Here is a 144,179-nt window from a genome sequence, read left to right as displayed (position 1 = left end):
GTATTGCCTATAACTATTCGTTCATAATGTATGACTATAGATTTATTATACTTTTGTAAAGAATAAATATATACTGTATTGACCAAATTGATAGAAGTTAATATTTTATAAACATATAATATGTTATAAAATGTAATTTTTCTTTAAAATAAGTATGAAGCTATAAACAAAAATTGTATATCATCATTCATGATACGTTAACAGGTAATTAGAGAATAAGACGAAAAAATCTATATTATGGTTGCTATGGGATACCGTTTTGTACTATGGGGTATACATGACAAAATTCCTTACAATTGTACTGAAACATTTTTTACACGCATTTTACCATCATTATCTTATCAAAGATTAATATTTTTTTATCCATTAGTCAAATATATCTTATGCCATACTACAATACTCGTATGTACATAAAATGATCAATACAATTCTAAGAAACCAGATTTAACTTTCCTCGAATTATGTCAACGATGGATTGTTTTCATGAAGTATTTATTGTAGATTATTTTAACTACCAACTATCGAGATTTAATATTTTTATATTTAAATAAAACTTATAAAAGTATTAGATTATAATGTAACTTATATAGTTCCGTGCATGTTATTTTTTACCTACCGTCTGTATTCTGCAATTCTGCACTCATGAACTATAATATTGGAATTGATCAATATAGTTAGTATACCTACCTTAAATATAGGTATGAATTACTGAAATAAATTACTTTATGTTGTAGATATTATGAACCAAATATGTTCATTATAGTTATTTTGACAAAAATATTTAAGTATAAATAATGTAAAAGCGGTAAAAAAGATTAAACTATAAATTACAACTATTTATTTTTTCTATATAAAAAATATACATCATTTCATAATTTATTATTTTAGTAATTTTATACAAGTTTTTATTTTTATAATTTTATAAGAGTGTTTTTACTGTAGCAACAAATTATATTAATAGTCTAATAATTTTTTTAACATTAACGATATAATTTTTATTTAGAATTCTAATTTTTCCATTTAATAATATATGAAAATAAAATATTATATAGTTCATGTAAGTTTAAAGTATTGTATATTTTTATAAATTGGTAAATTTGAATACATTTACACGTACAAAATTTAACTATTGTTTGAATTTATTAACTTTGTGATAACCAGAACCAACTTTAAATTTTTAACAATGTAGTTGTTATTTTTTACAAATTCTTACCATTTAAACTGTATAGAAAACGTTAAAGAATATTATCGTTATTCATTTGTCTATAGTTACATGTTTATTACTTTCAATTTTATTATAGTAGGTATAATATAGTGATAGTATAGAAGTCTGTTAACTAATACAGCTAAAAAAACATGTTTGTTGACTGTTGTGGTTACATAATTTAAATTTACTCTGAACTCTGAAATCTACAGAAAACTAATGGTCCATATGATTAAATTTATTTATAAAGCAAGATGTATAATTACATGATTGTAATTATCTGATACAAGTTATAGTATAATAGTGACGTAGGTACTTAGATTGTTTTCCTGAGGGAATTTTATGAAACAATTTCCTTATAAATTTAAAACGCCTCTATTTATGTAAAAATATATACCTTATACCAGTGTTTCCCAACCTTTTTGTAATGTCGACCCACAAATTTACTGCTTGTTGATAACATGACTCAACGCTCCCAAACACTAAAAAAAAAAAATGTAAGTATGCAACAATATAGTATTATAAATAATCATAGAATTGCCTGATGCAAATGGTCAACAGTCGCGACCAATAAAAAATATATCGCGACCCAATTTTGGGTCATGACCCATAGGTTGAGAAACACTGCCTTATACTATAACATTTGTAATATTTTCAACTCAATTCAAATACATTTTAAGGATAATTAATTAAAAAAAAAATTATAAATAAATCATTAAATACATTTATATAAAGTCTGATGATTTATAATTATATAGTTCTATAAATTTTCATTAATATTATACTTTTTATATGGAAATAGATTTAGATAGATCACTGTTCAATTTATTATTAAATATTACCTTACATTAAATATATGTAGTATAATTAATTTATGATTATAATAAATTATATTACATTTTGATTTACATATTATATATAGTATACATCGTATTATAAATTGATCATAAATAAATTATAAATCATAAATGTATGTGTTTCACTATTCAGCACATTGACGTACGTAAAGCGAAAGTTATTGTTTTACATATGGGTTAGTTTATAAGATATAAACTTTTTGAAATATACCTAACATTAACTAAACTCGTATTACTGATTAGGTGCATAAAGATATTTTATTTTATAAAATGTTATCAATAAAGTATTTTCTTTAGGTTAGGTACCTATATTGTTTTTATATGAAATGTCTGTTATATTTGTATTGTCCAACAGTTTTTAAACTAATGAATAAGAAATTAATTTTTTAATCTTAAGTACATTATTGATAATATTTATAACTGCTTGAAATAATATGTTTTCAAAATTATCGTCCTTATGTTGATAAAAATTTTAATTACTGGCAAATAACCCCAATATAATATACATCTCTCAATGGAACTATAATTTATAGAACATAATAAGTATTGCTTTATTACTGATACTCGTAGTTTTCATGTGAGCTGTAAACAATGAAATTATTATTGAATTATTTTCATATTATAATGATGTTGAATATATATGAACTTAAACTCAAATTATTTCTAATCTGATTTATCTTTTATAATAACTATATTCTATAATATGTAACATCATAGGTATTCAATATTTATAATTTAAAAATGTAGTAATTTAATTAAATAATTTTTTTCCAAAACTTTTATATCATAAAATTAAATTTTAGAGTTAATTGAAACTTAAATGATTTATTACTACAAATACTTATAAAAATGAAAATATAAACAAAACTCTATTGTTTTACTATTAATAATATTTTTTATTTATTTAACATTTTGATGGAATGGAATTATGATATTTATATTTTTGATTCTAAAATATTATTTATGTGAAATGTATAGTCAAAAATCTAAATTGATTTTATGTTACATATGTGTATAAAATAAAAAGAGTTTCTAAAGCAAATTTCAATTTTTGAATTTTTTTAATTATTATTGAAAACAGTTCAAAGACGGACGTTAGTATGATCATGATAAGATATTGTACGTACCTATATATATATGTAGAGATTTTTAAATTGTTAGAACTATACTAGAATACTATGTAAATCACATAAATTATTAAATTATTACAATACAATGAATAAGATAATTATGTTTTTATTTTTATTTACTAATATTAGACTGTTAAAAATATAATTACATAAATTATAAATATATAATCACTACAAATCTTATTGATGTTCCGTTAAAACATAAGCTAGCACAGAATACCTACTTATTATAAATATTTTATATCAACTTTAAATAACCTTTTTATTAAAAATATATAACTATATACTATAACAACGTACTCTTATAACTAAATCAAACTTCTTAATTTTGTTAATCAGGCATATTTCTAGAAAAACATATTTATAACCAAATCGTTATATTCATTAATTATTCTCATTAAAAACCAATACATACCAAATATAGGTAGGTATTGATACTGTCGTTAAGTGCTGATATCATATTGTACTTTAGAATATTTGTAAATCGATTTACTTTAGTTATAAGGGAGAAATATTTTTAGTATTAATTTTAAATGTAGTGTTAAGATACAGACTAGTATAAAAAATGTATTGATATAATTGTACCTATGCGATTAAAAAAAAGTAGATTTCGTTTATATTCCAATAATGTTTTGTGTACATCTGTATTTTGTATATTACTATTAAATTACATATTCTAAATTTCGAATACAATAAATAATACAATTCCATAAAAATTATTATTTTACACTACATACATTTTAGTTTTTCTGTTAACGACAGAACAATTTACCGTAAAGTTTTTTAATAAGTATTTTGAATATAATTAATTTAAATATATGTATTAAGAATACTTAAAAGTATTTAATACAAATTTAATTATTGGTAGAAGTACAATATTAATAAGTATATATGAATTATATTCTAAGGTTTATTTTTAATTTTTGTTATCCAATTGAATTCTTTATTTTATCCCCGCAGGTTACAGGATTTTCTTTCACTCATTTACTACTTTTTAGACTAGTTTAACTTGTATTTCTATATAATATTCTTTTATTTTTTTGCCACTAAAAATTAAACCGGTTTTAGAAGTGTGATTATATATTTTTACCCGTTATAGTTACTATGTATTCATTTTACTTTTATACAATATAATAAACTCATATATAATACACATCCAGTAGTCTTAAAAGTAAAGATTACTACGAAATAAAAATAAAAACTGTTTGATATTTACATATTTTAAGTATTTATATTTTGATTTATTTAAACTAAAAATAACGTTTGCAAAAACAAACAAATAAAAATTAACAACATATTTAATAAATGATTATCATAGGAAAATTATTGGATAATCCTTTTTTTTTAAAAAGTTTTTTTGATATTTATCATCTGAACATCGGTATGTAGAATTTGAATTTTTTACGTTTATGTATCGGATAACGATGGTATAGAAATAAAGTTACTAGGTTAATACTTAATATATTAAATAACATATAACAATAACAAATTTTTAAAATAATCAAAATTTACGATTGGATATTTAAATATTTTGTTATTTAACGATTTATAAGCAAATTTCATGTAAAACATTTACCGACAATAAAAAAAATAATCAAGCGTACATCCTATATAGCGAGTATAATATAAGTAATTCAACTCCTCCAGTCATTTTTGGTAGGCTTTGGACTTCGTATAGAAATGCCCCAATCAATAACTGGCGCCACTATAGTATCTCTCACACTTCAGTTATACGGTTCCCAAAAAACCATCCCGTAGTCCAATGTTTCGCAAACGTAAAATATTATTTTTCACATATTGTTTTTAACAAAAACAACTATAACAGTGCACATTATAAACTATTACTAATTTTACTGTACAACGTGTATTGTAGTATAATTTATACGAACATTTATAATACATTTTAAATACCCGCGTATTAAGGTGAGTTAAAAATTAATTATGTATGATTTATTGCACAGAAGTTTTTATTGGTCATATAATCATTTTATATAATGTAGGATTATATTTGAACTGTTTTATACCAATAATAAACGCAAATCTAGGTCGTTTCTGGTAGCTATAAGGTATTTTAATTGTGTAATATCGACAAAGAACTAAGCATATGTCATGTAATCATTTATTATAAGTACTGTATATGGCAAAAAAATAAATAAAAATTAAGATTTATTCTTTATCTGCGAAGTGATATATATTATACACAACTATGAAGTAAAGTTACAGCAAGTTGTCGCAATTAAAAAAATAAAAATATACAACAGTAAGGCATAATAATATAGTTGCTATTATTTGCTTTTACATAAACTTAAATTGTAAAAGTGTTTTTAAAACTAATCATTGTCAACACGTTAATTTTTTTTAAATTAATGTCCTATGAATAGTATTTCGTGAAACTAATCTTATTATTTTAGTCAAAAGTATTGATGATCATTAATGATAAATACATTTTACAGTACAATCATGCCGGGAAACGGATTATTGGAGACTTCTCCAAACTATGTTATCAACAAAGCTGTTGCAGCTAGGTTTCAGCAGCTACCTCAGCCCAAGGATAAGGTACAAGTTATGTACGTATGGATCGACGGAACTGGACAAAATCTCAGAGCTAAGTCCAGAACATTAGATTTTGTACCCACAAAACCTGAAGGTATATTCTTTACTTGGATTTAATTAACCATACATTATAGATACACAAGACTTGACTAAGCAGTAAAGAAATAATACATTATAAAGAAACAATGCTGATAAATAATTCCAAAATTATTTGAAAACGATAAAATATAAATTATTATAACTTATCATTTTAATAAATCTTTTATTTAAAAACATATTATATATGAATAGTATTTTAATAGTGTATCAAAATAAGGATATCCTGTTAAAACATACACAATTTGTTTTTTCCCAATGCTTGTGTGTGAATATTAATATAATTGTTAAAAGTAAATTGGTATCGTTTATAATCTATTATGACTAATTTATAGTCAAGGACTAAATTGTTTGGTCTAACCTTGATTATAAATTGTAAACAAAAAGAAAGACAAATGATAAATGACTGCCAGTATTATGAAAGTATAAATATAATATTAAATAATGATATATCGTATATATTTTTGTTTAATAATTATATATTATAGTTTATTTTGATATTTGAAAATAAATATTAATCATATTTTAAAGACACAATTGATAAAAAAAAAAAAAATACAATTTTTGTCTTTTGAATACGGAATATTTCTTTTATAAATTGACATTAATATATTCTAATTATAATTAAAATCTATTTTTTGCAGTAAGAAATAAGTAGGTAGGTAGATAAAATAAAAAGCGAATTCAATTTACATAATACATCAATGATTGATTATCTTTTGATTGATTAAAAACTAAAAGTTAAAATATAATCAAATAGAGTTTTGAACATATTTTCTGAACACAATAGTAAAATTATAAACAACATTAAATTATTCAATGAATTATTAATGGTTTTTAATTTATTACTTTTTATAAAATAAAATAATTTTAATTGTTCAACTATTATATGCAGGGTGTAACCAATGTCGTCATGTTTACTCATAATTATACAGCTAAAACAATAAAACAGAAAGACATGGTGATCCACTCTGTATAATAAAGAATGAATGTCAATTAAAATAAACAATTAATATATAGTAAAATAACTAACATAAACAATAATTATACATGATTACGTTAAATCTACAACTTTTGTTTTGCAAATTACAGAACTCCCAATTTGGAATTACGATGGAAGCTCTACATACCAATCACAAGGATCAAATTCTGATACATTTTTATATCCAGTGGCGATTTTCAATGACCCGTTCAGGTTGGCACCCAACAAACTTGTTATGTGCGAAACGTACAAACATGATCATACTCCCACTGGTAAAACATTATTAATAATATTTATTATAAATTTACTAAAAATATTAAACATATCAAATTAGATTTGATTATTTATTTAAAAAAATCAAACTAATTAAAAATAATTGTATAGAAACAAACCACCGTAAAGCTGCTTTAGAAGTTATGACAAAAGCCGCCGACCAAAAACCATGGTTTGGGATTGAACAAGAATACTCTTTACTAGACACAGATGGTAAGCCTTTTGGATGGCCAAAGACAGGATTTCCAGGTCCTCAAGTACGTTGTATTTGTAAACATATGTATCTTTGTAACGTGTAATATGTAATTTGCACTTGCATATTACGTAAAAATGTACATATTATTATTTTTCAACTATAAGTTAGAAGTAAAACTCATTACACAATTTATTGTTACATAGGGTCCGTACTATTGCGGTGTTGGTGCTGATAAAGTGTATGGACGTGACATTGTGGAGGCTCATTATCGTGCATGCTTGTACGCCGGAATCAACATATCTGGAGAGAATGCTGAAGTTATGCCAGCGCAGGTATTTATTAGCGTTGACATCATAAAGCTATAAAATTTTATTTTATATGCGATCTTACTGCAGTATGTATAGCCACAGTAAATGTATTCAGTCGGTTCATGATTATATTTGACCTTAATGGATAAAAAAATGTATTTTGAAAAAATGCAATTTATTTTATGAATATGAGAAAAAACTACAATACTTTGATTTTATCGTAAAAAACCGGTTTATCATTTAAATAACACTATAGAATTGGCATTTATTTTTGTATTGTATTTTATTTTACATAAGTATTTTATTAGAAATATCTCTGAAGTAACAAACAACTGATTATTTTATAATATACTTAATTGGTTTTCAAACTACTTACCTAGAATGGAAAATTACACAAATCGTTTATTTTAGTGGGAATTCCAAGTTGGACCATGCGAAGGAATCAGCATTGGTGATCATTTATGGATGGCTCGTTTTATTTTACATCGTGTTGCCGAAGAATTCGGTATTGTGGTAACACTTGATCCAAAACCTGTACCAGGAGATTGGAATGGTGCTGGTGCCCACTGTAACTTTTCAACTCAAACTATGAGGGAAAACAATGGAATAATGTAATTCGTACATATTTAAATAAAAATGCTTTCAAATGTTATGGTTAAAATTATCAATGTTAATCTTATTGTTATAGTGAAATTGAAAAGGCTATTGACAAATTGTCGAAACAACATGTGAGACATATTAAGGCATATGATCCAAATCAAGGCAAAGATAACGAACGTCGTTTGACTGGTAAACACGAAACTTCTTCGATTCACGATTTTTCGGCTGGTTAGTATCTTACCTAACATCATAAAGTACCTACTACTAAAAATTATTACTGTTACACTTCGAAAAATATAACTTATTGTTTTAGGCGTTGCTAACCGTGGAGCCAGTATTCGTATTCCTCGTGGTTGTGCTGAAGAAAAGAAAGGTTACTTGGAAGACCGCAGACCATCGTCGAACTGCGATCCATATAGTGTCTCTGAAGTCATTGTACGCACTGTGTGCCTAAACGAATAGAATACCTACTAAGATAATAACATATACCTAATCTGCAAGATAAATTTATTTCCCCACCACAGAAAAAAGCGAACATTATCTCATATATATATATATACATATACATTTGTTACTACATATGATTGTTTTTAATTTTAAACACATGACCAAAAAACAATATTGCATTTTGATAAGTGTCACTTTAAGACATGTCGATTTTTTAATGTTTTATTATTTATACATTTAATCATAATCGTATTATATATAATTCTGTTAAAATAGCCATGTATCTACTGTTATTTTATGCTAATGAATTTTAAAAATTTAGTTTTATTTTTGGGGAAAAGCATTTTGTGAAAATTATATTTTTGTTAATTTAAAACCATGAAATATTTAAACAACAAATTATTTGACTTTTTCTTTTAATACTAATTCATTCAAAAAACACGTGAATATCTATATTAGTATATAACTGATATTATTAAGAAACAACAGCCACAATGCAAAAAACATAAATGAATAATGTTATACCTGTTATACCTGTTGTCTTATTAAACAATATATCTAAGCTAATAGTAAACTAGAATCTATTTTACTTGATTAATTTATTATATAACTGTTGAATTTTGACAATAACCTAATTTTAACTGAGATTATGTTTTTAAAAAGGTTGGTTTTTTTGCAAATATACGTAAACACTTTTAATATAATTCAAAAGTATTCTGAATAATATAAAATATATATTATTATATACATATAATTTTATACATTATCCGTAAAACTTGTATAGATAAAATTTTCATATTTCATTTCTTAAAATATAACTAAATCTGAACATTTTTTATCGATTCCTATTTTCCCAATCAAATACGTATTCGAATAAAGATGATGTGTATACCTACTTGTTTTATATTTAAATGCACTAAACATTATAATACGTATACTATATACTCTTAGATTTAATCTAAAAGTTAAATGTAAATTTTTTCCGTGTGTAAAATAGAACAATTTATATAAGTTAATAAGCTGATGATGAAAACTATTTCGAACATTAATATTGAATGATAATTAAAATAGTTAAAAAAAAACAAATTACCAACATTCACTATCTTTATTTCTTTATCTGAATAGCACTTTTTTTTCAACAGCTTATTTAAATAATTTCTTAATATATTTAGTATTTAATAGTTTATATTTAAGTTTCAGTAGGAATAAAAAAATCACAAAATCACGGTAATATATTCAACATTTATCTTTCAGTCGAATTATACATATAGATAACATAATCTGGTGATGAAACTGTTGAACTCCTGATGAGTAAGTTAAACCTACTACAACAGAAATGTAGAAAGTCTTTATTTTTTTAAGTAGGTAAATTGCCTGATTCCTGATGAAGATATTTTAGTAAAGCGTCCCCCTTCCTCTTAAATATTTACGTGCATAGTTGCAACATCGTCTACATTTGTTATATAAATAATAAATTATTGTATTATTTAATTTTAATTTAAGTAGACATCAAGTCAAAATTAGTTTATTATTCGACTCAAAAAGCGAATTACAGTTCGTACAGAGGATGTAAATTGAATTTAATTCATAAATAAACCTTTCTAACAGATTAATAAAATATTGCAATGCATACAACAATGTCAACAAGTGTTAGCAATTCTAGATTGAGTAATTGTGCTATTATTATATTATGTATGTGAAATGTCATTAAATATTTAATACGCTCATAAAAGAACATAGGAAAAATACTTCACTGAAAAAAGTTTCAAAAACAATGATCAATGTAATAAAATAGAATTGAATGAAAAATATCAAAATTAATATTTTTGAAAAGTTTCTCTTTTTACAAATATTATATGCTAAATCGATCAATTAATTAATACTGTCAATCGTTATGTAATCAATCAGTTTATTCTTCTTCTTAATTTGGCCCTTAATAATCTCTGAGTTTTCACCGCCATCACTAAATCCCACTATTTTTCTCGATCTCGGACTAATTTTTTCCTTTCTTTAACTCCCATTCTATCAAGACCTTATTCCACTACGTCTATTAAATATTTTTTTGGTCCCTCTCTGAGTCTTTTACCCGTTGGCTTCTACCCCAGGACTGTTCTACTTAATTCGTGCTCATTTCTCCGCTACATTTGTCCTAGCCATTAAATTCTTTGTCCTCTTATAAATTATACTACCAATGCCATTTCCATTTCTTCCTATAGTACTTTGTTATATATTCTTCTCCACATTCCTTTTTTATTATCACATAATAGTTCACATATCGACGCCTCAGTTCAAGACTGCAATAACTCAAATTATGAAACTACTAGTATTAGAATGAAATAAATGACTTCTAGAGGTGAATAATGCAACTAAAAGTTATTATGTTATAGAACCGAAATCGTCGTAACTTTGCAAATAATATCACGTAGATAACTCAATTCTGAATATTTTTGAGTAATTGCTGTCTTGAATTGAAGCGTCGATATCTCAATAATAGTTTTTTTGAGTTATTGCAGTCTTGAACTGAGGCGACGATATTACCTTCTATGTTTTGTTCTCAAAAGTTCTCAATTTTCTTTCAGTAGTGTTAGTGAAAGTCCATGCCTCGTACCCATTTTTTATCGTGGTCCAGCTTATTCAGTGATTTAAAATATATTTAATATGACTATACAAACCAAAAATCATGACTCTAACTTAAAACCTCTAAGAATTCAATAAGAATATCTACCACACGTGGATTGTGATGGGTGACTTATTGTACATTTCACCTAGGCGCGCACACAAACAATTTTTTTTTTTGTAGTGGCAGTTTAGGCTGTACATTTTCATACTTCTATGATCCATACAACACTCTATAAATTAATATATACACTATACATAAATATAGGAGTGTTAGAATCCTCTAAAACATTTCCAAGTCATACTAGCTTGCGTATGCCGAACGGGAGTACATCGACATACTGTACACAGAACAATATATAGAAGCGAAGGCGAACCGATTTGCATGTGTATAACTACGTTGGTGTTTTAAATTAACGCGTCCTTGTGCACGAGTCTGACGCCACGGCCGCAACTACCGTGCACCCCATAATTTCGTGTCGCAAACGGAACAGCACCGATGACGCGCGACCGCCGCTTAGAAACACCAACACAACACAACGGTCCGCGCATCTGTACACGCACGTCCGTGTCCGTAACCGATGCGTTCCGTGCACGGATGAATATTGTCAACAGTATCGTCGTCGTCGTTTTACTAGGCCTGTAAGGCAGGATCGTCGTGGGTGCCATTCGCACGGTTAAAATGCCGACTACCCGTTACACGCACGCGGTCGTGTGCAGGCTACCGCAGTCATTGATGAATCGCCAACCGACGTTGGACTACGACCGCGCGAAACGGCAGCATGGCAACTACGTGCGGGCCTTGCGAGACATCGGCCTGGACGTCATAGAAATGCCGGCCGACGAGGAAACGCCTTGGTGTGCGTTCGTGGACGACACTGCGTTCGTGTGCAACGGCACCGCAATAATCACGAAGCCCGCAGAGGTGGACCGAGCGAAAGAAGTGAGTCAATGATTCTCCTGTTGTGTTTCGATAAAAAATGATATATACATATGTATAAAACTGGTCATTTTTTTTTCTACTAGTAGATATTCTGTTATTTATCTGGTACTAATAGGCTAATGATCTCAATTTTTTTTAATGAATAATTTCCATTCTCAGATGGAATGTAAATATTATATATTCGTGTTACTTAGGAAAAGAAAAAAACAATAGCCTCGTTTTTAAAGTTAATCTTCACAATTGAATTCATCATAGTATTCATATTTTATTACACTACAATGAAGTATCTACATAAAATAAATCCCACATTTATCCTTAATAAGTGTTTGAAATACTTCAGGTTGAAACAATAAGAGCTGTGTTGAAGAAAGAAATTGGACTGCCTATTGTTGAAGTTTCTGATAAATCTGCAAAATTGCATGGAAGTGATATATTATTTACAGGTACAGCATATGTAACAATAAATTATATTAAATATATTTTCTATACGAAAAGTATTGAAATAATGGTTTCATTACTTTAGATATTGAATACCAAGTATTTTTAGTAATGTAGAATTATTAAATGATATCAGTTGTTATTTCATTTTATAACGTTAAACAATTAAAAATTATTATGATATAACAATTCTTTATATTATTCTAAGTATTTTTATACATTCATTATAACAGTAGTTTATCATGACTTGCTCTTTTAACACTATTAATTTACGCCTTATTGACAAAATATGTTATTAGATGACATCATTCAATAAGGCTTTTTATCTAACATAGTAGAGTTGATTGTTGATTTTATCACCCACGTTTAATAATATATTTATATATACTATTTAGGTCGAGAATTCTTTATTGGAATAACAAAATGGACCAATGAATCTGGAGCTTGTGCAGTTGCATCAGCTTTTCCAGAATATCCATGTACACCAATTAAGGTCAACAATTATTTTATATAACATTGCATGTCATGTGTTAAATAAAAATTAAATTGTAATTGAAAAATATTTCTAATAGGTCACTGAAAATAAACACCTAAAATCAATTGTATCAATGGCAGGACCGGATCTTATGTGTATTGGGTCAAGTGATTCATCAAGAAGTGTTCTGAAAGTAAGAAGTTTAAAAAAAATATCAAGTAATATTTTATTAATATTAAATATTATTTATAGAGGTTAGAAAGAGAAGCAACATATAGCTACCAAATTCTTACGTTGCCTGAAGATGAAGCTGCTAATGTGATGTACATAAATGGTACATTATTGCATCGATCAGCTAGAGAAATTCCACTATCATTCAATGTAATATATTTATTATATCTAGTAATCCAATTTTAAATTAAAAAAATAAATAAATAAACGTGTTTAAATTGTATGAAATATTAATTTTAGGTTCTATCAGAGAAAATTACAGATTTAACTCTACAATCTGTTGATATTTCTGAACTTTTGAAATGTGAAGGAGCCAATTTGAATTCATGTTGTCTTTTAGTTAGACGTATTAAACATATTAGAAGCTTATAATATTATGAAATTATCACTTATATCAGTATTATAATATGTAACAAACACTCCATGACTAAATTGTATGTATGTAAATATATACAGACACATAACATTCCATATTTATTATAAATGTTTAAATGTTATAGATTTTTTTTAATATTTAAATCACTTTTAAGTTTTAATTTATTTATTACTGAGATTGAATCTTATTATGATTATAAATTTGTTAACTAATTAATTAAATACCTATTATAATTTGTTCCTTATAAATATATTTTAATTATTGAGTATAATTATGCCTATACTCCTACAACTTATAGATCATTATTTGTGTAAATGTTCAAACAATATATAAACAATAAAAATTAATTTAATAATTAAATTGTTATTTCTTTTATACCTTTTTTTTTTTTACAAATATCTACCAACAAATGATCAGTATCAAAAGAATATAGTATAGTATATATATATTTCTTCTGTCCCTGTACATGTCACTGAACTCTTAAACAGTTGGACTGATTTTATGAAATATGTATGGTATTAAGAATGGTTTAGAGTCAACATTTGATTTAATCCAAAATTACTTTTATTTCACATGAAATAGGATAATAGGGTTCATTTTTTTAATAGGGCAATGTCTGTCAGGTCCACTATTATATATATATTATGATAAAATATCTAATCATAGCTAATTAAAGCAAATATCTATTAAAAAATAGCCATGGATAATGCATAATATAATATAAATATTAACACCTAGGGCTTCAAAATAACTTTAATTTAGTTATATGTAAAAATATGTAAGAGTAACATATTCAATTTATAAAATGTAATATTTATAATAACGCAGGAAGTATTTTGTATTAAGCAACATAAAAGCTAAACAATAATTTCATAGTACTAAATATATCATACAATGGTTTATTTAATTAATATACTTTATAACTTGATTAAGTATTGAAAAATAATCTAAGTCTACGGTCAGACTAGATCCGGCATCGGCCGAAAAAAAACAAAATATTTTGTTTTCATCCGACATCACCCGTAAACGATCGAATATCTCGGATGTAATGTGACCAGGTACAATTGAATTTTATACTTTTATTTTTTTCGTTCATATTCGGCCGATGTCGGGTCTAGTCTGACCGTAGACCGCGTGTCCTACGTGGCGTCCGTTAAATACGTCCGATGTGTCCGACGCGATAATCCGTCAAGAAATAAAAACAAATATATATATAAATTAATACAACTGTCCAAAGTGTGCGGCAAATGCGATAATGCGTTTGATATTAAATCAACGTCGATCAAGTGCTAAAATATGATATGATATGATATTATATTATTATAAATTGAGTATCTACTACTGATGAGCACAACTGACTGACGAGTGACGACTACGTACTACAAATAATCGACTATTTATAACTATTATTAACACTATTTATAATAAAATAATATTTTATTATTGGATGATTCGGTGTACAGACGTTTTTTCCGACCCACACAATAACTGTCGTTAACATACGACAATCGGAAGATAACAATCTACATTATAATTCCTAAAATATATTATTATATCCAGATGGCTTGGTTATAATTTACTACGAAAAAAACTTACTACAGTTATGTATTCTTAAATCGCCTTAAAAATTGTTATTAAATCGTATACATATCGCATTGACGGACGCCACGTAGGACACGTTGTATTATCGGATTATCGCATTAACGGATCGGATGCTCCTTAGGACACGACGTAAAACATTACATATATTGTTATAAATATTTTTAGAATGGTATCTGAATATAATATCTATACTATGAATTGTTATATGCTAGGGTCATAAGATATGATCCAGATCAATTACACTAAGTAAATAAAATATTTTATTTGACCTTGAGTTACTATAGTTGATAGATTCTATTATTATTCATTATTTCTTATTACTATTAAATAAACTCCATATATTTTAAATATATTAAAATATTAAAAATAAAAATATCACAAAAGATTTATACATGATCACTTTCAACTAAAATTCTGATTTATTGTTGATAGAGATTAAAATAATTTCAGATGGTTAAACTTTTTTATATTTCATAGGCACAAAGCATAGAAAAATTAAGAGTTTAAAAAGCAAAAATATTTATATTACTTTTAATGGTATTAAAATCATATATTTCATTAATTTAAATAATAATTAGACAATAATAAACAAACAAATTACAATTACCTTGATAAGAGAATTTATTTTTTTTCTTTGTCCAATGGTATCTCCTCAGTGGGAGGCGGGACATTTCTGAAATTTGGAAATTGTTCCCACGGAGCAGACAGCTCAAAGCGCCTGAATTCTTGTGCCATTTCCAATGGCTCCACTACAACTCTCTTTTTGTCATCATCATACCTTACCTAGTGTTAAAAATAAACAATATACAACATTTTTTTAATTTAAACTTCTATAAATTAATAAATTACTTCAACATATCCAGACAAAGGAAAATCTTTACGGAATGGATGACCTTCAAATCCATAATCAGTAAGAATTCTTCTTAAATCTGGATGATTACTGAAGAACACCCCAAACATATCCCAGATTTCTCTTTCATACCAGTTTGCTGCTTGAAAAATAGGTGTAGCTGAATCAATTGGAGTTAATTCATCCGTGTAAGTTTTAACGCGAATACGAGAATTGAACCGGACAGACAACAAATTATAAACAATCTAATATAAATCAAAAATAAAAATTATAAAATGGTTAATATAATATAAAATTTTTTAATAAAAATTATCATGCAATAATTATTTAAATTATTTGTTCACAAGCTATAATAAACATTAGCATTATAAATTGTTATCTAATTTTAATAAAATTTAAAAAATATTTGATTTTATTTACTAACTGATTTACTAACTGAAACAATAAACCTAATGACTTCATAGAAAAAATAGTTATGATTTTTTTTCTTTTAAATCTTCATCAATTCTCTCTAGTAGATATTATATCTTTTTATAATAATCGTAATTACATTTATATAATTATTTATTATAATTTTATAACAACCTATACACATCAATATTGAATATGCATACTGTCTTTTGGTAACCCATATGGTGGGCAATCTGTTAAATAAAGTTGTTATGTATATAATCATATTCTATTATATACAATTCATTACCTCAAATCTATTTGAACGTTGAGGAATATCTACAGCACACAAATCAGACAAATTGGAAAACTGGGCATTATGATGATCTTTTAAAAATTGTAACACTGGTAAAACACCTTCTGGTGCAATGAGTATTTCCAATTCATCTCCAATAACAATTTGTACTTTTTGGACATATTTTGGTAAACATTCAGCTACATATTTTCCAAACTCTGCTAAGTTTTGTTTTACAAGTTCATCTGTTTTTCTAACAGTGGCTAAAAAAAAAAAAATGAGTTTAGAATAAAAATATAATTGTCAAAAAATTCTTTCTAACAACTAAATATTTATTTTTATCAATAAATTTAATTGCTTTATAAAAATTATTTCCAGATTGTAAAGCGCTCACCACAAACTTATCAATATTTAATTTTTTTAAAAACTTAGTAGTAAAACTGAATGTATTGAGAAGCATACAATTTTTATAATATATTTATAACTATTTAATGTTATAATTTTTTTGTTAATTTTGAATTAACAATCATTTTTAAATTTTCAACAAATTATAAAAAGCCCCTATCATGTTAAGGACAATATAATAAAAAACTTAGTTTACTTATCTTTTATTTTATTATTATAAAAACACAAGTAAAGTAATAACAAATTTAAGGTAACATTTCTAGCTACACATTTAAAAAAATCAATAATTATTTAAATTGTTAATAATTTTAAACTTTGTTTAATATAATTACATTATGCGATATTTTCATTCTTTAGCTAGGCAGAAATCAGTACACAAGGATAAAATAATTTTTTTTAATAAATCACCACTTTTTTAATGATATTATATTATATTTAGTCAAAAAAAGTAAAATATTAGCAATGTATTGTAAGTATTCTAGTATCAAAACTAATATTTTTATTCAGAAAATATGTTATAGATTTTTGTTTTCCTGAGTTCTGCTATTAAACTATTAATAATGACTACCAATACTTATATTTATTTGATTAAAATATTATACAAATTTTATAGTTTTTAATATTATTTATTAATATTAAAGAACGAGTATTAATAAAAAATATTACGTCTTGTTTCCTTGGGCACTTCAGTACTTTGAAAACGAGCTCGGCCTAAAATGGAATTAGGAAAGCTAATTGCTTGAGTTGTACCTAAAATCATAATAAAGCAATTTACTAAGAAAATTTGAACCTCGTAGGTGAATCAAGGGCATGATGATATCATTATCCAGACAAATTGAAAAAACTATTTATGTTCGATTCGATTAATTTTTACCTTTGTGCAGTCCCAAAAGTTTTGATTGCTGAAATACTTTATTGATAATTCGTACTGCCATTATAGAACAATTAATCTTCTGCTAACAAACAAAAAATTGAATTTATTGAATGAATTTTCGTGTCGTATGTTTTCAGAGACCTGATAACACAATTTGGATTATCCACAAATAATATATAATCACAGAATATATAATGCTATCACAGATTCCATTAAATGTAATTTATGATAAGACACGCCCGCCATACACGTCAATAATACACAATTTAAATTTGTACTACAGAATAGATTTAATATAATATGTTTTTGTACTGCCATTCAATTATTACGTGATTCATTTACTTTATCCCAATTTTATTAGAAATATTTAATAATTACTGTAGTAGGTACTGACCTTCGCCCAGAAATTAATTTTTCGATAAATGTATTAACATAATTTAAATAAACATCTTATAAAAGTAAGCTAGGTAGTTTTGTTGAATTAAACATCTTCATTGACTAAGTACTTGAAAGTCATATTGAACTTGTGGTACGTTACATTTGACGCTATGATGTGTGAACACATAAAAAATCATAGGTTACTCCATAGATAATTTAGCACAGTAATACTTTGAAAAATGATTGATCTATTTTTGGACTTAACTATTGATACCTGAATTTTTATGTTTTACATACCTAGGTGTTTATATGTTAAACTAGGTATTGAGTACCTATTCGACAAACTGATGATACGTGGACTTAAAATTCTAGCAATAAGTATTATGGTTGAAAAGTACGATAAGTATGAGAATAATCATAATTGTGCCACAAATCTTAGCGAGAATGCCGTCAACTTGCGTGAAATACATAATTATTCATTTGATATTGAAAAACAGTCTATTATTTCAGGCGTCAAGCACTTTTGTAGAACTTCAATCACATCAACAATAGCAATAAGAAAATTAATTTTAAACACAATGGAATATTCGCAGTACATTTTTAATAATGATTATGATTTTAATTTAAAGTTTATTGGTAATCGAGAAAGTTACATATTAATGCTTAGAAAAACGAGCCGTAGTAAACAATCAAAATATAGTTAAAAAAAAAAAATGTTATACCATTAATTGGTACCATAATAATATACACTAAAAATTGCAGTGGTAATGCTAAGAGGAACAATAAATTTACTATATAAGTTAGAAATATTAATTCTTTGGTAGCAAATAAAAGGGGTTGGAAGGAATATAGTCTCCTAAATTAATTATAGCTCATACACTATATACCAGAATTTTGTACATGGTAAAATATATAATGAAACATTTTCCAACCCTTCAAATCTCAATCACTATTTGCGCTGATAACGATATGCTAACTTCCGTTGTCTTGCCATTTTTAATGCTGAATACAAATGTAAATTGAGGGAGAAATGTTAAGTTACTTTTACTGCTATTATATGGGGACCAGTAAAGTGTTGAAAGCAGTAAACTGATGCTTAATAATATGAGAGATAAATTTGAAATCTATTTTATATTATACTGTGAACAAATAAAAATGACACAAAATAATGTGTTCTCACCAAAAACATTTTTGTAATTTAAAGTCCACAATATAAAAATTAAAATAACTATTTAAATATTGTAGTAGGTATATGATTAGAAATAAAAGCCTCATTAATAATATTCAATATTAAGCTTATATTTTTATACATATAAAGTTTTGTTGGTAAAACTTTTTTATTCTGGAACATAACATATAGCTACAATTTGTAATAAATTTATAAAAAATTAATTAAATAATGGTTTTATTTTATTTTCACGTGAGATTTTATAACTATATTACTATCACACAAAATATTAACTTTTTCTTTACAGTAGCATCTTTATGGATTTTAAATTGTCTTCTATGAATCGTTAAGTATAGTTATAACCAATTCAGTTAAATACACTTTTTTTACTTTCCAAAACTACCTAAAAATTGTCTGTGCATTTATGAGAAAGGAATCCAATTTTACATAAAATCAGACGAATTCAAGTAATGCAAGAACAAAAAGAAATTTCATACACTTATTGTAATAATTTTAGTTCATAGAATTATTTAAATAAACATTTTACAAAAGTTAACTGAGATCTTTTACTATAAAATACATCTTGATAGACTACTTGAAAGTGATATCAGGGGTTGTGACACACAATACTTAAAAAAACTCAAAAACATTTATTATTTATTATTATTTCACAAATTTTAATTTCTATAAAAAAAGATTTTTCATCCGTTTAGATTAATATATAAATTATAAAAATGTCTATTATCATGAACTATAAGTTATTTTTTTACAGTTTGTAGATCAGTTTAACTAATAATTAAATAAGTATAAGTACATTATTAATAGGTTGATTATTGTTATCATTAACCCAGTTGTTTCCAACCGGAGTGCCACGGACTTAAATTGAGGGTACCATGAAATTATTTGTAATATATTTTTTAAGAAAAAACTTTTTCGTGAAAAATAAAATGCTTTGAGCAATAACATAGGCTATAATATAAAACCTATTTCATATAATGTGTAGTAATACCACGATCAATCTATTTTAATTTTCATACCAGTTTGATTGTTAACGCTTCGATAGTATCGAAGCTACAAAATATAAGTATAAATACTTAATGTATTACTATTAAGTAAAGAATGTATATATATATAGATATTTAGATATGTAGCATGCTTCCGGATTTTATAAAATAACTACAGAGTCAAAAAAAATTTGAAACCTCTGCATTAATCATTGAATAAATCTAATTCTTTGTGAAAAATATAAAATATATTATTGTTAAATGAATACCACTAGCTAATTTATTATTTATATTTACATATATAACAGATTACTAAGTTTATTTTCATAGCTTTTAACAACTTTAAATAAAAAACTTAAAACTATTAATTTATTGTTGTTATTTTTAAAATAAAAATAACATTGTCGCTGTTTTAAATGGAAAATCATTGAATTATTTCAAATGTATGTATACAAAAATATATTTAAAAAATATAAATTATTAATGCCAATGCACTTCGCTAGGATGAGTAATTTGACCAAGTTTGAAGAACCTTGTTAAATTATTTTGAGCAGTTGATTGGGCTGTTTTTGATTGTGGTTGTGGCAACTTTCCATCACGTTTTAATACTCCAACACACTTCCACGTATCTACAGTAGCTAAAATAATTTTTAAAAAATGGTAATCATTAAAAATTATATTATTGCTTTTAATAAAAACTTACATTTCCATAATCTTACACATCCATCATCACCTGATGATGCTAAGACAGTACCAGTAACATTCCACGCAACACGCCATACTGTACAATAATGATCATCAAATTGTGCTGCAGTTTCAATAGTATATGGAAAACCACTTGTAGCATCACTGTTCAGAAAAATACCAAATAATGAAAGTATGTATATTTTTATATACAAAAATTATAACTATTATGTATACGTTAATGGTTTAAGCTTCAATATGCGAACATTGTTTGTAGCAACTGCTAACAAATAAAAGGACCTTCCCATATTTGGTGCAAATATCATATCATGTACTGGATGAGCAACACTAGCAACAGATTCAGTCTTGGCCCATCTTCTAGACACTTCATTGTATTCACATATAAATACTTTACTATTTGTAGTATTAGAATTATCATCACTGCCGACTGCAATCATTGCATTTGGCATTCTAAAACTATTAAACATTAAAACAATTATAATATAATATAATATTTTTCAATAAAAATACTATAAAATTGTATTAAATAACTTTAAATTATTACTTAGATAGTAAGGGATTCCATGTTAGACAACTGCTAGGATTTTTTAATGATACTTCATGTTGCAACGGCCACTGAGCTAAGTTCATTGCATCTGGAGCTTCATAAATACGCATCACACCATCAGCAGAGCAAGTAGCTAAAATTAATCCAAATGATTTTGGACCAAACTTTACATCAGTTACAGATGTTCGAGAATCAACTAAGTTTGCTCTTCGTACCCAATGTCGTAATAATGTACCACCTTCATTACTTTCACCAACTAAAAATTTGCAGCAAGTATGATATTTAATAAATATTTCAGAAAATGTACATATATAACATCAAAGTGTTATGGTATTTACTTATTTCTTCCCAAATAGCAGCAGTACGGTCAAAAGAACATGTTGCCAAAACTTGACCAAATTCTGGATGAGCCCAAGTCACTTTCCAAACAGATCCACTATGAGCCTTCCAACTAGCAGTTAAATTCCAATTACCCTGTTCATCCTGATCCCAAACCTATATAATTTATTCAAAATTAAATACTTAATTTTTAATTGAGCATTGTAGTCAATTATGAGATTAAAGACACTAAAACTCTTTTATGTTACCCACAATATTTCATCGTATTAAAGATCAAAATGTTCGCTAGACACTTTGTTAATACATAATTATAATCGCTAGTTCAACGCAATCAAATTTGTTAAAATAGATAAATCTTGAACTTACTTTGACAAATTGATCCGTGGAACAAGTCGCCATTCTTTCTCCATAATAATCAAATGCAACATCGTGTATTAGATCTTTATGTTCGGCATTTATACTATGTGCTTCGACCATTCTTCACATTCGTAAAGCACATAAAAATAAAAATATATTGCTGTTATTTTCGATGTACTCAGGGTATTTATCTTCAATCTCGTAAATTGATAATGTTTAAAAATTCAAACGCTTAAGAATTCATTATTTCCTGCAGAAAGAATGATAAAAACTTTTAGGTTAAATATATTACATGGTAACTTTTGTATTCTCTTTGACACTCGATCGATAGTTTCTCGGCTGGCGCCAGGATGTCGTTGAAGATACAAAAGGGTAAGTTTATTATGGCTTTTTGAACATGTATTGATTTTTGGAACTGTGTGGGCTTAACGAAATGGTCCAGGAAGCTTACAGAATTATAGTCTTTTGTTTTCATATAACTACCAGAAAAAATTAATTTGTATTTAGGGATATATGTGTAATAAAAATTATTTTACTTAAAAAAAATAAAAATGTCTCCTTGGTTAACCATTAAATTCATTTGATGTGATTAACATAATTGATTTTATATATTTAACGATATACAAATAAAATCGTTATAATTTTAACTAACTTATAATACAAATTTTTGAATATGATAAGTCAATCATTATTAAAAATATTTGAAATTAATAAAGTCCAAAATGTATGTATACTTTTTATGAAAATAAATAATGAACGATTTGATAAATTCGTAACAATTTTAATTAATTCATGACAATTGTCTCATTATAAATTACTAAATACTGATAATTACGTTCGCGTTCCTACAAAAAATGTATTTACGGAATTTTTTTGTGTGATAGAATACTCCAAAAATCGAATGTAAATCGGTTATAAATTGAGAAAAATATGTTGAAACTAAAACATTAGATAAGCATCATTTTTAGATCCGCCTCAAAATTTAATAAAATTAAAATGTAACCTTTTTTATTTAAATAAATTTAATACTTTAGGTACAACAATTTATAATATATAAAAACAATAAAAAAAAATTTATAATTTCACTTATTTTTATCGACTATAATAATTGTTTCTTATAGATAGATAGAGGCAAGTGGTTGTAGCGGCAATAGACCTAAAGAGCCCGTAAAAGCCAAAGAAAGAAGAAAAAGAAGAATAATAATTATTATTTCGTTATAATAATTTTGAGTTTTATTAAAAATTTACTCAAAAATAAATAAATTAATTAAAATATAAACGAATTGCTTCACTATAGAACTGAGTTCAAAAGCTATTGGATGTGGGAAAAGGATTTGATCGAATCAAACCACATTGGCCTACTTCCATTAACTTTTGGATTTAGACGTAGAATAGATTAATTTTTTAATTTTAAAATGATTATTTTTTTATCTCTTTAAATTATAATAAAAAAAAACTAATCTGAATTTCTACAAATTTTGCTGATAGATATTAAATCCATTACAATAAATAATTTATCGATATTCTATTTATCGATAGCCTATTTTAATAGTTTTAACTAAGCCAATAACTTAATAGTTTCATGAATATATATTTAAAAATATAGCGTAAATTGAAAATTGATTACAAAAATAATTTAAAATAGCTATTTTCAGATTTACCAGTAGTAAACTAATTATGGTATATATATATATCTACATAGGTTACTATAATTTATAGCTCTTACCTATATAAAAAAAAAAAATATTAAATAAAAAATTATAAACTTAAAAAAATGAGAATTTGATTAAAATAAAAATAAAATAGTTTCTTTTATGATGGAAAATAATTTTTATTTATCTCGATCATAAATTTAATTTCTAATCAAACTTACCATTTTAACAGAAAAAAAATTGTAAATACGTAACTTTGAAAATGTGATTTTATGCTGTCTTTTTATGTAGATATTATTTAAAGTTTTATTTTCAATAATGTATACCACTCAATTACACATTAAATAATATGTTGTGTAATTTTCTTAAAAAAGTTCTTAAAATCATTATTATAAAATGTTTTAAAAAATTTAATAAATTATAATATATAAACCTAATTATTTAACTAATATATTTATTACGGTAAATATCTTAAAATAAAATAATAATATATATATATATATATATGTATATTATATCTTATAATATTTTATATCTTATCTTCTTTCTTAATATTTTTCATCATAACGAGTACAATTACTTACCTTAGCATTGTTTTAATTTGTATTATAGTTATACTTATTATACCTATTTATTTGTAAATAGATTATCCCGTTTTAAAATTCTAAACAGAAATATAGAACACCTAATGTACATAACTGGTTCATATTTTCCTTTAGGCAGGATAGGCAATTGTCTATGGCCTTTGTTATTAGAGGCTTCATATTTTTATAAATTTTTTTTTATTTTTTTTTTAATAAAAATTTCATCATATAAAATAACATAATATAATATATAATATAATGTAATACAAGTATTTCAGAGAAATACAGAAATCTATAAGGATAAAAAATATACTTATAACCAGGGCTCGGGACTTATAGCACTTAAAATCATTAAAATAGGCGCTTAAAAACATCATTATAAGCACTAAAATAAGCATTTAAAAAATTTAAAATTGAGCAAAAATATTTATTCAAATAAAAAAAAACTATAAAATTCTAACTAAAAAATCAAACAAAATAAAAATAAATTTTCACTTTTAAGATTTTAAGGATTTTTTTGGATTTTCTAAGGTATTTTTCTGATAAATAAAATATAAACTGTTCTTTCTGTTTTTGATTATTTTGACGTTTGACACTCAGTTCTATTTTTAGCGTTGGAATATCTTTGTTAACCCTACATTGATACCTCAGGCGGAGACAAACTACGTAACAACGTAGACAAGATAAGAATTATTTTTATTTTTAATTCTATCAAAAACGACTTTGCAGAAGAAAACTAAATAATGTAACAATAATTAGTCAAATAAGCAAAAATAATTAGAAAAACTGGAAATAAGCATTTTTTTTAAATTGCTGAAAGAAGCAAAAAAAGGCACTTTCAAATTTCTTAATTGTACGTATTATAACTTGACATACACTTCTATAGCACTCTGCTACATTTTAAGTCATTCTATAAAAATAAGCAAATGCTTTAACTCCCGTGCCCTGCTTATAACATTTTGAATTAAAGTGTAATTATTAATTTTTTTTGTAGAACTAATGTGCATAGGAAGTGCATAGATGCATTACCGTTAACAAAGGACCACATTTTTTCATTTTGCCTAAGGTTTCAAAATGTCTAAATGGGGCCGTGGTACATAGGGGGACTGACCCATAGTCACTACTTACATAGCCACTCTATTTACGACTATCCCTATCTAGTTATATCTCTCATGTGTTGGTCCACTCGTTAGTAACCTTCAGTGCATACTATAGATGGGACTTATCGTTCACTTGGTTAAACTATTTCATAGTAGTACGTATAGGGGGGGGAGGCGATAAGGCGATGGCCTCCCCCCTTGTACTTTTTTTATCTTAGATTTATTTAATATTTTTGATATATGTATAAAATCATAATAATAATAATAGTAATAATATCCATTCGATCCGCCATTACACAAACTTCAGATCCGCCCCTAATATATATATTTAATTCAAAATAACTCATTTTAAAAAATAAATACCAAAATATAAATACTTTGCTTACAATTTAATTAATTATGTTTAAACACATAGCCATAATATACATAATATCAAATATAGGTTCTAAATTATTTTAAATTGTATATAGCATTGTAGTTTAGCGTTTAAAATACGTTTAGAAACCAGGAAATTGGCGTGCTCACAGGGTGGGCTTTCTTAACTTGTTTAATCATCGAATAAAACAATATACACGGAATACATTTATGATGATTAAAAAATATTAGGTATTGCGCATGTATATATATACTAACTAGTATCAGTTCCGTATTTAGACATTTTGCACCCCGGCGCAAGAAAAAAAAAATTGGTGCCCCTCTAAGGGGTCTGCCCACGGAAAATGTAGGAGATAAAACCTAATGAACTTTTAAGATATTCTAAAATCAATGCTATTTTTGTGTAGTAGGCACGCCACCGCACGCCGCACGCGATAACATAATATGCCGTATTATTATAAATAACTTATGTTTATTGACATTATCACAACAAATTTGGGAACTTGTATGAGATATATTAATAATATTCTGGATCGCTGATAGCTATATTGCTATAAATACATTAATAATACATATTAATAAATTAAATACATTAACATTCATTTGTGATACTGTTATTAAAAATAGAAAAAATAATTATTTCAAAATAATTTTAAAAGTTCAATAATTCACAAGTGAGCAAATTTCCGACTACATAATTTTGGCGCCCCGGGGCAGACTAGTATATGTATTTGTGTGTGTATTATACCATTATTACATATATACCAAACTAATTTTTATTTGTAAGCAGATCTTAGGACTATAATACGGAATCATTTCTAAAAATATTCCAAATAAAAAACATTGGCCTTCCTGTAAGTAAAAAGATGGATATAATTTTAATAAGTAATAGAATAGATTCTTGAATTTATTTACATACTTGGTCCAGTGAGAGAAAGATATCGAGCATTGATTAAAATGTAATAGGCATAATATTGATTTGCTTTAAATAGTAAATAGTTAAAAAATATTTAGTTTTTTAATTTAAAATGTAATAATACATAATTCTAATGCATTTATAGATAATAGATGTACTCGTATATTTATATTTTCATAAAAAATCTTACAATTTATTTTAATAACTACTTTTGTTATTTTTCTTGTCTTTTTTTAAAAAACATAGTTCAGCGCTAGCATACACGTAATAAATAGAGCCATATAGAGGAGTAGTATTACATTTAAGCAGTTATTATAAATCACAAACAGGATGTATTCGAATACGATTGTCTATTTAGCAACAATATAAAGTATACTAGTATATGTATGGGCGCTATAAAGTGTAAAAGAAAAAAAAATACAGCTTATTCATTGAAAACATAAAATAGTTAGGTACAATAACAATGAAATTATTTATAGGTATAATCTTGTTACAACTTAACATAATTTTCTTAAGTGTAATTACATTTTTTATTCTAATATTTTATACCGATCCTGTTATTTTAGTTACATATTATAAGATATATTGGACGTTTAAATATGATATATTTTACTTAGACTAAGTATTTATTTTTAATACTTACCTATGTTTACATCAATATAGATACATTATAATAGTATGGATTATTGAAAGTATATATATATGTATAAATAATGTTAGTTATAAAGTCCTATGAAATAAAAAAATAAATTCTCTTAAATCAATTAAAATTCTTTCTTATAATGGTCCACTTTTATCTTAGAAATTAAAAAACCAAATTCACTGAAACCCGATTTTAACTATTTAAATAATAATCAATTGCTAATCTACCAAATCTTAAATTTCATGATTAATCAAAAAAAAAAAGTGATCAAAAATACATTATTATTCAATTATTTAAAACATTATTCTTATAAGTGTATATATATAAGAATAGGCTTTTTTTATACAGCAATTTTCTGACATTAATATTGAATTTTTTAATAGTAATTTTTTACTGTTACAAAATAAGTACCTAAATAAAAAAATAAAAATAAATACTGAAAATACCAGTATACCTTCACAATTTTTCAATTCAAAAAGATTGAGTTTCAAGTACAATTTATTTTACAATGACAATAAATAAATCGTGAGATCAGACATGATAATATAAGACAATAGTCTGTTGTGCATTAAATGTGGAAAATTGTTTCTCACACAGACAATACATATACTACCATATATGGTAGTGTTTTCTGAAGCTGGAGGACCTGATCATTTATGCGTTTATGCGCCATAAAATAAATCCCTGAATGTCATATATCAGCTCATACTAACTGGGGAAATATGGAGTTCACTCACACGTTTTTATATATTATATTATTATACAACTTTAATTTTTACAAAATATAATTTTGTATTTTATAAACATTACCTAAACAAGATTAACTTAATCAAACTTAATCCTAAATTAATCTAACCTGTAAGCAGTGACAGCGCTAGAGTTTGCGAGGCCTTGGACAAAATAAATGTTGGGTTTTATAATTAATATTAATAAAATATTTTAAGTTCAGTTAAATCAGAACCGCGGGTTATAATTTAAGGCGCGGGGCCCTGGGCAACTGCTCCTATTGCTCACCTCCTCGTGCCGTCACTGCCTGTAAGTGGATATCTTCTATTTTCATTTTTGAAAATACATCTACTGAATCATCTAAACTGATTTTTGTAGCAATATCACTTTTAACTGCTATAACCAACAAATCACTCAGTCGATCATTTCCCATTGTTAAGCGTAGATAGGTTTTAATTAATTTAAGGGAAAATAAAAAAAAAGGTTCATTGGAAGCAGTTGTTACAAGCAAAGTTAAAAGAATATTTATAATTTTAAGAGTTTCAGTAAAACCTTTAGGAAGTTTATTTAAAATTTTAGAAATAGAAAAAAGATCATGAATTCCATCATCTCGTTTTTTATTTGAATAATTGAAGTTAATTAAGTTAATTAATTTAAGTTTTTTGCAGATAAGAACTCAGTTTGAAGCATTAAATTATCAATTTTAAAATGACTATAATGATGAAAGAAAGACAATAAATAGGGACTTTTGAAATTAAAATAATCAGGACCCAAAGATAAGTCACAAGTAAAAATGATTTCATTGCTAGAAATGCTGAAACGATGGTTAAGTTCATTCAAAAAATATAATGTTCTTGTAAAATACTCATATGTCTATTTATAGTTTATACTAATTGGCAATTACCAAATATTATGGCAATAAATAATTATCTAGTACGTAGTATTTTCAAAATTATAAAAATACACTTAATTTTTCACAAATAACGGCTTATGGCTAAACGACAACGACTGGCTTTTTGGGATGCTTTTTAATCAGACTGGGGCAAATGCTCACATTGCTCCTCCTCCCAAATGACACCACTGTAATAATACATCTAATTGGTTTTAAAAATTATGTCTAATATTTTTAAATATAATTGATTATAAAAACTAGAGATTTATATAAATGTGAAAATTACCAGAAAAAAAGCAGTTCAGCATAAAGTGATAATGTTTTATAATCTTAACAAAATGATAAATAATAAAAAATTACATTACAAGTTGGCTATAAACTTAGATAAATACATTAAAAATGTTTTTATATATACTATATTAAAAGTTGAAACACGTTTATAAAGAATATTGAAAACCATATTAAAAGAATTCGGTATATTTTTCACGGCTTTGTAATCTTTTAATATTTTTATTCTGTAATTAGATCATTAACTATACATTATATTATAACATTCTCGCTCCTCATTGTCCTATAAGTTTAAAAATATTGAAAAATAGAAATGTCAATGAATTTTCGACTTTCTGCCATAATTTTTGAATATAATATTTATAATAAAATTAAAAATAAACTTAAATTTTTAAATGTTATTTATAGATTGTTACAGATAAACATTTAATACTTCAATATGTAATTTGTTTGTACTATAAAATAAATTATGAAATTAAATAATAAAGGAAAAATCGTTTTTGATTTTTAAAATTTTCCATCATCAGAATTTTAAACTTAGACTTAATCATATTTTAATAATAATTAAAATTACGAGTAATTATATAATATTTATATTTTTTATTTATTGCGTAAAAATATGCTTTTAAGTTAATAGTGATGGACGTTATTCAAAAAGTTGATGAAACTTATTATTATAATTAATAGACTAATTACTTTCAAATTTTATTTACTTCATTTCAGTTCAAAATATTAAATTGTAATTTATAAAAAACAAATTACATATTTAATAATACATTCTTACTGCTCCTTAAATTCATAATATGAAATTAGCTTAAATACTTTTAATAAAGCGTATTATGTAAAATTTAATGTTGAGAAGTGTAAACACTCTAGGGAATTATACAGATTATAATACAGTACAATAATACGGTATACCGCAAAAATAGGTGTGTTGAAAATATTTACGCATTCTGTTTTACAAATAAATCGAATCAATATTTTATTAAATGAATTAATTATTATGGTTTATAAAATTGCAAATTTGGAAATATCATTTCATTTTTTTTTTTATTAAATAATTATTTTATTTTTATCATTATTATATACATAAGATTCGATAACATATGATCATAGAATAAAATGAAAACAAAAAATGTAATTTAGAGTTTTTCAGAATTTTTAATCGTAAATAAAAAAAATCTTAAATATTTAAAACAATTTTTTTAGACCATCTAAGAAGAGGTCAATTTTTTTATCACTGTAATATTTATATGTGATAAATATAAAAAATAAACTTTATTCGCTGTATCTACGAGGATAATGTGCATTTTAGATATACTCAATATATACTGAAAAACTGAGTAGTTTTAATTTCAAATTAAATTATTCTTCTCAAAAGCAATAAATATATTAAAAAAAAATTAATTTTGATTTATCTGACAAAGTTAAGACTTATAAAATGGATTTTCAAAACGCAGATAAGACCGAGTATTTGCCCTTCGTTGTTTTACTATGAGGAGAGGAGACTGGTGCTTGATCACTGATGTATATCGGGGTAGTGGTGTGGAAGATACTTTAAACTCTGTGCGTTGGTATCACTAAAACATTGGTGTTAGGTATTTTATTCGTATCATGCACTTAAATGTTTATAGTAATGATATTCATCATTTTTAAAAACTGTTTTAAGTAAACATAATACATTTTTATGGTATATCTGATTTTATATAATAATATTCAGATTATAATACCACAATTTAGTGTCTATAAAAAGTTTTAAAACAAATTTGTTTATTGATTTATCTGTACACATTTTTAACAGCAAAAATCAAAAATGTTTGTGCAAATAATCGACTATATCTTTTAGTAATCAAATTTAAAACTTAAATGTTAACAAAAAAGTATCAGAGCAAATCTTTAATATTTTATACAAGGTAAAACACTTGCCTAAAATGCTGGTCTTGATCATAAAAAATCAATTTACCGTGTACATTTTTTAATTTTTAAATGAAATTTTACATTATTTCTAATATCTTTCATGTTCTATAATATTGGAATATCTGAAAATAAAACTGAAACCGAAATATTTTAAATAGTTATTTAGATTTTTAAAGTAGGCCATCCAGTTTAAATTATCCTATTTTATATCCTTACCTTAATTATATGAGACATCGATAGTTGAATTATTAATCAAAAAGTGTTAATAAAAAAAGTCATCCTTGTCAAATTAATTTGTATTTTTAACTTTGCTTGAAAATAAGTACTTTATTTAGTGTAGAAAACTCAAAAAATAAAAACATTAATAATAAAATGATTTGAGGTTTCTATAATATTAGAAGGAAAAGATATTTATTTCAAACATTTTGGATTTCATTAAACTACCTGCATTACTTTTAAAATTAAGTATTGTCGTATGTAAATCCAATCGTATTAATTATCTTAAAATATGACGCGTAATAATTTTTAAAAATATTTGATTGATTTACTAAAATTCAGTGGCGTAACTATCATAGGACGAAGCGGGGCAGTGCCCTGTGGCCCAGGAGTATAGGGGCACTTTGAAAATTTTTGAAGCTATACTTCCCTAAAATAATTAACAATGTTGATGGTATTTAACTTTCCTAATTGTACGTAGTGGTTCCAATAACACTCAGTATTGAAGCAGAAAAAATAATAATACACACAATATTTATTTGTTTTTTACAATAGGTACCTTCTTATAAACGGCATTTTCTTTTTATTCTGCACATCTATTAATTATCTGGCAATTAATTTTATTTATCGTTTCCTAATAAATAATTTCACATTAAAAAAAAAAAAAAACTATATAATGTGTATACCTTGAATTTTCATGTAAGGACAATATCAGTTTGAGAGCCATACGGCACCGGGGCCCTTCCCTGTATAGCTACGCCACTGCTAAAATTATTCAATATTTTTGGTAATTTGAATTTGTCTTTCAATATTTGCAGTGGAGGGGGAATGATCCGTCTTATCCTTGCGTTACCGTACATGAAGGAATATCTTTATCAATATCGGATAATATCAAGGCCGCATCAAAGGGGAGGAGGCATTGGCTACAACTGCACCGGGCGCCAGTTTTTTGAGGGCGCCAAAATTTTGTGGTCGGAAATTCGCTCACTTATAAATTATTGAACTTTTAAAATTATTTTTCCTGTTTTTAATAACAGAATCATAAATGAATGTTAATGTATTTAATTTATTAATATATATTATTAATGTATTTATAGCAATATAGCTATTAGCGATCCAGAATATTATTAATATATCTCATACAAGTTCCTAAATTTGTTGTGATAATGTCAATAAACATAAGTTATTTATAATAATACGGCGTATTATGTTATCGCGTGCGGTGGCATGCCTACTACACAAAAATAGCATTGATTTTTGAATATCTTAAAGGTTCATAAGGATCTATTTCCTATATTTTCCGTGGGCAGATCCCTTAGAGGGATGTCAATTTTTTTTTTTTTTTGCACTGGGGCGCAAAATGTCTAAATACGGCACTGGATAAGATGTATGTCCTCCCAATATGAACTTGGAATTGGTTTTTCCATTTTTGATTTTAAATTATTTGCGAATGAGGACCCCGCAGTAATCAATAAATAATACATGCAATAATGTACCAATCATTACATACATTAGGTGATTATTTAACATGAGAAAATCATATTTTAAATTGTTTTAAAATTAATGGTAGTTTTTTTTTGGGACACGTATTGAATACAAAAACCTAAGTATTTTTGAGTTTAACGGAAGCACCGTCGTACAAATGAAAATTATAAACCATCGATTGAACTACTATAATTTTCATATATTGCGGTGGCGGACGGCACTTTGTCATCGTGACATCAAAAAACTTATAATGGTACTCGAAACGCGTGAGCCGGGATGAGGATTGAGGGTAGGTAAAATATCGTTTTGCGACATGTGTCATTGGCGAACAGAATCTCTGCAACCATACTAGTGCGTTATCCACAACCGTGTGACACGCAACGGGTAAAAAGAGCACAGGCAATCGATGAGTAAAACAAGCGAAATTTGAAAATTTGTCATGCGCCCGATTGTTTCGTTCGTCTTCTGATTTCCATCGTAACCATGTAAAAAACACGAACAAGAACAATATTAACATTAGGCGACGGTGTTGGTGGTGGCAACACTGCGCTGCCGGCGATTGATCCACACTGGACCCGGCCAGTCTGGCGCCAACGTGACGACTGAAAGTCTGAAATCTCGTCGACACGCAGCATCCGTTGCCGCCGCCGGTCCTTATCTTCTCGGCGCCCCAAAAGTGTCTCCCCCCACTGACGCCGGGGCGGCCGACGCCAACCGGCCGCCGAACCCCTTCCCTCAACGTCCCGGCTGCAGTCATCGTGTGGCCGCCGACACCCTTCCCCTCCTGCAACCCGTCACCGTGGCCCCGTACCGTCGCCGCCGACGACCGGCCGTGGCGGGCGCCACCGCTCCACGTTCGACTAACACGAACCGTATTGATCGTCGGGGCGCTCTGCGCGGCTGTACTCATTCTCTCCTTACTCATAATGTACGAGGCGCGCACCCGCTTTTAATTCCATTACGCCTTGTTCAGTCTTCCACGAACCCTCTTGGCGCGTCGTCGTCGCCATCAGCAGCACTCCACGCTCTGCAGTCGGTGTTCCGCCGTCGTGCAAGTCTGTCCCTGCTCATTCTAGATATCATTTTCCACACGTTTTGTTTTCGCTCGCGTCCACGAGACAACAGCTTCACCGACGAGTCGAATAATTATAACATTGTTACGTACACTCGGCGCCAGCGAACTACTGTGTGTGTGTGTGTGTGTGTGTGTGTGTGCGCGTATTTATATGTATGTGTGTGTGTGTGCGCGCACGTATTTATGTGTGTGTGTGTGTGTATATGTGTGCCCGCACGTCGGTAATTTGCAATATTTTACTTCCAAATTTGCCGCTATAGGTACCCTATTGCGCTCCCGAAATGCGTCATGCCAACATTACGCGTAGTAGTAATTCAACTTATTCTCGCGGCCGGCTTACGGTTCGCCCGCTGTGAATCGGTATTCGATTCGCATGTCGTCGACCAAGGTAAAATTCAAGTAATCATAAAATATAGGTACCGAATATTTGTCGTCCGTCCGGGTGTTAACCGAAACATGTATTACAACTAGTATACGATACGAGTGTATACGTATGTCTGTTGGTTCGTAAGATATGTTTGATATTCTTGGTTGTTATATTTGAAACCGACCGGGAATCGGACATATTCTACGGCCTCAGAGTTCATCAACTGTATATACTGTTTATCATGCCCGTTTTTATACTCCTATTATATTGTACCAATGTTAAATGCACCTAGTAGTGACTGTTGAATACCACTTAGTATTGTTTAATTACTCATTACCTTTGTTAATATTATGTTACACTACTCATATTGAATATGTATGTACAGTTATATATATATATATATATATATATATATGTGTATTATTTGTCTTACTAGAATATATTGTCACGTTCAATGGATATTACCATAACGAAACTCGGTACAAGTATATATCGGCTGCTTTGAAATCTTCAGGCATTGTAAATTGGAGAATCTTGGATAGAAAAAACGCTGCCAGCAAATATCCAAGCGATTTTGATGTTTTATTTGTAAATAAAAACAAATATATTTATTCATTTATTTGAAAATTATATCTAAATGCTTGTATATGTTTTAGGTGGATGAATTCTATTCAATAAAAGCCTTGGATGTACTGACTGATCATCCTGTGATTAAAAAAGTATCACCACAGCGAGTTGTACAAAGAAATTTAAATGAATATGTTAATGAAACTGAAAATAATGTACTTTTACATAAAAGAAGTCTTGGCCAAGTAATTTCTTAAATAAATCCATGTTAATTAATTTATATAAATTATTGACATTTGTTTGGATTAACTATTTTTATTTATATAATTATTTTTTAGGATGTCAAATTTTGGTATAAACTAAACAAACGTTATAAAACTCGTCATATTCTTCGTATTGTTCCTTCTCAAATTACCAAAGTTCTCAAAGCTGATGTATTGTGGCGGTTAGGTATTACAGGTAGAGAACTAAGAGTACTATGTCGCAGTAATAGTTAATGATTTATTTAATATATTATCAATATTAATTTAGGCAAGGGAGTAAAAGTAGCTATTTTTGATACTGGTTTGAGTGTATCTCATCCACATTTCAAAAGAGTAACTGAAAGAACTGATTGGACAGGGGACGGTGACTTGGATGATGGTCTTGGTCATGGAACTTTTGTAGCAGGACTTATAGCATCAAATCGTGAATGTTTTGGGTTTGCTCCTGATGCTGATTTACATATTTTCAGAGTATTCACTAATAACCAAGTGAGAGTGTAAAATGTTATCAGGAAAAACAAAATGATTTTAATGCCTAATAAATGTATGTAGGTTTCATATACATCATGGTTTTTGGATGCATTTAACTATGCTATAATGAAAAAAGTTCATGTTCTTAACTTGAGTATTGGTGGACCTGATTTTATGGACCAACCATTTGTAGATAAAGTTTGGGAATTAACTGCTAATGGGGTTATCATGATATCAGCTATTGGCAATGATGGGCCTTTGTATGGGTGAGGTTTATTATATGCTGTGATTATATATATCTGTACATTTTAATAATTTGCATTAAAAAATATTATTTTTAAGTACTTTAAATAATCCTGCGGATCAAATGGATGTCATTGGAGTAGGTGGGATAAGTTTTGATGATCATATAGCCAAATTTTCATCACGAGGAATGACTACTTGGGAATTACCTCAAGGGTATGATTTTAAATCAAGTCCACAGAATCTTATTCAGAGTATAAATTATTTTTTTAGATATGGCCGCTTAAAACCTGATATAGTTAGTTATGGCACAGATGTACATGGTTCAAGTGTGAGTGGAGGGTGTCGAAGTCTTTCTGGCACTAGTGTTGCTTCACCTGTTGTAGCTGGAGCTGTTACACTATTAACTAGGTTAAATAAAGACAAAAGTATAGAAAGATTATATAAATTATATTATGTTATAATGTTTAGTGGTATATTGGCCCAAGGTAAAGTAGTCAATCCAGCAAGTATGAAACAAACCCTTTTAGCCAGTTCTCAAAGATTACCTGGCATCAATATGTTTGAACAAGGACATGGAAAACTTGACCTCTTGCAAGCTTACAAAGTATTATCTAGCTATGTACCACAAGTCAGTTTCAGCCCTAGGTAGATAAATATATTTTAAATATTTATATTTATTTATATAAAAAAAAGTAATCTACTAAGGGATAAAAAAGCAACTAATTCAAATTCAAAATTGAATGAATTTGAAAATGTGATTAGAATAAAAAGCGTAATGAAACGTGTTACAATAGAATAATTTAACTGTAGAAAAAGTTATCTTCTAATAGAAAAACTACAGTAATGAAGAGTTAATATGACTTAAATATGTCATAACTAACTTAAATTAAAATTAAGTTTCTTAAAAAAATATCCATATCCACAAAATGTTATCAGTGTTATCAGATGTATATATTAAAATTATAGTTATAATATTTTGTATCAAAAAAATACAAAAAAGACCTAGTAACTAAATATATATATATACAATAATATATTAATAAAGAAAAATAAAGTGCCCAATTAGTTATTACTTAATGCATTATTTGTCTACCAGAACGTAGTGTGTCCCTTGACCATTTACCAGAGCTTTCATAGATCCCCAGGTATATACAATAAAAACATTTAATAATTAACCTGAATTTTGGATGGATGTTTTGAACTCCTATCCCCCTTGTGTATGTGTGCTCCTGTTCTAATCAATTCAATGCCCTTATTTTTTTTGCTAATTTTTCTCTCATTGTTGCCATAATAATGTTAGTATTATACAGAAATCTCTAATAATAATCTCCCAAGAATAGTATTTAATATTTTTATTATATTTATAACTATTCAATTTATTAATTAACTTAAATATTATTAGTTATATAGATTTAACTGAATGCCAATATATGTGGCCTTATTGCACTCAACCATTATATTATACTGGCATACCAATTATTGTTAATGTCACTGTACTCAACGGTTTGGATGTATTTGGAAAAGTAATTGGTATTCCTATTTGGTATCCATATTTCCACGATAATGGACATTATTTAGATGTAACAATAAGTTATTCTCAAATATTGTGGCCATGGTCTGGTTGGATGGCTATTGCATTGGTTGTATCTCAAACTACTCCTGAAGATTGGAGTGGTACTGTCTCTGGACATATTGAGATTACTATTGAATCAGCCAATACTAATCATACAGTAAAATTGCCTTTACGAGCTGCTATAATACCTCCTCCGCCAAGAATTAGAAGAATTCTATGGGATCAGTATCACAATTTAAGGTATCCACCAGGATATTTTCCAAGAGATAATTTAAATGTGAAAAATGACCCATTGGACTGGAATGCAGATCACATACACACAAATTTTAAAGTAATTATTTTAAACTTTAAATAATTATAAAAAATAGTTGTAACCTGAGTATAACAATAATATATAATTATTTAATTCAATACATTACATATTATTTATTAATTATTTTAGGGATTATATCAGCATTTGCGTAGCTCTGGTTATTATGTGGAAGTGTTAGGTGAACCATATACATGTTTCAATGCAGCAAACTATGGATCATTGTTAGTTATAGATCCTGAAGAAGAATATTTTACTGAAGAAATAACAAAAATTGAAAATGATATTGCAAAATACAATTTATCAGTTATCATCTTTGCTGAATGGTATAATGTTTCAGTGATGCAAAAGGTGTATATATTTTTTCTTATTTCTTTATTTTAAGTTATTTATTTCATTTTTGTTTTTAGATAAAATTTTTTGATGAGAACACTAAACAATGGTGGACACCACTAACAGGTGGCTCAAATATACCAGCTTTAAATGATTTGTTGGCACCTTATGGTATATCTCTAGGTTCTAATGTTTATTATGGAGAATTCGGAATGGGAGATAGAAAAGTACATTACTCTTCAGGTAGTCACATAACATCATTTCCAAATGAAGGCATTGTTGTAGCTAAAACTTTAAAAAATCAGGGTAATTATAATTTTTAAAAATGTTTATTAAACATAAAAAAAAACTTACATATTTACTTTTCTACTTTGACCATATTAAATATAGGTGAAGACATTTTAGGCGGTGATAAAACTGGACAAGAAGTTAACGTTCCAGTTTTAGGCTTGTATAAATCGACAGGATATATTATTTTATTTGGTGATTCAAATTGTCTAGATAATAATCATATAGAAATAGGTAATAATTGTCAAATATTTATATAATCATATTTTTAAATAATGTATCATTATTTTTCAGATTGTTATTGGATGTTAGATGCCATCTTAGAATACATATCTACTGGTAAACTACCACATGTTTTTCTTGAAGATAATGTGAAAATTAGTAACAATACAACTAAACATTTAACTGAACGTCTAGAAAATAATGACTTCTACAAGTAAAAGTACATAAATATTTGTGATCTAATAAATGCTAATCAGCATTGTCTACTGATTTCAGATACTCCAAAGTTGTTAGTAAAAGTGATTCTGGAATTTCACAATTACCTATTCCTTCGTGTGTCAAAATTAATTTGGCTAAAACTATAGTTTTAAATATCTCGGCAAATAGGTAAAACCATTGTTAGCTTTTTAATTAACATTTTGCCATTAATTTAGTTTAATAAATTTATTTTGTATTTTATCTAGTGATGACTACAAACCACAAAAATTGAAAAGTGATCCTTCTTATAATGATGAAAATGAGTATGAGTGGTTACAATCTCTAGCAGCTAGTTCAAAATCATCGAACGAGATAATATTAACTGAAGGATTATTCACTGGATTTTTTTTGCCTCTTACAACACTTGCAATTGTGTTGTCTATGGTGGCTATTTATGTTTTATGGAGATATTATTGTTGGAGAGCAAAAGCTAAACAAGGTCTTATAGCTCTTGGTAAAAAAAAGACTGTTGGTGGAATTAAAAAGAGTTTTATGTATGTGCTCAATCACAACAGTAGACTTCAATCTTCTAGTGGATACAATTTGTGATCATATGTGTAATAACTTATATGTTATATATTTTATAGTTTATACTTTGTATTATCAATAGGTAAAATGTTTTATAGAACAAGTATGTTATTTTTTTAACGTTTATAAAAATAAATGATTTCATTTCATTATGTTTATATATTTGATATTCAACTTATTTTATAATCATAGTACTAAGCTATTTAATGTTTATTATTATAGAACAAAATATTGCTAAAATGGTTTGTCTTGGTTATAATTCATAACAGTGGTGCATTATCAGGTACAGTCATTTGTATGATTAAAACTAGATTAGTAGCCACTTTCACAAAGTAAAATTAATTTTTAATTATATTGATAATAGTGTACAAAATATTCTTTTAAAATGTATTATGGTTAAAATATGTAATTATAATAACCTCAATATTTTAACGCGTAATAATGTACATTTAGCTTATTTTAAAAATAGTTTTGATTTAATATACAATAAATAATAAAACTGTAAGTTATTTAAAGTATTGAAAAAAAAACAAAACAAAAAAGAATGTTTTGTGCAATGAAATAATATAAAATGTACCAATATTAAAATGAATGGTCAATAAAAATATATAAAATCTCAAAAATAGTAGTGTATAATTATAATTATGATTTAAACAACCACACTAAATATTAAATCAAAACATAATACAAATTATAAATATCTTAAAATTGAAAGAATACAAGGTAAACAATAAGTAATTCGATTAGATTACAGCCTTTAGAATTTAGGAATTTTTAATTTCCTTTTGTTTAATATGTGCATTTTCCACTAATCGAACTACTTTCATTAAACAATTTAAAAAAATAATAGAACAATTCTGTGATAGTAGCCCAATATAATGTAAATAATGGAAGGCATAGTAATGAACTAAAACATAAAAACATATTATCTAATGAAACACATGGGCATAACTAAAACATTATCACAGTCATATTTTTTTTTAGTTATTCCTCTAACTTTTGAATGGTAACAAATACTGATTTACTCATTTTTATTATGTATATTTATATAAAGACTTACAGTTAAAGTTTTCTTATAATTAAAACCCTTGTGCAATAACTTAATATTAAAGGTTAAATTTATTTAATAATCACTATTCATCATTGGTATAGTAAAATCCACCATGTTTGGAAGAACAATTACTTTCTGTAAAAATATTACACATATGTGTAAATTTATAAATCAATAGTCAGCAATAAAATTATATTATACATACTTCAATTTCTTTGATTAATATGTTATGTAAGCCTTTAGACAGAACATCCATAAGTGGCACATTTGTGTCGTTTACTTTTGGCTTAGCTTCAAAGTTGACTTTTGGACATCCTTTAAATGAAACCCTAGAAATAAAAGAAAAAAAAATGTTACATAAGAAAATTAAATGTATGTTAAATTTTACATACTACAATTAATAAAATGAAAGTGAAAAACATAAATATATACATATGGGTATAATTTGAATGCTACATAAACATTTATATATTGGAATATATATATATATATATATATATATATATATATATATATATGTGTGTGTGTGTGGATATATTGTATCAACAAAATTTTGAGATACATATTTATTAAAATATAAAAATATTTATGAATTAGAGGAAAAAATAAAAAAAAAATGTGTAAAATGATTAATTAATAATCTGATTACTTAATAATAAAATGATTGTTAAATAAAAAAAAATATATATATAGTGTAATAAAATTGTTTAAATTTGCCATTATATATATATATATATATATTACATTTTTATGGTTAAAACTATATAAATTGGCTTGCAATACACATTTTTTTTCTGCCTTCGTTAAAAACATAATAACAACATTCATATTTTATCATTCTATTTTTGACTTTCATGCTTAGGCTAGCTTATTACTATTATTATATTATATTAGCTTATTATTATTTTTTTACATAGGCTAGCGTTTCTCAACATAAGGGTTTCAAAATATTTGCATGGGTACTTGTTCGTCAACTAATGACAAGAAAATTAGAATATCTTAGTTTTTATAATGCAATTATATATATATATATATATATATATATATATAAATAAATTGTTAGTAATGTTATTATATTGAATAATACAGTTTTTTTTTTTTTTAAAGGATCATTTACCCAACACAAAGAACATTTATGGGCCTATCCTTAGCATAAAGGTTGGGAAACACTGACAAACACTATGTACACAAATAATTAAAATATTAAAATAATAATACAGTAATTAAATATTTAGTTAGTCAAAACTAATAAATTCACCGTTTAAATAATGATTGAAATGATATTATAAAATTAAAATAATTTACCAAATACGATCAGTTGGTGGTGGAGGCAAATTGACAATAAGCGTCCCAACTAATTGTTTCACATTGATTACAAGAGTAAGTTCTTTTTTAGCCACATTTTCAAACACTTTTCTCACAAATTTAAGTTCAAGAAAACCAGAAGAACAATTTTCCATAAATCTTGAAATACGACTTCCTTGAGGTAGCGGTGGTTCATTTAAAGCTTGTTGTTCAAACAGTCTTTCAGCAATGTTGATATCTTCTCGTGATTGAAATTCATCATTTGATGTTTCACCACTATCTTCTTGGTTAGAATCATAAACTGCACTTCTTCTAAAAAAAAGGTTGAAAAACATTGCAATAAACTTGACTTCCAAACAAACATTTAATTTTATACAATCACCCATTAGTAATAGTTTTTATAGTGAACAAAAATTATTTAATTATGAAGTAAAATAATTCTAAGATATTCTATAAGAAATAAGACTGCATGAGAAAAAATTTGGTTTTCTTTTTTTAAATATTCTGAATATACCATGATAAAGTATTAACAGAAAATTTATATCATCTAAATTTAACATATCCATCAATTTTTAGAATTAAAAAAAAATTATAGATCCCACTTTTCAAAATTTTGAACAAAAATCTTATAAAAGTGCTTCAACTTTTATATCTACAGTTGAATAATAAACGATGAATTATATCTATCAACAAATGAATATCTAATCTTTAATTATTAATGTATATAAATAAATGTAATATGCAAAAATAATATATATAACTTCATAATACATTTCTTCCTTTTGTCGTTGAGCTTCTTCTTTTTTTAATTTCATAAGGTTAAGCTTAGTGTCAACAGATGCTTGAAATGTTCCACTGTAAACAATATCAAGTTCAAACCATATTCCACGATGATCCACCCAGGGTTTTGATACTTTCCGTATCGTTGGAATTTCTCCTTTTCCAAAACATAAACTTCGAATCACTAGCATGTCCATTACTTTAGGTAACTGTATTTTATAAGAATACTTATTAATTTATAATTATTGTTTATTGAAATAGTTTAATTTACCCTTATAGCATTTAATTTCCTTTGAAATTTATCGGCAATCATTTCAAGAACTCTAGGATTTTGTAAATAATCAAAGCATACACGTCCTAGTAACATATTTAACCATAAATACTGTTGCTTATCAGAAATCTCAGGAACTTGAGTCATTATTAATTTCTAAAATTATTTTAACAATAATTAAAATACAATAAAATAATTTTTTACTACCATAAGTAAAAACTAACCTCTTTTTTTTTTTGATTATCAGTTGATACTGGAAAATTAGATAATTCATAAACATTATGAATGTAGGCAAGATAAGCCTGAAGAAATTTATTGTGTTCTTCTATATTTCTTTTTTTCTTATTGACTGGTTCATCAACAACGATGTCAAACGCTGAAGCTAGATTCAAACGGTGAAACCATAATTCTTTTTCTGGGTCATTTCTAGCAAATAAATATATTTTGTCAGAATCAGTTTTCAATACACTATCAACTTCATTTTCCTCAACCATATCAATTAATTTTTCAGCATTTTTTGATGTACTTGCTTCGAAATCAATGTTCTTACGCTCATTTTTTGTATCAGATTGAGTGATCTAAATGATGTTAATAAATCTTTTATAATAAAGATCAATATTTAGCATACGAGTATCTTAAAAAGATTGTTATAACAAAATAATTTCTCACTAATTTAATTTTTAAAGATATTCAAAATATTTTAATGTAGATTTCAATACAACAAAGAAAATAATTTTTTTTATTTAATTTAATTTTCTAAGTTTTAATAAAGAAAAAAACTTACATCAGTTTTTGATTTTTTCTTTTCATTTTGTTTATTTTCTGAATAATGGATTTCATCTTTAAAATCATAATCATCTTTCATCTCCAATACACAATTTTCCAACATTTCCTCATAATATGTTTCTATTGTAAATATAATAACAAAAAATAAATAAATATACACATACACATAAACTTATTTTTATTTTAATTAAATACAGGATGTGGCTCAGCCGACTGACAATTTTACAGGAGTGTAGTGAGATCAACTAAACTAAATGGTTCAGAGTGTTGGGTGGTTGACAGGAAAATAGAACAGAGTATGAGAATTGCGAAAATGAGAATGCTTAGATAGATGAGTGAAGTGATAACAGGAGATGGAGTAAGGAACAAATATGTGAGAGGTAGTATTGGTGTAGTATCTATAGTGGACAAGATGAGAGAAAAAAGATAAAGATGGTTTGAGCATATGATGAGACGAGAGGAAACAAATGCAGTAGGAGTTGTTATGAAAATGAACGTTGAAGGGAAAAGAGGAAGAGGAACACCAAAAATATTATATTCTATAATTGGTCACAATTAAGAATGTTAAGAAGGCTGTTAGTGTATGCATATGAGATGTAGAAAATCAAAACGAGTAAAGGTTTAGGACAAGGGTGGCCAACCCCAAATAGTTGGGAGAAAGGTGAAAGAAAAAAGAAAGAAGCAGTTATTTTTCATAATTAAAACTAAGAAGATAAAAAATTCATACCAGCTTGTAATGATGGTGTGACATAATCTTTACACAACCATTCATCTGTTTCTTGAACAAACCTTTTAGATTTTAATGAACGACGAACACCAATCAATGATTCAGGATTTAACTCTATACAAATAGGATATTTTTTGCTCCATTTCCTAAAAAAAAAAAAAATAATAATTTTTATTAATACTTATTATAATAATGTCTTACCTTTTATTTACTAAGTTTTGAGGTAATAAAGTAATGTTGCAACGTGACAATTTATACATGCATTCCTTAACAAACACCAATTTTGGTTTGGATTCATTATATAAAGACCTTTTAGGAACTTTATAGTAAGGATAAGATATAATAAGTATTGATCCTGTTAATTTAACATAAACAGTAACTGTAAGTGAAAGTCTATAAGTTTCTGGGCGATAATCATAAAGAAATTGATTCATCCATCCCTGTTTAAAATAACAAAAATATTTTATAATTTTTTAAATTCATTTCAATATTTGTTCATGAAAATATATCTAAAATAGTATTGATTATTTTTATAATTACTTTATATAATATTGAATGTGGATTTAAGTCATACAAGTTTTTTAAAGATTGTATTATAGAAGCTTCATTATCTGGGATGTAGTTCGCATTGGGTTGAACATGTTTAATTTTGTAGTCATCAGTTAAAAACATTTCCAACACATGTCTAAATTTAAATGTAAAAATACTACCAAGAACAAGGGTATTCTGAAAAAAATTGATTAAATCAAAATTAACACTTAAATTAATTGGTCAACTCAGGGGCGGATCTAGAGTCAGGGAACTGTGGGTCAAGCCATTTCAAGAGGTCATTTATAAGGGATGAAACTGAATTAGAAATGAATACCTTGTAAAAAAAAACACACAATATGCTCATAAAAGTGTATAAGTATATTTATATTACATTTTAGAATTAGTGATACCACCGATAATGACACATTAACGATTAATAAATATAATCTAATTTTATCAGCGAACAAATGCATCAAATAGGATTTACTTAACTTCCTACTAAAACAATATAATTTAAAATATAAATTATGAATTGAAAAATTTTTAATTTTGAATATACATGGTATTCATTTTTCAAGTAACTCCAATGGGCCAACTTTCCAAGAGTCTAAATCAAGGTCTAAAAAGAGAAAAAAGTTTCCAAGAGGCCAATTTTGTCAACAAATATTAACCGTGGGTCAGCTAACCCCCTGAACCCCCCTAAATCCACCACTGGGTCATCTTATATTGTAAATTTTATATTTTAACAAGCCAACAAATTATAGTTTAAATATTAATAGAAAATCAATATATTTTGGTTTAGAAAAAATATGCAATAATCAATCATTTGAAAATATTATAACATTGCTTAAAACGTTTATAAGATTATTGCAATTAATTCAAATTTATAATACCAAAAGGAACATTTGAATTTTTTTACCATATAATTATAATTATTTTACAAAAAAAAATCAATAATTATTATAATTAAAAATAAATGAAAAGGGAATTTCCATTTTTAACAAACTATAATATTGTTTTTACAAATTTCCACTGCATCGTCTTATTTAAAGTTTTAGCATAAAAAGTATAAATATTTAAATTTGTTTCAAGAAAATAATTTGTACTTACTATATATATCGGAACAAATTTGTAACCTAAATAAACTCCAATAGTTCCGAACAAAATAAATATAGAATATTTTTTAACTGTATCGCTTGTTTTTATAGATTCTGTTTCTGAACAATCATATGGAGATGCATTTGTGGTATTTGATTTTAATTGTAAATTTTCTAAAGCATCTTTAGCTGTTTCTACGTCATCTGTTGGTGAGATTTTTTCAATAATTTTATTACGCCTACGACGAATACCAAACAAATTTCGGTCAATAATACTGTATTGTAATTGTTCTGGTTCTTCTTCAGCTTCATAAATTTCATTAGATATAATAGATACAGAATCATCATCTTGACCAGAATCATCAGTTTTCCTAGCAATAAATAATATTGAATATTACATTTCATCATTACATTATATAAGCATTACTTTGACGTCATGCTTAGATCACCACCGCTCTCACTTCTCCATAATCCTTCTTTAATATCTGATAGAAAACTATCAAGACGTCTAATGGTTGTATCACAAGGAGATGATTCAGCATCTGAACTAGATGACCTTTTTAAGCCAAAAAGACCTAAATATTGTGAATTTCCAAAAGATTGTTCGGGTGTTCTTAATTGTTCTTCGATTGATTCTAATACAAAAAAAAATATTTTTTTCTTGATATCATCAAAAATATATTCTTAAGATTCAATAGAATCTTTTAATATGCTCTTCAATTTTTGAAAATATAGTTAAATTTATTTTGTTTATTTTATTTTGTATCTCTATGCAATAATTTTAATAAATAATACCTGTTGATTGTAATTTTGTAGGAGTTGTACATAATCCTTCCACTTCTTCATCTTCAGCGTTGAAGCGTACCGAAAATGACATTTTTTCTAAAATTAATAATTTGTATTGAAATTGAATAAAAATTAATAGAGCGATATAATTTTACATTTTATAATATGTACTACACGTATAAATAATATTAAATATAAAAACAATATTACAATATAATATGACCTTCTGCAACGAAATAATAGGTATCGGTATCAGGCCAAAATAAACAATAGATACTTACCCTTTCCTACACTTCTTCGAGTTTTTGACAACTCCATAACACACAATAAACGTACAACTACATGAATAACTAAAATAAATAACTTTATCAAATTCAAGTGTTCGATTAAGTTATTGTGAAAAATTTAATCAAATAATAATGGCTAATAAATTACACAACAATCTACACATTAAACACAAATTTTCCCAATACCTTAAGAATTACTTATAAATATTTAAACTTTTATCTTATCAAGGAATCAAATAAAAATAAATATGGCCTATCTATAGACGTACATATGTATTATATGTCTGTGGGCCTATCAATATACATAATCCATAGTTATTTTTTTTATTATCAACACGAGTTATCAGTAAATTTGTAAGACAAGAGACAACACGTTTATTTTGTTTACTATACACATTTTTAGCATATAAACATATTAATATTAATGTATAAATATACAGTATACCTAAGAATCAATTTAATGTTTGAAAAAATGCAGTACCTACTTAGGTATAATGGCTTGAGGATAATAAGAAAATATATTTGTAAACCTAAATATTGTAAATAGAAAGATTTTAGCGATTTGAATTCAGCCTACTATATGTTTTACCTAAAATCGCCCCTTGACTATCCAAAAATTGATCTTAATTTCGTTTTAAAATTTAAAAGTTAAAAGGTCTTATGGAAATAAATTTGAGGATTTCAAATCTCAACTGTCAATTTCAGAGTAATCGGAAGGACAAGTAATAAGTTTAAGATGAAACTAACTGATATAAAATAAAAATTGATGTAATAATGTAAAAATGTTGTATTTTTTTTTAAATAAATATTTCACGAAATTGGCTATTAAATTTAAATCACTTGTATTATAAGAACTAAAGAACTGTGTGTTCTACGAATTAAAATCACAGAGGTAAAATGGTTCCTATAAGTTACAACCCTTATTATTTCGGGCAAATAACTTAAATAAGAATAGTTTTTTTTTTTTTTTTATTCACATAGGTAATTTTTAAAACCATACTTATTATTGTAAATCCAAAGTTCTGAGCACCTGTTATCAATTATATTATCACTATTAGTATATATTTCGACAATTATTATCAGTTAAAAAATAAAAACTTTAATAGTTTATGAATAATCTATTATATTAATATTTGTTAAAATTAATTACACTTTCATTATTTACGTTTTCATTTTAAATCATGAAGATCGACTTAAAGTAAAAAGTTTATATTTATTAATTAATCAAGCCATATCATCTTAATTTTTAATCATGACAAATCTCTATACAACAACGGAGTTGACGGAATTTACTCCTTTGAGTCCTGAACAAGAACAATCATCTGTTGGCTCTTTTTTTGCCAAAGTATTCAGTTTTAAGACAAGCCCAACAGATGCCAATGACAATACTGCTCCACCTGTTGTAAATAATGTAAGTACAAATAAAAAAAAATCCATGTCAGGTAGGTAAATTATACCTATTTAAATAGAATAAATATAAAACAATTATAAATTAAAGTACTTGAAAATAGTTTAATCCAACATACAGAAATTTAAAAAAAATTAGAAATTGTGAAAAATACAGATACTGTTTTGGAACAATTATAATTACTATTTTTTTATTATTGTAATGTTACTTGAATAAAATATGTTAATGAGCATTGATGTACAATTTTATTTCATAGTATAAGTATAATTTATAAAATAGTTTTTATATATTACTATTCATTTTTCAACAATTATTTATTTTATGTAAAGTATATTTAATTTTTATGTGATTAGGATCAAACTGAAAAAGATACTTCACAAGCTCTGGCGGCTATAGATGGAAGAAATTTACCAAATATTTTAAAAAGAGTTGGTAATCTATTACCAATTCGGTCAGGAGTAGGTTAAATTTTATAATATTTAAAAGTATTTTATCTAACAAAAATATACATCATAAAAATGTATGTTTGTGTTTAAAGGATTATCCATCTTATAGAAATACTGATTTAAAACAGTATTGGATGCCCGATTCTGTAAGCAAAGAATGTTATGATTGTTGTGAGAAATTTACAACTTTTCGAAGACGTCACCATTGTAGAGTATGTGGACAAATATTTTGTTCAAAATGTTGTTATGAAGAAATACCTGGAAAAATAATGGGATGCTCTGGTAAGATCATTTGATTTTATTTAATATTTTATGTTATAACACTAGGATTTAAAATAACATTATTCTATAGGAGACCTCAGGGTTTGCACATATTGTTGCAAAGTAGTATTATCTTATTTACAGTCTGCTGCTAAAGATGTAGTATTATCCCCTGATTTAGTATCTCTTAGAAATGAATTACAATTAAAATTAGGCAATCATGAAGCTTTAACCAATTCTAATGTATCCACAAAGTATTTTGAAAATATAATTGAACCGACAAATTCACCAAGTAGAAAGGTTTCTGTAGGATATCAAGAAGAAAATTTTGCATTATCCAGGTAGATTGATATTATATCTAATGTTTCCAATTTATTATTTTTAATTAAAATTTTTTTTTTCGTTAGATCAAGTACATTAAGTAGTTTATCACCAATAGAATCTGTTGATGATCAAAATATTTCTCATAATCTAAATAATTTGTTTGAAGAAATGTCACAAATAAATGGTGGATTACATTTAAAGACACACCGATATCATTTAAGAAGTTACCATTCATGTTTTCTTGGACATAATTTAATAGAATGGTTACTAAATCATGGGAAAGTTACTAGCAGGTAAAATTAACTAATATTTTTGTTTTGTCAAAAATTTCTAATGAATTATGATAAACATACAAATCTAATAATTCCAGAGTTATGTAATATATTAATATTGAGTTGTTATAAAATGGTCAGTGATATTAATGACCCAATATATCCTCTTTAATTAAGTCAGTAAAAATTTAAGCCACTGATTTACCAATATTTTTTTGATACATGTATTTGAATATATATTTGTATTTAGAATGCATGGCACAGCAATCGGACAAGTACTTTTAGATGCTGGATATATAGAAGATGTTATGGAGAATCAAGGAGATTTTGTTGATGGAAATTCATTGTATAGATTTTGCTCAGTGCTTCCCAATCAGTCTAGTAAAAGTATGAAAATTACTTCTACAAAGTCTAAGGTTTATGGTAATTAAAATCAATTTATTAGCATAAACTTATATTTATATTATTATTTTTTTTAAAAACATATTTTTTATAGAAAAACAAAACTCAAATCTCTCTAATGGGAGTTTTAAATTAGATTTAGATCTGCATAATAGTACAGTTCAAATTTCAAAACCAAGTTCTCAAAAATTGAAACAAAATTCAGGTAAAATGATTACATTTTTTTCTAATAAATAATATTATTTAAAATATATAATATAATATTATAATTTTAGTTGTTGAGCCACGACCTATAGATATATTAATAAAACAAATACTTGAACTAATTTTCAACACTTATCAAAGCAATAATTTTGGAACTATGAAAACATGGAGTTCTCCTAAAAAACTAGGAGATGAAAATAATGAAGCATATACTTTCAATAACTTAACGTAAGTAATTATCTTAAAATTATTTGTTTATATTAAAATGTTTATGTTATATTTTTATTAACTTCTATATTTTTGACTTTTATTTTTAGAAAAATATTTGAAGAACATAAATTAAATTTTGTTAAACAAATGTTGGAAAAAAATGAACTCTCTAATAATTGGGTAGACACTTTAATAGCTCTTTCTAATTTAGTAATTTGTGAACTTTCGCCAGATTTATCAACAGATTCAGACAATATGAGTATTTGTCAGTATGTATTATATTTTTATATTATTATTTTTATTTTTATTAAATAACTGAGCTATTTTTGTCTTAATAATTTTTTTTGCTAAAAACTTACCTTACTGGTAAATAAAGGAGGGAGGGAAACAGTAGCTATTTCTTCCCTTGAGATGGTTATCTCCTGTCTGGTGAATGAAACCAGCAGAGGTCAGATTTGAACTGTGAACCCTGTGTGTTTATTTACATCCTACTCAGCCAAGACACCCCTCCTATTAAAAAATCTCATAATTTGCTTAAAAATCAAAATATAAAAAAAAACCTTAGCATCAGACAGATCATATTTTTCTCTTTAAGTTTGATAATAGGTCAGTTTATTTTAATATTAAAGCAATACAACATAAAATTGGTTTTACTGAACAAAGATTTGTTAAGTTGTATAATTGTAAACATGACTATCATGTAATCATGGTAGTACATTAAATAAAAATGCAATAAAATGTAAACTTTTTTTTTTTTATTTAAATCTCAAAAGTAATTTTGTATAAAGCTGTCAAAAAGCTGGGTACAAAATTTGAAATTTCCATTTGTATAAAATAAAATCTATCTTTCATTTATTAAATAATTATTATTGTTTATAGTAACAATGAATTTTATCATACATAACTGATGAATATTTTTTTTCTTTAATTTAAATATTTTTAGTTACATAATATTGATTTTATTTTAGTTATTTACAAATAAAAAAATTAGAAGGAGGTGAACGAAGTGATAGCTGTATTGTAAGTGGTATTGTTTGTTCAAAAAATATTGCTAACAAAGCTATGGCATCAAGAATTTCTGGACCTAAAATTTTACTGCTTCAGTGTTCAATCATTTACCAGCGTGTCGAAGGAAAACTATTATCATTAGAACCTGTTATCATGCAAGTTAGTAAATTAGTAACTATATTGATAATATTGTATTTTAACTTCAACCTTATATATATATAGGAACATGATTACTTTAGAAATATTGTGAACCGTATTGTATCAATGAAACCTGATCTTGTCTTAGTTCAAAAAAGTGTATCTAGAATTGCTCAGGAACTTTTTAATCTAATGGGTGTAACATTAGTATTAAATGTCAAGGCATCTGTATTAGAGCGTATATCTCGGTGCACTGGTGCAGAAATATTAACTTCAGTTGATGCACATATGGGTAAACCAGTATTAGGAACATGCCAACAGTTTTATGTTGAACATTTTGGAAACAAAGCATTAATGTTTTTTGAAGGATGTCCAATGCCAGAACTTGGATGTTCAGTTTTACTTAGAGGCACTACTAAAAACCAGTTAAAGATATTAAAATCTATACTTAAACAATTAATATTAATGATATATAATTGGAAGTTAGAAAAATCATATTTAATGGATCAATTTGCATCACTACCAGTAAAAAATAAGCTTATAAGCGATCCTTTGATTCCCGAACAAAATTTATCAATTTTATCAAATTCTATTAGTATAAACGTTAATGATGAAACAGAATTGTTTGAAGTAAACAATTTACAACTTAAGTCAACTGATATTGAATTAGAAAATAAATTTCAATATTTTTTGAATTCAACAATATTGTCAATATCACCAGTTGTTAATGTAAGTAATATAAATATAAATAATGCATCCAATTTAAAATTTTTATTATATAGTTTTCAGTACCATACTTGGAATCAGACATAGGAAAACACTGTAAGTTGAGAAAATATTTTTCAAAACATATTTATGTATCACAAGTTCTCAACAATATGAAATCGTTTACTGATTACCAACAAGAAAATGGTCAACCAGAGTCAGAAATAAATGTAATTATAAATTCATTAATTTTTTGTACTGAATTTAAAGAATTAAGTTTTCAAATGAAAGGTTATGTTAAAGTTCATACTCTAAAATTTTCAAATTATATAGTGTTATAATAATTAGTATATATATTAAAAACATTTCAGATTAAAAAAATTTTATTTTTATCAAAATCCTACAAGCAAGTTATTTAATATACTCAATTATAACTTGTAACTTATATAACTTATAGTAATTGTTATTGGATTATTCATAAATTAATTACTTTAAAAACATATCAAATTTACTTCTTTAAAAAATTAAAAGATAAATGTTATTTGTTATTTATACTTTTTTTTTATAAAATTTTAACTTTCTAGATGATCAGTTACTAAATAAAAAATAATTAAAATAAATAAATAAATAAATAAATTTAATTAAAGGTATTTTAAATCTAACCCATGGTTTTAATTGTTTTTTTAAGTGAAAAACAAAGACTGTTTCCTTTTATTGTTATAATATAGTTAAATTATTTGTCTCTGTAGTTAAAACCAAAGCATGACTTTGTAACATCTAAACTAACCGATGACATAAATAGTGATGAAGTACAAAGTTTATTAGCTTTGTTTCGAGCTCAAGGTGGTAGAATATTACATAATCAAACAGAAAAATTGTCTACAAAATCTAAAAAAAATAGCTATCCAAAAAAAGAAAAACTTGTTGATATATTTGATCCAGTTAATCATCAAAGATTACCAGTGATGTTCTATAGTTTTTGTCCAGAATCAAATAATGCTCCTTCATTCTGTGTGGAGCCTAGGTAAGAAAAATTAATTAAAAAAAAAAAAAAAAAATTTACCAATTTTTAATTTTAATTTTTTTTTTAGATTAGTATTCATGGAGTTTTATGGAGTTAATGATATTTGTTTGGGTAGATTTTTAGAAAGATACTGTTTTCGTGAAACTTATGAATGCCCATCTGAATCATGTGATAGTCCAATGAATAGACATGAACGACGTTTTATTCATGATAAAAGTTTTGTTAGACTTTTGTTATCTAATATAACTGGTCATTTAATTGAACCTCCATATAACGAAAATTTAATTTATACTTGGTCTTATTGTAAAAAGTGTTTTTGTGTTAGTAGAATTTATTTAATTAAAAAAATAATAATAATAGTAAATTGTCTAAGCAACCGATTATATTTTTATTTAGTTGACACCTGTTGTTCCAGTCTCAGATGATACTTGGTCATATTCTTTTGCTAAATATCTAGAATTAAAGTTTCATTCCCAGGAGAGTTCATGTCGAGCATTAATTGATTGCTGCCATTATTTAAATAGAGACTTTATACAATTTTTTGTTTATAACAAAACAATAGCATCATTTGAGTATGACAAATTATTTTTTCAATTTTAACTAATTTAAATTATTTTAAACTTTATTTTATCTATCATAGAAATATAGATATTAAAATGTGGGAAATACGGTTACCTAGTTTAAAACTGAAAATTATGTATATCAAAGTAAACCAGTATCGTCCTGATACATTAGAAGAGGTGAAACAGTGGACATTAATGGGACATGAAATATTTAATGCAATTTCAACAAAAATTTGTTCTCTATCTACGGAAACTAATGGTATTATAAAATATATTAACAAATCAATTTAATGAAAAATAAAATATGTAATATTTTTAGCTAATTTTCTTCCATTAAAACAACAGTTGCAAAAAGATCAGGGATTATTTAAACAAAGAGTAGATGATATACAACTCCGAATTACTTCTCCAACATTAACTGATAAAGATACAAATTATGGTATTTATTATTTAACTATATTCACTTATACTAATAGTTTAATACTTATTAAGTATTTTATTAGGAACAATGTTGAATACAATATGGAAGTTAGATGATTCAATTGTTTTATTAAAAAAAGCTGTAAGTGAAACTATAATAAATTGGAATGCTAGATTAATTAAAATAGAAACAGCCATTAAAAAAGAAGATAAATCTCAGAAAAAAAGTGAAAGTAAATCAAATACAATATCTGAAGTATTAGAAGAAGTTATGAATTCTGAATGTTATTCAAATCACTATTTTATTGAAGAACATAGTATTACCAGTCATTTAAGCCAGCATTCATTAGTTTCTGATTCAGAAATAGCTGCTGAACATGATTTTGAAAATTTAAATGATTCAGAATCGTATCACAGTGAAAAATGTTATTTAACTGTACCACAGGCTCAAAATGATGTTGGTACAGACAGTGACAGTGATGCAGTTGATGATTGTTAGTATATCACTAAAATATCATAATTATGTAATATAAATATTATATTTTTTTTTAGATGATAATAATGTACATAATGAACACAAATCTCAATTATCTATATCTCAAACTGATAAAAAAAGTGTCAAAACAATTTTGTCACAGTTTTTACCTTCATCCACTCCATCTGCAATTATTCCTGTTCGTATTTACATTACCATTATACAATTGTTCATATTTTTAATTATTTTTATCTTTTTAGAATCCAATTGAAAGTACAGAACATCATGTATTGAATATACACTGTCGTATACCTATATCGATTTATGAAAAAGAACCTAGTTCTATTATTGCATTCACATTAAGTACATCATTTTACCAAAACAAAATATCAAATACAGAATTAATGTAAAATATTAATTATTATTTTATTAGTATTTATACACCAATTAAATAATAAATATAATTATACATAATAATTTAAATATAGATCAACTGTTGAACATGTTGAACAAGAAAATGATCACAAAGAAATAGATGATAAATTAAAGTCTAAACAACATATTGAAGTATACAATATTTTTAATATTATATTTTTTTAGAAAAATTTAAATACTTTTTGTTATTTACTTATAGATAACATTCTCAGATACCACAACTAATTTCTATGTTAAGATATATTTTGCAAAACAATTTGCGAAATTAAGAGAAACATTTTTTGTATCTGGAGAAGAAATGTATGTACGTTCATTATCAAGATGTATTTCATGGTCAGCTAGAGGAGGGAAATCCGGCTCAAATTTTTGTAAGACAAAAGGTAATTTAAAATTAATTGATTCTGGTTTATAATACTCCATATTTTTATATTATGTATTTACCTACAATGAGTCTATAATACAATATTTATTATTAGATGATAGGTTTGTACTCAAGGAAATGTCTCGTTTAGAGATAATGCCTTTTTTGGAGTTTGCGCCACAGTATTTTGCTTACATACATTCACGTCAGACAAATAGAAGACCTACTCTGTTATGTAAAATTGTAGGAGTTTATAAAGTAAGATATCGTAATACCGATAAAGGGTCATCATTCAATTCAAACTTACTAGTGATGGAGAATCTATTTTACAATAAAAATATTTCTCATATATTTGATCTTAAAGGATCAGTAAGAAACAGATTAGTTGATCCAAGCTCACAAGATGGAGAGATTGTATTATTAGATGAGAATCTTATTAAAAGTAAGATTACCTAATTGTTAATAAACTTTTAGTAATGATAAATTATGTTTCTTTTTTAAGTGTCATGTGAATCACCATTATATGTTCACCCTCATTCCAAAATAATTTTAAATCAAGCTATCAATGACGATGCAGAATTTCTTACTACACAGCTTGTCATGGACTATTCGCTATTAGTTGGCTTGGATGAAGACTCAGGCGAATTGGTTTTAGGAATCATTGGTAATTTTTAATAATATTTACTCAAAGAGTTCAGACATACAGATAAAATATAACTATTGTTTTTTATAAGTTACAGTTGTGAATTGATCAATTTTATTTTTATTATAGATTACATCCGTACATTTACATGGGACAAGAAAATAGAAACTATGGTGAAAAAGTCAGGACTCCTTGGTGGTCAAGGTAAATTGCCTACAATTGTTTCACCTGAAGAGTACAAGAATAGATTTGTTGCTGCGATGAATTTGTATTTCTTATCAGTACCCAATAGATGGACTGGCATGGCTAAGGGCTTTGAACATCGTTTTTAATTTAAGTTAACTAGTTTTATTTTAACTTTCTGTGATATTATTGAAGTTTTATAAACAAATTATAATTAAAATAATTTATTTTTATTTTTATGTATTATTTTATACTAATGATAACATAAAAATAAAAGAAATTAATTTACCAATTTATAGCTTCAAAGCAAATAGATATTACTATATAAATTGGTTTTATTTTTAAATATTGATTTTAATATATGTCATATTTAATTTATCAATGATACAATAAAAATAAAAGATATTAATACATAAATTTATAGCTTTAAAGCAAATAGATAATTAGTATATGAATTGGTTTTATCTTTAAGTGTAGATTTTAATAAATGTCATATTCAATTTATTAATGATACAATAATCTATATTTATATTATATTTTCAGTTTTCAATTAAATTATTTATTATATTTATTATTATATAAATATTTATTCAGTATTCAATGTTAAAAAAATAAAAACATTTATAACATTTTATCTTTAATTATTTTAAATGTCAAAAATATTATTAATATTTATCAAGTTTTAGTATTTTAATACAAAAAAAAAAAAAAATATTATGATTTAAATAAAATCATAAATATTTATTAATTTGAACCATTAGTTAAATGTACTAAAAATATATATTACTATATATAATAATAATGTATATTTAATTAATGTTAGAACTTAATTCAGAAAATCATACATACTATATCATAGAGTAATTATACTATATGTAATAGTACTATACTAAATGGAGAATAAGTGTTAGTTATATACCTTGAGTTATTTTTTTTTTAATATGAATCTTACAAGGAAAAACATTTCAGGTGGGGTCTGGTCTTTCAATGCCATGACTAATGATTAGGGCTCGGGTGTTTAAGCACTTATAATTACTGTAATATGTATACATTTATGCGATAAAAAAAATTACCAAATATACACGAAAAAAACAAAATTTGCATTTTAGCTAGAAATAAATACTAAAATATGCAAAATTGATCCATGAATCGAATAACCTATAACCAAGGTGTATTGATAACAATAATAGGAAATAATATTAACTGATAGTGAAATATCTAGTGTTCATGATCATATCAGAGAATATTCTGTGATAATATTATCGTTGTATGCTTTACAAAGTAAATATTTTTTAAGTTAAAAATTAAATTAAATCATCACATTTCAAGAAAGCTCAATGTTATTATCTACTCTGTTTTAATTATTTAATCATTCTTTATAATACCAATTTTGTGATCACGCTAACCAAATATTTGTGAACAAGTAGAGAATACGTATTATAATAAATTTAATCATGAGTAATAAAAAGCTTTTGATTTCACCATGTCCTACTGTACCAGTTGAAGAAGAAATTGAAGAAGATTTGAAAACTATAGATGAAACAGAAACTCCATTGTTGACAGGTGAGTAATTGTATAGCTTACATATTTTAAAAATTGATAAATAATATTAAATTAAATTTATATTAGATGATGCTAAGGTCTTGTTGGAGTCTATTGGGACTGAAGTAGTTAAGACTGAAACACAAGAAACTGCTCAAAAGCTTGTTGATAATGTAGATGAATTAGAACAAACAATTTCAGCATTGGATAAGAAGTATACTGAATTGGTGACTTGTGAGAACGAATTAGAAAAAATTGAAGAAGAAATTGATAAACAAATTAAAGAAATGACTGAGTATGACATTTTACATTTAATGTATTAATATAATCAGTTTGTTAAAAAAAAAAATTAGATAACATAATACTAACTCCCAGCATTTAAAAGACAAACCAATATATTTTTTGTAATCATTTGAACAGTGATAACATGTTTGATTATGGCAGTGACTCTCAACCTTTTTTTGTTCACGGCACACTCATGCACTGGACCACAACTGGCTAAGCCAAATCCAGTAAGGTTTTAATCGTGCAGTGTACACTATACAGTTTACCTACATAGGTATCATAGAGTAATATACTCTATGATAGGTATATATCTGCAGAATTAATTGACATTTAACTGTTTTATCAATCGGTATTTTCAAATATCAGACATTTTTCGCCGCACATCGATTGAGAACCACTGAATTATGGAATTAAAATCAAATTTTTGTTATTATATAAGTAATTTATTACTTATATAAAAACAAAAATTATTATTAAATATAATAATTATATTTAATAATATTTAACAAAAAATATTATTAAATATTTCTAATAATATTAATTTAAATAAAGTATAAAGTATGCAAATAACAGTTTTCACCAGTAATATTCATGAATTAAATGTATATATTTATAACACTTATTAGTATTTTTTGTTTGAGTTTGGAAGCGTTCATATATTTTTTATTTAAAATAAACACATGCAATATTCTATTATAATCATTATTAATACTTCTTTGTAATGAAATAGAAAACCTTGTTATGACAAAAGTGTTTACTGCTTTCTTGAGCCTAAAGACTGTAAGCAACAACTGTAGGACTTTAAGAAAAATAACTTTTTCAAAATCTTTTTGTTCTTTTTATCATATTATTTAAATAAATGATTAAATAAAAGATTTTTGATAACTTATCTTGTATTTAATAAATGTATGAAATCAAGCATATGACTCATTACAATTATTTAAAAATAACTGTTTGTAGTCTAGTTAAATTTCGTTAAATAAACCCAATATATAATTAATAATTATATACACATCTAAAAGTAAATATTATAATATTAAAATGCCTTAAAAATATTTTAAATGCTTTGTATAAATAAAGACATTATTTAATATCAAACTTCTCATGAATACTATACTGGGTACAAAGAAAATATTACAAATATTCCAAAATATTATTTCCTTATAGCAATTAATCTAAGCAGAATTTTAAAATTGAATAAATTTGATTTTTATGATTGATATAAAATATTTTAAATTGTATTAAGAATACATAGATTTAAATTAAATTATTATACACTGTTAAATATTAAAATAATATTATTTAATCCCCAGTCATTATTATTTATTATCAATCAATTTATATGTTTTATCTTAATTTTTCATAATGATATATATTTTATCATGTAAAAATACAGGTTACTGAGTTATTTGGTTTAGTAACATTTGTGGTAAAATAATTTTTTTTTAAATTTTGAGCTGAAAAAATAGTTTTTAAAATGCTAGTTAAAGAATTTTATAAAAAATTTTTAACAGAGAATCTATTGTCAAATACCTGCAAGATTATGACCTACCTTGTGCAAAATAATGTTATAAGTGTAACAGTGAAGTAAAATTGTACCAAAGAAATGACCGAGGAAAAATATAATGGAATAATATTTTTGATGCTTTCATTAGAGATATGAAATTATGCTTTGTGGATAATAATTTATAATTTATTATAATAATAGATTAAAATTTTTTTTATACTTTTAATATTATTACGGTAGACCACGTCCATTTTGGTAGATCATATATTTTTGTGATAGACTGCATATTGGGAGATAGCCGCCTTTTGGCTTAGAAGGGTACTATACTTCTCTTATAACTTCACTGTACATGGAATATTTGATTCTTATAGTATAATTTAAAATATCATTTGTATCATTAACTTAAAATAAAACTGTTATTTATTTTTGAACAATTCTTAGTAATAACTTTAATAATATAGATAATTCTAACAGTGAATTACATAGTTATTCTCAACTCCAATCCAAGTACAGTAATTTTATTTAATTGCTTAATTACTTTTTGTTTCAGCTACATATTTGAAATTCAATCAACTCCTCCTGCAGTAAAATAAACATAAGTAGATTTAATTAAGTGGATCAATTACTTCATTGTTTTATTTTATTAGAAAAATTAAAATATGTTATATACATTACATAACTATGATTAAAATGAGATCATGATAAAAATATAATTATATTTTGTTTTAAAAATGTATACAATAAAAATTAATTATTTAAGTAAAAATGCCAATTTTAACACTTAAATTATACTTTGTTTATATTTTTATGATCTACATAGACATGCCACTTTTTCTTACAGCAGCACTCAATAATGGATTTGGATCTGGTTCTTCGGTGATTACTTCTACTTTTATCCATTCTTTGTTTGAACTAGAAGCTCGTATTGCATCAATCACTGCCTGAACATACAAACTATCCTCAAAAGTCGCTGCAGATGAAACCGGTTCTTTAACCCAACCTCTTTTATCTTCAACTGGTAAAAAGGCCTCTCGTAAAGCACTTATCATTTTTAGTAAACCTTTCATACAAGGTCTGGGCATAATATCTGCAGAAACCACATTTATGGTATCTGATTTTTGCATATCTTCTACATCCAAGTACAGTACTTCATCTTTGTCCTTATATAAGTCTCCACCTTTTACTACTAGATTACCTTCAGTACCACACATGAGTACTTCTTGTATATATGTTCCAGATAAATGATTATTTAATGTAACTGTAACTAAAGACCTGTCAGTCATTTCCATTTGAAAAGTACAAAAATCTGGACTTGTCACTTGCCTAACACCAGTCATGCACTTAAAATCTTTATTAAATGTTTTAACAATACCATGTACTCGAATAGCTTTTTGTTCAGTTAAATATGTAACAAGGTCTATCACATGGCTACCAACTAATGTTAGAACACCACCACCCATAGTTTTATCGCATAACCAATTATAATTATCACCATACAAACGACCCATTTGTACTTTTACATCACATAAAAATACATTTCCAATTCTATTTTCACTGATCTGTTTTTTCATTTGAACAAATGCTGGTAAGAATCTTAAGCTATGATTGACAACTGAGATAAGTGAAGGATAATACTGTGCAGCATGAACCATTTTGATTGCTTCACTCTGACACAAACCAGCTGGTTTATCACACAGAACATGTTTTCCTATGCCTAATGCTTTAACAGCAATTTGTGCATGAAGATTAGGAGAGCAGACTATGAAGATAAGATCGACATCTTTCCTTAAAAGCACATTGTCAATTTTATTAGTCCAATAAGGTATTTGAAGACGTTTTGCAGCTTCTTCAGCTTCATTTATTGTACGACCCCATAATGCTTCTACTTTGAAACCCTTATCACGCAAAAAGGGGACAATTATTTCAATTACTTTGCCTGTTAATAAATAGAACATGTTGGTTAAACAATTTTTATTTATGAATAATTTAAAAGTTATATTTATTTATTTTTACCAAAAAGTTAAAATCTAATTGAATTTTAATAATTTGTTTCTATATAAACATGGATTTTCTACAAAAATTATTACAATATTAATAAAAACAGTTAAGTACAAGTTAAAAATAAATATGACTTGAAAGTATATTATTTTAAAATTTTTTTAACTATAATTCCTAATAAAGGTATGATTATAATGTTTAAATATTGCAAGGAACAACCAAATGTCTTAATCATAATACCTTTTGTCAATAATTAAAAGTATTAATTATTATATTAAATTGTAAAAACTTAATTTATTGGATTAAACATTAAATTATGATAGTTATTATTACTATCAGAAATGAGAAGTATCTATTTAAATTCAAATTTCAAAGGGTTTATCCTGTATATTTAATAAAATAATAAATTTAAATTTATATTATTTAATAAATAACATTAAAATAATTAGATGCAATTCAAAATTACCTGTTCCAAAAACACCAATACCTGGCAACATTATTTTGAAGAGAAGATGATAATACTAAATGTTATATATTTTTAAAGTAAATGAATAATTTAAATTTAAATATTTGAAAGCAAGTGACTTCTAAACTTTTTTAACAAAATCTGCATAACATTTTATTTCAAGGAGATTCTATTTTAATTTATTCATTTTTTTTTTTGTATTGAGTTGTTATCAATTATCATTATAAAACGATAATAATCATAAAACCACAGAATAACCATAGAATAACAACAATTGTCACTAATTTAGATTTTAACGTGATTATTTAGGTTTTTAATAAAATCGTGCTACTTACTAATTTACATTATGGTCAATTGTTGTTTCTTAGTGTTGCAAAATATTACCTTTCAAGAACAATGCTTATGAAAATTACTTAAGTTTTAGTATTAATATGTACATAATTTGTTCAATTGCTCAAATACTTACTTTTGCTCATTTACAATGGAAAAACAACATCGAGAGTTAATCAACAATAATATGTCAGATTTAGTATACTTTACATCTAATGTTGAAGCCATTGTAAATAATTTACTTGAGAAAAATATAATTAATAAATGGATGAAAGATTATGTTTTGGTATGAATTCCTTAAGCTTTTTTGATACACATGTACCTGTTTATCATGTTCAGTATTTTTTCATTTTTAAAGCGACCTAAGGAAACAAAACTTCAAAAACGTAATCTATATAAAGTGATTCAAGGACGTGGACCTAAAGCATTTTCAGCTCTTTGTAGAACATTGGAAGATACCTCTAATATAACAGCTCGCAACATCATATTATCTTCAAAATCAAGGTATATTTCATTATCATTTTTTAACATTTGTTTTTTAAATTTGTTGAATTTAAATCTTATATAATTACATTAAAAGCTTAATAGCTAAATTATGAACTTAATGATGAAATGTTCCTAATTCATCAATTGCTATTATTTGATTATACCTATCAATTATATTTATTGCCTAACGTTTTTACTGCTATTGTTGTTTTTAAATACTATTTGCTTAAATTTATTTGTAATTGTAATGTTTACAGTTTTGTAAAAGCTTATGTAAACTTACATATAAATTAGTTAAGAAAACCGAAATAAAATTTGTAGTATGCTGTTTTTATATTAAATTAGTTCTTGTTAAAGTTATTTGTTTTATGCATTTCAGCATCGAAACTACTGAATATAAGTCAGATGATTTATTAAACAATGAAATAAGTAATATTGATTTAAATAATGTTAAGCCGTATGTCAAGATTCATCCTCAACGTCGACGCATGGATGTAAATGATGAAAATTTACCTATCAGAGTATGGTTTATTTTAATACTTAACAAATATATTTTATTGTATTTTTCAACTAAATATTTATATGTTAGGCCTATCCTATGGGATCAAATCCAAAAGGTTATGCATTAATTCTCAATATAAACAAAATTATAAATAAGGAAGAAAGAACTGGTTCAAATGTAGATGTTGCAAGTTTAATGCAATTATTTAAAGGTCTTGGATATGTTATTGATCTGAAAGTAGATTCAACTGAAAAAGTATAAAACCAGTTACATATGTTAGTTTTTTTTCATTATATTAAATAACATTTTTTTTAAAGGAATTGAAGGAAATTATAAAACAGTTTGTTGAAAACTGCAATAAGGCAAAAATTGATTCTATTGTGGTTTTTATTATGAGTCATGGTGAAGCTGGAAAAGATTCTACCAGATCATCAGATATACTTACTGCAGATGGAGTTAGATTTAATACAGATTGGTTAGTTGAACAATTTGAACCCAACAAATCTAAAAGAAATGTACCAAAATTGTTTTTTGTACAAGCATGCCGGTAAGTCAAAACAAAATTAATTTGAAATTTTTGTTTATAAGATATTTACTAATAATATTTATAGGGGAGGTAATAGTGATCATGGATGGAAATCATTTGATAATGGTAATAATCAATTACAGAATGATAGTACTACCACTACTATTAATTCTTCTATTGGACATATTGTCAACCGACGATATGAAAATGTATTTATAGCTAACGCCACTGTACCTGGTATGTTTTTTTAGAAAAGAAAAACTATAATAACTGTAGGGATTAATCATAATTTATAAATTTATATATTTTTTAATAACTAAGTTTATTGTATATTTTTCATTAAACTCAATATTTTATTTTGTAGGGTATAATGCTAAACGTGATCCTGTAGAGGGATCATGGTTTGTACAAAAATTGTGTGAAGTAATTAGTGAAAATGCTTGGGAATTAGATTTGAACTCAATGATGAAAATGGTTATTTATATTGACTTTTATAATTAAAAAAAAACATGATTATTATTATTATGTGTAACTTATTTTTATTCTTTATTCCAGGTGGACACAGAAGTTAGAAAGCTGAACAGTGTAGAGCATGGATTTCAAACAACTGAGTGGACATATAGAGGCTTCAATAAGAAGTTTTACTTCAATCCGGGTCTGTACGATGATAATTCTGACCAATAAACAAATAAAGACTATTTAAACATACCTACTGATTATTTAAAATTAGAATTTTTTTTATAAATTTATTTAATTTTGTACTTTTTTTAAAATATGTTCTCTCAATATGTTTTTTTCCATATGTGTTCAGTGAATATTCTTATATATTCAATAATTTCAATTGAAATCAAGTTACATAAGAACCTATTTTAAATGTATATGTATTTGTGTTATCAGTAAGGGTCCATAAAAATATATTATTATTATTATATTATAATGAGAATTCTTTATTTAATAACCAAATTACAATTATAATTTTGTTATAACATTATAAATATATCAAAATATATTTACATACAAAAGAAAAAAAAATACAAATTATCAAACTGAATTAATCAGATGCATCAGAACTATTACTACTGCTTTGTTTTTTGTTTTTGTTTTTTTTCTTGGATTTTTTTTCTCGTTTTGAAATCAATTTTTGTTCTTTCATCATAATTTTGTCCATTCTATCCAAACGTCTAAAATATATACATTAATTATTTTGGATAATATTTAAGTATTTTAAAACGTTGACTGCCCATACGGCCGCCAGCGGCCTCACAGTCATTTATTTCTATAATGCTGTACGCATATTTCGGGTAAAATTCATAAAATGTACCGAGTGATATTATTAGAACCAATAAGGCTACAAATATGATTCTGATATCAATTGGTTTATTTTCATTTGAAGATTATTGATAAATTATAATAATAGTACGGCTGCCGGCGTCCTCATGGCACTATTATAATACGTAGTTTTATTAGACGCCATATGGCCGCCAGCGTGCTAATATCAAATTGTCCACTGTTATTAAGTTTTTTTATATTGTAAAAATGAGTTCTCGATCATAACAATTTAAAGTTTGTGACAAGTGTTATGCGGGAACTTTTAGATGACATATATGACGACTTCAGTTCTTTTAGTGAAGTTGAAGACTATATTGATAAAAGAGTTACAACTTTGTGTAAGAAATGTGATGTGTATACGTGTGTGGATTGTTTTATGAAAAATCATAAAAATGAAAATAATTAAGCAAATAACAAACATAATTTAAGTTATAATTGTTTTAAGTTTTAATTAATAAAAAAAAGGATTAATATTTAAATTTTTTAAAAAAAAATAGAAATTTATTTTAAATATATTGTTTGAGAAGGTACGGTCATTTTCTTTTATTTTATTAAATAAGATTTTTAAAGATCTCAATATTTAATTATTAAGTTTTATTAAAAATAAAAATTTATTTTAGAAATTTTAAGTAAAATATATTGTTTAATTTGATGTTCAGTAGGAGTAATAAAAATTATGACTAAAAAACATCGTATATTGGTGTGCAATATACTGATAGAATGGCAATTTCTTCCACTATTTCACATTTTGAATTAAAAAGGTATAATTGCAGTGCCAACATTTTTATTATGATTCCAAAATGTAGGGAATTTACGGCAACCCGCGGCTGTATGGCTTCCTACGAATGATATGGTGCGGCAGCCAGCGGCCTAAAAATTATCAATACGTAATTATTTTTATGCGGCCGTATGGCAGTCAACATGATAAATAAATTATAATTAAGAGTTTAACAATTATTAGTCAAATGTTATACTTGAGTAATTTCATTTTCTTCTTCCTAGACAATGTTTTCACGTACATGAACAGTTCTGTGTCACTGTCTTCTCCATTCTAAAAATAAAATAATAATATGACATTAATCAGAAAATTATAAGGAGAACATAAATAAAAATGATCACTGTATAAAGAATATAGATGTTTTATATTTAATAATTAATGAAAGGAATCTTTAAATACTGAAACTTCTTAAAAAGACCCAATTTTTAAAAAATGGAAGTTTCCTGAATTATTTATATTCCTATCACAACATTCTAAGATATAATCTTCTTTGAGTAAATTAGATAAAATTATATTTTGTAATATTTAAAAGTATTTTAGTCTTGTCATGAGTACTTCAAATTATACATACATATTTAATATTTTTTTGATTTAAAATAATTATTATATAGTAAAATTATCTTACCCCAAAAGATATTTGTTGTTGTGTAGAAGCAGCACTTTTTTTTAATGCCAAACCATCTTCTCGCATTTGTTTTATCAATTCTTGTGTTTTTATATTAGCACTGGTACCATTTGCTGATGACACATCTGTTAAAGCTTCTGATATACTTGCTTGATTGAATAAGGGACATTCTTTGTCTATGAAATATAAACATTTATAAATTTATAAATAAATCAAGGATGAAGAAGAATATATGAGAAAAACATTTTTTTTTTTTAACAAAATACAATTTTAATCATATGAATGCATGAAAATATGTGTACCAGTATTAATATGACCCCATTTATGGCATTTGATACATCGAACATTTCTCACTTGAATACCAAATGGCTGATCTCGAATTTCTTGATCACCTTTGCAATAACTAAAATAAGAATTGTTATACTATGATTGAATTTTCTATTAAATCCAGATATTTTACTCTATTTAATAATTATAAATAAAAAGTTAAGTAAAAAAAAAAATGTATCATATATTTTGAAAATAGCATAGAATATTTTGGTTATTATTTTTCTTATTTTAAAAATTAAAAATAATTTTTAACTAATACAAGTTAAACAATCTCCAAATCACATTATTATTGAAAATAGTAATTAGAAGAATTAACCTAATAAAATTTAACACTAACTCATATTGCAATAATTTTATTTAGATATTAAATCTTTTAAGTACATTTATGCACCATATTATAATATTTCTTACTCTTCTCTAGGCGCGTTAAATTTTCTTTGCCATTCAAATTTATACTCTGGCTCGTTATCTTCACGCTCTCTTTCTTTTTTTGCACCCGGTGGTGGTTCATACATAAAGTTCACACTTAACTTATCTTTACTTTCTTTTGAAAGTAGGGCTCTGGAAAATAAAACAAGTAGCATAATTTTATGTATAAAAATATAAATAACACTAAAAAATATGTACTATACTTATTATTATAGAGATCTTGTTCTTTTTCATATTGAAGACGTAATTCTTCTTGGCGTTTTTTATCTTTAACTGATTTTTGTTCAGCCATCCATACCTATGTAATTAAAATAATAAAAAGTAAAGATTTTAATACTTCGAGAATTAGAACTAAATTATATGATCCTAATCTAAACACATAATAATTTAGCAATAATAGAAATATTTTTTTTACAACCGATGGATTGGACAAAATAAATTCCTGTTCCAACATTTTTTGGTCTTCCAGAAGAATAGCCAAAAATAGTTTAAAAACAAATAACAAAATTATGATATCTGAATAGTTTGATAGTTAGGAGGTATAACAGTTATACAACATTTTAGCAAATTGTATTTAAGTTTTAATTTTTAGGTCTGTATGAAAAATATAGTTTAATATATACATATTTGACCATTTATATAGATTAGTATATTACATAAAACTTAATTTTTATATTTAAGATTGGGTTTTTGGCTGAATTTTACAATAAATTACATTTCAACTGGATAACCATATACTTAGCCATGGAAGCTAGTTATTAGCTACTTTAGTGTTATTATTAATTACATATCTAATGAAAAGGGTGTCCACGGCCAGGATTGGTCTAGCTTTATAGCTTGGCCTGGGCAAAATAATTTTGAACGGCCTCAATGGAACTTTATAAATAGGTATCTAATCAAATTATTGTTTAACTAAAAATAAATTTTCGTAACTCAAAAAACAATTTACAGACAGGTATATTTGAATATTTTTAGATTTAATGTTATACCTTAAATAAATCTAGTTTACACATAATATATCTTATCTATAATATTAATATAATGACCTACCTATTAAGATGAATTTTACAGCATAAAAAATTATTTGATTTTAATATGTTTATACATATTTAATTTTAATTGAGTTAGAACAGTGGTTGGCAACTAACGTCTCTTTTATACAGCCTGCAGTAAATTTCAAAACTAGCAAATGTCATTGAATATCATTTAAACCGGTGGCCTAGTTCAACCCTGTTTGTGGATAAATGCCGCTTTACTACCTACATCATATTATTATATAAAATTATTCAATTTTTAACATTATGTTAGATAAGCGAAAATTGAAAATTAAGATTATAAAAAAAAAATTGTATAGTAATAGCTATAACCAGCTGTTTTGTACTTATTATAAAACAATGTAAGTTAAATATCAGAAGGTGCACTGCCCTACCTGATTTATTCTTAGGGGAAATTTCTCCCTTGCCCCCCAGTTTACGCCTATGAGTTAATTAATTAAGTTTAATTTTTAGATTGAGGATATTTTGAAATTCATGACATCTTATAATTTGATTATTTAAAGCAGTGGTTCTCAACTTTTTTAGATTTATGTCACCTTGAATCACTAAAATAATAAGTAATCTTAACTATATATTTTAGAATTATTTGAGCTAACAATTAATGAGCTATAATACTACATAGCGACTGTAGAATAACTAACTAATAACTGGTTAAAGCAATAAGATAATCAGTAATTTAGCATTGTTGCAGGTTAAAATACTGCATATGTTTATCGGACCTAAAGATTAAATAAAAATAAAGATAACAACTTAAAGGTATGCTAACATGGCAAAAATATGATTTTATTTGAAAAAATGTATTATTTTCTTTTTTTTTTTCTTATTTAATGGACATTTTGTGTCACCCCTAAGCTAAATTCATTCAACTCTTGGGTGACATGTCACCCCAGCTGTGAACCAACAAGTAATAATAAATCTTTGTTTAAAATAAAACACCATAGAGTTTTTTTATAAAGTAATAATAAGTAGATAATTATTAATTATAATTGGAAAAGATTAGGAAAAAACTAGCGCCTAAAAGGATATCAGATGATATTAAGGCCAAATATGAAATATCAGACCCAAATTTGATTAATAACTATTTCAAAATAAATGTTGAAAAATGTAATTTAAGAAACAGGTATGAATATTTGTTGTTTGAGGAGACTGAAATTTCCAAACTCAATCAATCACTTAGACTACATCAAATAGGACAACTATGTATAATTTTTTCTTATAAATAGTTAGCCAGTCAAATGTGTTTACATAGCGAATGAATACAACAAAATCCAAATTGAATTTGTGAAATTATTTGTTATTCATATATTAAGAGAGAAATTCATAAAATGTTTAAGTCTTTTGATGAAAGGTAGCAAGCTTATTGATTGATGACTGAATATAAGACTACTTTAAGATGAAGATAACAGATACTCTTCAATTATAGAAGGAAATAAGAATCTCTTAAAACAAAATTTAATAGGCGTAAAATTGATTATTATTGTTGCCAATGAGCGAGTTCACATGTAGTCAAGCCTGAGGAATTTTAAAAGATACATAAAAAAAATTATAACGTTTTATATAAATAAAATACCAAAAAGCTTTCTAACTCTATTGTGTAATTATAAATAAATTAATATTATACTGAATTAATAATTATGTACAAGTATATTAAATCTATGGTATGAATGAATGATAAAAAATACTTACTCGTTTTAAATTATCTCTTGAAGCTGGATGAAAAAACTTTTTACACATATAATTGTTGAAACCCTTGCCCATTTTGAAAAATTTTGTTGGTGCCTTTATTAAAACAGTTTTATTTTATTTATTATTTAATTAGAATTAGTTGTAACCCCCATTAATAAAAAAAAATAATAATAAAGGCCCATTTGTAAGCAAAAAGCTTTCTGTTGTGATAACAGCTATCTACTCCCAGTGGGAGTCTCCCTCCATAGTAACAGTAATTATTATTATATTCCATTGTACGTTCAAATATTAGTATAACCGTTATACTATAACGGTTTTTTTTGCAGTGTCATTAGTTTGATCCAGTGCATTTTTTAACTAATTAACAAGGCGACACAAATGTTGTCCAGTGATTATACTCTGTCGACAATATTTTGAAAGATTGGGCGAAATAATGCGAAACAAACGTGTAATACTATAATCGTACCATGATATAATAAATTATTATAATAATTATTATATCATGGGTATTACATTGACTATTTTGAGAAAAACATTATTTGTCGTTCAATGAAAATTCTTTATAAAATGCACTGGTTCGATTTTAATCAGAAAAATAATTATTAACAACATAACTTAAAGAAAGTTAACTGAATATATTGTATCAAAATATATGTGAAACTTAATTCGCTTATTATTTCGTCTTATGGCGTATTAACGTTGTTTCTTTTCTTGGTAGGAAATTTTTTTTAAATTATACTATACATTTTAACATGTTTAATGTGTAAATAATTTATCTTATATAAGAAAAAGTTTAATAAAATTAAATTACAATGTTTTTTTCATCAATTCCGTATAGTTAGAAGCGCATTCAAGGAAAGGCAAAAGGGGCATTACCCTGGGTGCCAAAATTGTAGAAGCACATAAACATTTTTTTTGTTTGCCAGTGGCGGTCAAACGGGGGGGGGGGATAGATCCTTTCCATGACCTTTTTTTTAATACTTATATTTCATCCATATTATACATAATATAATATAGGTATTCATCTATTTTCTATTTAAAAAAATAAATATACTGTACTTATTAGTTATTATACAGTCTCTAGGTTGGAATAAAATTAACAGTAAACATAAAACACTAAAATATTAATTGAACAAACTTTTTAGGTTTTTTTCATTTCTTTTATAGTTAAATTATAAGAATATATGAAATTTAAATTTAGTATTTAATGCTTAGCATAATATATTATATTATTATATGAATTGTATAATTATATTATTTCAGAGTCGTCTCAATGGTTTAGCCACTATGGCTGTTCGTCATGGGGTTGTCAATATAACTGCAGACGAAGTACTGGATGAATTAGCAAAAAACCAGAAAAATAGATTTAATAATATAAATATCATTATTATAATATAATTTTCATGTTTAAAAATAAATGTTTTTATACATAGTTTGATCAGCTACATCCCTCCCCCCATTAAAAAAATCATTTGACCGCCACTGTTTCATGCCTAGAGGCTAGTTATATTGTAAAAACAGTACTTGATGCTAAATTACTGAGGCCATTCTGCGTTATATATATAGTCATAATATATTTAAGTTAATGGGCAAAAATAATATTGAACGACCATAAAATTATTTATTTGATAATCTTGATTGATTTTACGTAGAATATAATGGCCTAGTCTGGCTGTTGAACAGTAAACACGATTTAAAATGTAAATTTGTAATCTGTCAGATTGTGACTACGACTAAGTAATTAAATATCAGTTACCTATAACTTAATTTACTATTATTGTTTGTTTTTTTTTTTTTAATGGGTGTGGGTGCCTGTAAAATATTTGTCCTGAGCGACTTATCTAAATGTAGCACTGCGTATAGTGTATGGATCACTCAATAATTAATATTAATTTGTCGCGAGATGTTAAATTTTCATTGATCAGTATTTACTATCTGTTTTAACAATAATGATTGAAACTTTTTCAATTCCTAAAACTTATTTAAGAAACACATTGGATTTTGGGTGATAAAAGTGAGTAGCTCTTTAAGTTTTTTATTATAATTTAATAATTTAATGGATGGTTTTCTCACTTACAAAATAGAGATTGAATTGAAAGAGCTAGGTATATAGGTAGTCTTAATTCATATGACATCTTAAGTAGAATAAAATATAGAACAATGAAAATATGTATGATTAGTAAAATAAAAATAAAATACCTGCAGGTAGATATTTAATTGAAGTTGGATTTAATCTCAAGTTATAGTGTTATTTAGGTTTAAGTTAACAATAGGTAAAAATTAAATCAATCCAATTATAAGGGAATATAAATCTCTATCGTAAACACGTTGCACAGCAAGTAGATTGGCTGATTAATTTTAATTCTATATAATATATTAATATAAACTTATAAGTTGAACATGTGTAATGTGTCTTACCCAATGTATAACTGATTTGGTATAAGTATTTTTAACCATAATTTCTAAAGGAAGTTTGATTAACTTTTTTGAGAGTACCATTTGGTACTTATACATGCAAAAATACGCAATTTGAAAAAACAGCTTAAAAGTTCAGCTATATTTGTACTCAATAATTATGTTTGCAAATACAGTCAAAAATAATTGTTAAATAGTTATTAAATCAAAACATGTTGATGTATAGAAAAGTAGTTTATAAATAGGTGTTAGTAATTAGGCTTTAAAATTCTTTGCGATTCTCAAACATTAGTTAAGTACTTAATATATTTGAAAATAATTGTCATATCCTAAAACAGTGATATAATATACAATAATGCTACAAAACTATATTAATAATAATAATAATAATAATAATAATAATAAAAAAAAAATTGAAGGTAGCAACTAAAAATTAAATATTTTTTCTTCTACTACCTCATGAGTATTAGACAATCTCTTTACTTGAAAATAAAAATAAAGAAAACAATTAGTTAAAAATTAAATAAATATTATTTAGTTTAAAAAAGTTAAACATTAGGATTACTACATGATCTGATCATTTTTCTTCCAACTAATCTTTCATTTTTTCTTTCTTTTCTAGAACGGTACATTTTTAAGTTTTCATACTTTCTCTGTCCAATAGTTTTTTTTGTTGGTGTTTGAGTTTCAACAGAATAGCATAGAAAATTTGAGCTTAATTTCCATAATTCCATTTCATCTTGCTGTTGTTTAATAGCAGCCATTCCTCTGTTAAGCAAAAGATTAAAAACTGTTGAAGCATTTGGCCTATTTGAAGGATTCAAATCAACCATTTTTTTCAACATTTTTTCTAGTCCTGTACTAAAGACTGGACTTTGGGGTAATGAAAATCCACCATCCCTTAAGTGATGCCATTCTGGTCCATTTTTAGGTAAATCTTTTTTAGTTGCTGCTTCATACACAGTCAGTGCAGTTGAAAATACATCAGCTTTCTGTAACTGAGAATAATCATCACGTAATATTTCTTTAGGTAAATAACGGCAATCTCCATCTTCAATGCTCTGAACATTTTCAACACATACTGCATGCCCAAAATCTCCAATCTTATATATAATATCATTATCAATTGTTTCATCATCATCTATATCTTCAGCAAATAGCAATGCACCTTGTGTATGGCATATCAGTATATTAGCTGCTTTTATGTCTAAATGAGCAAGCTTTTTTGAATGAATGTGAGCAAGACCTTTGCATATATGGCATAACAGTCGTCTTAGAGCACTATCACAAAACAAATGATCAGATTCATGAATCATACGTTCTAGAGTACCACCATTACAAAATTCTGTTTGAATATAAATATGGCCTCCCTCATGCCATGCTGTGAAATACGAGACAATATTTGGATGACGTCTTATCACTGAGTGTGCATATACTTCTTTACGAATAAAATACTCTTGGCTTTTATATATTGTCTTCTTGGTTTTTTTAATAGCATATGAAATTCCATCTAATAAATTTGTACACTTGAATACCTCACCAAAAGCACCAGTAGCGATAAAATCATCCATTCTAAACTCTTCATTGAATCGTGAAGTTTGCAATTCATATATACTAACATTGGTTACTTCACCTTCGTTCATAAGATCTCTGATGACTGGATTGATGGAGGTTACAGTCTTATTGTTGGGCGGAGTAGATAGGTTACTACTGCTATTATGACTAGAGTATTCACTACTAAGGGAACTACTATTTTCGTCCATACTCAATTTTTTGCGATTTTTGTTTTTTAATATATTGATGCCTGTTGGTGTAAATGGATTGATGGACAAGCGAAATTTATTAGTATGAATAGATTCGTCACTCAACGGTGACTGCCCTCTTTGTGGTTGCAATTTGTGTAAGACCCTGGGTTGAAGAAATGGTGTAGAAGAATTCACACCGACCTCAGGTGTAATCAACAGAGATCTATTAGGTGGTGATTGTGGACAAGTAGTGGCTATCGTCTCCAGTTCATCCTTGTCAGCTTCAAAACTGAGTCTTCTCATTTTTTGAACGAAAAAAGACTCATCATCGCATTCCACCTTACTATCATTGTTGGGGTCCATATCGTAGACACCTGCCAACAAAATAAATCATATGCACTAAATTTCAAATAAAAATACTGTAATTTAAAGTTAAAACTAAATAAGAGTAAATCAATAATCATAGATTAAATGAATCAACAATAAACGAAACATAAATTCATATTTCATTCTGAAAATAAAAACCGGCGTTAAAAATAAAATATTCAAATAACATACGTGATTTAGGCTCCTACGTGGTCATTATTGATGTCGGTTTATACTTTCGCAGTAAACATAATTATAATTTATAGCTTCGAGTTGCGAGGGAAAATCATTGAAATGTATGATAAGTTATCACCGATGATAAAAGATCTTCCAAAGATATTAGAAACTAAAAAATCAAAATGATAGGGCTCAACGTAATAATATGAAGGATCAACCAAAAATATATTTATTTTCGAAATCAAAAATTCCATTAAACTTTTTTATTTTACTATATAATAACTAGGTGGTTATTTTGTTTATGGTGGCGCCAAACTACAAAAAGATCAGTATGGTAAATATAAAATTTTAATTGTACACACACACTACCATTAGGTAGACATACACGAGCTGATTTTATAACGGATTTGGTCTGACGGACTAAATCCTTAGGTCCTTGAAAGATTTGGTCCGTCGGACTAGATCCTTTAACGTGTCCACTAACGTGAAAATAAAAGTCCGCTATTTTTCGCGGAGCGAATCCACCAGCGGACCATGTCCGCTGGTTAGTGGAGGAAATCCGTTGATTTTTATGCTGAGGACCTAGTCCTTTGGTCTTTCAAGACGTTCTGAAAGATCTACGGATTTATGCGACGGACTACAACAGTTATCAATAAAACAAAAATTTCTTATCAAGGTCCGTGGTCCGCCGGACCTGGTCTTTTAGTCTGTGGCAAAGCGAGAGACTTGAACCGTTGGACTAAATCCGTTGGATTTTAAATCTGCCGGATTGAATCCTTAGAACACCACACACGATAGGACTTTTTAGAGGATTTAATCCGTCAGAGACCAAATCCGTTATAAAATCCGCTCGTGTATGTCTACCTATTACCTCCCCCCCCCGGTACATAACAATGGTCAATGAACTTAGGGAGCAACGAAAAAAAATATTTTGTTATTTTAATTTATAATCAGTGGTGAAGTGGATCGTATAACAACTTCTCTATATTTTGTTTTATAAAAAATACTTACAATACAATTATATAACTCTTTCATGCGCATCAGTTACCATGAATCAAAGAATAAAATAATATATGTACTTAATAAATAGATACACCACTCTATTGTTAATATAATATATATAAAAATAGAATTATTTATTTTTGCTATCGCTAAGTTTTTTCTCTATAGTCTAATCTAAAAGTAAAATATTTTACTTCAATTTTGATACGCATTAATTTAATCTGTATATATAAAAATTTCGTGTCACGATGTATGTTCGCGATAATCTCCGAAACTACTGAACCGATTTTGATGAAATTTTTTACACCGTGTGTAATTTGGTCCAACTTAAAATATAGGATAGTTTTTTTTTCAAATTTTTTAATATTTTAAATATTTTAATTAACTTTTTAATAAATGTGTATAATTGCATGGTGTATTTCGGGTTTTCCCGTGACCGACCGTGACAGTATCTATATAGCTACCTGTAATCTGACCTTTTTTCTATTGCTTGTGTTTTATCGTCGGCGGCGTGTAGATATGAATTGTTCCGAGAATTATATAACTAACCTAACCTATGGTTTTTATCTTAATATTATTTTTTGCATTACAATTATTGTAATAAATATATAGGATAGTTTTTATCTCAATATTATTTTTTGCATTGCAATTGTTGTAATGAAGAAAGTTATTGAATTTTCGAGAAATGTTCAAAGGTATAAAATGCGAAGTTCCGTACGACGTAAATTCAGAAAATATAATGTTGGTTTGTACTTAATTTCAAAATTTAGATACTTTACCTATTACTTTTAAATTTTCTCATACATAATAACACTAATACATGGCCTACGAAAATGCCAAAAAACCAACGAATACGCGGGCAACGCCGTGTCGGGACAGCTAGTAATATATATATCTATATTTTTTGGAAAATATCTACTTTAATAAAAGTAATATTAAATATATATTATAACTTATAATAATATAGTATAACTTAATTTAAGCAAATCATTATATTCAACTCATGTAGATTTAATATATAATATGTATTTTCGTAAGCTAATAATCTTAGATGTTGAAGCTGTATCGTGAATAAAAATAAATAAAAAATGTTGATAATAAAAAAATTGTATTTTTTATTATTTTATTAAAGGGATAAGTCAGTGGTATGGAGTAGGTTGCGATGATGGAAATTTGTCCATCGTCCTTTTGGTCCTCGGATAGGATAATGTATTGTCAGTGGTCCAACGAGCATTAGCGCAACTAGTGGGGGGCCTAGAGGGGGCTTAGTCCCCTGACTGCAATTTAGCCCCACAGTAAAATATTCCATGTTGATTAAACTATAGTCAACATTTTTTTTCCAAATTATAGTTAAAGTGTTATTTGTGATAAAATCATGATATAACATATGTGGATACAATATTTACGATAAATCTATTTTTAGATTAAGACTGTGGGTAATGCGTACCTACCTATGTTCCGTGAAATTGTTGTTATTGGCTAATGGCTATTGCATAATGCATTTATTGAAGGTACGTTTCCCTGGCACCACAATGTTGAAAAATCCATAATTTTTTTTGTGCCATTAATTGTACCATAATTTGTACCAATTTGTACCACTCATTACAAAATTTTTACCAACGAATTTCCCATAGAAAAATCGATTTCTCTCTACGGTGCCAGGGAAACGTTTTCCACGGAAAATTGAATAAGATATTTTACTTTATTATATCGTATTACGTGAGTGTGTGTTTTTTTTTACCAATTGAATAAAATCGTATTAACATCCAAATTTACATACAAAGCGTTATCATTTAGCCCCCGACGACGTTTATCGCATGTTTAAAAAATTCCAATAGTATTGATTAACATTATTTCTACATCTCACAATGGGTACGGTCTTATATTTATTAATTAACGATTAATTTATCTGTGTAAAATGTTACAGAGATGTATTAAGTCGATTATCTGAATCAATACAATAATTTATACATTAATAGATAAAAATAAGTTTAAATAGTTTAATGATTAATAATTGATATCAAAATATGTGGCATAGGTATATTTAACCTTACCAAACTTACCTTACCTAAGTAACATTGTTAAATAACAATAGTGTAGATAACATAGATATTTTATATTAAAATTATGAAATTCCCCATCCTCGCTTATTGTCATATTTTTCTAGGAAATAAACTGGAATAAAAATAAACAAGCAACTTGTATGCCATCGAAATTTACTATTTATTGATAAATTTGACTAATAAAAACTATTTAAACTTATTTTTATCTATTAATGTATAAATTATTGTATTGATTCAGATAATCGACTTAATACATCTCTTTAACATTTTACACAGATAAATTAATCGTTAATTAATAAATATAAGACCGTACCCATTGTGAGATGTAGAAATAATGTTAATCAATACTATTGGAATTTTTTAAACATGCGATAAACGTCGTCGGGGGCTAAATGATAACGCTTTGTATAAGTCATATCATGTTTTAATTTTAAACAGCCGACGTTCATATAATTTATATAAAAATCAGTTTTCTACCAATAATGTTATTAAAAGTCTTTTAACAAACATTTCAACTATAGAAATTCCTTCATACCGTACACGAAGCACAATTATTGCCATAGAATTATCATAGAAAGTAATACCTAGTAGTAACGTCAAATCCTTGATTGATAAATATTCACAAGTTCAATCAAATATATAATTATTAATAACTTAACAAAATATGTGCCTATTTTAGCGTACAATAATATTGTTGGTAATATTTATTATACTGTATTATGTTATATATTTCATAACAGTTAATGATATTTGCGGGTTTTCAACCTACAAAATATTATTTACGATCATATAAATTCTGATTTTGTTGTTCTACGAGTCCGAAATTTGGATGTTAATACGATTTTATTCAATTGGTAAAAAAAACACACACACTCACGTAATACGATATAATAAAGTAAAATATCTTATTCAATTTTCCGTGGAAAACGTTTCCCTGGCACCGTAGAGAGAAATCGATTTTTCTATGGGAAATTCGTTGGTAAAAATTTTGTAATGAGTGGTACAAATTGGTACAAATTATGGTACAATTAATGGCACAAAAAAAATTATGGATTTTTCAACATTGTGGTGCCAGGGAAACGTATCTATTTATTGATTATTCTATGGTATTTTTATCATAACTGACCATTGCTACTAATCGTTGCTGATATGTTAAAAGATAGTTTTAATTGTTTTTGCGTTTTGTACTTATGTTTGGTCATACATTTAGTGATTTAAATTTATTGATTGTATAAAATGGATAAAAAAAAGTTTTTGATGTATTCAATTTTAAAAATAAAATTAATCCTATCCATGAACAAGAATAGGATAATACATCGACTGTCGAATTGCCTGTATTGGTAAAAAAAGTACGGTCTGATGGTATAATTCCAAGGCCAAAAGATTTGAGTGACATTCATACCGGACCATACCGACCATTTTTACAAGTCAGTAATAATAAATTGTTAAACAATTAAAAAAATGTCTTGGTAACCTACTTACCTATTCGTTATTTTAATAGATAGTAAATAATATATAGGTTTTCAAATTTATATGTCATACATATTAAGAGAGATATATCAATTAATATTAATAGTAAAGACATTTTAAACACATTTGCTCTTGCTAATGATAGAAATATATCATTACTATACTAAAATTTTTTTGTACATAATTTAAGCAAAATGCTTTTGATATTGTATTACAATTTCAGGTTTTCGAACCGAAAATTAACTTATTTATGAATTAATTAGATCAAAAGCTAAAAATAATTATTGTATTGATATAGTTAAATTTTAGTTACAAATATTAAATTTGAATTTTGTTCTTTTAGTTTTCTAAAATATTTTATTTTCAATAAAACAATAAATAAGTATCGTATTAATAACATTTATCATACAAAATAATAATGAAGATAAATTAACTTGTGTTGCATGTTTGTTATTATGTTTATATGATATATTTGCCGGGTACCTATAAGATAGATTGTATATTTTTTGAAACTTGCTGATGCCCCTATACTTCTTTTTGTATCCGTGTCTGCACACAGGGTCAGACATTTCTACCGAGAAAATAAAAAAAACGGCCCACCTAGATATACAGGTATAAAAACAAACCTAAAAAAAAACGTATGTTTTCATATAAAATGATTATATATTATTTTGAAAATTTAAACACTTAATATTGTTATAAAAAATTAAAAGACCGTTTATTTATAAATAAAGTTGAATATAGTTTTAATATAATTATAGTTTTAGATAATTTCTAATGCAATCGCATTAAAAAATGCGTCTATGTTTGTCGCCATAATAAGCCTAAACTGATAAACCTAAAAAAAAACTTTCCAACGAGTACTAACGGCCTACTGGGAAACTTCCGGTATCTCGCCAGCCCAGTTCGGCCCTGCCTGCACATGCGCACACTCACACACCTTACAAATGAGCAAGTCTGTTTTCAATCCAAATCGTACCCTTCCCTTTTCGGTCGATTCAATTTTCGACCAAATTTAACATAAGCCCTTTTTGATCAAAACAAAAATGTATGTAATACTATTGATTATAAATATTAGTATTAGTATTTATAATTAATGGTAATATATTTAAAATAATAAAATAATGGTATACAATGTTTGATTATGTTGGAAACCAGTGTTGGCCTGGCCAAGGCAGCTAGGCAGCAATCAATGCCTGGGCCCCCGTCATTTTTTTTATATGTATAGTTAAATGCAACGAAACGTGTTTGGATATAATAATTACGAGGAGCACGTGGTCGTAAAGTATTATAACTTTTAATTTTTAAATCTATTGCTAGAATAAGTAAATCGTACTTCTTATTATCTTAGTCAGGTTTTTTAATTGTGCTGTAGTTCGATAAATCTAAATTACCTATAATTATTATGGATGAATGATCTTGATATTAAATAGTATTGAAGAACAATTAATTCCAAATGAAAATTTATTAAAGGATGTAAATGGTTAGATCCAAAAATATACGAATACATCGAAAAGTTTGAAGAATATGTTATGGGTATTTGGATAACTATAACAAAGTGATCTGATGTTAATAGAGATACTGTATTATATAAGTAGAAACAATTTGCCTCTTATTATTTTAATATTATTCCAAAAAAACATGGCATAATGAACGATAATGATGGTGAAGGTTTTATTATAGATGAAGTAGTGATATCTGATTCAAAAGATGAACTTAATTCGCTAAATTGTAATACCTGTTGGAAATGTATAGCATATGCTTTTAAAATAATTACCTAACTATCTCGTCATTATGGAATGTAATACAATTTGAATTAGGTTTTTAAATACATAATGGTATTGCCATCAACTCAAGTCACTTGTGAAAGAGTATTTTCTAAGCTTAAAGTAATAAAAACAAAATTAAGATCGTCACTCGATCAGCAACATTTAGAATCACTAATGCTTATGACTATAGTTTATTAGTGTTTTGAAATTAATATATGAGTTAAATATTGAATTTTAATTTCCGTTCTGTCATACCTGGACTTTCGCGTACCACCATGTTGTCTTTCACGTACCAATAGTGGTACGCGTACCACAGTTTGAGAACCGCTGGCTTAGACTATAATTTCCTTTTGGGTGAAGCCCCATTCCATCGAAAAGTGCCACGCAGTGGCATTCGAATTTGTGAGCGGAGCCGGCAGGCATAACGAGCGAAGTTCTAAAATTTTTAAAATTATGTGTCATTTTTGTTCCGCCACCCTGATGTTTATATATATTTTACACACAAATTCGTATTCAGAGTATTGTAAAATATAATGTAGTTAAATCTAAATTGGATTCCCGTAGACCGTAGAGAAATCGCATAATATTTGATATTTTACTTATGACTATATATAATATATTATTAAAGGTTTGTTGCAGCAAATTTCGAAAAATATACAACATATTTTATAAGTACTAAGCATATGTGTAATATTAAAATAATAATTAACACGTAACACAAGTTAATTTATCTTCCACTTATTATTATGCATGACAACTTTTATTAATACGATACTTATATTTATTTTTTTATTGAAATAAAATAATTTAAAAAACTAAAAATAAAAAAATTCAAAAATGATTTTTATAATTAAAACTTAATTATATTTATTATAAATGTATAAATATATTTTAAATCAATGTAATAATATATCATAAATAACGAATAATTTTTAAAACATTCTCTCTCGAAAAATGTTGTACCCACAGAGCCGTGTTAAGGGGGGGGGGGTCAAAGGGGGAAATAGCCCCCGGGCGTCGTAGTTTTTTAAAAGTAAGGGAGCGCCCTTATTTGCATTTCATATTCTACCTCTGCCCAGTGGCCCCGTAAAAAAAATTTTGCCCCGTGGCGCTAAAATGTTTGACACGGCTCTCTGTACCCAATAGGTATTGCATTTATAGTATTATTACTTCTAGTATGATTTACAAAAATGTACATAGATTTATAAAATAAATTATACATTAATAGGATATAACATAAAATAATAAATGTATATAAATTATTTATTGTTGTTAAACGAGACATCAGGAGGATGTCTAGGTTTCAACCGATTTCTTGTTAAATGTAAATTCATCATAAACGATAATATCTATAGTAATATTGTAAAAAGTACTTTCAAGAAGGAATAATGTATAACAAGGATGTGCCTAGATGGTGTTTGGGTATTTAAACCCTTCAAAATTTTAACGAAAGAGCAGTATTGATTAATATTTTTACACAATTTAAATTCAATATAATAAAAATTTGTTAGAGTTATATATATATAATCTATTAATAATTTATCTAGTAACTATAAAATTACCTAATTTATTATAATGTGAAAAAAATACATTTGAAATACGTGGTAATAAAAATATTGAACCCCTTCCGAAAAAAGGTCTAAGCACGACCCTGTTGTTTAATATCTAAATCATCCACATATCCAGAAACGGCAATATGTATTTTAATTGATTTAGTTTTAGGTCATTTTTTACTGAGCTTTTTGGTGATTCATATGTACGTTAAATTATATTTATGCATTTTATTCCGGGACACGTGAAATGTACATTCTACAATAACGATGATGTCGGTGTCCGTGAAACGTCGATATCCAAGGGTGGCAGGTTTATTACTAAGCTCAGAACAGGGTCGAGAACAGGCAAAATCACAGAACGTGGTAGATTAAAGTAGGGACACTTTTAGTACATTATGCTATTATACATATACATACCGAGGTTCAGCTAGCGGTTAGCATGAGTAGACTGATTACATTTTATCACGTTTCGCTAGTTAAAACAAATATTTACTTTTGAAATAGAGTTGTTCGAACGTTTTAGAAGTATGGGAAAATTGTATTTGTTCAAAATAAGAATCAATGTATATTTGGTTGAACGTAACTAGTATAAATATAATGAACAACGAATCGGTTAAAAAAAAACAAGACACAGAATGTTAAATCAACTTAGGGTCTAAATTGATCTAGCATTCTGTGTTCTAAATTTTAGGCCAAATAACAAAAATATTGAGACGAAAAATACGATTTATAAAATACCAGCTGAATTTACCCGGCTTTGCACGTGAAAATAAATGTTTATCTTTATGTTAGTTTAATATGAGCAAATAAAAAAAAAAATAATAATAATCATCGTTTCCCTTTTCATTTTAACCCGAGTTTAGGAGTGGCTGCAAGTTTTTTTTGCTGGTATGTTTAAAAAGTGTTTAGCTTTTTGTTTAGCTACCTAGCCGTTGTCTAATTTATAGTTTTAACATAAAACCCAGGCACTATTGTATTTATTTTGTCGCGCTGCACCATGGAATACGGAAAAATAAATGATCAATAAATAATTACTCAACTAACTTACAGAATTGAGATTCAGCCTAAAACCTGATCCGCGAAGTAGGTACTATTACATTAGAAAAAACAATCCGAGATAATCAGATGAGCAGTTTCGACGAACGAGTGCGACAAAAGAATCATTTATATATGTAGTTATATTATAGTACTTAATATTCTGTTAAAAAAAAAAAAAAAAAATGTAAAATAGGAACCAAGTCGATTCAAACAAGCCCGTACACAATCTATACTATAGATATGTATACGAAATGGTGGTGTACAAGTGGGTCATTCGAACGCGTCACGCGATAGAATCGAATCCGGTGAAAAACTACGCGCAACATCGGGTAGCAATCGGGGTGCGGTCGCGGGGGCGGAAGAAGCTTGCTCTCTCGCGAAGGCGGTACACAACGTGTCTCGCGTACACACAATAGTATAATCATTAACAAAAACAATAATAACAGTAGTAGTTGCGGTGGTGGTAGTAGTAGTAGTAGGAGTAGTACTAGTACCGGTGACGGAGTGACGCGTTTATCACAGTTCGATTTGCTGTCACGAGCGTAGCACGTTCGTGTAGAGGATATTATACATATATATCGATTGGCGAACATGCACGGGCCGCCGGTGATCGGGCCGCGGAGCTTTTGCAGCTGGAGCACGCTTGTTTCCCTCCGCTTTCGCTTTTCCGTAACGCGTAACCGCTCTTCCCTTCCGCCCGTCCGCACTTCCGCTGCAACCATCTCTTATCGTTTACCGCCACCGCCGCCGTTGCCGTTAACGTCAACGCCGCGTTCCAAGCGACCGGGGATTGTACGCGCACGTCCGCGTCGTCGTTGTCCATTTCTCGTTATCGTTGTCGTTCGCTCGCACCGTTACGACGGCACAGGTGAAGGGTTACCCTGGCCGCGACGTGCCCATCCACCGCCAGTCACCACCCTTCCCGCACAGGGCAGCAGCAGTAGTCGGTCCGGCGTCGTTATAATTCGTCGTCGACACCGGGCGCGCGCCGCGTGCGCCCGTATTCGTAAACGTTTTTGCCGACCTCGAGCGGCGTACCAAATTGCGCGCGGGACCCTTGTACCGCGGACGCGTTCGCCGTCGCCGGGACGCGCGTGCACGTCTGGACTCCGCCGCGCCGCTCTGCACACGGTAAGTCATCGAAAACGTCAACCGCCGTCGTCCGCGGCGTACGGTACCGCGTGGCACTACGTAGTTTTTTTTTTTTTTTTTTATCGCTCTCGTTTCCGTACGGCCGTGTTGTCGCGAACACTAGGTCCGTGTCGGGGACGATCGGCACACTGTTTCGTTACGATTCCGATTTTGTTACGTTTCGATTCCGTGCACTTACTTACCCACCCGCCCACCCTAATGCTCGTATGTGTAATACGAGTAGCGATACCGTTGTACCGCTATTCCCATCCGTTGTGTTATACATGTGCGTGTACGGATTTACGTATTCTTTTAGATTTCTATCTACTAACTTCTAGAATTAATTCGAGTTCATTACGTTATTTTACGTTTTTTTTTATTTATCACCCTTATTGCCGACCGTCGATTAAGATGTACAGCAGCGACATAAACTATAAAACTGCATCTGGATGCGTTTCAAAAGGACGCATGGGATACTCGAAACGATAGATTGCATTACCATTTTTACGAATACTATCTTAACTTTTCATTTTTTAACTGTACATTTCCAACCAAAATTAATCGTTGCTTTTCACAGTATAATATTTTTCATGTTCGAACCATTTCCTTTGAGTAAATGATCCTATTTAAGATATTTTAAATCGCATTTCAAGAGTTAATCAATAAGTTAATCCCTCACTATATTTTAAATTAAAATATTAATAAGTAAATATCTATGCTCTTTTAATATATTATTATAATTTTTTTCTGTTAACCTTTTTGTAAATCCGTCTATCGTAGATATTCTTTTCATATAAAATGGTAGACAATATTATCGTAACGTATAGTGATACTTGTTGCAGTAGATTTTTTCGTAAAAGTGATTTATAAATTTATAATTATATGTATTAATATTTTAATATATATACAAGGGGTAATTATTTTGTTTATTCCCTTACAAATATATTTTGATTATTAACAACTAAGGAAGACTCTTATGAATAAAAAAATGATTAAAAAGTTGAAATTTAAAGACTTTATAATCTTAGTCATTATAAAGATAAAAAAATCCTGGGATGTTGATCCTCTTATATAATAGGATTAAATAAATTTGTTAGTATATTATTTCTATTTAGTGGTTATATTTAATAATAATTTATATAGTAATATTTTTTGTTCACATACCAATAAACCTTTGATAAATAAAAATTACAATTCAAATTGATTATACGAGTAAACTATAACTTAAAACAACATTCAAGAAACTCAATTAATTGGTTATTATAAGTAACGAATTTTTTTTCAATTGAAATTTGTAAAAGTTTTGTGTTCATATTTACTCTTAATTTGTCACACAACATACTGCAAATTTAAATAATACTAGAGTTATGATTATTATTATTAATGTATATCAATTAACGATCAGTTGATATCTAAAATACCCGAGGTTTACCTTACGAAACTTTCTTTTTTCTTTTTTAAGTCAACAGCCTAAACAAACATTTATAGCGAAGTAAGAAAAAGAACATGTTATAGATACATGTATATATTTATGTACATTGTAGAACGTGTCATTGATCCAAAAATCATATATCATATTAAAAAATCATTAATATTTTTCAATATTTTGTTTAGTCGTATTTTATGTTTATAGAAATTATAGGTATTTGATTTTTATAATATAAAAAATAGTGATTGAAATTCGATACACCAGCTGAAAATATTAACACTGATATTTGTTTAATAAACGTTTAGAAAAAAATTGAATATTCGAGTATATATATTATATACCCAATTTACAAAGTCCCTATCAAAATAAACATAATAATAATATGTGAATTTTAAAAATAAAATGAAAAAAATATTGAAAACTATACAGATTCTGTTCGTTATCATTGTTTATTTCAGCTGACAAAATAAAATAAAGGTAGTTATTAAAATATAACAAATACAAATAAATGTTTCTAAAAATTACGTGTTGAATTTAGAAAATATTTTGTATAAATCTAGTTTTTAAAATATAAAAAACAATATATAGGTTCTTGGAGCATTTGTTCAACTTTAAAATGTGATATGAACTTATTAAGTATGTTAAATTAATTAAAAAATACAATCCATAATCAAAACATAAAATCAATAGATGATACTTCAAACAATAAATAAAATACGCTTCATGAAAATTTATCATACAATAAACATTTTGAATTACAATGAGTAGACATAATCAACTAATTAACTCATTAATTTACTGAAATTGTTTTATAGCCATAAAATATAATACTGTCTTCAAAATTAAATTATTAATAAACTAAACTAAATCTATTTTTTTATGTATACCAATATAGAACAATTATAAAGATGGAGCAACAATATACTGTTACGACAACGTCCACAGCAATAGACGAGACTTTGTTTGAATATAAAGGTGGATTGGCTGACGATTTGAAATTTCTTGCGGCCATTCCAGAAGTTTGTGACGTTACATTTTTAGTTGGAGAAACACGAGAACCGGTGTGCGCAGTCAAAGCAATACTTGCGGCCAGAAGCCGGTTAGTAATAATTCGTTAATATTACTTTTAAGGCTAGTTCAGACTATGCCAGTAATTTAGTCAAGTAGCGAATATTTTAGTAACTAATCATGTATGAACAGATCGATTTAGTCGAGTAGTTTAGTAAAGTAATTTAGTTTAGTCAATCCATTCTATTCTATTTTTTTGGTCGAGTAGTACACCCCTCTTTGCCGACTGATAACTACGTTTTCCTTGCCGTGTCAAGACGCATTTGTCTACAATTTCCTTTTTCATGCTGACTGTTTATAGTCCAGACAAGAATGTCATTTTGAGGTTGGATTTTTGAAAGTAAGATCACAGAATAAATATATATTTATTATATATATATATATATATATTTATTCTGTGGTAAAATATCTCTTATGTACCTTTCGATTTTTTTGCTAAAATGACACTAAGTTTATCTTCTTTGAATCTTTTGTTTTTTTTTCTTTTTCCTCCGTACGATGATATTGATTGTAAATCTACAGGTTCTAATATGTCATCGTAATTTTGTGTGTCATCTCCGTCGTGAACAGTTGAAGTAGAATTATCAATTTCTTGATTATCAAAATTTGATTTAGTTCTAAAAATTTTAAAGTTCAATTTTAATATACAATTTATAAAATAATATATATATTTTCATTACTTTCTTTCGTATTCAAATAAATCCATAAATGACGAAAGTGTGACAATGTCCTATTACATTTTTCAAAAATAGCTGACCTAGTTGTCATTTATTTTTCTTTCATATATGTATCCTTGATGTTTCTTCACAGTTTTGTAGTTTTTATATATATATAAAAAAAAAATGAAATAGTTAATTTTCCATAAATTAAAAAAATTAAAATAATTTCCATTTTATTACTATGATTAAAATCATAGTAATATATGTTAAATAATTACGTTAAATAATATACATTTAGTGATCGAACTAGTAAAAATTTTGTATAAAAACATTTTTAATGATTTAGTGTTAGTATATTTTTACATACCTGTTCTACCAACTTATTCTGAAATGTATTTCTTAATTGTTTCTTTTAGTTTAACATTTTGTGTTTATGGTTAACACTGTCAAAAATCTTTCTATTTTGTTCAACCAATTCAATTAATATTTCATTCTCGGTTGATGAAAACATACATTTTTTTAACATCATTAATACGTAGGGTGTATGGATGCAACATGGGTCCAGACTAGTAGTCTTAAACACTTAACGTTAAACACAAGTAGAAAAACGGCCATATATAAATAAAATTCATGTATCTAGTGACAATGCGTCTGGTTCTGTGTTTAGACGCTACAGGCAAAACTTAACGCTTGTATTTATTTTGTAATTTTGCAAATTATTTCATTGTTAATCAAAAAAATAAAAATATTTATACATTGATACATTATTTTATAAAATAGTCTTGAACCAAGTATTGTATTTAATAAATCCATAAGATAGACTAAATTAGACTATTTAAAATGCAATAATATAGTTATTTATAGGAAAAATAAAAAGATTGAATAACCAAAGAAAATATTTCAATAAGGTTATTCATGTATTTGTATATGTATAAACATATAACTACGTGTTACATTTGTTTAAAAATGAACCATCTTTGGTAGAATTCGTTTTTTTTATATTATTATAAAGAATATTGATTATTTATTACCGATGAAAGTAGATAAAAATAGATTTAAACTTAAAATTGATGTTATTGTTTTATTATTCGACTATTTTCATCGAACAGTAATTACGTAATACACTTTTGTATAAGTAAATTTATTATATATTTCAGCTATTATACAGGCAAACTATGAATTATTTTTCTTTTAAATATATAATAAATAATATTAATTTAATATATTATAATATGTGACATTGGAGCTCATTTTTCAATTTTATAAAATTAGTAATAACCGGAATAGTTCATGAATTGCACCAATGTAAGCCTTCATTTAAATATTATTTATTTATTTCTATATAAATTAACGATTAGTTTAATCATTTACTAATTTTTAATTTTTATTTAAATTTATTGTTTTATTATACATTTTCAACTAATATAAAATAACAAATTTTTAATACATTTATAAATAAAGATTCTACAAATAATTTAAATATGATAATATAATAAAAATTGAATACATAAATATTATTTACTAAAGAAAAGTTTCGGTGAAAATATTAGTCCCCAAGATAATGTTTTTTTCCATTACAACAAAGTAATCAAAATCTTTTTTATTAAAAAAGGATGTATTTTCAGTTTTATAATTTCTTGAGTACGTATTTTATGTAGTTTCTGGAAAACAATACGGCGTATTATATAAAATGACTTCTTGAAAGTATAATTTAATAAAGTTTTCAGTTTATAATAAAGCTTTCTGAAATTGTTGAATCATTTCTTTATAAAAAAACAATCATAATACTAATGTATCGCTGGATTTTTTTTTAACAGTAATACACTATAGTTAATTTCAACATTTTATCAAAATACAAATTTGAATGTGAACTCTAATGGCACTTACATTGATCATAGTTTGAGTATATTAGTTTTATTCAGTTATTGCTTTTACCATTTTAACTGCTTACAATATATAAAATATAAATACATATACCCATTAAAAATTATGTATCTAATTTATTTGTGTTTATAATATTTTTTTGTTTAACCCTTTTTTTCTTAAGTACTACAACAATAGTATGAAAAAAACTAAAAAAATTTAATTACCTATAAAAAAAAAAAAAAAAATGAAAAATGACTTATTATGATTGTATATAATAATTTTTTAAATGCTATTTTATACACTAGAGTGTTTTATAAAATGTTATACGACACGAGTGGCAAACAAATACAACACCAACACTCAGTTGGGATTGGCTCATCGAAACGAAGTGGAGGCTTAATTAAGCAGTTATCTAGTGCGGCAAGCGGGAGTCAAAGTCCTCAACAACAAAACAGACTAAGAATGCTATTGAAACGGAGTTCAGAACCATTGTTAATATTTCAACACAATCAACAGCAGTATCAATCACGGGTTTGTGTGAATAATTTAACTCTTGATATATTATTAATTATGATAAATAGTAAACACGTTTAACGTTATTCGAGTAGGCAATTAAAATTATTTTAAGATTATGTCTACAGTTAGTAGTGCGTTCAATAATAACCAACACAGAAATTTACTCGTATAGTAATATCTTGATCCACTACGGTTGTGGGACATTTAAGTACTACTACAATGATTGCAAATTATTACGAGTGTTAAAACAATTTATACATTCTTAATTTAGACACGATTATAACATTTTAAATTAAATTTTCTGAACAAAGAATATATAGATTAACGTAATTGTAAATGTTGAAGACTCAATACAATTATTTCTCTAAATTTGTATGGAACTGGAATTCGTTTTTTAATATTTATTAAGTAATAATATATTAGTTAATTTTAATTTTAATCTTCGGATATTATTTAATAATAATATAATAAGGTATTAAAGTTTAATTATATTCAATTATATTAAAGTATTTGAAGTATTTATCCTCAAAGCTTATTAAATAACGATTAATCTTTTAAAAACGTATTTACATAATTTGTACAATTCACAGTGATGTAATTATAATTTATAATCAATATATTATATTAGGATAATGAGGTAAATCAAAACTTAAAAAATCTATTAATTTCAGATTCTTTAAACTTATTACTCTAAATATCAAACGTATAAGGAAATGTTTACGTGTTTATTTTTTCCAAATTTTCTAATATTCATCATCATAAGAAAAACAATTCAGAGGAATTTATTACTTTTAAATTCTTGAACTACTTTTACGACCTAAATTCTACTACTCTATGTTTGAAATTATTAATTGTACACAACAATGTTATAAAAAGTATTAATTGTAGAACTCAGATCTTTAGTTTTTTTTATCGAAGACTACTTCGTGTAATAATATAAATGTTTGTTGTGATAATCAATACAAAAATATTTTTTGTCTAAATGTATGTATAAAAGGAATATTAATAATATAGGTTTTGGTCGTCCAAATTTGTAATAAAATATGTTGAAATTTGATCTTTAAAAGTAAAAATATTGAATATTTAATTATTTTATTTAACTATAAATTTTTATAGTTAATGTATACTTGTATTTTATGTTGTTTTCGATAAAAACTGAATAACAGCAACAACAAAAATCACCACCAAATAGGAATAGTATTAAAAACAACAGTAAAATGTCGTCTACCGGAACCAACACATCAACATCTTGGTCGAAGTACAAGCGAGGAAGTTCTGCTGGAACAACATCGATAGTAAATAATACTTCGACGAGTGTGACATCTTCGACAGTGATTGTAATTGAAGAATTCGACGCCGATGTTTTTCGACAGTTAGTTGAATATGTACATACAGGATGTGTGACATTACAACCACGAACGTTATTAGGTATGTACACGTCAGAGTATAATAATTGTAGTATTAGTAGTATACATCAGTGGCGTATCCAGGATTTTTAAACGGTAAAGGCTAAAAACTTTTTTGGGCAGGTAAGAAAAGAAAGGTTTTGAGACTTTTTTCATTACCTCTTCCCCTTCACCACTACCAAATTTTAAAATATTTGTAATAACATTTTTTAAAACACAATTAATAATAATAATAAATTAACGGTGATGAGTTGCGGTAGCACATGGTATAAAAACTATAGTGATTAAAAAATGTTAGAAAAGTGTTAGACGAGAGGCACCACAGTGTTCACGATAACCACCAAAAATATAGTAGCAATCACGGTAGAAGTAATACATTTACCAATGACAAATACCCGTTGTTCGTCAACATTTAGTTAGCACCAAATGTTTCAAATATTTAAATACCATATAGTTGTAAACTAGTTTAATACATATATTTTAACATGACCCATAAGGGGGTGGCTATATCCCTCTTAGCCCCCCTTCTGGGATACGCTACTGGTATACATGTAAATATACATCATTTATCGAATATATACATGTATTGCAGTTTACTTGTATTAAAATAAATTTTATCTAGAATCCTAGATAAATATAAATAAGGCTTTATTTGATACTCAGGTTTCGTAGTGGTGAGAATAGATATTATAGATATTATAATACACTTCATAGTTCATGCAAATATTTGAGTGCGTACACAAATGTTTTGAGCCTCAAAAGGTCAGACAGCAAAAATTCTTAGAAGGTTAAACCCCAATCATGTTTATATAAATATAATGTGTTTGGTAGCAAATATATTGTGTAGGAAAAAACTGCAACAATGAAGAAGAAACGGTGAAAATTATAAGGGTTATCCATAGACCCTTATATATTTTTCTGAAGGAGGTTTAAATACGTTTTGGAGTACTAAAGTCTCTCAAGACTCTTATTCTATGTTTAATAGTTAACAAACTTATTCTATTTTCGTCAATGACAAATTTGACCACTCGAAAGCACCAATTTTATAACATTTAATTTTTATCAGAAACCTAACCGTTGATAGTGAACTCCTGATCGAAATCGTGTACAAAATCGCCAACAAAATAAAATACATAGCAAAATCAATACATTTTCACTCAAAATCTAAAATTTTAAACCCTCATTTTCTAGATCTAATATTTATAATTTGCATAAAAATAATTTTAAAACAAAATATTCACGTATTTCCCATACTCTGCTCTGGCCCCTGGGATACTCAAAGAACCGTGTATCATGAATTACTACAATTTAGTAGTAGGTATACTATAGGTGTTGTTAAATAAAAAATATCTCGTGTTAAAGAATTTTTAAATATACATTTTATTTTATTTTATTCAAAGAGTTAAAACTTAACTCTACTTAATAAAATTCACGTTTCATGTCACCGATGTGATTGAAAAAATGTACGCCATATTACAAACGTCATATTAATTCATGCAAAATTAAATGTAAAGGAAAGCAAAATCTAGGAAAACTTTTTAATTTAAATCAACTAACAGCGTTTTGGTACGTAATTGAAGTTTATTCTAATTGGATATATTATTCAAGGTTTAAAATGTTGGTTAGTAAATACGTATGCCATTTTTTAATTTTATTAATAATAATTATTTATTAAAAATAAATCTTTTTAATCTTTTTCTTCTTTTTCTACTTCACTTTTCTCCCAACTATATGGGGTCGACCACCCTTGTCCTAAATCTCCATTCGTCTCGATTTCCTACATCTCCTACGCACAAACGTTAATTATATTTATTAAAAATCAATATAAACTAAACATCTTAGTTATAAAGACAGTTCCTATAAATTCCTTTATATTTTGCATTTTATCCTGATTTTAATTTATTTAAAATAAGAAAGTATTAGCTTTTTAAATTAAAACTTATAATTATCAAAGGGTTTATTAGTAGTAGGTAATACTATTTTAGTGTAAAGTTGTTGCATACAAGAAGGAAATTTGTAATATCGATGTATCGTATATAATGTAAAACTATAGCTACATTTCTCTGTCTAAACTTCTAAGACAACTAAAATAATAACATTAATAAAGCACTTGTTCTTAATATTATTATAGTCTGAGGTAGGCACTTCTTCGTATACATTAATATATACGTATCCTAATATGAATTAAAAAATATTATCTGTTATTAATTTACTTTGTGGTAATATCATTTAAAAAGGTTCCTAAATTGATCCTAAACGAAAATAAAACTATGGATATTTTTTATAAGGAAAAGCAAATATTTTAGATTCTGAGTAAAACGAGGAATGTATTGGTTTTACCATGATGTGTTTATATTTTTTTTATGCGTCTTTGTACAAGATTTTTACCAGAAGGATAACCCCGTTCAACACAATCATAATTAGGATTTTTTGTTGAAGTTTCTGATAGGAAATTATGTATAATTGGTATTTGTTATGGGTAATTTTTTGAATTTCTCAATAATTTTCCAAATAATTGGCAAAACGGGGAAAAAATTACAAAAATCTTCCATCGAGATCATGTTTTAAACTCAGCACTCCAAAGTATCTTACTACGCACTAATACAACATTTGAATTAGATTAATTTAATCTTATAGAGAAAATTGTATACAAGATTTTTTATGAGATTTAATTTGTAGCCAAAAAAAAAAATATATCGGAATGTCTCAAAAAAGTTTTTTAAGCATAAAAATGAAATTTTGACGAAATCTAGTATTTCAACGAATTTCTATAATACAATATTAGTTATAATTAATGATAACAAATATATTATTGTTACTCTATTAATATTAACCATAGTGATTCGAAATATTGACCAAATATTTACATTAGTGCTTTATAAATATTTCGTAGTTATCGAAGTATATTAATAAGATTTTGCTGATGATTTAGCACTTTAAATTGTCGATTCAAAGTTGAGTCTACCTTATAATGAAGTTTGGTTCTACTACTAAATGAACCATCATCAGAAGTATAAACTGATTCAACTGGCACATTTTTTTACTCAAAATCGTTTTTTCTAGAGAAATAGTACATTGGTTTCAAATTTAAAAGACCAGTACAAGAGTATCATTCACTTGGAGTGTCCCCGACCTTGGAATTTTGCTTGTTCTTGTGATATGCTTCTCAAAAGAGATATTTCAAAGCAGCACCTTTAATATTAGTTATAGAAGTAAGATAAATAGAAAAATGCTTCGGTACAAAATCCACTATGTCTCCCTAAGTCCCTCGTACTATCCTTAATATGTATAATGTCTCACTACGTTCAAACATGACAGAGATTGGGAATCTGCGGCTTTTTAGTATATAATTGAGATTTTTTTATTTTTAATTAGAAGTCATATTTACATCTAAAAAAAATAATTGTTTTTCAAAACATTATGGCTTTTCGAACATGATGGTTTCGTAACTTTGGAAAAAAAAATTACTTTTTCCTACAAGAAATTTTCCGACCCTTGGATTAAGAACTAGTGTGGATTCTACACCACTCGCACCACTTGCGCGTAGATAATCAATAATTTAAACCCTTGCTTACTATTACGGTCACGTTTATCATAGAATATTCATAATTACTTAAGTACAAAAGTATACACATAAGCCCATAATGAGCACAACATTGAGTAAACATTCTATTTGAAGACAATCTTAACGAAAAATATCAGTAATATTTTTGTATTGATATCAATAATTTCTAACTAAATTACTAGTAATTAGTCCTTTAATGTTTTCATTTTTCGATTTAAATATTTACTTAAGTATATTTGTGTTTAAGTGTAATACACAAGTGCTTCTTGTCACTTCAGTTTACCGATTTATTTATTATTTGTACGAGTATATTATTATTTTTAAAGCGTTGGCCAATTTGGACAATAGTTTCGTAAAAGTTAACAAATAAAATTATATACTAAGAAAATACGATCTACGCGCTGACCAACAGCCAAGGCGTATTCAGCTCTTATTTATAATTATTGATTGAGCAAATTTAAAAAAAAAAAAATTGTATTTGTATTAGAACCACTCATTAAATATTTCTAACCGCGTTTTTCCGCCGTAATGCATGCTTGTGTATGTTATATACGTCACAGATAAACAACGTTATAAAATGATACGATGTCTATTCATTGGTTTAGCGTTATGTTGTTTTTGTTTTTGTTTTTTTTTTTCCGTTAGGAGTACTAAACGCTGCTGACTGTTACGGGTTGGATGAGTTGCGAGCCGCGTGTACGGGTTTTGCCGACACCGGTGGCGGTATAACCGTGGACACGGCGTGCGCGCTTTTGGCGTCCGCTGAACGTTACATTCACTACAAGTGCACCAAATCGCTGGTGCAAAAAGTACGGGGCTGTTGTATCCATTACGTTTTACTAGCCGCATAAGAAATATAATACAATGACGCATTACTTATCACCACACACAATCTCCTCCTTCCCTGACTGTCCCTCTATACACTACCTATGTATATATTATATACATCGTGTGTGCGAATAGGTACATTGTGTTTCCGTGTGACGTTGCAAATTGCGAATATTCATAATATACCATCTCGAGAGTAATAATGAACTAACCGAAAGACCATTACTGTTTATGTATGTATGTAAGCGATAATTTTTATTTGTGGATGTATTTAAAGTATTATACTCGCTGAAATGAAAAATCGAGTAATCATTTGCTGCTTGTATGAATGGTCATCGGGTATTCATTCCCACGTCCATTTCCCGAACCTACAAGGAACACACTCGGACCGAGTAACTCGACGAATACATTTTTTTTATTTTTAATACAGGTGAATTTGGACACCGAAAACGCTAACAAAATGTTTAGGAAAAAAATTGATTTTATTTATATTTAATACGAAATTAATAAGAAAACAAATTAAGAATATTTTACTTGTAAATAATATAATTTCAAAGCTTTATTGAAATGAAAAAATGGGCGGGAGATTTTTTTAACATGTATATGTTACCGGCAAAAATTTAAATTAAATAATTAATATAAATTCCTTGCCAATAACGACATTTCCGATTAAATTTGACAGTATACTATGTAGACTAGGAAGTAACGTTAATGTCCATTATTCCTGGACAATGATGCATTTAAAATTATTTCCTTAGCGAAGACGAAAATTCCTGGCTGTTTTAAACATAAGATTGATAAAAATGTTAAAACAATTATTTTGTTTGTTGAATGGATTTATTAAATTAATAGAAGTTACCGTTCGCGAGGCTACTGCCTATGAAATAGCGGGATCACAAGGATATACAAGATGAATATGTAATACATAATATAATACTATTAGATATGCTTGTAAAAAAATTAATAGTTTAGGCAATTCAAAGTGTCATGGTACAATATATATTGTGAAAATAAATAATTATGTATAATTTTTCTTATATTCATACATTTTTATAAATTTCTCACCTAATTTTAATATTTTACTAAACAAAATCATCAACATAGTCTATCAGTATCTGATATTAAGGTAATTTCCTAGTCATAGCAGTAAATGTGTTAACAAAATATTTGATTTTTACAACATTGCCTATGTTGTCAATTAATGCCTAAGCATTGACGATATCATCTAATATGTTAGGCATTTATGAAATTGGGCAGGCATTTACGTTATCACCTAATTTACACCATTGACGGTAACATATACATCGAAATAAACTCTCGGGATGCGATATTTGCTATAGTTGATTTTGTCGAGGACGTGTTCGTGTATGTATGTGTGCGGGCGTGTGCTATTTTATTTTTACATTCTTTTAATCGTATTTTATTATTGTTTTTATTTCAGTTTTTTTTTTTTTTTTGTATTTTTGCGTTTGTTTGTGCATAGGTATGCAAGTGTGTAAACGCTCAAATAAACCTTCGGCGCTTTTGCGCAGTGTTTTAGTTTTTTTTGTTGTATGTTTGTATTGCATATTACCTAACTGTTGGCAATTTTTTTTTTCTGTACTGATCGAGTATGTAGGTTTACCATACTATAATGATCACCATGTATAGGTTAAAGGATGTCATTATTATGTTACAATAGGCATAGATTTTGTAAATGACCATAAAGTTATAGCTGTTTAGTAAATCAATACTATAGAAATTAGTGGATGTAACGTGTGTAAACTTTGGTACCACTAAAATAGTCTGACAAGTTTCCCGATTACGTTTTATTTTATTTCTATTAACGAAACACGGGGGTTAACAGAGTTTCGATGAATTTGCAGCTAGTAGGTACAAAGGGATCTTTATTTCCATTAAGCTACTGCGGTGACTTTGGAAATTACTTTTCGGACCACAGACGATGATTTTCACAAGAACACAATATTGTTTTTTGTGCTTACTGTTTAGTTTACTGGATACTAGTTATATGTTTACGAAAATTATTTCCTCTTTTGCAATTTTTAAAACGTAACATTAATTTTCATTCAACACAATCAAAATTTATTAATTATTATACTGAAAATAAAGTTCAATATTTAGCTATAGTGTTTGCATGTATTATAATTACTTAATGCAAACATTTATGCAAATATTTATTTAAACTATATTTGGTAAAATTGTTGAGTTTGAATAATTATTTCTATAATTATTATTAATAATAATTAATTAAATATCTGTAAGAAATAATACATAAAAGAACTGTTCATTTTTTTTATTACCAAAAGCAATCATCCTCAATGAGTTTTACCTGAGCATTATGTAAAATATAATTTTGCATCCGAATTATAATAAAACTCAAAAAGCATGCCAAAAACTAATATTTTAATTATATTTACTCAACATAAATGCTTATAATTGTATACTAATGTAAAGTAAAAAAGGATATTAAAAGTAGTAATTATTTTCATAAACATTTTCAGTTCTATAGTGCTGTTTTTGAGTAGTGATTTAAAATTTTATAACTAAAAATAATTTCATTATTATAGGACTTGGATATTATGTACTTTATTAAAATATATTATTTTATATAGTCTCTAGGTAAAAAACAAAACATATGAAATATCTACATATTTATTTTTATTATAAATTAAAATTTTAAATTTTAAATTAGTTTTAAATAATATTCAATAATGTTACTGAAATCTTTTTTTTATTTTGTTTATAAAACGTTAAAAATAAACATGTATGAAATCCATCAAAAAACTTCAACTATTAAAAATATATAATGAGTTTATGTTAAACCAATAATAAATAAATTATAAGCAATTTTTTTCTCAAGTTAAGACTGATGAGTATTTTAAAATGAAAAATTTAAATTAATATTGATAAATTAAATAGAAAATCTATGTATTGGTAAAGTTAATGATATACTGATGTAATAATTAATATATTTTATCTTTAATAAATAATTAAATATGAGAAAAACAAAATTATTACTTTTAGAAGACGTAATAAGAAATTAATCATTTTATTGTACATATATTTTTGGCATGAAATGCATTTACAAAATAATTCCAGTCCTTGAAATTATTTATTACACAAATTAATTAACTCAATTTATTTACCAGTATTCGATTATTCTTGTAGATAAATTTATAAAAAAATATAAAATATTCGTACTTTGAACTTAATAAATGTAAATACGAAAAACTGATGAAATTTAAATTTTATAAATTATAGTATGTTGATGTTTATGTTTGATAATTTATGTATTTATCTATGTAAATGTCTTTATTGAAATGTGTACAATTGTTTTATAAAAATAAAAATTAATTTTGTAATAAGACGCTGTGTTGGCGGTTTTTTTTATGTTGTTTTGTGTTGATTTAGCAGAAATGTTTGGATGGTTTTTATTTTGTACCTGTAAATATAATAACAATATTTACACTTTACTGTGTGAGTAACTAAACGTATATAAATATTAACAAAATAAATGATATAATTGGGTCATATGAATGCAAATCCCAAAGGTGCTCGAGTTCGTAGATGAGAATGGTGGACGCGTGCTTACCCTTGGATCGTTTACTTTACTGCCGCAACATGTTGTCCGACTTATACTATCACGGGACGAGTTACGAGCAGATGAACTGACGAAATTCCAGGTGATTATATACATGTAGTATATATATACTTTAGATATTATAATATGTTTTAAATGGCCGTAAAACTATTCATCACCTTCTTGTCTTGTATTTTATAAGCAATTATATTGATTACAATCAATAATGTCTATACGGTGAATAATAATAATGTATAATTCGAAGAGGGTATACGTATTAATGTATATTACAAAACAAGAATAACAAATACGAATAAAACTTTTATATTAGTACATACGTAAAATGTATGCTAATATTATTAGCATTATTGAAGTGGAATTTTACTGGAATGCATGTGCAATGCATTAGAGTTTTACTTGAAAGTCTATCTTTTGGTCATGCCGCTGTTTACATTGTTCTCCGTGTGCGTGTACGCAGGCTGCGCTGATGTGGGCGAAAAAATGTGCTGCTGATGCTGCCGATAATAATAATCCCGATTCCGAAGAAGCAGACTGGCGTTCGTTATTCCGGGAACATTTCGCGCCCATCATCCAGTACCACAAGATTGCAGCCAGGGTGATTTTGGACGAAATCATGCCGTTGGGTGTGGTTCCCGACAGGGACCTTTTGTCGGCACTTGCCTATCAGGTATTCGTATCGGTTGTTCATTCAGTACTGCTTATACATTTTTATTGATCACACAACAGGCATTAGGGCAATTCGACAACTTTAAAATAGTATAGGTACAACGATATTCACAGCAGTATATTTATAAATACGTATAATAAGTGTATTTATATCTAGAATATCATGAATATCTGTGCATTTTTTATGTGAAACAGTCATATCGAGGTCTATAATCGTATTGAGAAATAAAAAAAATAATTACCTTGAAGTAAAAAATGAAGTACCAACTGAAATTGATTTCTATCTTTTACATCGCATTTGGTAATGATCGGAGCAATCTTTTTAGTTGAATCGTGTATACAGATAAAAGAAAAGAAAAAACGATCATCATGTAACACATTCCTTATTTCATTTAGAACTTAAAATCAATTAGCTAAATGTTATTATTACTTTATAATTAATAGAACAAAATAACAAAATAAATAATATAGAATAACGAATATTATGATGTATTTTAATAGGATGAACTTAAAATATCAAGTTTTGAAATATTCAGATATTCATTATTTTTTAACGTACAATAGAAAATTATTGTCGTTATAGTGGTAATTCTAAGAAGAACTAATTAAGTTCACATTGTTAAAAGAAAATACATTTATCATTTAACATTTTACGTTTAAATAACTCTCATTTTTAATATTTCCAAGTTGACTTTTTCGGTTTTCTTCGTCTCATAACTTATTTCGTTGTAATTTCAAATTTCGTTGACGATTTTTCTCCGGGTCGACTACGGACAATATTCCCATTTTTTAACATTATAGAAATGAAAATGATTCTCTTACAATAATAGTTATACGAAATGTATTGTTATACGAAATTCGTATCGCCTAATAATTTTGTACGATTTAAAATCTTTAACTTCTATTGGACAAAAAAATAAAAGTTTTGTACTTGAAGTTACGGCAATTCGTCAAATGTTTCACCAGAATCGTTTCTTTTGAATTTAAACGTATAACGATCTGCTAAAGACATTATTCGTATAACGCGATCAGTCCGTGTATAAAAACACCAAAACATCTGTTTGAACAGGCTGATCCGAACAGCGTGCGGTTGGAGTCCATAAGCGGGACTGCGGACCGAGATCAGTTGCGGTGCGGTAGACGTCGCACGCGTTCCATGTCGGTACAAAGCGGCGGTGCCGGTGGCGCTGGCGACGACGACGAGTCAGGTTACCATCAGGTAAACGTGGCCGCGGGCCCGTCGATCGCATCGGTGGCCGGCGTCGGGCAAACTGCACCGGCCACGCCGACGTTGAGCAGCGGTGGCAGCGGCGGTAGCGTGGACACGGCGGGACAGCAGCAGCGGCCACCGCCGCCGCGGCGCAGGCGACGTACGTCATCGATTGCGCACCAACAACACGGGTCGCGGCCGCAGCAAAAACATCACCATCATCACCGTTATTATCCGCTCAACCGGTCTTCGGACTCCACCAACAGCCACAGCTGTTACACGAGCGACGACGATTCGGCGGACGATTTGACGTCCTCCTAAATGGCAGGATCACATATATACACATATAAATCTAAGGATTACGCAACATCATCCCATTTTCGTAACGATACTTTTATGCAGACAGTTCAACGAGAAATTATGACTGCGACGCTCATCCTATTGCGAACGTCTATCGAAAGGCCCGGACAAGTGGTTGGGCGATGGGGCAGGACGATTTTTTTTTTTTTTTATGCGCAGTCCTACTCTCTCGTTGAACCAGCTATAGGCGAGTACTAGTCGGACACGACACAAGACAGTAACGCATACTCCTGCTCCGTATATCCTTTCTGCTCCGTATACTCCTCATCGTGCTCCCCCGCGTATTGTTTCATGATAACACAGACCAGACTGGTTCCCGGTATATATTATATACGTATTCGATTTTATTAGGCATGCGACATCGTAACGACCGATTTTTTTTTGTGAATATATGATGATCATGAAGTATGCGTTTCGACGGTTGACCGGTCAAACAAATTTCCATTTTTTTTTCATACTTTGAAAAAATGTTTATTTTATACATTAACTTCGTTTTATGCAGTGTATGCAATTATAGTATAAATGGTTGGTAATCTTTACGCAATCGCTGTTCATCGTCCTTGCTAAAAATAATCCTACTTTCCTATTTATATATAATATTAATTTAGGACTCGGATCTAATTGCACTAAAATCTAATAGGAACCAATTGCTGTAAACCTGGTTACCAAGTAAATTGATATAAGTTTCATTAAATAATTAAAAATATTGCGATAAATTGTTATTTTGTGGGAGTATTTAAATTTACTGTGGTACTTACTTTACAACGGTAAAACCACAAATGATCCATTGCGTCATTTTGGCTTTTTTTTTGGAACATTAATTATTATAGTCATTACTTATTACTTGGTTAATGAGTTATTTATTCGAAATATAATATTTAAATAAAATTGACGAATGACTTTTACAAATTAATAATTTCAAACGATTACGACAGGTATTTTTATTTTCTATTTGTTCTCTTAAAAAAAACGTAATAAACAATTTAAATAACCTATTTAGTAAGACGTAAATACTTGTTGGATAAATATTATTTATGGCCTCGTATTATTATTTAACCGTATACACCGTAAAGACACTACGAATAGGGATATTTTAACGTCACCTTCTAAATTACAGACATACATCGAGTGCCGTGTTTTGGCCGGAGTCTTACAGCCGTGCATCTTCTATCGACGCGAAGCGTTATTCAAGAGGCGCACTGGTACAGACCTAAAGTTTCCATTGGGTCTAAGTCGTAAAAGGGACCACAGTATCGAACCTGAGCCCGTACCCTTGTAGAGCATGGACACGAGAACCGTGTCGGATCCCGTGGTTTTGTTTACTATTCCGACTCATAGACACCACATTGCAGCCGAAGTAGGCACCTTAATCTCGGAGAGGAGGATCATTGTTTCCGGAGTGACAAGCCGGTTCGGCGTACAATAGGGCTCCACCCTTCCTTGATGTCAACTAGGTTACATTGGTGCGTCAACCCGGGTCCTTCCCATTGTTTTGGCCACCCGAGCTGGCTAGTGGTGGTCCGTGTATTACAGCCATACGTATATTTATCTGTAATGAATTGATCGATACTATTACTGAGATTAATCAACTATCCTAGTGTATCAACTGTTATACCAGTGGCGTATTTGAGGGGTCAGGGAGATGAGAGCGATCGTCCCTAGCATAAATTGATATGTTTGTTTAAGGGTTTGCTATATATTTACTAAGATAAAATTACAAAACTTATAAAGAAACATAGCATTTTTGATTTAGCAAGATATTCTTTTGTGGAACATTATTTTAAATAAACATTGTTTTTTAGTACCAAATGTATGCTGTTTGGTAATTTCATGTGTCTAAGATCTTAACATTTTTAGGAATTTTTAAAAATAATATGTAAATTTAAAAAAATAATTACTTCAATTTGGTTAAATATTGTTTTAACTCCCAGGGCACATTTAGGATTTTTTTTTAGAGGGGATAAAAGGAATATAGTCCCCCTCTTTTCGAGTGAGTTTTTATTTACCCCTATCCTCCATCATAGACTCAAGCCAGATATGCTACTGCGTTATAAGGATAAATAATGGTCAATTTAGTGGTTCTGCGTGTATACCTAATACAAATAAACAAATAGCCACTAAAACAAATTGTAACCGAATAAATAGGTTTTTATTTTTTATGCGAAAATTCAATATTTTTCAACCGACATAAACGATAAGACTTAATTATAATAATTAATTATAAATTGGATTGGATATTAAAAAATACTCAAAGTTGCGAATTTAATTAAATTAATTACATTAATTGTGTACACCATACTTCAATGTAATTATTCATCACTATGGCTTTGCGTATAAATAATGCATAGTTCATGAGTATCAAATTATATTATTCATTAGAAAAGGGGTGCAATTAGTGAATGTTAATGTAAAACATCCGAGTCTTAGTTATTATGTGCTAAGAATATCATAGAACATAATATTACATATTATATATTTGTATACTTAGGTTTTAGTTTAGTGATCATAAAAAATTTAAAATAAGATTATCGAAGTATAGTATTTATTGCGTACATAGGCACTAATTTTTTTAAATTATTATTGGATAATATGTGTGTATATGATTGTGCTAATTATTATGTACCTATCTTATATTATATAATTAATAATTATATAATTTGTACCAATTTTGTGTATTAGTTTTAAAGATAAAAAGTCGGAAATATAGATATTTGAAAAAATCGTATTAAAACCTTATCACTGCATGCGAACTTTTGGTGCTTAAGTATGTATTTAAAATACGGAACTACGGTGCATCCCAAGAAGTACATGGTGGCCGATATATGGAGATTACGTGTTTGGGTTTTTATTTCAATTGAAATGTCGTTCGGGAAACGCACGATAAGTGGAAATACTGAGGTCTCTGGTGTATCTGGACGAACTTACCATCAAATATGCAAGAACCTGCACCAGTGACGCCGACCTCTACATTCAGAATGGGTAGATGCCGCCTTATTGCACTAAATTTTAGTGGTAAGATTAGCGAGTCACCTGATGTGAATTTGATGAATTATGAACAAACACAGTAGACCATATTTTTAGTAATTTTTCATTGTTTGGCATTTCAATAAATTGGTCTACCCGAGGAACATAAAGGGAAAATTAAATTCTTTATAAACAAGTTTTATTTACTGAACTCTACTTACTCATCTATCAAAATTACCGATTTTTCAATAATAAAACATTAAAAAACAAATTAATAAAAGTAATTAAAACTCGGTTATCAATTTGAATTTTATATTAATTAAAAATATTGTGTAACAGTATACTGAAATGGGGAAAGGAATTGCGAGTGTATTGAGCGGCTTTTTAATGAGTAGTTGAAGACACTTGTTTTCAATTTTACAATTTAGAAAAAAAGGGGCGGAAAAATGCTGTTGCCCTTGGACAGCAAAATTTCAAATATGGCCCTGTAAATATGTTTTTATTATTACTGTGTCAATAAAAAACAAATCAAACAACACAAAGAATGATATATTTATAAAATAAATCTTACACAAAAAAAGTAATTAAAGGTAAAGTTATGTTCTACCTTACTTATGTTTATGTAATAGATAGAAGTTTTTTATGATAAATAAATTATGAATAAATGTTAACGTTAACTTCTCTTACACATTTTATACAAAAGTTATAAGTAATTTTAAAGAATTTAAATATTTTTGTGGCTATTTATAATACTACAAGTTAAACAGTTTGAGGTCCAGAAAACAAATTATAAATAGCTTGTAAGTATATTTATCTTTGAACTCAAAACACAATTTTCTCAATACAATTTAATAAATTGATAAAAAGGATAACATTTATTATAAGAAAATATATTTTATATTTTCTAAAAATGGATCAAATAGAACAACATGAAATTTAAAAATTGTAGGCAATCTAAGTTTTTCCATCCCTCTACAGGTCCACTTCTATTACTGACCTCCTGAACTATATGGATATAGGGTAGTAAAACATTGAATTGAATTATATCTAAAAAATTATTAATATCATAAATATTATAATTATTATATTATATATAATTATAATAAATTGTAATGATGTGTACAATCAAATTCTGAAGCATTTGGGAATCAATAACTAAGCTCCAGTTTGCAAAAATTAAAAATTAACTTAATATGCATTGTTACACAGTGTATTAAATCAATTTTTTTTTTCAATTCAAAAAACATTTTATTATAATACATTGTTAATATTATTCAATAGCATGGTTAATTTTCAATAAAAATTAAATTAATTTTAATATTTTAAGATAAACCATAAATATACATACAAATTCAGACTAGATATACACAATAATATAACAGTTAAAATAGTATTTACAAAGCTATCCTCAGTCTATAAGTACAAAGTATACACTCCACTCAAAAAGGAAATAAACTAAGAGGCATCTAGTTTTCTTTCTGATAGGAATAAACAATAAACAGCCTAAATCTATGCAAAAAAAATTATCAAGATCAGTTGATTTGTTCATAAATTAACTTTAGCATTGCTACTGCATAATAATGATCAGTAAAATGAGAAAATAGGAGTCTGTGCTTCAATGACCGTTATTCAATAAGTCAGAATCCAATAAATTCTTTTTACAACAGAGTATTGAATAAGTTATTTTTAGTTCAAATATGATACAATAATTAAAAAATCATATATTAAATTAAAGTTTTACAAAAAAAAAGAAATAAAAAAGATTTTAATTCTTAATAATAATTAATCATCATAACATTCATGTGCATTTTGTACTTTGGCCACACTATTTTCAACTCTACTCAATGACACACTAATTCTTCTAAGTGTTTCTTCATCATTAACAAAGTTTATATTGCCAATAATTCTTTTTAATTTTATTAAAATATTTGCTTTTAAATCTTTAACATCTAAATCTTCTTTTTTTATTTGATCATCTATATCGTTTTGGATCCGTTTGTTAAAAATTCCCAACATATGCACATGTTCACATATATTTATTTCTCCTTTACTACACGAACATTCATAGATATGGGCACAAATATCATAACACGCACTACATTTTACTGAACAATCAATAATTTTACAAAACTTCCGGGAAACAGTTACAAAATTATTACTTGTACCATCTTCTAATCTTATTCTCCACATATCACTTGTTACAGGGAAAATATGAGTAGAGTTATAACACAAAGCATTTTTATGACTATTTGATATAGAAATATTGGTTTCTTCAATTTTAGTTTTTCTAATTTTTTGAATATCTAAAAGCGCTGTGAAAAAAATATGCATATTTTTTGATAAATTAGGAGTAAAATGTTTTTTATTTTCACACAGTACAATCATCTGATTATATACTGTGTTAATATCTATCATATCATTTAAATTAAGAGATTCTTTTAAATAACAGAATGCCCACATATCTGCTCTACTAGCAAACATATGATCAAAAAATATTCCAAATGATTTTGTTTTATTATTCATTTTGAGATTATTATTTGTGTAGTTTATAATTTCTTCTTTAACAGATTTCTCAGGTGCATTAAAAAATGAGCATATCTTGTCATAAATTTTATGTTGTAAATCTTGATCTTCAATTTCAATCTGAAGCTTTTCTATTATCTGATTATCAATATATCTTTGGTTGATTACATGTTTGACAGGTGACATAATTGAACACCAATCTTCATATAAATCATAATTGTCATCAGTAATTAATGCTTTGGCATAAATAGTGCCCATTTTATTAAAAACTGCATTTAAAAAAAAAGATTGATATATTTTACTGTCATTGCACATCATGAAACATACTGGCAACATAACATTGAATTCATCACATACATATAAAACAGTTAAGTATAATCTGGCGCGAACCATGCTCATTTCAGTGACCATAAATATTCCATCAGTCCCAAATTTATTAATCCAATGTTGTTGATTTCGAGTCATAAATATTAACATAAGATCATTAGGTTCAAAATTTTCATAAGCTACATTATTTGGTTTATAAAATATAATAGGATTATCAGGAGTACGCTGTAGCTTTAGAATCCATCTATCTGTACTGAGATCATTAATTGTTCTTTGTTTGATAAATTCTGGATGTCTTATTCCTAATTTACGCTCAATATTTTTAATATCTTTTCTATTTAACATGTGCATACGTCCTAGTGAATCTGATGCTTTGGCACGGGCAGCATTGATAACAAAATCTGGATGATCACCTTGTTGAATGAGTTCAGTAATTTCATCTCGTTCACGCTTCGTCATCCTCATGTGTTCAGACGATATGTCATGACCATAATGTGTAGCACATAGTAATATTTCAATAGATCCATCAGTGTTTTGGACTTCTTTCATAGATGCTGTACATAAACCTTTTACTTTAATAGGAGTACTTCGTTTTCTCACTCCTTTGGATTTACTAGTAAAATAAGTGGACCGATTGCAATAATAATAAGAAAGTTTTTTACCATCATGAAGTGTTTTACAACCAGTAACACGAACATAACGACTGTTATTTTTTTGTTCAAAGTCTTCTTTCCATGTTAAAAACTCTAAAAATAAATAAATTGTAAATATATTAACTTAAATCTAAATAGAAGAAGTTAATTATATTTGAAATATAATACCATCTTCAGAAATGAAATTCAAATAGCGTATATCAAAATCAATTTGATGATCAAATTTTAAATGACTAATAAAAAGTTGTTTATTGTAAAACTTGCATCGGCATCCTTTTTCCATGCACTGTAAATCAGTACATTTTCTAGGCCTTTTAGAGATAAAACCTGGTAAACCTTTATTGCCACTGTGCATAGAGTCAAAATGGTTTTTCAAACTTGTTTTATTGCGAAACATGAATCCACAAAGAGCACATTCTACAGTAGGATACCTTAAAACATAAAATTAAAAATTAAAAACATTAAAATAATTATGTGAATTTATATAGGATAGTTGGTTAAAATCTAATGTTCGACCACTTTTTTAAAAAGAGCTCACTTCGTACATATTTTCAAAATGTTTCATTACTTATTAATAAGATTTATTTGTAAATACATGTCTCAATTACTAAATAGGTATTGACAATTGACAATGAGCACTGATCCATTTATAGGTTACAACCAATCTTTGAAATTACTATTTTCAAAAACCAAAGTATTTCAAACCTATTTAATTTCCTTGAAATAATTTGCACGGTAGGTAATACAATATCAAAATATAATAACTTATAAATAGAACTAGAATGAAGCAAAAAATACAGAAGTAAAATATCTTACAGTAAAATATGTTATGAACTGACACTACTAATCAACCATAAGATAAACAGTCATTACTTTGACATTTTGTAAGATAAATAAAATAAGAATTCATTATTGAGCCCTGTAAAAGCTACAATTGATAAAACTAATGGCTTGATTTTCTTATGACTTACTTTTGAATATTTTCATAATCGATGTTCAGCATATTGACAATAATTAGGAACTATGAAATCAGTTTCTCAACACCTTAATTTAAAACAAAATTATTAATCCTAATAAATAAAAACATGATATTTAACTAAAGGATTGAGATTTAATTTTAAATCTTTCAAATTATTATAGAGTACGTTGTTACTCGTCAGAACTGTTGTATTGATGGCACTCAACAATGTACAGAGAATACAGAAATCTAAATAAACCTAAGTATTAAATTTTGTTTTTAAGGGTAGAAACAAGTAAACAAAGTAGTAAACAAAAAACATTTTTGTTATTGGCTTTATCAAAGAACTACAGAATATTGACTAGAGTGCATAAAGATAATACTGTTATTATCTATATTTGCACTAGCGCGTATCTATGTGATAACAACTGCGCGTTCCGACCAAAAAAACGACCATAAACATATGAAGATGGAAATTATGACTCACTTAAGTGAATCAATTAAATTCACTTAAATGAGTCAATTCATCAACTTACAATTGATAAGTCAAATCATATCTTAATCAAGTCACGGTTTGAACCTAAATCTTAATGAATCGAATCAAATCTATTACATTTTAAAATAACATATTTTTCAGCTGACTAACCGAAGGGGGGTCTTGGGGAAGGAGGTGTCTCACCCCCCTCCCTCAACGAAAACAACAGTCAGCAGTCGGACTTGTTTCATTATAGCCTAGAAGGACCTAATTTTACTTACGGAAAACAAATATTATCATACATATTTCATAATATAGTGTATACACGAATACAATTTATATAACTACTTATTATACAATATAAAATATTATTATATCTATATATATAATTAAAATGTTAATTTTAAGAACGTGCGACACTGACACATATGTACATGTTAAAAAGTAAAAATACGACTGCATATAGTTTATTATACTCCATACATTGAGTAAAAAAATTATAGTCGGCATATTTTATGTTATTCACCCCCCTTGATTTTCATCTTCGGGACGACCTTGCCAAGGCTCCCATCTTGCTGGGGGCCCCAAATAATAGAAATTATAACTTTAAATTTAAGCTGTAACGTATTAATACGACAGCTTATATTAAAACTTATATTAAAGCTTATATTTTAAAGAGTTAAATAAATAATGAATGCTTAATTGTGTGCAATTACATTAAGTATCTCATTTCTTATCCCATTGTTTCAATTTTTTTTTCTTATTAGAAGATCAGCTAAGCTTCATGAGCCCCTGCATACCCTAAGACGGCCCTACATATAATATTATTTAATTTATATTTGTAAGCAACGATAAACCAAAGAGAGAGCATTGCTGGAAAGGTCGCCAACATTCAGAATCGGATAGGCACTCAAAGAAGAATATAAATATATAATATATAAGCTTATAATGTGACAGGGTAAATGAGTTATAATTACAAATCATTATAATGTTTGGTATTCATGTATAATGATAAAATATACACTTATAAAATAATATTCTAAGAAATGTAATCACTAAAGGTATAATATACCTACCCATCTATTGGAGTATTAACCGTGCGACAGTATTACACTGAACTTATTGATAAGACGATGATTTCAAATTTGGAATTGGTGACTTGACTAGGGTTACTATAAATTTATAAGGCGAAACCGGCACAACACAAACACAATATTGAGTACTATTGGTACTTTTTATATAACTTTTAATATATTGATAGGACTAGTGGCGTATACAAGGTGGGATGTGAAGGTCAGATCCTCCCTAGGCTTATTTTTAATTGTTATAAAATAATGTTTTTAGAGTGAAGGTGTTAGAAACGTAAAAAAAAAAAAATAATGATAAAATAAAAATAATGATTTGTATGCAAATCATCCCCCATACAAAAATTATGTATACACCACTGAAGAGGACCATTAATGCACGGCAATATAATATTTAAAAAAAATGTATAAAATAAAATATATTTTATATCATATGTGTAAATTATTATATATTGTTAATCGTTTACGATTAAAAATGTACTTTGAGATAAAATGGTCGAAATTAGAAATTAAACAATACTACATTTTCTCTAAACGTCTAAGCCGGGACATATGGACGTCCCGAAAACATTTTTTGAGACACCGGGACGCGAAGTCCAAAACTGGTGACAATCCCGGTTTTCCGGGATGTATGGCAACCCTAGACTTGACTGATTCAACTCATTTACAGGCTTATAGTTCAGTTGTGTCATTTCAGTGTTTATATTGAATTACCAAGTCACTGATTTAGTGATTTGCTATGTTGGTAGTGAATTGCTGAGTCGTTGATTTGCGATACACTGATTTATTTCATTCAATTCACTAAAAAGAGTCGGCTCTTCTAGTCGACTCACTCATGAACTACACACCTCTATAAAGATATAATATATTATAAAGTATATTTGTTAACAAATTATATTAATTATTGAAAATGTTGAAAAAAAGGATAAATTGCGTTGTATGTAAATGTCATAAAAAGTTGAAATTTTTGAAAAATGCTCCGACCGTTCTAAAAGAGATAATATAGAATTATTGAACTTTTACAGAATTAAATTCGGCCCAGCTAAAGATCCACAATTTTGTCAGGCATATTTATCTTTTATTCATATATTTATGACGGATTAGAACCACCTTAAGGGGAAATTTTAAGAATTACTTGAACATTTCTTATAATTACAATAAATAATAAAAGGTACAAATTACATAATATATGTGTATTTCAATTTAATATTGCAATTATAATATATTAAATAAAATACAGTCTAAGGTGAATATAAAAATAAAGAAATGTATTATTATAGCTTATTATACAGTATTTTAAATATTTAAAATATTAAGATCCATTGGCGTTATTGTTAATTGCAAAGTAAAACTGATGATTAGTTTAGAGAATATTTATCCGCTGGTGGTTGTTAATTAGCGTCAGTCAGCGAAGGTTTTGAATTTGAGTTCTGAGCAGAAACATTTTGAAGGATGCTGGTCATTTCTTTCATCACATTTGGTGAAGTGACTAAGATATTTAACAGCTGATTTGCGATTAATGCATCAGGTGTTGGTGGTGTTGAAGGTGGTGTTGGTGGTGGTGGCGGTGGCAGCGGTGTTGGTGGTGGTGGCGGTAGTGAATCTGTAGAAGTACTAGGTAAATCGATTGAACTCGGAGGAATAATTGAAGGTGAATCTGGATTAGGTATACTATCAGGGTTAGAGGTTTTAATAGGTTCTTGTTGAGGCGTCGGTGGAGAACCTGATAATAGTTTTAGTATTTCTTCATTCATTTTAGACGATAAAGTCATTGGTTCCAATGATACCAGTTTTGAACTCGGGCTTAGAGACTGTGGAAGGTTTGGTGATGGTGCAGAACTTGGATCTAAAGGAGAAGCTATGGCTGGATTGGTTTTCGTAGGCAACGTATCAATGATTGGAGGACGCAGAAAAGATTGTAGCAGCTCAGTTGGATTTGAATATGAATTCGGAACAGTTTTTTGAGACAAACCCGATACTAATGAATTTTGGGCGTTCCTGTTAAAATTTAATAATAGGTCGAGATTGGACTGTTGATTTGAGGCCGTTGAGGGTAAAGGCGCTGATTCAGAATCTGGAGTCGAAATAGATGGGGTAACCAAATAATCACTATTTGAGTCCGTGGGATTGGGACTTAACGGTGGTAACTGCGGGGGTGGATTATAATTCGTAAACGGGAGTAAGGTAGAAGGCGATGCCGGTGGAGTATTGGACGAGGGATTAGTTTTTGAAAAAGGAGAAGAATTCGACAAAGGTGGATTAAGACCCAAGTTCTTTAAAATGTTAATTACTTCTTTAGTAAGGCCCGATTGAGGTAAATCATTATAAATGCCCAATGTTGGTAAACTATTAATCTGAAAAATATAAAAACCACACATACGGTTAGTTTTCGATTTCAAATATCAACCTAAAATGCTTCAATACTCAAGATTATAATAAAATGTTATCGTGAAAATATTAACAAAAAGTGAACACCGAAATAATAAAATAACTATACAAAGTATATAATGTATGACATGTTTAAAGATAAAAAATTAATACCTACTTTAATTTTCACAGGTGTTTAAATTTTATAAGGTAATTAAGAGTATATATATATACATACCGAATTTAGAACTGTCACCAATAATATAAAAACAATTTTCATATTCGTCATTTTTTCCTTTGAGGAGTAAATGTATCTAGTGCAATGCATTCACTTTTAGTCGGTTATTTCGAAGAGTCCGATGATTTATATACCCAGAACCCACTTGTTGGGACGACATTGTTTATTAACTTATCATGAGGTCGATAAATCGTTCAACGTTATCGGTCTTATATTTACTAAAAACGCGCATACTTGCAAATAAGATAACAAACGTCTTTAGACAATCTTGATGTTATTATTGCATTAATATGCCTTCAGTTGAATGGTTGCCAGACACCTACTTCATCTATCATCTATTATCGCAGTCTTATTTGTATTTTCCGCAGACATTTGACACCATGAAAGCTACTGCACGCCTTAAATTGTAACATTTCTGAGAAAATCATTTTTTAAATAAATCGATTATTATAACATACAAAGTTTACACCATATCTACTATTTTTACATAGAAAACATATCTCCTAATCATTCTACGTACTAAAATATTTACGTATTATACAATTTTTATTCTAAATATTCAATGACGTTTTTTTTCCCATACCAATATCATAAAAATATTGGTTATAATTTTTCCTTTCCATTTTTTTTTTTATTAACCATAATAAGATTATTACTAGTCACGTACAACCGAAGAACAAAATATTAAGTATAAGTGAATGTTTATTTTTTTGTCAATAATTTACACTTTGAAAATTAGATAAGTAGACATACCTACTTAGGTAGAATCATCTACATGTATATAAACATATATAATTAATACATGTGTGCAAGCAACTGACAAGGTCAAATTTATATTATTTTAACTCGGTGGACAATAATATTAAATAATGTGAAATGCTTACTATACATGATGCAGCTGTATAATGTGCAGGAATTTAGACATTAAAAACAAAACTATAAGTTATCAATATAATGATGTTTATTGTTTTCAATTCGTTTTGATGTTGAAACAGTTGGTAGGTGCAAAGAACACGTAAGGTTTCTTCAAAAATTGTTTGTCATGTTTGTAAGCACACTTGGATTCCAGCATTACCTATGCTTAGTAAAATGTAGGTTTTAACTTAGAAGTATTATATCTAACTATATTATTAATTTAAATTGTTATATTTATGGCTTAGGTCTATATGTTATATTTATAACCAATCGACATTGTAAATTTGAATTAAGTACAGACAGGAATATTTTTAAATGTATTATTTTATAGAAATCAAAATAACTATTATTTGAGATTCTATACCGATTGAATGTTAATATTATATTAATAATATTGAAAATAAATATCAGTTAGGTATAGACACAAATTTAATAAAAGTTTACCCTACTTTATTAAGAAATTTGGTTCTAATACTATATCAACCATTTTTTGAAATATAAACTGATCCGTCCCTTATATTTATAAACAAGGTTCGAAACTTTAAGCATTTGCATATTTGTCTAGAAAGTGCATATTGAAATTCTGATTCGATACAAATTCGATTCATAGTATGTATATTTCAGATATAAAAATTTTTGTTACATAATTTTGCATATTTTATGGATTTAACAAAATTTCTTAAAAAAATGTATATTTAATAATAAAATATTAGATATATGACAACCAAAGTTCTAAGTTTTATATCGTTTGACAAAATAAATTAATTCTTCAACGGCTATTATTTGTATTGCTCTGGATCCTAATGTACTTAACAATAATATTATAATCTTTATAGTAATGAGAACTCGTATTAGTGACCACCTCCGGCCCGTATTTATTTTTATACAAATTTACCATTGTATTAATATTTTGTAACATGACATAAATTAATTGTATAACCATAGGCAATTTGTAAAAAATTATGTTTATCCATTAGGTTATTAGCTTATACACAATATTATTTCTGTTCGTTATAATACTGCATACATCTGCATGCAAGCGACTTCGTTGTACCGTGTACACTAGTCAGTAGTCAGTTTATTATTTTTTAAGCAATTTTTTACTGCATATTTTGATGCTTTTTAACGCATATTTTAGTATTTTTTATCGTATAAAGTTCTGAGCCTTGCTTATAAATGTTTAATTAATAAAAATTGTATAATGGTTTCAATTTGAAAAGATTAGTACAGCAATACCGTTCACCAATCTCTAATCTCAAGCGACCATTGAATTTAATTTTTCACTAAACAGTATTTATTTTTTCAAGGAAATCATTGATAAAAATGACCATTCTACTTTATTATTACTAATCTCATTGGTTACAAAAACAATACCATGTTTAAAAATATATATTTATATGTATAAGGGCAGTGGCGCCAAACTTCTAAAATTGTACCTAAGCCAAATAAAAATACAACGACCTCAAGCCTACATTTTTACTTTGCATAGAAAAATAATTTGTGATCTCAAATTATAAGTATTAAGCATGTTTATACTAATCAGACACGTATCGACAGACACCGTACCGTTACGAAAAATATTTTATTATGTTTTAATTTAGATGATTAAAATTTGAATGTTTCCATTCCGTTTATACACGTACCGATCCGATATTCCTCGCGGTCAGAATATTGCAGAGTGCAAATCATAGGTCACCCCTCTGATCCTCGGCCTTATTTTAAAAATGTGGTAAGACCGCGGCCTAACCTAAGCATAGGGCAACGCCACTGTATAAGGATATTTTGTGATACAGTAACTTTTTTAAAATATTGTCCATTAACTCAATTTGGTATATAGGGCAGATTGTCAAAATTTTCCTTGGAAATGGATTAAAATATTTGGCATTATAATAATTATCTTAATGTTAAGAATTACTTAATATGTTACCTACTCATATTAATGATGAACAAAATAAATGGTATTTCAAATTTGTAAAATTATTTTATTATATAATAATTTTATAGAAATATAAATAATTATATAAGTATTATCACATGAAACAATATAATATAAATAATTATAATATTATAATTAATATTTATTGACAAACATTAGTACACTTGAAAAATGTAAAGATTGATATTCATGAAGTAACTTAACATAATTAGTTTAAAAATAATTAAATTATTAAAAATATTTGGTAACTGAAATTAAGTTACAGCTATAAAATGAAATAACATATTTTTTGTAAAATTTACACAACAAATATAGGTATATTATAATTTTATTTATATACTTTTTTTTTAGTATAATTTTGTTTACTATAGCTATCAGATAAAGAATAAACATATACTAAAAATATAATATACTCAATTTAAAATTCACAATATACAGTATAATTTAGTTTTAATTAACAATAAAATTTGAGATTATAATTAATATTAACTAACATTATTACAATAATAGCATCTTTTTATTTGAAACCCAGTACTTTGTTTTTATTTAATATTTTTCAACTATAAGCTGAAAATAGTAAATAATTTGGTATAATTAGAAGGTATTAATGAAAACCTTTTAATTTATTCAACATGGAATTTTGATCTTTTAGCTAAACATATGGACAACAATGCTCCAGTAAATGAAAATAAAGCAGATAACAGAAAACCAGAATTATTTCCAAACTTATCCATGATAAATCCACACAATATAGGAGCTACAAATCTTGATATTGCAGTTGCACTAGCTCCAGCACCAGCTATAAGTCCTTTGTGATCAGATGACGATTGTTCATACATTATTTCATTGTTGAATCCTCTTATAAGTGTACTTGAAGCACTGATCGGAATCATAGCTGCCATAAATATTATTATATTTGGAGCTAAGGTTAAACCAATAAAACCCGAGCCCAATAATATGAAGGAATAGAAACATTTGGTAAATGGATTTTTAGTTGGAAATATATTTTCTATTTTTCCAGCAGTAAATCCAGTTATTCCACCAGTAAGCCCTTGTAAAGCACCAGTATAACCAGCTTCCGATGGAGATAAATTAAACTTTTCATTCATTGCAAGCCCAACTGAACTAAAATATGCAAACAATGCTGCAGCCCCTAACATTTTTAAAGAAAAAGCAGGCCAACATTCCTTCCAATTGACTTCCATTAAATCATTAAATGGCGAAGCGCTTTTTCTTTCTTTTTTTATAGTTATGTTAGGGACTGTAGTCCAAACAACTAAAGCATTAATTAGAAATATTACAGAAGTATAACAGGTTAGGCTATAAAATCCTTCACTTTTTTCCATAAGATGACCACCAATTATGGGGCCAATAACAAAAGAGAGCGAAGAAAATCCATTCATTCGGCCATAAACTGCAGTCTGCTGGTCAGGTGGTACTTGATCATTGACTAATGTCTTGCATAAAAGTTGTGAATGTTTTAAACATCCTTGAATAATACGTATTAATACAATTAAGATAAATGATTCTACGCAACCTAGAAGGAAATAAGCTACAGCACAAATACATATTGTAACAAAGAGAACAATCTTTCGACCATAACGATCACTGAGTGCTCCGACTGGTGTACCCGATAAAAATTGTAGGAATGAATAAGTAGACCCTAATAAGGCTATATGAAAATGACTAGCGCCTAAATTACGTAAGTGTGTCCCCCATACAGGTATGATAAGGCTAATGCTAATCAAGTCCAGAAATACAATAACATAAATATAAGAATATTTGAACATGATTGAATTGTGGATTTCTGAAAAAAATAAAAATAAAAATCCAATGGTTAAATCATTTTTGTTAATATTTCATATGAATACATTAGATATATACAAAATACTATTTTTCTTTAAAAAACTATAATACATTCTTTTTAACTATGAATTCCAAAAACATAATAAAATTAAATAGATTAATAATTTATGTATAAAGACAGTTAGATGAAAAATTTTGTATATTTTTTTAAAAAAAAAACCTTAATAATTTATTATGATTTGCTTTTATTAACTTTATATATTATAAAACAATTGTTTTGATCATTGCTTGTAGGATATATATCAGGTTTCAGAAATTAAACAGTTATATTTTGAGCAGTATTACTTGCAATTTGCTAATAAAATATAGTACGTAGAATAAGGCAAAAATATCATAAAACTATATGAAATGAGTTACTAACACTTCAATTAGAGTTCTGTAATTTTCAAACTATATCCATCTTGACTAAATTAATTGAAGACATTTAATGTAATTTTAACTTATTAATTGTAAACAATTTTGTACATATAATAATTATTTTATAAGTTGAAATTAGTCTTTTAACTAAATAGTTTTTTAAATGTATTGATCAATTCATCAAATTAAGTTGTTTTATGATTATCATTACTTTTTATTTATAGAAGTATCCATGAATATTGAACATTTATTATTTCAGTAATTTATGATAGAAATATATTGTATTATACTTAATATAAATTTGATTTTATAATTTTGAATAAATATTGAATAAATAGGCTTACCTATGACATTTATTTCAACTAGCTCATCAAAAAATATATGAAGAGAATACTTTATAACTTTAAAAACTTTATATTAGTAAAAAATACTTGAATTTTACCGTTATAAGGTAATCATTATGGCTATTTGAGATACGAATGGTACTTCAACCATTATCAATTCTCAACCTGTAAAAAATTATTAAGTATTAAAAAATTGAATGTAGGCAATTGAAATAAGTATATAGAAAAATAAATAACACAATACACAATAAATAGAATAAAATTACAAATTACATAAGCCACAAGGTCAACGGTTATGATTATAATTACCATTGATGATATATTATAGTATCAAACATTTTTTTTCACAAAAATTTATTATAGAACTTATTAATGTAATGATGATTATAAATAATTTTCTAAAATAGATGTATGCTCGGTTATCATAAATTAAAACTATTGGAATTAAAATATTGTAATTCGAATGATTATTCACAAGGAGTATCAATGAATAATGATTTAATTGTATAATTATATTACATTTTACATGTTCATGGGTACGTACATCAATTTTGAGTTTTTTTTTTTTTACAAATTTATAACAAATGATAAAGATATTATTTATCCAAATGATAACAATAATTATTCATTAACCGAGGTTTAGTTTACTCGGTGTACTGCAACCGTAATCACACAATGATAACATAATCATATTATCAAACTTTCACAACTTGAAGCAACTATGATTGTATAAATAATTTACTATTTTTGTAAATGAGAATTGTATATTTGACCGACATATAAGGTTTGTGAATTTGTATATAATTCAGTTTTTTTTTGATTTTAAAATTTTTTATTAATATCATTTACATTTTACAGTTGAATATCGTATAAAACATTATGAAGAGTTCGGCATTGGTGAGGTCAAACTTGGTGCCTAAAGGTCATGCAGCTTTTGGATTATCTAGTTTGTCGTTTAAAAACATTTTGCATTTACGTCAAAATAGTACAGCATCAGCTACTACACCTGAATTGAAATCATCCTATGGTAACCTATCCGATTCAGACAGAATTTTCACAAATCTGTATGGACGTCATGATTGGCAACTGAAGGGTGCTCTGAAACGTGGTGATTGGTATAAGACCAAAGAAATTTTGATAAAAGGTACTGATTACATTATAAATGAAGTTAAAACTTCTGGTTTGAGAGGACGTGGTGGGGCTGGTTTCCCAACTGGAATGAAATGGAGTTTTATGAATAAGCCTTCTGATGGTCGCCCAAAATACTTGGTTGTTAATGCTGATGAAGGAGAACCAGGTACTTGTAAAGATCGTGAAATTATGAGACATGATCCCCATAAGTTAATTGAAGGTTGTTTGGTCGCTGGTCGAGCAATGGGAGCTTGTGCTGCTTACATTTATATCCGTGGCGAGTTTTATAATGAAGCTTCAAATTTGCAACAAGCAATTTGTGAAGCATATCAAGCAGGTCTCATAGGAAAAAATGCATGCAATTCTGGCTACGACTTTGATGTATTTGTTCATAGAGGAGCTGGTGCTTACATTTGTGGTGAAGAAACAGCCTTGATTGAGTCTCTTGAAGGCAAACAAGGCAAACCAAGGTTGAAGCCTCCTTTTCCAGCTGATGTTGGTGTTTTTGGCTGTCCTACAACTGTATCAAATGTTGAAACTGTAGCTGTTGCTCCTACCATTTGTCGTCGTGGTGGAGCGTGGTTTTTAGGTCTGGGAAGGCCTAGGAATTCCGGAACAAAGCTTTTCAACATATCTGGCCACGTGAATAATCCCTGTACTGTTGAGGAAGAGATGTCAATTCCATTAAAAGAATTGATTGAACGTCATGCTGGTGGTGTAACAGGTGGTTGGGATAATTTATTAGCTGTGATTCCTGGAGGTTCCTCTACTCCACTTATACCAAAGCATGTTTGTGAGACAGCTATAATGGACTTTGACGGCTTAGTAGCAGCTCAAACAAGTTTGGGAACAGCAGCTGTGATTGTAATGAACAAGCAAACTGATATTGTAAAAGCTATTGCTCGTTTAATTATGTTTTATAAGCACGAATCATGTGGTCAATGTACACCTTGTCGTGAAGGCATTAATTGGATGAATAAAATAATGTACAGATTTGTTGATGGTCAAGCTCAATCTTCAGAAATTGATATGTTGTGGGAGATTAGTAAGCAAATTGAAGGTCACACGATTTGTGCTCTTGGAGATGGTGCTGCATGGCCAGTACAAGGATTGATTCGACATTTTAGACCAGAACTTGAAAGAAGAATGAAAAAATACCATGAGCAGAATGAAAAACAGGCATTGGCAAACTAATAATTTTTTTTAATAGTATTTATCAATCAGTAAAACATTGTTTAATGTGATTATTTTAACAAGTTGATTAGTTATAAACTTATAAAAATATTTAATCAAATAAAACAGAAATTAAAAAAACTACTATATTATTTATATTAATGTCTATTGTGTATAATTTGTCATTAAAATTTTTTTTTTATCTTTTAAAGAAGTTAAACTAATTTGCTACCAATACAAAGTATGACTATAAAATAGATTTTTTTTCTATAGATATTTAATTTTATATTTGTATTATATATCCAACTTAAATTGAAAATCAGTTTAGAGTTCTTAAGTCTACTCTTATATGTCTAATCTAATTTTTATTTAGTATAATAAAAATATTTCAATGTATATTTTATGGAATTTATTTGTATGATATGAATTTAGTGCAAATTTTGCATTTAATTTTGTGTACTGTATTACAGTATTGATTTATAATTAACATGTATCACATCTTATTTTTAAATTGTGTTACACTTCATAAATTTGACAATTTTGAAAATCTGTTATTAAAAATATTTGTGTATACATTTAGGTAATTGATCTGTTGGGGAAATTTTAATTTAATTGTTGGTTCATAACCCTTTATAATTTAAAAATACCAAAACAAATATATTTATGTTTGTAAAAATACACCATCGATGTTGTCAAAACATCATTAATGTTAATCATAAACATATGTAGCTCCTTAGGAGGAGTGGCAAAGACTATTACTAGGGAGGATATCTAGGAATATGGAGCACTCAGATTTTAGTTCAATCACAGCCTTTATCTTTATAATTAATCCTCATATAGTTATGGTTATGTTGATCAATATGGTCAAAATTTAAATTTAACAAAAATACTACAGTTTTCAATAAGTTATTTTTAATAATAATAGCAATAAAAATAAATTGTAATAATTACTTATATTCTCTTACTCTCATCTCTTCTTTCTGGTTTAGATATTGTGGTTGATGTTTTTTTTTTTTGATTTTTCAATAATAAGTAGGCAGTATCAGTTCATAAATTGAACAGTTTTTTAATGCATTTTTTGTAAACCGGATTTGTAGTGTTACATTGTTAGTTATTTTTTGACAAAACTACTACTTTCACAATTGCCTATATATTTATGGTAGAAGTTTATCAAAATGTACTTACTTTATTTGTTCTTAATAGGATGAAACATTTTTAGAGTGACAAATCGACTGAGTGCACACCTTTAATGGTAATTGTTTAATATAATAGAGGTAACTAGGAAAACATTTTGCAATTTATTTTTAGCTCTTCTCTTTCAGAATGGTGCATGAATAAATGTATAAATAAAGTTTCTTCAATCTTAAGTGTAAAAGGATGATTTCAAAACAAATATTTCCATTTTAATTTGGTTAAATTTTTTTTAATTCTACTAGAATAACTTGATATAATAACAAAAATTATTAAAGGTAGTGAAATTAATAAGGTAAAAATATAAGGTTTTAAGTTTATAGTTTCTAAACAAATTTTATTTTTAATTAGCTAATATCCACCTTTGTAAGTCTCAAAAATATTTGATCAAGTTGCTTTGGTTATTGCCAAAATATACATTTTCATTAAGGATATTTAGTCAATTTATTAAAGATTCTAAAGTTTTGTTAAAATGGTATCGAAAAATAATCTGAAGGTACAGTTATTTGAATAGGTACTATGTAAATTAATATATTTGAAAATTGAATTAGAAATAGTCACATAGTTTAAAAATAAAAATAATTTTTAATTTTTCTTTAAAAAGTAACATATAGTATAGGAGTAATTTAAATTTACTAATCAAAAATAATACAAAATAATTTTTAGTTTGGTTTCTAATAACAATAATTACTTACTATTTTTTGTGTCATTTTATATTATTCAAATTTATTATGTAACCAACTCAGATATATTAAAAGTACTTATTTTATTTTTCTATAATTTATTTCACAAAATATAATTTTTCAACAATTCTTTAATTATTGTAAAATATTTACAATATTTATTATGAAAAAAAAAACACCAATAAAGTTGTTATTGAAAAGTTAATATCCAACGAAGTTGTTTTTTTTATACATTAGATTTACCAATAACATTGTTTTATATTGTGTTTGATGAGTCATTGCAGTAACATATTTCATAACATTTGTTAAGTAAAAATTAAATACAAGTTAAATATTTAGAAGTATCTAAAATATCCTTAAATTAAATAATAAATTAGGTTTTAGGTAAACATTATAAAAATATTAATAATTATATTTCAATTACATATTACATAATACTATAAAATCAAACTAATATTAACTTATAGAATATGTAATAAATAATAAAATATTTTATAGGATTTGTCCAGTAAAAATATTTTGTTTACAATTGAAGTACATATATCATATTTAATAAAAATTAGATTTATTGAAATATATTGTTAAAAATAATATTTTACACAATTTATAAATTTATGATCGTTTGATTTTACCATCAAAAAATTTAGCTAATATTGCAGCAGAAATAGCAGCTAGAGCTCCAATTAAAAACGCTCCACTAGAACCATATATATCCATAGCCATTCCAGTTACCATGGGAGTAATAGATCGAGCTATTGAATTAGAACTAGTCATGGCACCTTCTAAAGTACCTCTATTTTCATCTTTGCAGGTTTCAGAAAGAATTTGATTTAAAAAAACATCAATTAGAGTACCAGCTGTGCTAATTGGAATTAAGCACAACATAAAGATCATAAAATTGGGAGCAAATGACAAACACAAGTATCCAAAAAACAGTAAAATAAAGCTAAAGAAACACTTTTTGAATGAATTATATTTAAGAAAGAATGGTTCCAATCTGGCAACTGCAAATCCGGTACAAACACCAATGGAACTGTTAACCGATATTGTGCAACCTACTTGGGATGGTGTAAGCTTATAAGTTTCTCCAAGCACAAAGATAAATGATACCATCATTACTGATAAAGTTGTAGTATACATCATTTTCATAAAAAACAATGGCCAATATTCCAACCAATCAACTTCTTTTAAATGTTGAAAAATATTTTTATTTTGACTAGTTGACTCAATTTTTTTGGTTGGAACACAAAATGCAATAACAATAGCATTTAAGACACAAAGTAAACCTGATGAGTATGATAAATAGTAAAAACCATTCTCATATTCTGATATATATCCACCATATACTGGTGCTATCATAAAAGCTAATGAAATGACACTATTTAATTTTCCGTGTGTGCTTAATTGTAAAGATTTAGGAACATTATCTCCAATTAATGATTTACCTAACATCTGAGTATGTTTAAAACAACCTAGCATCAATCGGATAACAGCTATTGATAGATAAACATAGCAATGTCCCATAGCAAAGAAAGCAAAAATACTGAATATCATTGAAAGTAAAAGTAATGGTTTTCGACCATAACGATCGCTTAATGTACCAACAATAGGACCTGTAATAAATTGACAACTTGAAAATAAGGATTCCAAAAGGGTTATTTGGAAATGTGTAGCTCCAAATTTTCTGAGACGACGATTAAATGAGGGCATTATTGTACCAAGACTGGCTATATCCAAAAAGCCAATGATATATATAAACACAAAACTTTTCATTTTTTAAATTTATTACAAACAGTATATAAAAATAAATTAACTTAATTAAGAGAAAACCACAATTATAATTCCACCTTTTCAACGTCTCCTTGAACCTGAAAGAAAAAAATTAAATTAAATTAATTTTATTTTTATTTATTTATATTTATCAGTGCTTGGAGATTTATTTATCCTCTAACAATGTCACATCGATATGACAGCAGTGACTTGACATTTTGTAAGCAATTAATATATTAATAACTTTATAAAAAAAAAAAAAAATTAATATAATGAGCTGGTTATATTTTGGGTTGCCAGTAAACATATTATATTGAATCATATGCTGAATAATAACCTTTATTATTTTAAAATATTTAATGAAAGTACATTTTGAAAAATACATAAAATATTGAATACAAAGAATACTTACAAATGGAGAAGCTGGACCTTTAAATACTTGACTTTCAATTGTTACATCAACACAGTCTTCTTGTTGTATTAGGAAATCTTTTGCATCCCAAGCTTGAGACCCATCTTTATACATGAATATTGCTCGATTATCATCAACCATAAATCTACAATAAAAATAGAGTTATTACTTAGATTTAATATCTAAGATACTTAGTTAGTTTTAAAATGTTCTACAATATTTAATAATTTATTTTATATCATACTAATTTTATACATGTTACCAATTAAGTATTTCTTTACAAGTACCAATAGCCTACTAGCCAACAGACTATTAATGTTCATTCAAATGTAGACACAAAGTTCACCCATAGATAATACAATAAGATAAGACACACAAGGCACTTGTTTTCTATTTACATACAAATAAAGAATATTTAAATTCTTACAAAAATCAGTGAGTAAATTTTTCTTTTCTTAAAAAGTAAAGCATATATTTATTATTACATGTTATATTTGTATTTTAAAAATATTAGTTATTCAACAGTAAAAATACTGAATTGAATTTTATTTAGTACTAAATAAGTTACCAGGTTTTGCCCAAGAAAATAAATGTTTATTTTTATGTTCGATTAGGTTACTATAGACAAATAAAAACAATTATAATATATTATATATGTCGTTTTCACTCTTATTTTAATTCAAGCTTAGGACTGGCACTAAGTTTCTTGTCTAAAACCTGCTTAGCGATGTACTCTTCAAAAACATGAAATTTGGTTTTGAAATTATATTTACATTAAAATGTTTATAGTATAGTACATTATCATTTTAAAATTATACATAAGTAGGTGGTTTTAGTTAGTGATAAAATACTAATATTACAAATAGGTATAATAGTAGACGATTAGTTGATTTATACAATTTAAAATATGAACATATAGAGTAAAAAAATGTATATGTATTTAACTTCAAAGGTCAATTAATTTATTGAATTATGATAAAATAAATAATTTTGTTATAGTTTTTATTTATTTAATTTAAAAATTTAAAAAGAACAAATTAACTTCTAAGAACTATCTATGTAATCTATAGTAATCATAGTATATAATATATTATATAATGTAATAATAACAAAAATAATTAATTTTAATACATAAAATGTACATTGATTGGTATGGTTGTATTGATTGTATATTGATTGGTACAATTTCATATTAATAACTATAATAACTTTGTACAAAAAAAAAAAAAAAAAAAAATGGTTTGTTAAAATAGTAATAAAGTTATTAATATTGCATGAAAAGTCTCTTTTCAAGAAATATATCAAGAACAAGATTATCAAGATTTTGACAAAAATAACTGAACTCTTAAAAGTACAAATTTTACTTTAAGAAATAAAAAACTAATAGTTTATAAATAAAAAATACTTTTTTAATGGAACAGTCACAAGTATTTCAAGACCTCAATAGTAAAATATGAAAACCAAAAAATAATTTTTAAATTAGAACAGTCATTAATTATTCAAAAAATAATTAGCTGTAAAAGTATAATAATCTGTACTAATTGGGGTATGATGATATATTTTTTTCTACTTATAAAAAGTTTGATCAAAAGATTGCAAAAGTAGCAAATAAAATAGGTATGAGGTAATAAATTAATAGTTCATTATTATATATTTCACTATTATATTAATTATTAATTTGTGGGTTAGTAGTTTGTGAGGGCAGCGATAGCACTTACTGGGCCGATAAGCTGAGGAAGAAGACGAAGAAATAATAAATAACAAAAATATTAAATTTTTTCTAACCTTTCTGCTTGTATATGATTGTTCCATAAACTTGATTGCCAAATTTTAGTTATTTTTTCAACATCATCTTTGTTATACTTTGGTGATACTTTAACAAAGGTCATTAAAGTTTTGCCTTTTTTGGATAGTTTTAATAAAGCATCAGGATCATTTCCGACCTATAAAAATAAAATAATATACTACACAAAGTTTTAATATTATTATATTGATAAAGGTACACAAAGGTTTTAATATTAATCATTCAAAATTGAGATTATTTCACCCAATTTCTACTCATGAAAAAAAAATAAAAAAACATATTTTCATTTAATCAAAAATAAGTATGTTGTACAAGGAAAATGTCAATAAGATATCAAGATATCGAAATTTTATAAATATATGTTTGTATTAAATATTTATATTCTTAACCAAAAATCAAGGTAAAAAAATATATTTACTAAATTTGGATCAATTTTGACAGGAGGTCTCAAATGTTCGGGCAGTTCATCAGGTTCTAAAGGATCCTCGTCTTCCTAGAACAAAATATTTAAGATACTTATTTAGGAACAATCACTAATACTATATACTGAAACACGTCCGGTACTATGGTGTGGTCTAATTTAGTAAGTTTATATATGTATTTCAAGGGCATTTTTAAAAGCTATAATTAATGTTTACCTCCCACTGGTCAAGCAATCGCTCCATGTCGGCTTCGGAATAATATCTAATGTCTTTTTGGGCCCAAGCCGGCTTTTCGTTGGGTGGCGATTTTTTCGCGACCACGATCGTCAACACTAAAGCCATGACAAGTATGGACCGGAGCATTTTTTTTGTTTTTTTAAATAACAGCACAGAAAACGATGCGTAGGGCACAGATGATGAGAATTCACGGAGTATACGATCGCATAATAATCGAATGAAAAGTACGGTCGAAAATCAATTCAAGGCATACATTGACAGAGCATGAGATCAACAAAGCAGCTTTGCGGTTCGTAACGTCACATCGACGATCGGTGGTCACTTCGGTGGTCAATCGAACCGTGATAATGCGATACATTGATAACGCAACCGTTATGATTCATGGAAGAAATCGCGTAACCCGTAAAGCTGTGCATGTTCTTCTGCTAAACCGATCTGGTAGCCGGTGGGCGGATTTAGGTAATTTTCTACCGTTCTTGTACGAGGGCACCATGGAAACGTGATGGTAAACAAAACACGATTGATGACAGTAAATAATAATGATGGTTTTTATTTATAGTCGTCGTTCGATATCAAAAAATTACGCGTCTTCGCGACATCGCTAATTTAAAAAACGTGTTAACACGATGCTTTCGTCTTTCGCAGTTAACAGTTTATAAATTTTATACGATATTATCTCGTGCGTTGTGTGTACTTTGGCGGCGATAGGATTTTGGTTTTTTTATGCAGCCACATCAAAGTAAAAATATTGTAATTTCGCGAGAAGTGTCATTTAATTTATTCGCATCCTATTTAGTCGTTTACTTCTATTTGTTGACAACTATTTTCTGCTGGAATAACGCGTTACAGTAGGTATCTAGGTAAAAGTAAAGATTACTCTGCATATTTTTACATATTTAAGTGATATGACATATAAATGTATATTTTCATGAATTCATCGTTTTAATGCTTTTTTCTTTTATATTTTAAAGAAATTTATCATTTTATCAGTCAGATACATGTTATTGAATGTTTTTGTTAAAATGATTTTTGATTTCAATAAAAATGTAGGTTATTTATGTGTACTTTGTAACGTCCCATAATTTTAGTATATGTAAAATTCGTAATTTAAATACACGAGGTCCCGGTCAAAGTCCCACAGGCCCGAATTATTTCGTCAGCAGTCCACATTACCACGTCCGATGAACGGATTGCTCATTAATTAATTAATTAATGATTATATAACAAAAATAACACCACCTTATGTAAGTCCCCCTTCAACCATATTCGGTTCTCGTCGCTGGAAAATAATCATCAATGACGACCTTGTAAGCTCTCTGCTCTCCGACATCCAACCGCACAGACGTTAATTTCTGTGTTTTTCTCACAACGTTGTGGTTTGTTATACCTACTCAATTTCGTTTAAACCACACACATAGCTGCCTAAACCCACGGACATGGCCTTTGGCAGGCGAAAACAACAAGGATCCCGAAATATCACCAGCTACATCTCAACAACAGTAAAGCATCAAATATAGTCCCTATAAAATTCCTTTTTTTATTTTTTTATTATTACCTTTTTAAAATTTATTTCTGATCCCTTCATTATTTCTCTTAAATTTTTTTTTCTTAAGTTAAACTTTTCCTCCTGTTTCCATTCAAATAAGCAACAAACAAAAAAAAAAAAAATCATATCCAATGCATTCCCCCCTCCCGTTTCTCCGACTATTTCCTTTTAATTACATACATTTTTTTTTATTTTAAATTTATTATTTCATATAAAACGCTATTATTATTATTATTATTAATTTAATCATTATTGTAATATAACAAAAAACAAAATTCAATCCAAAATTTTTAAATTTTAACATGAGTAAATAAAAAACCCACGAGCTCAATCGTACACCTTTGTGAGTGGCTATCGAACGATTGAGAATGTTATACTTTTTTGGTCGAACAATTGAGAACACTTAAAATTAACAAAGAACTTACCGCTGACCCCCCCCCCCAAAAAAAAAAAACCAAAAAACGATACGATTGAGAACGAATTTATGTGCAACGTTATCAGTTTGCCATATCATTTATTTGGCTTTTGAAAAATTCAGTATACATACAATAAATATTCTTGAAAAAAGTCATAAATTAATAATTGTAATTGTATACAAATAAGTGCCTAATAATATGTAACATATAATATGAATAAAAAATTAAAAATATGTAGGACTTATAAAAATATCTAATACTTATATAGTGTGAATATGTATAAAAAAATTGTATAATAAGTAGAATTGTAAAATTTATAAAATTTATTATTTTCTAATAATATTAGGTCTTCACTTCGCTTCTTATAGTTTTAATTTCGTTCTTTTCCATTTTAATTAATATGATATGTAGTATATTATATTGACGAATAGTTTGTGTGATGACTGCAAAGTTTAACCGTCATTCTCTCGTAATTGGTATCTAAGTTACTATTAACATCCAGCTAATTCGATAAAATTCCGATAAATATCAACAGATTATTGTGCTCATATTATTGATCGATTACATTTGGCAACGTTGGAAAAAAGAACTCGAGCGTTCTCAATCGTGTTATCAACAATTACGGTCTCAATCGTATTTTACCGTTGCGAGTATATGTGATTTGGCCCGTGGGTCACCAGCAGAGTGTTTCCCTCGGCTAGTGGGTACAAGTAGGCCCCCCTAAAAAGAAAAGGGGCTGAAAGGTTACAATTTACATACTTATATGTGAAGAATTAATATGTAACTTTTTTGTGCATTGTGACTATATTACAGTTCGGGGGTCGCAAACCTGTCGATCTTTCTAGGAATATAGGTTGACAGTGGTGTAGATACAATTTTTTTCTGTGTAGGGGTTGTTAAGAGTCAATTCATAATATTCTTAGTATATCTTAATACGAGGTCCTATATAACAATACATAATGTTATTATTATTATGTCCCGTATTTAATGAAAATTATTTTGTTACTCAATTTTTAATGATTATATCTAATCATAGTAAAATGAATATATAATTTTACTATAATCTGAAAATAATAATAAATAATAATGAAATATCATTAAAAAAAAAAAATCTAGGAGGGGTGGAAACCCCTTACACCCCCTTATAACTACGCCACTGTAAGACGATCGTTGTAAAAATGTATTTTACCACTATCGGTCGATCGCATAAAATAATCGTATAATAGGATTATTAGATTATTATTATTATGAAAAAATAATAAAAATAATTCTTTGGAGCTTTGGAGCTTAGACTTTTTTTTTTTGCTCATCAAATAAATATCTTCCTAAAGTTGTAAATTCTCCTGGATGTCGATCACTAGGGATTTAAATTTCAAATTGTAGCTCATTTATTTGAAAAGGTTGGCGACCTTTGCTATAGTATATATATATAAAAAAAAATAAAATAAAATTCATGATAATTATTATTTTGATATCTAAGAATCCGTAATCCATACCTACAAAAATTCGATGAATGTTTTGATAAAAAAAGAAGCACCGCTTTCAATCAGGAGTGCTCAAAAAAATTTTAAGACCCCACAGATTAAGGGCAATTTGATTTTTATAATAAACAGTCTTTTAGTATTCAAATATAGTTGTTTATCAGAATTTGTTATCGATGAGTTTTCGACTGATGCAAGGTGGATATATATATATATATATCCACCTTGGACTGATGGTAAAGTCCATTGCTGTAAGTATTGTGGCGTTGAAGTAGGATGTGAAAAATAATTGAATGTTACGCAAAATGTAAACGATTTATATATTTTTTAAATAAATCATATTAAAAAAATATAATAGTTTATTTTTAATGCATATTATAGGGTTTTTAAGTTCCTAAGAGTTTTCATATTTTGTACATTTTTAGAGCTACAAGTCCTCTATCCTAGTCATTACGTTTTATGTAAAAAATATCTTCAAAGACATCAGATAATAATATATTATAAATAACAATATTAGTGAAATTAATTCAATAGTATAAGCATATACTTACGTTTAATGTTAAATAAAATAAAAAGTTTTTCTCAAGATATTTCGTCACAAATAAATTTGTATAAATATTCAAAACATATCTTCATAAACATTTTAGCAACGCTTTTCAAGAGTATTATTGAAATTTCAAAGGTTTCAAATTAAGTGAATTTTTAAAAAAAGAAATTAATTACCTTAATATACTGGTATACATTTACTATGTTATATTACGATGGAACTACTTTTATCATTAAAATTTCTACTGATAAATTATCATTATAATTTGTTATTTAGAATTTTCGTTCAACAAAATAAAATGTTAATACAGTGTAGGTTTTATATTGGTCTAGAATCCCATTTTTATTGTAGTTAAAATATTTTATGTTATATAAGCTTAAATTGTATTTTTAGAACAATTTTTACCGGGCTTCAAATCATTGGTGTCGCGCTATATATAAGTTACGCTTGAGACATAAATCTTATAATTCAGTGCTTCTCAAACTTTATTGTCATACAACAATTTAATGAAAATAATTGAAGATCCTGTTTCTTTTCTTTTATGTAACTAGTTTTTAATTGCTGAACAATAATAAAAATATTTATTTAGAATATAAATAGATATACTTTTTACCATGTTTTTATTAACTTCCAAAATATTTTATAAATACTTAATTTTAAATTAATATATGAGTGCTGAATACAAATATAATAGTTTTGATTATAATCAAAACAAGAATATTTAAAACTAATGAGACAGATAAGGTTGCATACATTTTTCTGCAAAGAAAATCAATGTCCATGCGTTATTAGAAACAGTAATGCGTATATTTATTTATAAAATCTTACTCGAAGAACATAATTAATACTAATATAATAACAATACTTGTTATTATCATTTTTGTATCTCTTGTTTAGTTTTGTTCCGGTGGTAATTAAACAATACCTACTTAATTAAAAATGAGTGACAGCTGGCGACAAACAATGATAAACATTACTGACCGTATATTTCCATCTATTATTCCTTCACACGAAAGAGTTGGACCTGCTTTTGGTATGTGTTGTATTTGTTACGATTGTAATGCATTTATTTTTTCGATATTATGATTATTGGATGATTTCAATAGAAACACATTAATTAATTGTTTAACAACACATTTCTGAAAATACAAAATTATTTTTCAATTATAGTGTGATGCTATCTAAGAAGCTTTGATTCAGCTTTAAGCTTTAAATTATAGTAAAAATAATGACTAGGTATAAAAAATATGTAGTTATTGTAAAATTTGTTCCAGGTAATGAAATTGTATCCAGTCTTCCATTACAAATGTCATTATACTTTAATATTGTTTATTTTCCATTTTGGCTTTATACTTTTGTATCATTGATCTTGATTAAAGTAAGTTTTATTAAAAATAAAAAGCTTATGAGATATTTAATTCGTATAAAACTTATTTTTAGTTTAGTTGTTTGAACATGTTATTTCAAACTATCATTTCCGTATCGTTATTTTTGATACTTATGTTGGAATGCACCAGACTATATTTAGGAGTTCAGGGGAACCTCAAGGAAAAAGTAATATTTATATAATTTTTTAAATAAGTACTCAATACTTAAAATTGTATGTATTTTACTGTACTTAGATTCCGGATTTAGCAGCATTTTGGATGTTTTCGTTGATTCTTCAATTGCCATTGCAACTGTTATTCTTATTGATAAATACAATGCCCGTCGAAAGAGCAGTTCAAGGTATAATGTGTATTTTACTTCTATCGCAACTCATTTTCGGATTTGTGATACTTCGAGATATGGCAGAACATCATAAACTTCGTTTCCACATATCGCAGTTTTACAGCGGACAGCACAGCAAAACTGAATGAATTCAATATTTGTTCTAATAGTTGCGGTCGCGGTCCATTGAACTAAATAATGTCGTTATTAAGTTTTTGTACACACCTATTTTAAATTGATGAGTACCACATTATCGCAAAAATAAAATAAAAAAGTTTAAGGATTTGGGTTTTGTATACTACTGATGTTAGCAAATCGGGTAGCGTCGTATTGTAACAAAAGAACTTAGTTAAGGGCGAGTTAACGACCGAAAGAGGTAAATGAGTCGAGAGAAGGACTGGTCGGGCATATTCAAACACCAGATGGAAGAGATAATAGAATATTACGCGGAAACACAGAAGTATTTAATATACATGTGCGTTATGTGTTTCAAGGGATGTTTTAAGGGTTAAACCATTGTCTAGGGACTCCGGGATACGCAGTGTGCCGTTTGTCTTATAGTTGTGTGCGCCATATCTCCGTGTGTATAATATAATGAAAGTTAATGAGGCTGAAATGCAGATTGTACAGCAAGACGGTGCCGTTTTCGCTGATTAATGGTTCCCTTTCCGCGGAGGAAACAATGCGATAATAACTTTATTACACCGGACGAACAAGTCATGTCGCTCAGGAAATCCAAGTGTGTTATCTCGTCTCCCGAGATCCCTCATGGTATCGCATTAATCTAATAATATAGCAACTAACGGTTTGTTTTCAATACTTTAGCATTCGTGACATCTTACAAATACATATAAATTAATTAAACGGCAAATCATTTTGTTTGGTAATGTAAAATATTATAAATGGGTTATACCTATATATAATGACTGAAATTAATCTATATTGAATATTGATTAATATTTTGTATGTCATATTTTAACTATGGAGAAAACTATAAGAAATTTAACTTACACAAATTACATTTAATATTTATTCAACTTGGTAAAAAATTAATTAAATAGAAAAAGAGATGGCACCAGTAACCAAGGGTGAGGGATAAAGAATCCATAACCTCTCTATGGTCTGGATTTATTTATGTATATATTCTATTTTACTCAAATGGTTACTAAATTTTAAAATTAAAATTAATTTGATAGAGGTTATCTTATCAAGCATAATAATATTAACAAATATTAAATGATGTTATATCGGACAAAGTATTAATATCGAAATAAAAATGCCTCAAATATATAAAAGACTAACTCAAGAGTCAATTTTACTTCTGAAACCTCATTAATATATTCTATGTGTTCCACTCAAAGGACTTATTTTAGTCAACTTAAATTTATACGACGATGAAAATATTTTAAAATGTATTAAATATGTACTCAAGATACAAATGTCCATTATTACAATAGCTATACTCATAGCTAAGTTGTCCATATTGAAGCAACAATGGAAAGAAAATATTAAACCAAAACCAATGTCTACTTTCTTGCATCACTCTTTATTTGCATAAATGTTCTATCTAATATTTAAATACACGTGTAATTATTTTCCACGTTACCGGTAACTTCTTCCACTCCTGAATAAACATTTTCCACGCTGATCCGTATGAAAACTTATTTAAAAAACACTAAATCAAAAGCAAGACTTAATGTCGTAGTTATAAATAATATAAACAAAACATAAGATATTAATAGGAATGAAATAATTATTGAATTTGTTCAAAATGCTCTCCCAAAAGAATATAGAGTGTAGATATAAGTTATCTCATAAAAAATATTAAAATATTGATATTTAATTTTAAACTATTTTGGTATACTTATTTTTAATATTCCATTATAATACATATAAATTAAAACATCTTTATACATTTTGGAGAATTCAAGCCCCATATCCACTCTTATCTATGCATATGATACTAGTAAAATAGTGTTTAGTCTTCTCCTTATTAAAAATCCTGGCTATGCCACTAGATGGTACGATGAAGATTCTTTTTATTTAGATCGATGTTAATTTTTGTTAAAAAAAACAAATAAATAAATAATTATTGAACTAGTTTATGTGGTTATTAATATATATTGATAACATAAAAATTGAAATTTTTAAATATTAATAATGAACATAATTTTTAATAATTAGGTAACTTATAATTTCAATCGAAGTATTATCATGGTGCCTAAGGTTTTTAAAATTGATATTTTATTAATTTTTGTGATAGTAAATATAGATTTCATGAAATAATCAAGTGTACAATTTGTAAAAATGCAAGTAGCTATAAATAGTGTGAACTGTTATAAAACTGTATGATGTATGTAGTTAGTTTGAATATATCTCTAAATAAGTTATAAGCCAGTATAATAATATTATTGTATTCATATTGAGTTGCAAAAAGAACGAACATGTTCAAATAATTAGATTTCAGTGTATCTTGGTAGATATATTTTTTTATTTTACCACTTCTTCCATAAGCTTGCAACACTTCGATAAACGAGTGTCACACAAGAGGGTATACGAAGGGACATAATGAATCGCACTTGCAGAGAACAGGTGGCCCTTTACAAGTTAGGGATGGTTGGTTGTTGTAACGAAGGGTCGTCACCCCTCGGGGCTCGGGCAATCCTGGATGGCAGGTCAATTTAATAGTCATTCGTATTTTGTTAAAGTATGTTTAAAAAAAGTATCTCTGGATAACTAAATGGTTTTTAGTTCGATCAGAATGACAAAAACTGTGATTAGAACATTTGTAGTTAATAATTCGTTTTCAAACACATTTATTCTAAGAGGGATCTCGTTTGGAATAACCTATTAACATAACGTGTATGTGTATAATGGTTACTACTGAATGTTAGTTAACTAATACGAAATATAACAAATCAAGCTGTAAAATAAAATGTACTGCTTACTATTATATATTATGATGAATTGAACGCGCACCATTCTATGTGCGGCCATTATAATTAATGATTATATAAGACTATCGGAAATGAATAAATTACATATCAGTAATAATTTATTTTATTGATTGTTTATGTCACTATACTTATAATGTCTTTGAATATTTTTTAATAATATTCTCAATAGTTAAGTTAAACAGTGTATTTGTATAAAATATGTAAATTAGGATATCCATAATTTTAGCCTTACCACCATAGTTATTCTGACACATAGTAATAAAATTAATGTAAATATATTATCATTATTCGTTAAAAATTAATCGGTGGAATATTTAAACATTTTGGACCCATATTTTTCTTCATAAATACTTAATCATTTTGGTTGATTTATATAAAAAATATCATTGTACTTTAAATTTAAATAACATTTTTATTTTAAATATTTTACAAGAATTTGATTGTTTTATATTTATTTTTTTTTATTATATTTATCTGTTCATTATTATCGATTCATATACTTTTGTTTTGCTTTAAGTATTGTTTATATTTTGTGTTTTATTATTTCATTGTATTTATTACTATTAAGTGTTTAGTAATCCAAATTAGTTACCTATTTGTGAAAAAAATATTGGAAAATTTGGGATGTTGTGAAAAATAATAACAAGAAAAATGCATTTCTGAAATATTAAGTTTTCCGATGTCGCAATTTTTCTAGAAAACTGAGAAGATAATAATAATATGTTTCTCTCCGAGTTGACGAACAGTAAGCACAGAGCTATGTAAATATACAAAGAACAACCATTTTACGAAAAGAGATAAAATTATCGACTGTAGGTGGCGATTACAGGAAACAGCATCGTTCAGATATGTTGCATGGTATTAATGGTCATAAAACGTTGCTGACTGCAGTTATTTGCAAGTGTGTAAATAATTCAAGAGTACGCAAAACACGAAAAAAAAGCATAAATTAAACAGGACAGTCATAACCGATGAACTCGTACCTATAATAATATCATGCGCGTTTACCACCGACGCTAATACTAGTGGAGCAACTAGGGGTGGTTAATGACCTTCTCCCCCGAAATATGTAGTTAACTTAACACCTTAACCCATTCTACCACTAAAACACCTTCCGAAATCGATTTTTTTTTCAAATATAAACCCATCCTCCCTACCACCACTAGAGGAAATAAATCCTGGTCGCACCACTGAACGGTATCACTGTTCCTTCCAGACGATTTGAACGCCGAACATCTGTTGTCGTACACGTAAACAATATGTACACCGGCCACGGTGGATTAAACGATTTCACCGCGAAAACCATATCGATCGGATCGACGTGCACTGTATTATGTCCCGGCGCGTCATTATTTATTATTATTATTATTATTATTATTCCCTAGCCCTTTCGCGTCGTACGACGCGGACACGATTCTAGAACTGTGACGGCCATCGGGCACGGCGGCGAGAGCGTTTAACGAGTATCGTGTTGGGCAGCTAACATGTGTTGCTGCAGGGATTCGCGCTGCAGCGGCAGATGCGGCGGTCGTGCACCCGCTTTTGTGCGCGAGTACCACGAGTAGGTACTGTAACCACTACCCCTCCACCACTACAAACCGTCCCAATCTCGTTGCGTGCTCGACGGGGGCTGCCCGCGTTAATCAACCTTTTCCGCACAACATATGGAACGTTTTTAGTCGTGCCCATATGCCGTCTCGCGTACAATAATGATAATAATAATAATACATTGCCGACGTGTAGCCACAAGATCCCGCGGGTCCGAGGGTATATCGGTCGGGGCCCGTTGAGTCATTGTAATACGCAGCGCGCGTTCGTCGGCGGTGGTGTAATCCACTTTTCGAGGACTTTGACTACGCATTCGACTTTCACAACGCACGCATAATGGAGGGAAACATATTACATCGCAACCGATAGTCGCTAATTATTTATGCTTGTGCCCCTGCAACACGACGTATGTTCGAGTCGCACACCGGGCGTAATAACGTGCACGTAGCTGTGGAACTTGTGCCGAACGGATCCGCGACATAATAGTACGACGGAAAAGTGGGGACGGAAAATATTAACGGGCGACGAACAGTTTAACGATCAACGGTTTGTACCTCAGCGGCTGGCCGTAACCAGTAAGGCGAATAAATGAAAACAACGTACACAGTAGCACGGTTGCGAGGGCCGAAGAAATACCGCGAGCAACACGCATGGCGTGAAACAGATCCGGAAACGAGTAACAATCTGGTCGTTGTGGAATATCTACCGCGTTCCGACCACGAAATATGCCGCATCAAATGCGCAACGGCATAACGGATAATGACACTGAAATCGGGTGGTTTCGAGAACGCTTGATTTATCATGTAATGCATTCAATTAAAACGGAAGATGAATGCGCAAATTGAATAGGAATTCGCGCAACACGAATAACATGACCGAGTGCATCGTTTTGCATTCATATTGCACCCAAATGGTAGTAGTTTTAGAATTCATATCCACCAGGAGCGATGGGATTTAATTTATTACTGCAAGTAGTCGCATACGTTGACGTTCCGTGCAGATACATACTCGAGTAGCCGAATGTAATCATATATACTCAAATCAAGATTTTATACGGATGCCAAATTCTCAGAATATTCTCTGTCCGAATGTGTACACGCGCTTTTGCGGCAGCGCGAAAATTCACGAAGTATTTTCGATGACTAATGTATTTCAACGGTCCAACGTGTGCTGCTCATCCGCTCGATCGCACCCAAAACGCGATAATCGACTTCATGCCAAGTTCTCTCTCAGTGTTGTGTTCTAGGTATCCGCCTCCCCCACCTTTACTGACGGGTGCATATAGTCCACTAAAATATAACATTTACAAAATATGCCTTTATTTGTACAGATATCCGTAAGTCGTATGTACTTTATTGGTTAATTTATTACGTTCCGATGATACACACATTTACCGACTAGCAACCGAATTTCGGAGGATCAATTGCTCCGAAATCATACCTTCGCCACTCCACCGTTCCCGCCAGTATGTCGGCTGTTCTGTGATCCTCCACCCCCGCGGTCTGTCATACGACGTTTATGCAAGCAACGCCACGAGCCGTGTTCCGTTTGCGTACACTTTCGGTTAGCGTTCGCAGGCGATTCCCCGATAAATTCGCGGCGAAACGGATGCGTGCGACATGGCGGCGAAGATTGAACGCGCGCAAAAGCAGTTGCCGAATGAATGTAACCGAGAAATAATGGTCTTGCGAGCAGCGTTCGTCTTGACAGCGGATGTGACGCGATGAACACATCGGCGGAGGCGACGTATTCGTTTCAGTTCGTTACGCTCGACCAAATTCGATCAGTTTCCCGGCCGATTGAAAAGCGATTGATTGATCGGGCGCTGTGTAATTGGTATTTTGCCACCTGGGGAATCACCGACCGTTCGAGGAGAGAAACGAGCGTGTGCGTGTGTCGCGTTACGGTCCCGGTACAGCCTTCCGCCGCCGTTGCGCTCCGCGCGTCTGTCCCGAAGCCACAATTATTGATGATTTCCCGTCCCCGTCGTCCCCGATCGCCGCCGATCGCGAAACTAGAAATGTTTATGCGTTGCGACCTTTCTCCTCCCCGGTCGATCGTCTCCGGGGAACCGCCACCGCGGAGCGCGGAACGCGCTACATGGCTGTCGCGCAATAAGTCGACGCGATGCGGATGGACGTCCTATCGGAGGAAATCTTTTCTTTCTCCGTTCGTCCGCCACGACCCGGCCGCTCCTCCGCCTCGCCGCCGCGCGTAATCCGTCCGCGCTTGTGCCGGAATCGAATCGAATAAAACTTTCGACTCCGTACAGTCGGGTTTGCCGCGTGCGCTTTATCATCCGTTGCGCGTGTTCGCGGGCCGATTACTTTGTGATTAATCTGTAACACGTATATATATATATATATATATATATATATGTGTACAATCGCTCAGACGAGCACGAAAAACGTTTTCCGTAACGCGACGCGACACGCGCGGCCGCGAGTCTAATACACGACCGTGACGTGCGAAAAATCGAAAGAAAATCAATGGAAAGTAAAAAAAAATAAATAAATAAAAATACGCGCCTTCGTCGCCGCTCCGGCGAACCGGTCGCAACGGTGCACGTTATTATCATAAAGTTATGTATGGATGGTGTCGCGATGATTCGGCGATTTTCCGCCGAGTTTCCGGAGTGCTCCTTTTAATCGAATTTAACGTGTCGGCGACCGCGATTATTATGTACGCACGTTTCGCGTTTCATGATACTCTCGTATTCGTCCTCGTGTTCGTTGGATCCGAAGACACGGACGCGGCGCACTGGCTCGCGAGTAATGCGTTTCGATCGGTTTGGAGAGCGGGTGAAATATTGGGTTTTATTATTTTTTCCGAACGCATAAACGACGAGTTGACGGTGCACGTTATTACTACTGTACACAACAATATAGTTTATACATGCGTTTTACGTCGTAATGTATCACGTGGAACGTAATTTAATACAACCACCACATGATAATGTAATACACGGATACATTATTATTTACACATGGCGTACATAAATGTTGGCCAAACGTCGTTTACGTTCAGAGGCGGCTTGTAAGCATCTTCTATTGGGGCCGTGTCTCGTTAAAAATATTTTTTTAGGCAAATTTTGATTATATAAATTAAAATTTTGTAGGTATACCGGTACATTTATGATCGAATTCAGTCGTACACCATTAATTTTAGTTCAGAACAATTTTTTTTCGGGGTTGGTGGGTGCTTGCTTTAAATTAATCTACCCCGGTAAGATGTAAGTGTTCAAACCGTCTCTGTTTACATTTATATATTTTAAACAAATTGATAAAAATGGCCGGATATAGTTGTAATACATTTACAATGTTGCCTTATAATACGACGAACGTACGCGTCACGATGTGTAAACCGTATATTATGTATAGGTACATATTTTTTTTACCAGTTTTATAAGGTTTTATTTTAAATTTAAAACATTGATTTTTAAGTTAACCAGCTACAATGCTTTATTCCGATTAACAATATTTCGTTTTTTTATTAGAAAACTCTAGTGCAGTCATGAGTTACGTGTATTTCGTTGTAAGTTTCGGTTGGACCGAGTATTAAAATTATTGCTATACATTAAAAAAAAAAAAAATCAAAAATAATATGATAAAAATATATACTTCATTGTATCTATTATATTTTGTGTTTCGATGATCGAGCGAAAACACTTATTGACTGATTACTATTAAATAGTTATAGTATATTATAATCACTGTGAAATGATAAGTATTTAATACTGTACTCACAAAATACTAACAGTGAACGTGTATGTCTTGACCGGAAGCTGAAAGTAAAAAAACTGTATAGACTAACCGATCCGCATAATAGATTATGGACGACACTCAATGATTGATAGGCATTATTGTTGATAAATTAACACAAGTAAACGTATTTAGAGTTCGAAGTCGTTGGTATGTATGTATTAAACATATAAGGGTACGGGAGAAAAACGGTAGTAGTCCTTTTTTTTCGATTTTGTATTTATAGTTTAATTCGATAGCAAATTGGGAGTAGTATTGAGTGTTAAAATTGGTTCCGCGAAAAAATATCTTATTTCGCTAATATCAACGGAAAAAGATTAGGTATACCGATGAAGAATGATTGCAGTCCATTTTTCTTTCATGAAAAATGTACTTAAATGGACTACTACCGTTTTTCTCCTGTACTCTATTAATATATTTACATTATTGTCACGAAGTAGAAGTCAGTCTAGAAATATTTTAGTCAAAGGCTTCTTCACGGTACCGAAGAATAAATTAGATTATTTGTTATCGCGGTAATAACGTTGCGCATTCTGGTGACGGGAAAGGTTTCTAGATTTTTGATGCTTACGATATACATAAATGCTCGTTCGGCGTGTACTGGGAAAAAGGTCGACGGAGACGAATATATTATTATCATTACTATTATTAACATCATTAATCATAACATAATCAACATTTTCACTGACGCATCGCAGTTATCAAAAAATATACATGAACACAATAAAATATAAACAATTCGCTGTGAAATTATCAATCGACAGACAGTGACAAGAATTGAAGGCACGGACTAAAATAAGTCGTTCCTATAAATAAATATTCCATTTGTTCGCTCGCCTCGCTGCGGGTGTCGTTCTATACATGCGAAATCCGACTAATAGAATCGTAATCAACAGCGCCCTCGCGAAGTTTCCGATAGTAAACCAAATGCGTTTATTACCGTTCGTTCGACTTTTTTTTTTCGCCAGCTTATTATTATTGCCATGGCCCGAGAGAGCATTGTTAGCGTCAAACAGAAGGGTTTGTGTGTGCGTGTGTATGTGTGTGTGTGTGCACGCGCGCCTGCTCGTATGAATAATATATAAGAGTTCATTGGTTTTTTTTTAAACACCCGAACAAATAACAATAAGCACTGGAACAGTTTGCAACGAATGAATACATTACAAAGTTTTTATTATTATTTATCGTCCGTGACGTCACGTTTTTCAACTCACCGCAGTACGACTATTGTACACAATAATATTATACAAATCGGAATCGACGTGACGATTAGTATTGCATTATATGTGTTTGATATTGGGGACGATTTCCATCCCCGTATACTTTTTATCTCTTCTCGTGCACATACACATGAAACCACCAAAGTCCTATACCATAAAAAGCACACAAAAAACGTTCCAGAAAATTAGTCGAGTAAACAATTTTTCAAGATAAAACTATTTTTATTCAAAAAAAAAAAAAGTTATTTTGTCAAGTGATAATTTCTTCTTGTACTCGTTTTTATTAAATTTGATTTTCTGAGTTTTATCGAAATCATTGTAATTTGGTAAATAATTAACTTTTATATA

At 27.6% G+C, this 144,179-nt stretch overlaps 20 protein-coding genes across 23 annotated transcripts in view; 9 read left to right on the top strand and 11 right to left on the bottom strand.

Moving 5' to 3' along the window:
* Positions 1-8,776, top strand: part of LOC112682080 (glutamine synthetase) — a 10,906-nt gene extending 2,130 nt beyond the window's left edge. Inside the window, exons 2-8 of the mRNA XM_025552548.1 lie at positions 5,645-5,838; positions 6,933-7,094; positions 7,207-7,352; positions 7,495-7,623; positions 8,011-8,210; positions 8,288-8,427; positions 8,513-8,776. Coding sequence (XP_025408333.1) covers positions 5,652-5,838; positions 6,933-7,094; positions 7,207-7,352; positions 7,495-7,623; positions 8,011-8,210; positions 8,288-8,427; positions 8,513-8,661 — 1,113 coding nt within the window. The 5' untranslated portion in view covers positions 5,645-5,651 and the 3' untranslated portion in view covers positions 8,662-8,776. The remainder of the gene's footprint in view (positions 1-5,644; positions 5,839-6,932; positions 7,095-7,206; positions 7,353-7,494; positions 7,624-8,010; positions 8,211-8,287; positions 8,428-8,512) is intronic.
* Positions 8,777-11,765: 2,989 nt separating this feature from the next.
* On the top strand, positions 11,766-13,790 carry LOC112682059 (N(G),N(G)-dimethylarginine dimethylaminohydrolase 1). The gene is made up of 6 exons (XM_025552521.1): positions 11,766-12,205; positions 12,546-12,648; positions 13,039-13,136; positions 13,216-13,311; positions 13,371-13,499; positions 13,590-13,790. Exons 1-6 carry the CDS (start codon positions 11,945-11,947, stop codon positions 13,719-13,721), a joined length of 819 nt encoding a protein of 272 aa, XP_025408306.1. The 5' UTR covers positions 11,766-11,944; the 3' UTR covers positions 13,722-13,790.
* On the bottom strand, positions 12,424-18,297 carry LOC112682060 (NADH dehydrogenase [ubiquinone] iron-sulfur protein 3, mitochondrial). The gene is made up of 6 exons (XM_025552522.1): positions 18,142-18,297; positions 17,934-18,017; positions 16,878-17,125; positions 16,177-16,422; positions 15,935-16,110; positions 12,424-12,612 (listed from the first exon to the last, which is right to left on the bottom strand). The coding sequence occupies exons 1-5, from the start codon at positions 18,200-18,202 to the stop codon at positions 15,949-15,951; spliced, it is 801 nt and encodes a 266-aa protein (XP_025408307.1). The 5' UTR covers positions 18,203-18,297; the 3' UTR covers positions 12,424-12,612; positions 15,935-15,948.
* A 2,803-nt stretch (positions 18,298-21,100) lies between these two features.
* Positions 21,101-22,879, bottom strand: LOC112682011 (nucleoporin SEH1-A). Its single transcript, XM_025552454.1, has 6 exons — positions 22,649-22,879; positions 22,282-22,438; positions 21,941-22,199; positions 21,613-21,852; positions 21,395-21,540; positions 21,101-21,329 (listed from the first exon to the last, which is right to left on the bottom strand). The coding sequence occupies exons 1-6, from the start codon at positions 22,757-22,759 to the stop codon at positions 21,172-21,174; spliced, it is 1,071 nt and encodes a 356-aa protein (XP_025408239.1). The 5' UTR covers positions 22,760-22,879; the 3' UTR covers positions 21,101-21,171.
* Positions 22,880-34,306: 11,427 nt separating this feature from the next.
* LOC112682038 (membrane-bound transcription factor site-1 protease) lies at positions 34,307-40,040 on the top strand. Its single transcript, XM_025552491.1, has 16 exons — positions 34,307-34,896; positions 35,312-35,463; positions 35,532-35,687; positions 35,781-35,901; positions 35,974-36,194; positions 36,258-36,442; positions 36,519-36,635; positions 36,693-36,830; positions 36,891-37,067; positions 37,825-38,326; positions 38,438-38,656; positions 38,716-38,944; positions 39,029-39,160; positions 39,221-39,362; positions 39,425-39,535; positions 39,613-40,040. Exons 1-16 carry the CDS (start codon positions 34,797-34,799, stop codon positions 39,953-39,955), a joined length of 3,045 nt encoding a protein of 1,014 aa, XP_025408276.1. The 5' UTR covers positions 34,307-34,796; the 3' UTR covers positions 39,956-40,040.
* A 538-nt stretch (positions 40,041-40,578) lies between these two features.
* On the bottom strand, positions 40,579-47,787 carry LOC112681935 (testis-expressed protein 2). The gene is made up of 14 exons (XM_025552309.1): positions 47,550-47,787; positions 47,278-47,364; positions 46,910-47,117; positions 46,496-46,853; positions 45,395-45,580; positions 45,056-45,294; positions 44,855-45,000; positions 44,126-44,247; positions 43,566-43,919; positions 43,342-43,497; positions 43,062-43,279; positions 42,291-42,602; positions 41,191-41,314; positions 40,579-41,120 (listed from the first exon to the last, which is right to left on the bottom strand). The coding sequence occupies exons 1-14, from the start codon at positions 47,584-47,586 to the stop codon at positions 41,058-41,060; spliced, it is 2,610 nt and encodes an 869-aa protein (XP_025408094.1). The 5' UTR covers positions 47,587-47,787; the 3' UTR covers positions 40,579-41,057.
* Positions 47,788-48,734: 947 nt separating this feature from the next.
* LOC112681934 (putative 1-phosphatidylinositol 3-phosphate 5-kinase) lies at positions 48,735-57,246 on the top strand. Of its 2 annotated transcripts, XM_025552307.1 has the most exons (25): positions 48,735-48,966; positions 49,317-49,421; positions 49,502-49,691; positions 49,762-50,011; positions 50,078-50,287; positions 50,517-50,689; positions 50,763-50,873; positions 50,944-51,100; positions 51,190-51,351; positions 52,051-52,249; positions 52,313-52,957; positions 53,011-53,163; positions 53,683-53,957; positions 54,025-54,277; positions 54,354-54,529; positions 54,598-54,779; positions 54,840-54,959; positions 55,024-55,434; positions 55,493-55,614; positions 55,676-55,821; positions 55,904-55,982; positions 56,050-56,230; positions 56,327-56,653; positions 56,714-56,875; positions 56,984-57,246. In XM_025552307.1, exons 1-25 carry the CDS (start codon positions 48,808-48,810, stop codon positions 57,184-57,186), a joined length of 5,151 nt encoding a protein of 1,716 aa, XP_025408092.1. In that variant the 5' UTR covers positions 48,735-48,807; the 3' UTR covers positions 57,187-57,246. The 2 variants fall into 2 exon arrangements, with proteins under 2 accessions (XP_025408092.1, XP_025408093.1); XM_025552308.1 differs by lacking the exons at positions 48,735-48,966; positions 49,317-49,421; positions 49,762-50,011; positions 50,078-50,287 and having other exon boundaries at positions 49,602-49,691.
* A 1,045-nt stretch (positions 57,247-58,291) lies between these two features.
* Positions 58,292-61,068, top strand: LOC112682039. Its single transcript, XM_025552492.1, has 3 exons — positions 58,292-58,600; positions 58,667-58,874; positions 60,922-61,068. Exons 1-3 carry the CDS (start codon positions 58,492-58,494, stop codon positions 60,962-60,964), a joined length of 360 nt encoding a protein of 119 aa, XP_025408277.1. The 5' UTR covers positions 58,292-58,491; the 3' UTR covers positions 60,965-61,068.
* A 44-nt stretch (positions 61,069-61,112) lies between these two features.
* Positions 61,113-62,966, bottom strand: LOC112682087 (glucose-fructose oxidoreductase domain-containing protein 1). Its single transcript, XM_025552558.1, has 2 exons — positions 62,836-62,966; positions 61,113-62,307 (listed from the first exon to the last, which is right to left on the bottom strand). The coding sequence occupies exons 1-2, from the start codon at positions 62,864-62,866 to the stop codon at positions 61,184-61,186; spliced, it is 1,155 nt and encodes a 384-aa protein (XP_025408343.1). The 5' UTR covers positions 62,867-62,966; the 3' UTR covers positions 61,113-61,183.
* Positions 62,967-63,104: 138 nt separating this feature from the next.
* On the top strand, positions 63,105-65,398 carry LOC112682086 (caspase-3-like). Its single transcript, XM_025552557.1, has 8 exons — positions 63,105-63,451; positions 63,524-63,669; positions 64,031-64,172; positions 64,241-64,408; positions 64,471-64,700; positions 64,765-64,916; positions 65,044-65,153; positions 65,235-65,398. Exons 1-8 carry the CDS (start codon positions 63,317-63,319, stop codon positions 65,361-65,363), a joined length of 1,212 nt encoding a protein of 403 aa, XP_025408342.1. The 5' UTR covers positions 63,105-63,316; the 3' UTR covers positions 65,364-65,398.
* Positions 65,399-65,710: 312 nt separating this feature from the next.
* On the bottom strand, positions 65,711-71,112 carry LOC112681992 (corepressor interacting with RBPJ 1). 2 transcript variants are annotated; one of them, XM_025552407.1, is made up of 7 exons: positions 70,912-71,111; positions 68,374-68,468; positions 68,153-68,302; positions 67,714-67,814; positions 67,412-67,587; positions 66,983-67,059; positions 65,711-65,860 (listed from the first exon to the last, which is right to left on the bottom strand). In XM_025552407.1, exons 1-7 carry the CDS (start codon positions 70,981-70,983, stop codon positions 65,731-65,733), a joined length of 801 nt encoding a protein of 266 aa, XP_025408192.1. In that variant the 5' UTR covers positions 70,984-71,111; the 3' UTR covers positions 65,711-65,730. The 2 variants fall into 2 exon arrangements, with proteins under 2 accessions (XP_025408192.1, XP_025408193.1); XM_025552408.1 differs by lacking the exon at positions 65,711-65,860 and adding an exon at positions 66,654-66,878 and having other exon boundaries at positions 70,912-71,112.
* A 2,645-nt stretch (positions 71,113-73,757) lies between these two features.
* LOC112682140 (wee1-like protein kinase) lies at positions 73,758-75,718 on the bottom strand. Its single transcript, XM_025552647.1, has 2 exons — positions 75,630-75,718; positions 73,758-75,445 (listed from the first exon to the last, which is right to left on the bottom strand). Exon 2 carries the CDS (start codon positions 75,432-75,434, stop codon positions 73,875-73,877), a length of 1,560 nt encoding a protein of 519 aa, XP_025408432.1. The 5' UTR covers positions 75,435-75,445; positions 75,630-75,718; the 3' UTR covers positions 73,758-73,874.
* A 9,106-nt stretch (positions 75,719-84,824) lies between these two features.
* On the top strand, positions 84,825-104,986 carry LOC112682139 (serine-enriched protein-like). The gene is made up of 8 exons (XM_025552646.1): positions 84,825-85,640; positions 87,965-88,168; positions 90,968-91,193; positions 92,345-92,606; positions 96,795-96,958; positions 100,529-100,660; positions 101,036-101,245; positions 102,314-104,986. Exons 2-8 carry the CDS (start codon positions 87,978-87,980, stop codon positions 102,773-102,775), a joined length of 1,647 nt encoding a protein of 548 aa, XP_025408431.1. The 5' UTR covers positions 84,825-85,640; positions 87,965-87,977; the 3' UTR covers positions 102,776-104,986.
* A 2,130-nt stretch (positions 104,987-107,116) lies between these two features.
* On the bottom strand, positions 107,117-110,622 carry LOC112682091. The gene is made up of 4 exons (XM_025552567.1): positions 110,427-110,622; positions 110,253-110,325; positions 109,450-109,712; positions 107,117-109,374 (listed from the first exon to the last, which is right to left on the bottom strand). The coding sequence occupies exons 2-4, from the start codon at positions 110,282-110,284 to the stop codon at positions 107,561-107,563; spliced, it is 2,109 nt and encodes a 702-aa protein (XP_025408352.1). The 5' UTR covers positions 110,285-110,325; positions 110,427-110,622; the 3' UTR covers positions 107,117-107,560.
* Positions 110,623-113,050: 2,428 nt separating this feature from the next.
* Positions 113,051-115,266, bottom strand: LOC112682054 (leucine-rich repeat extensin-like protein 5). The gene is made up of 3 exons (XM_025552516.1): positions 115,158-115,266; positions 114,405-114,819; positions 113,051-114,153 (listed from the first exon to the last, which is right to left on the bottom strand). The coding sequence occupies exons 2-3, from the start codon at positions 114,492-114,494 to the stop codon at positions 113,191-113,193; spliced, it is 1,053 nt and encodes a 350-aa protein (XP_025408301.1). The 5' UTR covers positions 114,495-114,819; positions 115,158-115,266; the 3' UTR covers positions 113,051-113,190.
* A 2,502-nt stretch (positions 115,267-117,768) lies between these two features.
* On the bottom strand, positions 117,769-120,171 carry LOC112681986 (major facilitator superfamily domain-containing protein 9-like). The gene is made up of 3 exons (XM_025552389.1): positions 120,132-120,171; positions 119,823-119,987; positions 117,769-119,062 (listed from the first exon to the last, which is right to left on the bottom strand). Exon 3 carries the CDS (start codon positions 119,043-119,045, stop codon positions 117,879-117,881), a length of 1,167 nt encoding a protein of 388 aa, XP_025408174.1. The 5' UTR covers positions 119,046-119,062; positions 119,823-119,987; positions 120,132-120,171; the 3' UTR covers positions 117,769-117,878.
* Positions 120,172-120,495: 324 nt separating this feature from the next.
* LOC112682108 (NADH dehydrogenase [ubiquinone] flavoprotein 1, mitochondrial) lies at positions 120,496-122,282 on the top strand. Its single transcript, XM_025552601.1, has 2 exons — positions 120,496-120,606; positions 120,681-122,282. The coding sequence occupies exon 2, from the start codon at positions 120,702-120,704 to the stop codon at positions 122,145-122,147; it is 1,446 nt and encodes a 481-aa protein (XP_025408386.1). The 5' UTR covers positions 120,496-120,606; positions 120,681-120,701; the 3' UTR covers positions 122,148-122,282.
* A 2,262-nt stretch (positions 122,283-124,544) lies between these two features.
* On the bottom strand, positions 124,545-125,800 carry LOC112682072 (major facilitator superfamily domain-containing protein 9-like). The gene has a single exon (XM_025552535.1). The coding sequence runs from the start codon at positions 125,771-125,773 to the stop codon at positions 124,613-124,615; it is 1,161 nt and encodes a 386-aa protein (XP_025408320.1). The 5' UTR covers positions 125,774-125,800; the 3' UTR covers positions 124,545-124,612.
* Positions 125,753-128,958, bottom strand: LOC112682073 (LDLR chaperone boca). The gene is made up of 5 exons (XM_025552536.1): positions 128,625-128,958; positions 128,405-128,479; positions 127,968-128,125; positions 126,183-126,327; positions 125,753-125,868 (listed from the first exon to the last, which is right to left on the bottom strand). The coding sequence occupies exons 1-5, from the start codon at positions 128,769-128,771 to the stop codon at positions 125,836-125,838; spliced, it is 558 nt and encodes a 185-aa protein (XP_025408321.1). The 5' UTR covers positions 128,772-128,958; the 3' UTR covers positions 125,753-125,835.
* Positions 128,959-129,084: 126 nt separating this feature from the next.
* Positions 129,085-134,628, top strand: LOC112682074 (transmembrane protein 17-like). 2 transcript variants are annotated; one of them, XM_025552537.1, is made up of 5 exons: positions 129,085-129,493; positions 133,533-133,668; positions 133,910-134,013; positions 134,076-134,189; positions 134,258-134,628. In XM_025552537.1, the coding sequence occupies exons 2-5, from the start codon at positions 133,575-133,577 to the stop codon at positions 134,492-134,494; spliced, it is 549 nt and encodes a 182-aa protein (XP_025408322.1). In that variant the 5' UTR covers positions 129,085-129,493; positions 133,533-133,574; the 3' UTR covers positions 134,495-134,628. The 2 variants fall into 2 exon arrangements, with proteins under 2 accessions (XP_025408322.1, XP_025408323.1); XM_025552538.1 differs by having other exon boundaries at positions 129,085-129,505.
* Positions 134,629-144,179: the final 9,551 nt, after the last annotated feature.

The sequence above is a fragment of the Sipha flava genome, unplaced genomic scaffold (genome assembly GCF_003268045.1).
Source record: "Sipha flava isolate LNK unplaced genomic scaffold, YSA_version1 1_pilon_pilon, whole genome shotgun sequence".
NCBI lineage: Eukaryota > Metazoa > Arthropoda > Insecta > Hemiptera > Aphididae > Sipha > Sipha flava.
Note: the sequence above shows the minus strand (reverse complement) of the source record. Positions and strands in the feature narration are given on the sequence as shown.

Coding starts and splice junctions, on each gene's coding strand:
- LOC112682054 (XM_025552516.1), bottom strand. CDS start 114,494: ATGCATTGCACTAGATACATTTACTCCTCAAAGGAAAAAATGACGAAT. Junction 114,154..114,404: donor TGGTGACAGTTCTAAATTCG/GTATGTATATAT, acceptor TATATTTTTCAG/ATTAATAGTTTACCAACATT.
- LOC112682072 (XM_025552535.1), bottom strand. CDS start 125,773: ATGAAAAGTTTTGTGTTTATATATATCATTGGCTTTTTGGATATAGCC.
- LOC112682039 (XM_025552492.1), top strand. CDS start 58,492: ATGAGTAATAAAAAGCTTTTGATTTCACCATGTCCTACTGTACCAGTT. Junction 58,601..58,666: donor AGAAACTCCATTGTTGACAG/GTGAGTAATTGT, acceptor AATTTATATTAG/ATGATGCTAAGGTCTTGTTG. Junction 58,875..60,921: donor CAAATTAAAGAAATGACTGA/GTATGACATTTT, acceptor TTTTTGTTTCAG/CTACATATTTGAAATTCAAT.
- LOC112682060 (XM_025552522.1), bottom strand. CDS start 18,202: ATGGCAGTACGAATTATCAATAAAGTATTTCAGCAATCAAAACTTTTG. Junction 18,018..18,141: donor ACTTTTGGGACTGCACAAAG/GTAAAAATTAAT, acceptor TTATGATTTTAG/GTACAACTCAAGCAATTAGC. Junction 16,423..16,877: donor AACGTTCAAATAGATTTGAG/GTAATGAATTGT, acceptor GATTTATATTAG/ATTGTTTATAATTTGTTGTC.
- LOC112682073 (XM_025552536.1), bottom strand. CDS start 128,771: ATGCTCCGGTCCATACTTGTCATGGCTTTAGTGTTGACGATCGTGGTC. Junction 128,126..128,404: donor TCAAAATTGATCCAAATTTA/GTAAATATATTT, acceptor TTATTTTTATAG/GTCGGAAATGATCCTGATGC. Junction 125,869..126,182: donor AAGGTCCAGCTTCTCCATTT/GTAAGTATTCTT, acceptor TTTTTCTTTCAG/GTTCAAGGAGACGTTGAAAA.
- LOC112682087 (XM_025552558.1), bottom strand. CDS start 62,866: ATGTTGCCAGGTATTGGTGTTTTTGGAACAG. Junction 62,308..62,835: donor TATTGGTGTTTTTGGAACAG/GTAATTTTGAAT, acceptor ATTTATTAACAG/GCAAAGTAATTGAAATAATT.
- LOC112682140 (XM_025552647.1), bottom strand. CDS start 75,434: ATGGACCCCAACAATGATAGTAAGGTGGAATGCGATGATGAGTCTTTT.
- LOC112682139 (XM_025552646.1), top strand. CDS start 87,978: ATGGAGCAACAATATACTGTTACGACAACGTCCACAGCAATAGACGAG. Junction 96,959..100,528: donor CCAAATCGCTGGTGCAAAAA/GTACGGGGCTGT, acceptor CAAATCCCAAAG/GTGCTCGAGTTCGTAGATGA. Junction 100,661..101,035: donor ATGAACTGACGAAATTCCAG/GTGATTATATAC, acceptor GCGTGTACGCAG/GCTGCGCTGATGTGGGCGAA.
- LOC112682074 (XM_025552537.1), top strand. CDS start 133,575: ATGAGTGACAGCTGGCGACAAACAATGATAAACATTACTGACCGTATA. Junction 133,669..133,909: donor AAGAGTTGGACCTGCTTTTG/GTATGTGTTGTA, acceptor AATTTGTTCCAG/GTAATGAAATTGTATCCAGT. Junction 134,190..134,257: donor AGGGGAACCTCAAGGAAAAA/GTAATATTTATA, acceptor TACTGTACTTAG/ATTCCGGATTTAGCAGCATT.
- LOC112682059 (XM_025552521.1), top strand. CDS start 11,945: ATGCCGACTACCCGTTACACGCACGCGGTCGTGTGCAGGCTACCGCAG. Junction 12,206..12,545: donor AGGTGGACCGAGCGAAAGAA/GTGAGTCAATGA, acceptor GAAATACTTCAG/GTTGAAACAATAAGAGCTGT. Junction 13,137..13,215: donor ATCCATGTACACCAATTAAG/GTCAACAATTAT, acceptor TATTTCTAATAG/GTCACTGAAAATAAACACCT.
- LOC112681992 (XM_025552407.1), bottom strand. CDS start 70,983: ATGGGCAAGGGTTTCAACAATTATATGTGTAAAAAGTTTTTTCATCCA. Junction 68,469..70,911: donor CAAGAGATAATTTAAAACGA/GTAAGTATTTTT, acceptor TTAATTACATAG/GTATGGATGGCTGAACAAAA. Junction 67,815..68,152: donor TTTAACGCGCCTAGAGAAGA/GTAAGAAATATT, acceptor TTCTTATTTTAG/TTATTGCAAAGGTGATCAAG.
- LOC112681934 (XM_025552307.1), top strand. CDS start 48,808: ATGACAAATCTCTATACAACAACGGAGTTGACGGAATTTACTCCTTTG. Junction 50,874..50,943: donor AAAATTGAAACAAAATTCAG/GTAAAATGATTA, acceptor TTATAATTTTAG/TTGTTGAGCCACGACCTATA. Junction 55,435..55,492: donor CAGTGATGCAGTTGATGATT/GTTAGTATATCA, acceptor ATTTTTTTTTAG/ATGATAATAATGTACATAAT.
- LOC112682091 (XM_025552567.1), bottom strand. CDS start 110,284: ATGCTGAACATCGATTATGAAAATATTCAAAA. Junction 109,713..110,252: donor GATTATGAAAATATTCAAAA/GTAAGTCATAAG, acceptor TTATGTTTTAAG/GTATCCTACTGTAGAATGTG. Junction 109,375..109,449: donor GAATTTCATTTCTGAAGATG/GTATTATATTTC, acceptor ATTTATTTTTAG/AGTTTTTAACATGGAAAGAA.
- LOC112681935 (XM_025552309.1), bottom strand. CDS start 47,586: ATGGAGTTGTCAAAAACTCGAAGAAGTGTAGGAAAGG. Junction 41,315..42,290: donor CCACCAACTGATCGTATTTG/GTAAATTATTTT, acceptor TTTTATTTCTAG/GGTTTCATTTAAAGGATGTC. Junction 41,121..41,190: donor TATTAATCAAAGAAATTGAA/GTATGTATAATA, acceptor ATATTTTTACAG/AAAGTAATTGTTCTTCCAAA.
- LOC112682011 (XM_025552454.1), bottom strand. CDS start 22,759: ATGGTCGAAGCACATAGTATAAATGCCGAACATAAAGATCTAATACAC. Junction 21,853..21,940: donor TGGAATCCCTTACTATCTAA/GTAATAATTTAA, acceptor AATGTTTAATAG/TTTTAGAATGCCAAATGCAA. Junction 21,541..21,612: donor TTGAAGCTTAAACCATTAAC/GTATACATAATA, acceptor TTTTCTGAACAG/TGATGCTACAAGTGGTTTTC.
- LOC112682108 (XM_025552601.1), top strand. CDS start 120,702: ATGAAGAGTTCGGCATTGGTGAGGTCAAACTTGGTGCCTAAAGGTCAT.
- LOC112682038 (XM_025552491.1), top strand. CDS start 34,797: ATGCCAACATTACGCGTAGTAGTAATTCAACTTATTCTCGCGGCCGGC. Junction 36,195..36,257: donor GAGTATTCACTAATAACCAA/GTGAGAGTGTAA, acceptor AAATGTATGTAG/GTTTCATATACATCATGGTT. Junction 36,831..36,890: donor GCTGTTACACTATTAACTAG/GTTAAATAAAGA, acceptor TATAATGTTTAG/TGGTATATTGGCCCAAGGTA.
- LOC112682086 (XM_025552557.1), top strand. CDS start 63,317: ATGGAAAAACAACATCGAGAGTTAATCAACAATAATATGTCAGATTTA. Junction 63,670..64,030: donor ATATTATCTTCAAAATCAAG/GTATATTTCATT, acceptor TATGCATTTCAG/CATCGAAACTACTGAATATA. Junction 64,701..64,764: donor TTTTTTGTACAAGCATGCCG/GTAAGTCAAAAC, acceptor TAATATTTATAG/GGGAGGTAATAGTGATCATG.
- LOC112681986 (XM_025552389.1), bottom strand. CDS start 119,045: ATGTTCAAATATTCTTATATTTATGTTATTGTATTTCTGGACTTGATT.